We start from the raw sequence: 144,179 nt of genomic DNA, 5'->3' as shown, positions 1-144,179 counted from the left end.
TCAACATTCATCCTGTGTTAAGAACCACCTCCCACCTGGCCTGTGTGAGGACTTGTCCTATCTTGATCTCCCTGCATGCACAGAGCCCCAGTTCTACTGCATTGGCAATGGAATCCCAGCCTGTTATGGATACACATATTTGCTTAAAAATATGTATCTGAAATGAAGGGTTGACCTAGGTACCTGCAGGTTCCTAAGCCAGGAAAGCAGGTCAGCTACCTACAGAACTTCCCTTCTCCACTCCTCCAAATCTAGTCCCCCAGCAGTATCCCCAGCTCTGTAGTAGACCACCTGCTGCAACCTCCCACTCCTTTACCCCATCTCCAAGACCACACAGATCTTCCCCTCCAAACTTGCTTCCCCCAACTCATTATTATAGCCCCCAACTCCAAAAGGCATTCCCTGGAAACCCATAGGCCACTGCAGCCAGGGAAGCAGGCAGCCTAACTGGATATTAACTGCTCTCTTCTCTCCTCCAAATCCAATCTCTCAGTCTTATCCCCATATAGCAGGCTTACACCCAGCTCTATAGCACACCACCTGCTGAGACCCTCCCCTTCCCCCCTGCCCCCATCTCCAGGGAATCGTGCAGACCTTCCCTCCCATCCTCCTCTCCAACCATGCCATTTTCCCAAGCCATAACTCCAGCAGACATTCCCTGGGACCTGCCAGCTCAGCCTGCCAGAGAAGCAGGTAGGACAGAGAAGCAGGTAGGCAAGTCTCAGATCTTCAGTCCACCTCCTCTCCTCCAAATCCAGTTCTGCAGTCTAATGTCCAGCTCCATATCAGACTACTTGTGGCCTCTCCTCACTTTCTGTCTCTGTCCTCAGTGGACTAAGTAGGTCCTAGTGAAACATTATGTTTTCTTCCTGCAGACCCCCTCACCTCCTCCCAGCCCACTCCCCATTCCTAAGCACCAGCTCCCAATACCTAGGAACACATTTTGCCCAGAGCCCACAGTAACCATTCCTATTAGGATCACAGAAGAATTTTCTACCAGGCAACACAGAGCCACCACCACACCTTCCAAAGAACCAGAGGGCAAGGGAAAACAAGGAACAAAACATCCATCCAGCAATGTCAAGACCAGATACCAACACCTAAAGTTATAATTGTCCCAAATTCAGATGCCTAGATGCCAGCATAAAACCACAATAAATAACAGCCAGTATGTCTCCACAAAAGCCCAGCAACCCTACCACAGCAGGCCCTGAGTACTGCAACAAAGCTGAAATACAAGACAAAGACCCAACAATGCCTTTATGAACATGATAAAAGTCCTTAAAGAGGAAACAAAAAAATCTCTTAAAGGAATCTGTGAAACCACAAACATGGAAGAAAATGAATAAAAACAGTGTGAGATCTGAAAGCAGAAATACAAACAATAAAGAAAACCCAAACTGAGGGAAATCTGGAAATGAAAAATCTAGGAACTCAAACAGGAACCTCAGAGGCAAGCCTCACCAACAGAACACAAGAGATGGAAGACAGAATCTCATGCACTGAAGATATAATAGAAGAAATGCATACCTCAGTCAATGAAAATGTTAAATCTAAAAAATTCTGGCATAAAACATCCAGAAAATCTGGGACACTATGAAAAGACAAACCTTTATCCAAACCAACTAAAAGGTGAATTAGAAATGAAAGAGGGGACATAATAACAGACACCAAGGAAATCTAGAGAATTATAAGGACATACTAAATCTAAAAGAAATGAATAATTTTTTTGACATGTACTACTTACCAAAGATAAAGCAGGCTCAGATAAGCAATTTAAACAGACCTATAACCCTACAAGCTGCCATTATAAATCTCTCAACCAAAAAATACCCATGGCCGGGTGGTTTTAATGCATAATTCTTCCAGACTTTCAAGGAAGAATCAATTCCAATACTTCTCAAATTATTCACAAAATAGAAACAGAAGAAATATTGGCCAATTCACTGTATGAGGCTTAGGTAGAGGGTAAGGGACTGGGGCGGGGTAGATAGATCTCCCCAGGAAAGGGAAACAGAAGAGATACTTATGGTTGGATGGTGTTGTGGCAGGGGGACTGAAATGAGAGGATCAAGTGAAGGGGGGAGGGGAGATGAGGTTGTGGGAGGGAATATGGCAGGAGACAGCTAAACTTAAGGGGCCTTTAAGGGGCATTATGGAAACCTAATACAGTAGAAACTTCCTAAAATGTTTAACTATTTGACGGCTGTCTCAATGAAATCACCAAATAATGTAGGAAACAGTCCCAAATGTCTATCTTTTGTCACCAAACGAAGCTTCAAGTATCAGGATTGGATTGCATCTGAGTCGTTGGCCAAAGGGGTCCCATGGGAATCCTCAAAGAACCCAGGTTGTTGCCAAGACTATAGACTGCTCTCCACACAAACCGACAGCATGTCCTCATTGCTGAAGACAACACCTACATAATTCATTGAACATGGAGATGTTACACTGGTGTCTATATAGAGCCTTCACCCCTATGTTCTAGCATCTTGGGTACAGAAAGGTACTCTGCATGCTACCAAAAGAGAAACCTTTGATCTACAAACCCTTTGTTCTACAATTGTGGCACAAAGCTTGTGGGAGTAACCAACCAATGCCTGCTTTGACTTAAAGCCCACACCATGAGATGGAACCCATACCTAACACTGTTTGGACAACCAAGAACCAGAGACTAGATGGTCCAGAGACCTAGGGTAGAACCAAATACTATTGTTCTAAAAACAAAGCAAAACAAATAAAATGACTCCTAAGGACATTCTGCTATAGTCATAGATCAGTGCCTTGGCAGAGAAGCTTCCTCCTGTAGCAGATGGGAAAAAAATACGGAGACCCACAGCCAGACATCATGTAGAGAGTGAAAGACCTTGGAACACTCAGCCCTAAATGGGATGTCTCCATCAGACCCTTCCCTTGGGGCCCAGGGAACCCAGAGATGAAGAAGTGTCATGTCCTTTGCTTATGTATCATGGCTTCCAGTTCAGCATTTTTATGGAATCCCGAGTGTGTAAATAAGAGGGTTCATTCTTGTGCTCTCTCATGGACTCTTTCCCATGTTTTTTCCAGTTCTGATGTATTGATCTTATTCTATTTTATTATTATCCCAAAAAAAGCCTGTTTGTTACCTAATGAAAGACAGAAAAGGGGGGGGGGGATCCAGATGGGAAGGGAGATGGAAAGAAATGGGAGGAGTAGAGGGAGGGAAACCATATCAGGATATATTATGTAAGAAAAAAGTATTTTTCAATAAAGGGGAAAATGTAAAAAAAATAAATAAAAAATAATTATGAAGGGTCACGTCCCTTTGCACCCTCCAGTGGAGAAGTTCCCTGGTTTCCAGATGAGGCTTTCGTGTCTACAGTGTTTTAGTGACACAGTTGGGTGTCCCCATGTGTGAGTGTGATTTAATTTATCAACGATCCCATTGATGAGTATTTTCGCCATCACCCAAGCAATGACAAAAGAAAGCACTATTGGTTTCTGTTACATGTTGACTTGTTGACACATCAATCTAAGAGTAAAATTTTGCTACATTTAAATTTTATTCCACTGATTTTTAAAAACATCTATTTATTTTGCATGTCTATCTGTATATATGTGGAAGGTGTATTTATGCCATGGCCTGTGTGTGGAGGTCAGAAGATAGTTTATAGGAATCAGTTCTCTCCTTCCTCCTTGTGAGTTTCAGGTTCAAACTCAGGTTGTCAGTCTTGGCACTCACTGAACTATCCCACCGCCTCCCAAGAAAAGGCTTCAGAGAAACATTGTTTGAAATCCTGACATTAAACTTCTCCTTGAGAGCAATTATTGAAAAGCAGAAACCAGGTACTCTAGTCTGAAGGCTGTTCTTTATCCTAGCATGAAAAGTGCAGCCAAAACCATGTTTGCAAAATGCTTTGTATGGCATTTTTTTTTTTTTTTTTTTTTTTTTTTTTTGCTTTACAAAGGCCCCATAAAGGGCACTGTCCTTGTCCGTAAGCAGCACTGGAGTTCTGTAGCCCACAGAAGCCCCAGTATCTGTATTCCCACAGGAGGGCAGCCAGGGAGGGCAAGCAGCAAACTCTAAAAACAGTCACTCATTTCATATCGGGGGCTCGGGAGAGGGCTGGACATTCCCAGTCCTTCAAAGTGCCAAACAAATCAGGGGGCATACCCTCTTGAGGCCAGATAACCCCCAACAGGAAGTCTCCTCAAGAAAAACCAAATCCCTGATGTCAGATTAGAATGAACACCTAGCTCAGCTAAGAAAGACAACCAAAGATATTAGGTAATGGTTCAGATAGATGACCTAGCCAGTAGAGGCAACTGCCACCAAGCCTGAGTTAAATCCCCAGGACCTAGATGATAGGAGGAGAGAACAACTCTTACAGTTGTCCTCTGACTGCTGAGGCCCAAGCACGTACATACATATAATGCACACTTATACATGCGTACTGAGGCACACACACACACACACACACACACACACACACACACACACACACACACACACAGAAATATATTAACAAAAGTGCTAGTTGAAAGAGGAGGTACCGAAAGCAGACTGCCCATTCTGAGGGTTCCGCTGGCAGCCTCCCCTACTTTTGTTGCCCCAGAACCCTCACACTGACACCCTCCCTTCAAGGTTTGCTATGAGGAGCTGAGGTGCTCAGGAGGTGATTAGTCACGATGGGAGGGGCTTCAGAGAGTTGACTTTTCCCAGCCACCATGTGAGGAAGCAGCATCTACGTATGATATATGAAGTGGTCCTCGGCAGACCCCACTGTGCTGATCTCGGGCTCCCGCCCCCCAGAATTGTGAGTGGAGGGGTGTCTGTTGCTGAGAAGCTGCCAATCAGGTGCTTCCTCACAGCAGCAGCAAAGAGTCTCACTGTCCCCCTCCTACCCCCCCCCCCCCGCCATGGTCCTGAGGTGTTACAGATACTAGATCACGCTGTGACACCCTGAAACTATGTTAATAAAGTTAACCTGGAATCAGGGGGTGAAACTGGTCACTAGCTGACCTGAATCAGCATAGACGAGCCAGGAATACAGACAGAGCAGATGCACAAGAAGGAGGAGGGAGGAGCTTAGAGATTTTGTGGTCTCTCCCATCTGGGAAGTGTGGAGAGGTCAACTGGTCGCTGAACTGCTGCTTCTTTGATCTATCACGTTTTCACCCCAATATTTGACTCCCAAGTCTTTATTGGTATTAGAACACCTTAGATGAACACCACTGAGGCAGAATAGAAAGGCAGGAAAACTATGGGGACGGGAAGGGAAGTGAGAACTCCTGAAACAGCTAACAACTGCTTAAGACCTTTCTCCCCTCCCTCAGCAAGCCTGTGCTCCTAGTCTAGCCCTCAAACCAGCGCTCTTCAGGGTTCACAGGGCCTGCACTAAACGCCTGTGCAGTGTGCAGGGCTCTTCGGGGCTCACAGGGAAGGGGCTGCACTAAACGCCTGTGCAGTGTGCAGGGCTCTTCGGGGCTCACAGGGAAGGGACATGCACTAAACGCCTGTGCAGTGTGCAGGGCTCTTCGGGGCTCACAGGGAAGGGGCTGCACTAAATGCCTGTACAGCACTTGTGGTACCTGGTTCCCTTCCTCAGTTCTAAGGCCATCTGAGACACTTCTGGAGGGAGCCCAGTATTTATCATAAAGAGAAAAGGGGAAACAGTGTCTTCACACTTTGAGATGTAACAGAGCCACTGAAATGGTGCATGTCTACTGCAAGACAACTGAGACTCCTTGAGGCCCTACGCAGTTTTAGACATGTCTTACTTTCTGTGACTGTTCCTTGAGAGGCCCAGGCTCACACCTGGCTGTGTTTTATTTTTCTCTTAACTTCTGTGCTTTAAATCTCTTTGAAAGAAGTATTTTACTAAACTGATTCTTTGAGAACCACACAACCATGTTTTCTGTGTCTTTTCTTCAGCAAATTTCTGCTGTGAATAAAAACACGGGCTAGTCTTGAAATTATTTTCTGTGTCAAAGCCAACAATCCTGCGTTTGTCTTAGTGATGGTTCTAAGAGACCATGGGGAACTACCCGGGCTGCTAAAGGCGACAGTGTGGAGCTAGGCCTCCATCCCCTCATTCCTGACTGTGTCTGTCCCCTGGCTGCTCACAATCTGAGTGGTGCTCTTAGATTGTCAGGAGGCTGGGGACCCCTGAAACAGTCTGTGCTTGGGTCCTAGAAGGATGGACACATTAAAACAGTGGTTACTAGTTGGATTTGATGATACCCACTATCATCCTGACCCTTGGGCAGCTGGGGAAGAAGGACAGCAAGTACAAGTTCAAGTTCAGCCTGGGCAACATACTGAGACTCTGTCTTGAAACAAAACAAAAATCATGATTACTAAAGACAGAGAAAGAAAATCCAGTTAAAGCCTCAGGCTTAAGATTTGCAAAGAGTTTTCTTTGAGACCTCTGTGCTTGCAAACTAAGGCCTCCCCCCACTTCTTCTCACAGAGTGCCCTCACCCACGGCTCTTTTATGTGTTCTAAAGCGTGTTATTGGACTTTAAAAATAGTCTGTTGCCTGCAGAGAAAAGGAATTCTTTTGCAGTATTGTTTCACAGCTCTGTTCTTTGCTCCAAGCAGATCGATAAGCTAAGGGGTGTTTAGGGAAACAGGCGCTGCTCATTCTATCAGAGGGAGCTTCAGAAAGCAGTAGAATGCAAAGCCGTTCTAGAATTGTCCGGACACACTTTTGCATCCAAACACAAGCACATATTCATTTACTTCATGTGCTAGTTTGCTTTCAATTGCTGTGATAAAACACAGACTGAAAAGAGCTTAGGTTATTTGGCTTACATATCCCAATCACAGTCCATCATTGACAGAAGTCAGGGAAAGGACACAAGGCAGGAGCTGAAGCAGCAGCCATGGAGGATGCTGCGCTGCTACTGGCCTGCTCCCCATGGCTTGCTCAGCCTAATTTCTTATACAACCCAGGACCACTAGCCCAGGCTTGGCACCACCCACAGTGGACTGGGCCCTTTCCAGATTAATCTCTAATCAAGGAAGTTAAAGGCATTTTCTCATTTGAGGTTTCCTTCTTCAAGTTGACATAACCAGGGCGGCTTAGATCCCTGAAATGATGCCTCTTAGGTTGGCATGGCTTTCTGTTTCTTCACTTCTCTTCTCCAGGAGGCAGGGCTGACCAAAGCAGATGAGATGCCTGAGGTCACTCCTTTGCCTTGACCGCCAGCTTGTCTCTTCCAGGTTATGGTATCTTTTTGGTTTCATTCTCTGTCTCTACATGAGCAGTACCACACACAGTTGTAGAATTGGGGCCCATGAGGAATCACATGGGGAGGTAGAGGCTTTGAGTATGTGTGGTGTGTCTTTGCTGGGCCTCAAGCACTGCTCAGGTTAACTGGCAGGGACGGGGGGGGGGTGTCATGAGAATGGCTCCTCCTGTACTGGAAACTTTTAAACATCACAAGTGAGAGCCTGTAGTGAATGCCAAGCCCCTGCTGAGTGTGCAGTTTCAAAGCTTACTGCAGTATTTACTTATTTATGCTTGCCATGCAATTGTTGCAGCAATTCTTGCCATCCATCTCTTCCCTCTAAGACTCCAAACACACCAAAGTATGATTCAGCAAAGTTCAACTTGGGAACCAATTTGTTCATTGGGCTAGCTTACAAAATATGGGCAAGCAGTTACTTACAGGAGCATGGGTAACTCCTAGTGGCTGCATCACCAGGAAGTCTCACCAGCATTGAAGACAACTTCCTCAAAGCTGCATGGAAAGCACCTGCCCCCTGCCATGTTTCAGTCAACCTTCCAGCCTCTGTGGACTCTAGCACCTCCTGGGACCAGAAAGCCCCATGCAATTAAGGCAGAATTATATGTAAACAGCAGAGAGGTCCACCTGGGATCTCAGAGAAGGGTCCAGTGATTTTCCCATACCTCCTATGAGGGACCATCAACAGGAAACAAAGCCAATCTTGGTGGTCTTGCACAAGCCAATAAACTGTCCTGGTGACAATGATGGCCATTATGATCAGAGAATGCTGCTAGATGACAGGAACCCAGAGCCTTGTCAAGCTTGGCAGGAGTCTTTTACTGAGTTCTTTTCTGTGAATGAAAGTTTCTGGAAAGAACTGCATCTCACACCGAGCCTTCTACAAAACTGATCCTAACTTCAGTGCTGTGGAGAAGCTGGGATGTTGCAGGTCAAGAGGCTAATTAAAATTTATCAAGCCTTCCTTGCCCACCTCTGCATCTGACCTAATACAACCAGGTTAGACTAATAAGTGAAAGGTTTTGGGATGTACCAGCAGGAACAGCTCCCATGAACCAAAGGCTAAGGATGTCCTCTACTAGCACCAGAGGCCTACAGTGGTGCTTTAATCTGATTTGCTTCAATCTGCTCACCCGATGTTCCCACTAATCTGTTTGAGAATTATCCTTGTCCTGTCACTATTTAAAAAAACAAAAAACCCTTCATGAAACTGTTACCATGTTGGAACATGAAATTTGGGGTATCCTGAATCTGTGTTCTTGGGCCATGATCACTTATATTTAATTACAGAATAAACTGTCTCTTCCTGCTTGCAGTGAGAGCAGTGTTGACATTTTCTTTTTAAACACTTATTTAATGGGTTGAGAACTTCTATGGAGAACAGCAGTTTCAGATTTACCATTAGGTTGGGGATGCAGGTGTCCAAACAGGTGTGTTGTTCTCAATTGCAAATCACGGGCTGGTCCACAAATTTTTGCTCTGCCAGGCACACTGAATAAAGTGGCCCAAGAGGATTTGCCCTGCTCTGACTGGTCAGCCGTGGGGCCCTTCCAACATGAAAGCATTGGGAAATACTATTCTGAGTCAGGGAGGAAAAAGAGGAATGGGCACCTCCTACCAAAACTGAAAGGCAAGTAGCTTAGAGCTGGTCTCAGGCTTCGATTTCCGCCTTGTTTAATGCAAGCAAAGTCAGCATGTAAGAATCAAAGAGGGCACAGGATGGGTGAGGTTTTGCATTTCAAACTAGTTTTAAAATACTGGGAAGGCACTAGAGAAACGGATGCTGTGAGCTATGGAAATCCTGCCAGCTGGGCTCCTTTAAATGAGGAGAGAGCTGAGAATATGCACAAGAAATAAACAGTACTCCAAAAAGTCCTTGATGAAGGGATCAATCAAGTTTCTTTTGTTGTTGTTAAAACAAAATTGATTTTTTTAGTTTGGGGTTGGGCCCATGTGCACCAAGGCGAGCACTTGGAGGTCAGAACACCTCTTTCGTGAGCTGGTTCTTTGCTCCTATCACACAGTGCCAGGGCTTGGCAGGCAACAAGTACCTCAATCTGATGAGTTATCTTAGTGGGCCCTCCATGAGGTTTCAGTTTGAATTATCCACCTTATAAGATTGGGTTTCGAACACCTTATGAGGGGGTGGGGATGATGACAGTTTTACTGGTTCTGTTCTAGTTGAGTCTAGTTCTGAGTCTGATTTCTGAACTCATGGTAGAAGATGAGAACTGACTTCTGAACGTTGTGCTTTAGAGCTTTTAATGAACTGTTAATCCAAAGAGCAGGTTGTACATACTTTATGCTTCAAAAATATAAAACAGGTGGGGTGTGGTGGCACATGCCTATAATCATATCACGTGGGGAGGTTGAGGCAACTGGATCATAAACTGAAGGATGGCTCAAGCTACAAAACAAGGCTTGTCACAAACAAGGCAATTATGATGAAACAGGCTCATCTCCAAACACAATTTTATTTCCACCCACATCTTTCTCCAGAGCTGCTCAAATGCAATGCCACTGATTGCCAGCAGGTGGCGCCATAAAGGCTCAAACAGGCCAGTAAATAGATTAGAAAGCCAAGTGAGTGGTGGTCCTGCCCCTACCGTGACACAAACAACAGCGGCACCTATGAAAGGCACACTCTGTCCTCGTGACTTCTTTCTGTTTAGATATATTTGGCATTCCATCTTTTATTAACATGTTTGTAGCTGAGACAATTCTTTGTACATCGCCACACTGTCTCAGCACAGGGTATCAATCACAGGCTAAGAAGAGCCTATAGAAACATTATGTATGTCTTAATTGTCTTGGAAGCTTGGCAGGGTAATTGAAGAATTCAAAGGTCAAAGAAAAAACCCTACTTTGTCTTTCTTATTTTTCAAAAAAACAGGCGTCCAGCAATACAAAGATTGATAGGAATACATTTTCCTCGTCTCTTCCACATGTTGTATTAATGCTGTAGAGCTGTCAAGCTGACATGACTTTGTTATGTTTTCTGTCTGATGAAAACGTGCTTTAGTATACCTACTAATAAAGATGCTAACTTATAAAAAAAAAAAGATGACTGGAGAAACCATGAAAGAAAGAGACAGAAGGCCAGCACTGGGGAGAGCATTTCTCTTGAATGGAAAGTCAATCCCAAGATGCCATGCCACACTGAAACAGTCATCGACACTGACTGTCTGCACAAAGGACTGTGTGAGAGAAGACCAATGGGACACTCTCTCTAGAGGAGAATGAGGCCAAGGTCCCAGAGCATTAATACTGTTCATAGCTGTGGAGTCATCACACCTTTTCGGAATCTAACGTTAGGAACAAGTCTGAACACAGGGACAGTTGTTTACCACTGGCAGCAGTATGTAGCCCAGGTTGGCCAAACATCCTTCCTCTTCTTCCTGAGTGCTTGGATTATATGTGTGAGTCAGCAAACCCAGCTATCCCAACTGTAACATATTTAAGACAGTGTCTTATTATGTAGCTTACACACACACACACACACACACACACACACCAGAATGTCTCCTAAATGCAGCAGTGGAATTTCTCAGTGTGTTATAAGATATCCAGGATTGTATACTTAATCTGATAAAAGCCTCTACCTTTCTCCTCAGGAGGTAAGCATCTGAGAGCACAGGTTCAGGAGCTTTCCATGCTGTTCTCTTTCTTATCAGGTTAACTAGTTCTAGGTATTGCCTATGTTTGTTTTAGTAATAAAACTGCTAGGAGACTTCACTTAAGCCTGGTTTACATAGTCAGTTCCAAGCCAGGGCTACATAGTGAGACCCTGTCTTTAAAAGGAAAGAGCAGGTGCATTCATGGCGGGCAGTGGTGGCTCACGCCTTTAATCCCAGCACTTGGGAGGCAGAGGCAGGTGGATTTCTGTGAGTTTGAGACCAGTCTGTTCTATAAGTGCTAGTTCCTGGAAGCCTCCAAGACAGAGAAACCCTGTCTTGAAAACAAAAACAAACAAACAAACAAACAAAAAAAAAAAAAAAAAAAGAAAGAAAGAAAGAAAGAAAGAAAGAAAGAAAAGAAAAGAAATGAAGAAATGTGTTCCAGCTGGGCTTGGTGTCTCACATTTGTAATCCTAGCACTGGAGAAGCAGATGTGGGAGGATCAGTAGTTTGGATAATCTGGGCTACCTAGTGAGTTTTACATTAGTCTGAGTTACAACATGAAATCTGATCTAATGGTTTTTTGGTTTTTTGTTTGTTTGTTTGTTTTCTGAGGGGCTGGAGAAATGACTCAGGTAAGAGCACTATCTGGTCTTCCAAAGGACCTGGCTCCTATTTCCGGCATCCACATAGTAGCTCACAACCTTCTGTCACTCTAGTTCCAGAAGATCCTGACACCCTCTCTGGCCTGCAGGGGCACCAGGCACTCATGTGGCACAAAGACAAATACATTAAAACCTTTACTGAATGTTTGATGCATGTACTCGTTAATTTTAGCCAACTTGACACAAACTTAACCATATCTGGAAAGAGGAAATCTTAATTGAAGAAATGCTTCCATCAGACTGGACTATAATAAGTCTGAAGGGCATTTTCTTGACTGATGACTTATGTGGAAGGACCCAGTTCACTGTGGTGCCACTCCTGGGCAGACTCCTTGGTGGTACAAGCAATATGAGCAAGCCATTGGGAACAATAGAGTAAGCAGTATTCCTCCATGGCCTGAACTTTAGATCCTGCTCCCAGGTTTCTGCCTTGAGTTCTGGCTTCCCTCAGTGATGGAGTGAGTGTAATCTGAGAGTTATAAACTGGAAACTGTGTCCTCCCCTAGTTGCTTTTGGCCATGGTGTTTTATCAAAGCAATGCAAACCCTCCGTAAAACAACTGCTATGGGATAATATTTTTGTACACTGTGAATTTGCCAATGCACCTTCTGATTGGATTAATAAAGAGGTAAGTGGCCAATAACTAGGCAGGAGAGAATAGTCAGGACTTCTGAGGAGAGAGAGGAACTGGAGATGAATTTAGGCTCAGGAGAGACGCCAGCAATACACAGAACAATTTGAACATACAAAATGGAAGAAAGGTAAAAAGCCAAGTGACAGACATAGATTAATAGAATTAGGTTAATTTAAGTTATAAGAACTAGTTTGGAACAAGCCCAAGCTAAAGGCTAAGCTTTCATAATTAATAATACATCTTCATGTCATTATTTGGGGCTAGTGGTCACCACAAGAAAGTACTACTATAGACAACATGTAGCTATCATAAGACACTAAATGCATAAAAGGAAGATGTGTACTTTATATGCCATATGAGCAAAATTAAATAAAATGATATATGTAGTGTGATGGGAGATGTCATTCTGTAAATATGTTTCTCTTATTGATTAATGAATAAAGCACTGTTGGCCAATAGGAAAGCAAGATAGGTGGGACTAGGAGACAAGGAGAAGAGAGGAAGAAATAGGGAGGGGATGGAAGATGGAGGACAGAGAGAGAAGAACGCCAGCCCCTCTCTCCGGTAAGAGGAGACCACGTGGAAATACTTAGATTAATAGAAATGTGTTAATATTTAAGACAGAGCCAGAGGATAAGAAACTAGTAACTGGTCAACAGCATTTATATCAAATACAGAGTCTCTCTGTTATTTGGGGCTGGCAAAGCAGTTGGCCAAGGCTGGCAGGGGAAAAACTGCTCATAACATAATGGCGCCTTCAACGTAGCTAATAAGAACTTCCACTTAAAACTTAAGAAAAGCCTAAGAAGGGTTTTAGAAACAAAAGGACAGAGACAAGCAAGGCTTCCTAGTAACAGCCTTTTTCTCAGTTGGACTCTTTTGCTAGAGACAAACAGAGACTTTCACAGCTCCTTTAAGGGAGGTTTCCTTTAAAGAGCTCAGCTAACAACTTAATGGTGTGAACGAGAGCTGGCAATGGCAGTGACCACATCTTCAAGCCCGCAACATGCTGCTGGATGGCAGCTTAGACCAAGGCGGTGAGCACAGCTCTCCATTCTGGTGGTAAAAGTATCTGCCGCCATCTTGGATAGCCTGCTGCTAATACAGTTGTGACTTTCAGTTTAGCAATATTGTTGTTTACCAGATAAAGACTTGTGGCCAGAAATAGATAAAGATTTACAGTAAAGACAGATTCACATTAAGAAAAACTGCTAAAAGTTTACAGTGTGTTTTAAAATATACATAGGCTTGGGAGAGAAAAAGAATAAAATGGTTTTAAAAAGACAGTAGCTGGGTGTGGTGGCACACGCCTTTAATCCCAGCACTCAGGAGACAGAGGCAAGCAGATCTCTATGATTTCAAAGTAAACCTGGTATACAGAGTTAATTCCAGGACAGATAAAAGTTACACAGAGAAACTGTGTCTCAAAAAATGAAAAAAAAAAAATAGAAATAGAAGAAATAGAGTAATAAAAAAGCCACGTAAAGATGAAAAGCACAGAGAGAATCTGGATACTGTACAGTATTATATTGTCTTTTTATCATTTGACTGCTGAGGAAATAACAACTGTTAAAAGAAATGCTGGATTAATTCAATTTATATATTTTAAAAATGCTTTGACTCCAAAATTTAAGTCTAAGGACAGGTTACAGGGGAAAAGGATTTCTATTTCTGTTTCCACAGAAAATGAAAAGCTATGGATTCCTTCCAGACTAATATGGCTTGATCAAGCAAGACCCCCCTGTCCCAGGTGATCCAACATTCAAATCATTTCAGACAAGGCAGCCTACCAGACTACAGCCAAGATTTCTTCATAATAGTAGGATCCCCACAAAGGAAACGGGAAAGTAAGATATACAGAATGAAAGAAAGGTAAAAAATCTGAGGCAAAACATAGATGAAGAGAAACAGGTTAAGTTATAAGAGCTAGCAAAAGAAGAGCCTAAAGTAAGGTGGAGCATTTATAACTAATAATAAGTCTCCATGTTGTGATCTGGGGCTGCTGCTCCTAAAGGCTACCATACATGCCATCAACTAGAGAAAGTACTATCAAAACACAAGCCTGTGTCCATCACATAAAAAGATTCTTAAAACTTGGTAAGAGAAGAAAATCCACCTAAAAATGGGCAAAAGGTTTGAATAGGCGTCACTAACAAAAGTATGTGGAAAGCAGAGCAGAGCAAAATACCTAGTGTCCTTAATTGTCTTTAGGAAAATTCAAGTTAAAGCCGCAGTGTAACACCAACCACTACACATCTATTTTGATGGCTGAAATTAATTGTTTTTTACAGACTAAACGGAAAGTCCCAAGTGCTGATGAGGGCTGGGGCACTGGTGTCTCTCATGAGCTGTTAGTGATGTGGGGAACATGGCCTCACTTTGAAAACCGGCAGGCAGTTCCTTGTGGGTGAACCCGGGCTTCTCATGTTACCAGGAAATGTCACTTCTAAGTGCCTGCTTATCTGCTCGAAAGAAACAAAAACAAGGCTATGTGTGAGAATATTTGTCTTTTTCCTCCCTCCCTCTTCTCTTTTCCTTCCCTTCCTTCCTTCCTTCCTTCCTTCCTTCCTTCCTTCCTCTTTCTCTTTCCCTCCTCCTCTGCTTCATTTTTTTTTTTTTTAAGACAGGGTCTTGCCCTTTATACCACACTGGCCTTAAGTTCACTATGTAGCTCAGGCTGATTCAAACTCCAGCCAATGTCGACTTAGCCTTCTGAGCGCTGGAATGACAGGTCTGTTTCCATGCCTTTTGTATAGCACTTTCTTATCTCCCAAGGTAGAATCGGCCCCATCCACCTGGTAAGTAGATAAGGGGAGCAGGCGTCATTGCTGCAATGTAAGCCTGCTTAGCAGCAAGAAGGGGAGAGCACACATACATCTCACACTGGAAAAATCCCAGATGCACTGGTATTACAGTATGTTTTCCCCCGGCCAGTCTGGTCCCACCGCTGAGAACCAGCCCCAAATAACACACTGAGATATAAATGCTGTTGGCCAGTTACTAGTTTCTTATCGGCTAGGTCTGTCTTAAATATTAAGCCATTTCTATTAATCTAAATATTTCCACGTAGTCTCATCTTACCAGAGAGAGGGGCTGGTGTTCTGCTCTCTCAGGTCTCTCCATGCTGACTCCTCCCTACTACTTCCTCAAATCCTCCTTGTTTCCTTGTCCCGCCTATCTTGCTTTCCTATTGGCCAACAATGCTTTATTCATTAACCAATAAGAGAAACATATTTACAGAATGACATCTCCCATCACACTGGCCTGAGGAAGACCACACTGGGCACAATTCCATTTGTAAGACTTTCTAGAAAGGGCAACAAAAAGGCACATAGTGGATCAGAAGGGATGACCACTGAGGAACAGGAAGGTACAAACTGCAGCTATTTGTACATCCCAGCTGATGTGGGATTGTAACAATTATGCCTTAAACAGGACTTAGGACCAAACAATGCTGGATTTCTCTTTAATTTCATTGACTTTTCACAGTTGTATAGATGAAGGTATTCTGGAGATAGGGTGTGGATGGCCGTTCACCAAAATGGCTGCCCTGGATACCATTGCACTGTACCTAGAACTGGTCAAATGATGCATTTTATGCTGTGTGTCCCATCTCAATGACACAATTCCTTAACTGCTATTTTGGCAAAGCTGGTTTGTCTGACATACCATGGGTACCCTCACAGCCAGACTCACTTCTTGTCAATCATCAGGAGGCCTAGGAGGGAAGCTCTGCTTCATACCCTAGGCCTGACTCATCTCTTGCTGTTTTCTGCTGTTGAAGTAAAATGAGGCACCTAGGCATAGCTGTTTGTCAGGAGCGGTCTTTGTGGGGCTGCAATCGGAGCCAGCCGAGCGGCCCCAAGTCTGTACCTGAGTAGGGGAATGTGGATGAGCGAAAGGCTAGCTATAGACAATAAAGAAAGACAGACAGAATAAAGGTCAGGAGGGCAGATCAGCCAATACTGAAATGCCACGAGTTTATTTTTCACCACTCTTATATACCATAACCAAAAAGGGGACACAGTATCATGTATATGGAACAAACAGACATTTCTTCCTCACTTATTCTAAGGGTTCAGTAACCACACCTTAGCTCCAACTTCCTGTTCCCTAGCCTTGAGGTCAGGAGTAGCTACAGCTCAGATTCAGGTCTGTTGTTATTTAGACTAAAACAGCCAAAACATCTTTCTTTAGTCACACCTTTGACCTTTAGGTCTTATGACGTGCTGACAGCTTTGGACTCTCTGCTCTTGTGCCAAGATGGAGGGCACTCACAGTAGTTGATTCAGACAGGAATCACCAATGTTAACAAACCTCCTTCAGGGTACTCTATCAGAAGCAGGGCATTCATGTGGTCTCAATGAGTCTCCACAAGATGTGTGTTAATTAGAGTGAGAACTTCCAGGTGAGAAACAGGCCAATGTCACCACAGAATCCAAGCCACCATCGCTCCTGCTGGTAATCAATGAGGACACAGCTCATCCTGTGGTGTCACTACCAGCCCAAACCTAGACCAAGCCAGATACATGGAGAAACATCCTGCCAAGTCCGTCATCAGTATTCTCTGAAAGAGACAAGGACACAAACAGAGCTGGATGGAAGATCTTTCTCAGCTGAGATGTAGGAACCTGACCTTTATTTTTAATGGTTGAGCCATCTCTCCAGCCAAGGAACTTGACTTTTAAATGCAGCTTGTGACCTTGGGCCAAAAAAGCACGTGGATTTTTCCACATTGGTATGTTAGGTTCTACCCTACCGTTTCCATTTTTTGAATAATCACAAAACACATTCTCTTTCTCCTTCCCCTCCTCGTCCTTCTCCTCCCTATGTCTCTTTCTCCTGCCCCATTTTTAATCCTAATCCTCTTCCTCCCTTCTCTTTATCTCCCCTTCTTCCTCTTCTTTCTCCTTGGATTTATATATGGTTTTGCCTCCCGTGACCAATGCTGCAAAAATAACTGGTTCATATCTTATATGTGTTTACGACTGTCTAGGTGATATGGTTGTGTGAAGAGTTGATCTTCACAATGACTCCTCTATAGTGTTTCCAGAACTATAAACACCCTCACTGGCACTGATTGAATGTCTCTACTCTGACCAGTGTGAAATGTGATTAATTTTACCTCTTATGTAGCATGAGGCTTAGCAGCGTCACATATTGCTGTTAGCTACTGAGTTTCTTCATCTGTGATCTGTGTCTTTGCCTATTTTCCTATTTTGTGTGTTTTTAGTAAGAGCATTGTAATATGCAGAGCACAAATCCTTTGTTGTGTGTGCTGAACATGTCTTTTCTTGGCTTGTGGCTTGTATTTTCACATTTAAAAATATATATGTGTGTGTGTGTGTTTGTGCACATGTGAGTACAGGTGTCCACAGTAAGCCAGAGGTGTCAGATACCCAAGCAGCTGGAGTTACAGAAAGTTGTAAGCCACCCACCATGGGTGCTGGGAACAAAACCTTTGTCCCCTGTGAGAACAGTACATGTTTTTGGCTGTGAGCATTCTCTCCATGCTCATGTTTTCACAATTAAAATGTCTACTGGTACAGAACACTTTTTGTGTGTGCTTGTATAGACTTATATGGGTACATGCATGTGGAGGCCAGAGGCCAACCTCCAGTATCTCCAGTATGTTCCTTGGGAGCTATCCACAGTTTTCTTTCTTTCTTTTTTTTCTTTTTTTAAAGACAGGGTCTCTTACTGAGACCTGGGACTCACTAAGCAGGCTAGGCCAGCCAGCTAGCAGGTCCCAATATCTGTCATCTTTCTCTTCACTGCTGGAATTACATGCACATGCCATCATAGCCACCCTTTCTACAATGGTTCCTCACACTTGCAAGGCAGACACTTTACTGAATGAGCTATCTCCCCAGCCCTTTACCCACTTTTAATTTTATCCTATTATTTATCTTGTTTTAAGAGAGTATCATATATATCAGGCTGGTCTCAAACTCAGTATGTAGCCAAGGGTATCCTTGAACTTCTGCTCTTCTCATCCTCAAGTCTAGTGTTAGGCTTACAGTTGTGAACCATGATGCCCATTTTATGCAGCACTGAGGGTGGAACCTAGGACTTCATTCATGTTTGTTCAAGCATTCTACAACTGCAACTTCAAATGTGTAAAGAGTAGGGTTTTTCTGCCTGCCGCCTGGTCTTGTCCCCCTGCCGCACCAGCCCCAATTAACACACCGAGACTCTGTATTTGATATAATGCTGTTGGCTAGGTACTAGTTTCTTATCGGCTAGCTCTGTCTTAAGTATTAACCCATTTCTGTTAATCTAAAATTTCCACATGGTTATCTTACTGAGAGCCGGCTGATGTCCTGCTCTCTCCAGACTCTCCATCTTGACTCCTCCTTATGACTTCCTCTTTCCTCCTTGTCTCCTAGTCCCTCCTATCTTCCTTTCCTATTGGCCAACAGTGCTTTATTCATTACCAGTATGAGAAACATATACAGAATGACATCTCCCATCACAGATGAACTCAATCAATCATACCACCACTCTCTCTGCCTTTGTCCTTGCTATTTTTTTTTAAATTTACTTTTCTTGCTGGGCATGGTGGCTTGGTACACATCTTTAATTTAATTTAATTGGGAGGCAGAGGCTGGCAGATCTCTGTGAGTTTGAGGCCAGCCTGGTCTATATAGTGAGTTCCAGGATAGCCAGGGCTACAATAGAGAAATCCCACCTCAAAAAATCCAAAATTAAAAATTTTTCCTTCCTTCCATCCATCTTCTATTTTTTTTTCTTCTTCCCTCCCGCCTCTTCCCTCAGTCCCTTCTCCCCCTCCATCCCTCTTTTCCCCTCCCTTCCTCCTCCTCTCTTCTCCCCTTCCTCTTCCCTTCCTCCCTCCCTCTGTCCCCCTCCTTCTTCCTCCCTCCTTCCTTCCCTCCCTCCTTTGTTGAAATAGGCTCTCACTATGTATCATTGGTTGCATGGAATTTGCTATGAAGATCAAGGGGGCCCCAAGCGTTCAGCAATCCTCCCATTTTAGCCTCCCAAGTGCTGTGATCACAGGCATGTGCCATTACACTAAGTTTTTCATATCTTGGTTTTTGTTCAATATATATTTTACATTTATTTGTTTTGCTTGTGATGGGTGTACAGGTATGAACAACTTGCAGGAGTGGTTATCTTCTTCCACCATGCAGGTCCAAGATATAAAAGTTAGTTCATCAGTTTAAGTGGCAAGTGCCATTACAACTGAGCCATTTCTTCACTCCCCCATCTGGATTTAGAATAACCCCTCCCTATCCGCTGAATTGATACAATTCTACTAATAGGCAGGTGTTTATCAAAACATTGATATTTCCCTCCTATGTTCCAAAGGTCAGCAACATGTTACCTTTGATGATCTTAACTATCTGCTAATTGTCTAAAATGTCACCACTGGATCTTTTGAGCAGCAAGAGAATTTTATAATTGCTTTTTCAGCTCTGACAAGAGGAGGTGGTCCCTTCCCCTTGCAGTTTCTATTTGTTAACCACGGTAAACTTCAGTCTGAAAATACTCAATGGAAAAATTCCAGAAATTAGCAATTCCTGTGTTTTAAATTGTACACATTTCTTAAGTGACAGACTCCTGGGACAAGAGTCATGCCTTGTATAGCAAACACTGTAGCACTCTTCCTGCTGCCTGTCAATCACTTATCCATGTCAGTTAAAGGTTGGCTATTACTGTGCTGCTTGTTCAGCTCACCCTTATCTTAATAGCCTGAGGTGAAAACTTTTATTCAGCATATCCTTATAAAATTTCATTGTATCATTAGTTTTTGGTGCTCATCTCTTTTTTCCCATTTTTTATTCATTTTCCATTCCAACCACAGTTTTCCTTCACTCCTCCCACCCCCTCAACTCCTCTCACCCTCCCTCACCTCCCCCTTAACCCACCCCCAGTTCATTCCTCACGGGTGAGGGCTCCCATGAGGAGTTAGCATAGTCTGGTACAATAGGTTGGGGCAGGGGCAGGCCCCTCTCCCGTGCATTAAGACTGGGTGCTCATCTCTTACTGTGCCTAACTTATAAAATAAGCTTTATCATAGGCATTTTATACATAGGAAAAGCATAAGATGTAGAAGGGTCATTACTCTGACATTTTATTTACTCACTGGGTATCAGAAAATGAGGGGACTACTGGATATATTATCTTCAAAGATAATGGCTAGATCTTCAAATTCCAATAGAGTTAAATATTGACAAAGCAAACCCCAGCCAGATGTGGTGGTGCATGCCTGTAATCTAACAACTTGGGTGGTGGGGGTAGAAGAATCAGGAGTTCAAGGTCATCCTCAACAACGGAGTTTGTGGCCAGCCTGAGCTACATAAGACCCTGTCTCAAAAACAAAAACAAAACAAAACAAAAAACAAAACCAGCACCGACTTAGGCCATATGCCCTTTGTGCCCTTTGGCCTGGTTCATTCCATGCTTACAACCCCACCTCTTTAGTCCTCCAGCTGTCCACAATGCTTGCTGCTGTTTTTGTGCTGCCCATCTTTCCAACCATGTTCAAACTCCTTCTAGGCAGAGATAACTGAAGCTGCCGTTAACTATGCTTGGCATGCTGTGGAGAATGCTATAAATGGCAGATGGCAAGTGGAATGCAAACAATAGTTGGAAAATGCTTTTTGCACAGGGTTGTTTAGACTTCATGCCACGGGAAAATATTTATACAGAACTCAGAAGCCAGAAGTCCACTGTCCATCCTTTTCTGCTGGTGGAAATCCCATTGTTTGGCTCATACTTTAGGAAACCGACTTTGAGGTTTCACGATGTCTCTGGTCTTGGATCTCATTTCTGGCTGCTGCTTCTCTTCCCTTGAGCCCGGTAATGTTCTGGGAGAAGTGCACAACCACTGGCACTACTCAGGCATTGCCTCCCCAACTCTACTCTGTGAGAAGATAGACTCCCAGCACAGCTGTGGAGTGGAGGGTTCTGGGAAGGGTCCTCACTGCATCCATACCACCTCTGAAGACTGGCTCTATAGACACTGGGTTCTACCCAGGGCTCAGCTCCCCGAATCCTTCCCATTCTTCAGCTAGGCTTTTTGGCTCAAGACACAACCTCCCAGCTGTTCCTGCCAGTCACAGATTGGGTGGAGAGTTAAGCACCTACCCCAAAGAAAGGGGTGATCTCCCTCCACAGAGAGAATGATAACACAGTCACCACACAGAATGATACACAGTCCTCATACAGGATATGGGTCCTGGCTTAGATTATGGGGCCTTAGTCAAACCCTTTATTCTCTGATGTCAGTTTACATATGTTTCAAGGTGACAAAAAACCCCATTATTTCAGAACAAATGGGAGTTATGTGTTTCTTCCATTTTTAAAACCTCTGCTATTATACTCATCTGTCCTAAACTTCGGAAGCTAGAACTCTACAGCACATTCATTGTGTAGTTGTGTATGATTATGCCCTTTAGGAAATATCAGTCACTTTCTCTGGACTTGTTAAATGACTCCTGTGGGGTCATTTTGTGATTCAGGGATTCTTGAGCAGAAAGGATCTCTCTCCACTCAGTTGTTCTTGATCCAGAGACCTAGAGTTTCATGTGCTTGTGATCATCAAAGATATAACTGGGTCAGTGGCTCCAGTTCGTTGTCTCATGCCAATGCACATTGAAGCTGCACTCAACAAAGTGAAATACAAGTTTACTAAGATATATTACAGAACAGTGAGGACTTAAGGGAAAGTGAAACTCTGGAAAGTGATAAGAGTTCCCAAGAGAGAGAAAAGCCATTAGCAAGAGGTGCAAAAGGGCCCACATAATATTTATTCAGTATGGTTGGTTCTCTGGGCTCTCATGGGCCAAATCAATGGAGGACCCACACCTCTATGTATGGCCCTCTGAACTAACCAGAAATTATCATGCCCTGTTCATACACTGCCTACTCATTATAGGTGGTGGAAATGCCCCTCTATCAATCTCTGACTTGTACTTTTTAAATATTGACCTAGCTACCTCAGACCTGTCAGGTATTATCAAGTCCTTTGTTCTTACAGCTACAAGAAGTAGTTGTTCCTTGTCAACTTCTTGCCTGTAGGATGGTCTGGTCTCTTACCTGAGTAGGCGGAGGTCTCTTGTTAGAGCCATTCTTAGAATTTAATCTGTTACAATTAGCTGCATTAGAAGCAGGGATATATAAAAGAACAACAGTGTGTAGCATATGTTCCCTGGGTGTCAGTTTGAATAAAATGGCCCTTATAGGCTCACAGGGAGTGGCACTATTAGGAGATGTGGCCTTGTTGGAAGTGTGTCACTGGGGGTGGGCTTTGGGGTTTCAGATGCTCAAGCAATGCCAGCCATCTCTCTTCCTGCTGTCTGCAGATTGAGATGTAGAAACTCTCAGCTACCTCTCCAGCACCATGTCTGCCTGCATGCTATATTGCTTCCTGCCATGATGATAATGAACTAAATTTCTGGACTTTAAGCCAGCGCCAACTAAATATTTCCCTTTATAAGGGTTGCTGTGGTCATGGTGTCTCTTCACAGCAATCAAACCCTAACTAAGACACTGAGGGTGAGGGAGTACCTCATGGAAGCTAGCCTTGCTCCTTGAGAGTTTCTTCCTGTCTCTCATGAGGTCCACTTGGCTATCCCATAACCATCTGTAAGCTTCTCTGTCTTTCCTGTCTAGTGCTCCCAGCCTCACCATTTTAGCCCTAAGTTCCTTTTTAATCCTGATGTCTGTTCTCACTGTAATGTGTGAGCAACTTGTGGTTTTCACCTTGGGCTCTGTTCTCTGCCTATCGACACCTGGCTCCTGCCTCATCAGCATCATACAATACACCCAAGGAAAGTTCAGGTATATCAGGGGAGGTGACTTCATTAACACAATATTAAACTGCAGCTTAAAATTTTTGTCTTGAGACAGGGTCTTACTACACCGTGCCTTACTCAATCTAACTTTTTAGTTGGAGTAATCAATGGCCAGGCTTATGTATGTAGTCAGTATCTGAGATGTTCAAGTTATGGCTATTAGAAGGATGGTGCCAGTTTTTGAGTGGAGCATATTTTTTTTTCCATTAGCTTTTTTTCAATAGGAATGTTTCAGAACATGGCCTTGCAGTTCACCAAGGACCCAGCTGTTTTACTATCAGCCCACATATTCAGGCAGATGCAAAGCTGGGACTCCTGTGTGGAGAGACACATTCTTTTTCCCTCTAAGGGTCGATCCACTGCACAGCTGCAGGCCTGGGCTCTCTCAGGGTCAGAAGAGACATTTCATTTGCTTTTGCACCTACCTAATGTTAGTGTTAATGCCATTTAGTAATTTTATACTGCTTTCCACAATATAAAAAAATATCCAATCTAGCCAGGTGGTAGTGGCACACACCTTTAATCCCTACACTTGGAAGGCAGAGGCAGGCGGATCTCTGAGTTTTAGGACAGCCTGGTCTACAGAGCAAGTTCTAGGGCTGTGCATATAGAAACCCTGTTTGGGGGGGGGTCAGATATAAGAGCACAAGGGGGAACTAGTGTCATTGTCCTCAGCACCTATGCGGGAAATTTGCCTCCTGGATCTCCCATGTAAATAGCAAAAGAGGAATAGTAAAGGCGTAAGGGGCACAGCCAGACTGTCCACAGTATCCACAATACTTTATCCAGAGTGATGCTCTGCTCTTTCATGTTATAAAAAACATCTTACCAGAGTAGCACCAAATAATGTATCACACAGTAACTCATCACTGTAGTGCTATGTTTTCCTCTTGTGGCTTTTTGTGGGGCCCAGCTCCCTAATAAATCATACACAGAGGCTTATCCCTAGTTATGAATGCCCAGCCTTTGCTTGACTTGTTTTTTTTTTTTTTTTTTTGCCAGTTTTTCTTAAATTATCCTATCTATCTTTTGCCTCCGGGCTTTTACCTTTCTCTGTTTCTGTATACCTTTCTTCCCCTCTCACTCCATGCCTGGCTGTGTAATTGGGTGACTGGGTAGCTGTGTAATTGGGTGACTGGGTGGCTGGTCCCTGAAGTCCTCCTCCTTCTCTCTCACTCCTTGATCCCTTTTCTTCCAGATTTCTCCTCATATTTATCCTCTCTGCCTGCCAGCCCTGCATATTCCTCTTTCCTGCCTTGATATTGATCATTTCACTCTTTATTAGACCATCAGGCATTTTAGACAGGCACAGTAACAACTTCACAGAGTTAAAGAAATGCAACATAAACAAAACACACCTTAAAATATTATTTCCCAACACATCACTGACAGAAACTCCTTCCTGTTTCACAAACCAATACCATTTGAATAGTGTTCTTGTCTTGTTTGTGCTTTGTCTCCTGTCATCTGGATGGGACTCTGGTGAGGTATGCTGTTTGTGTGCTAGAAGAACTGGAATTGGGGTCTGGAGAGGTGGTTCAGCGTTAGATTAACATCTGCTTTTGCAGAGGGCCCAGATGCACTTCCTAGTACCAACATGGTGCTCACAACTCTTTGACTACAGTTCCAGGGGAATCAACACTATCTTCAGGTCACTTTGGGAACTGTACATGTGTGGTACACAGATACACATGCAGGTAAAAAGCTTATACCCATACAATAGAAATAAATAATTCTTTAAAAAGAACTAGAATTGACATTTCTCTGTAATTAATTTGCCCATTATCACATTCTGCTTATGATTAGATATACTTGCTTTTCAGGAGCTATGAAGCTTTTGACCTTGGGCTTGTATTAGCTTTCAAACTTAGCAGATGGTTCAGAAGCGAGTCTGTCTTTTCTGTGTGGATTTCAGTTTCCATTTCTAAATATATTATTTAACTGACATGTTTTAGAAATCATCCAATTCATATGGAGTATTTCAGTCTTATCAGTACATATTAGGATGATGTGGTTTTAATGGCTTTATAATGACTTGTTCTTAATAATGAGAGGTCAAACCCAAGCTAAGAAAAAAGCAGCATAATAATAGACTTTATTATGATTGAAAGTAATAACTGAGAAGTAAAAAGGAAGATAGATGGTGTATTAGGCAGGGTTTTCTATAGAACCAGTAAGTGTGCGTGAACGTGTGTACGGTTCTCCTTCCTCTTCCTCCTTACAGACATGTGCCACCATGCTCAGGTAAAGGGATTTTATTAGATCAACTTACACAATGGGCCTGAGGACCCAGTAGCTTTTTGCACAAAGCTGAATTCCAGAGCAGTGTCGTCAATTCATCTCCAAAGGCCTGGATGCTCCCCAAGAGTGTCTGGCATGGAGTCCACAGTGGGAGGCTGAAAGAACTGGGGCATCGTCAGTAGCAGCGATAGGTGTGTTTTTGTGAGGAAGAAGCCAGGCTCTTGAAATACTACTTTTCCTCATTATGTAAGCTGTCCTCTGGACGGTGCTACCCACTTTGAAGGTAGCTCTCGCTCCCTCAGTTAATACTCTCTGACCTGCACAAGGAACGCCTCCTAGGTAATTTCAGATCTGTCAAGTTGTGCCAGTAAGGTGTCTCAGTGAATAAAAGCTTTTGCTGCACAAGCCTAGCAGCCTCAGTTCTCTCTAGAACCCATAGCAGAAGGAAAGAACTGACTCACCTAATTGTCCTTCCTCTGGCTTCCATATTTGTTCCCACCAATTAACAACAACAACAACAACAATAGTAATAATTAATCATCATAGATGAACATGAGATTCTTTACAATAACTGCATTTGGGAGAATTGTACATCTTGTATCTTATGTATACAAGATCACAATTGTGGAAGTATTTGTGAGGGTTTCTTAGGCCACTTTTAGGAACAGGGTTCATGTTGGGGTTCCCTATGACCCTTGGGTTTAATAATTTTCTGGAATAACTCATAGAACTCAAGAGAGCACTATACTTATGATTAGAGTGTAAATATAACAGGAAAAAACAACCAGTAGGCTAGGCCAGCCAAAGGAGATATCTAGGTAGCCACAAGCTACCCAGATGCAAAACCTCTGTGCTCAATGAGGAAGCATCCTTCTCCTTCCTTGATGCACACAACCACTCAAAGGACTTTGTCAGCACTGAAACTGCTTTGTTATCCACTCTCATTTATTCCTACTTTGGTCTTTGTCATCTCCTTCTTCTGCTTTTCCATGTTAATTCAGTTGTGCTGGGATTACATAGTGCTGGGGCTTTGTACATATTCAGGCGAGCATCTATCTACCAACTGAACTACATCTCCAGCCCCTAATTACTATTATTGTTGTTGTTAGTGACAGAGTCTTGCTGTGTAGCCCTAGCTGGCTTGCTGCTTATGACCATTCTCTTGCCTCGGACTTTTGAATGCTGGACTTACAGGTTTGTGCCAACACAACTGGCTTTGAAAGTGGATTCCAAATAATCCAACTTGATAGCAATCTGTTTTTTATTAGAAGGCAATTTACATTATGACTGTTAATAACCTGTTAATAGCCAGTTTCTATCATTTTAATGTTAATCTAGTCTTTAATCTTTTTGTAGTGTTTTCCCTTTTGTTGATTTCTACTCTTGGTATTTGTTGTTACTTTTTTTGTTGTGTTGTTCATTTTTCCTCCCTCTCCCACTTCGGTGAGAAAAATTTAAAATGTGTTCAGCATAACTCTTACTTTCTCTTGTTCATTACATCTAATTATACACACGAAAGAAAAGGTGAAAGTTATTACGCTGACTTCATCCTGTGAACAACCTGAGGTCTTTACTGGTCACAGCCTTCTAACTTCCACTTGCTGTTTACTTGGTGCTTTATACTTACCTGTCCACAGATGGGACAAAAGCAAATCTCCACTTTAGCTGTGACATGGTTTTGTGGAGGAATACCACTCTCACGTCAACTTTGCTTCCCTTGGCATTCATAATCTTGGATCTTGTACTGGGGCCACGTTTCCTCTTTTAGAAGTACTTCCTTTAGAGCCTCTTGTTCCTGGCTTGTGGTTACAAACACCACTTTTGTTCCTCAGAGAGTGTCTTTATTGTGCCCTCATGATTGAAGACAGACTGGGGGTTTACAGATTTCATCAAGAGCTCTAAAGATTCTCTTCCTGTTCTGGTTTCTGTTTTTGTTACTGATAAGGTCTCTTCTTAGTTTGTCTTCACTGTGTAGATGACCAGATTGTTTTTCCTGTTATGAGCAGTTTCCCACCAGCCTGGTCCCACAGCCGCATCAGCCCCAAATAAATAAAAAGACACTGTATTTTGTATTAAGCCTAAATCTTTTCTTTAGACTAAAAGGTGAATTGTAGTGAGACATCCACCCCACCAGCACCTGTTGCACTGACCACACCCATTGGGACGTGGGGACAGGTACAGGCATGACATGGGGGGGACTAGGTCTGGGGTCCCGGACCCCACCTAGTTCTCTTACTTCCTAGTTGGAGACATAGAACATCTGGAGGCATCCTTGGGACAGGAACCTGAGGTGGTCATCTGTTTCTGGTGTAAGTGATTTCTCCCTAAATAAACATCCATCAGCCTATTGTTTCCCAGATTCTTAGATGCTTTACCTAACTACTAAAAATTTCTCACACTTTAACCTGTTGAGAAATAATTCATATACAATGAAATAAAATTTATGTGTATGTCATCAGGGTTTCACTATGTAGCTCAGGCTAGCCTTGAACTTGAAATGCTCCTGCCTTAGCCTCCTAAGTGTAAGGATACAGTAATATACCACCCCATCTGGCTGAACATTTTCACTGTAATCATGATTGGATGATCTTGACAGTTTTATATGTACTTGTGACTGATGGCACAATAGTAAGTTTCATTATGACACCTCCCCATTTATACCTTTGCTTCTACCTTCCTCACTTGTAACCCTAGCAGCCAGTAATCCTGTCACTATGGATTACTTTTTCCCTTAGAGTGATAAATAAATGGACATGTGGTATGTACTCTCTTAATATATAGCTGCCTCTATTGTAGCTGTGACCTCTGCCTTTGTTGTGTGCATTAGTGGTTTGATCTGCTGATTGCTAAGTGATGTTCCATTATGTATACATATCATTGTTTGTTGATGCACTTCTATTGGATAAAAGCCATTGCATGTGACAGTGTTGTAATTGTCAAAAAAGTTTCATGTGGATGTTTTCATTTCTCTTGGATAAAGAAAAGAATTGGTAAATCACAAGTTAAGCCCTTTCACCATCTTACTGGAAATGGAACCTAGTGTCACACACATACTAAACAACTGTCCTAACAATGAGCTATGTATCTCTAGCAAGTCTATTTTTACTTTGGAAAAATGCTAAACTCTTTCACAAAATAGCTGTACTACTTTAAAATTCCACTAACAATGCATGTGTCACAGTTGGTTACACTCAAAAAGCTTATTTTGTCTTTCTAGTTTTATACATCCTTGTGGATGCATATAGAATTTAAATGTGATATTAATTGGCCACAGTGATTAATGATGCATTTCCTGGGCTTACTGGCCATAGATACCCTCTTCTGTGAGGTACTTACTTTTCTTCTTTCCCCCTTTCTCTATGTAGACCAGGCTGGCCTTGAACTTACAAAGACCCACCTGCCTTGATTCCTGAGTGCTGCTGGGATTAAAGGTGTACACTATTTCTCTTTTTTGCATCTGAAAAGAGTGCATTGTTTGTGTTCTTGTAATATACTTTCTCCTTTTCCTCCTTCTTGTAAAAAGATTTAAAAAATGTATATGTGTGTATGTCTCTGTGTGGGTTTGTGCATGAATACAGATGCCTGCACACACCAGAAGAGGGCGCCAAATATCCTGACTGGAGTTATGGGCAGTTATAGGTCACCAACATGGGTGCTGGGAACCCATTTTGGGTCCTTTACAAGAGCAGTATATGCTCAAAACCATTTAGCCTTCTCTCTAACTCCTAGCTTCATTTTTCTGTCTTCCTTTCTGTGTTTTGCAGCAGTAAGTTATGTGTGCATTCCACACATTGGCTTGTTTTCTTTTTTAGTTAATGGTGCCCTTTTCAGAGCAGAAGTTTAAATTTTTAGGTAACTACTTTTTAAATTTTCTTCCGTAGTTTATTTTCTATTCCATTAAAAAAAAATCATTGCCAAACCAAATGCCACAAATGATTTGTTTTTTCCTAAATAGTGGTTCTTAACCTTTGTAATGCTACAACCTTTTAATACAATTCTTCATATTTTGTTGACTCCCAATCATAAAATTATTATTTTTTGCTACTTCAACTGTAATTTTGATACTGTTATGAATCATGTTACAAATATCTGTTTTCTGTTGGCTTTAGGCAACCCCTTTGAAAGGGTTATTTGATCTCCCTAAAGGGGTCCTGACCCATAGGTTGAGGAACTCTTTTAGGCTATAACAGCACCAGTTTTCATATACAGGTATATAATAAATAGGCTGTTGATTCTTGTGAGGGGGTATAGTCATGGTTGAAGTGGGGGTTTTCAGGATGAATATGCATTCATTTCAGCCCATTCATTGATAGATGAGACTAAACTACATTTCCGAATTGACACTGAGATTTGAACCCAGAGTCTTACATATACTTAAGTGATCTACTGCTGAGCTATGTCTCCAACCTTTATTCACTGCACACACAGGCTTTGAGAAATGCACAGTCATGTATGGTATGCCACAGGATAGGAAGGCATTCACGTCCCTTGTGCCACTTTTTTTTTTTTTTTTTAATAATCTGTTTCTCATCATCTCACCACCTGAAAATCACTGACTTGTTTTTCATTTCTACAGTTTTACCTTTTCCAGAACATATTATGTAGTAAAATGCATTTAAAACCTATCCATGTTGTTGTGTGAATCAGCAGTTCATTCATTATTCTGGAGTTGTATTCCATTACATGAAGATACCAATTCATCCAGTCACCTACTGAACCTACTGAAGGATGATTATTAACATTTTTGACATGGATAAGCCTGCTACAAGCACTCATATGCAAGTTTTAACACACAGGTTTTTCTGTGAACACAAGTCTTTAGTTCACTTGGGCACATACCAAGGAGAGGCATTGCTGGATTGTGTAAGTGTACTTTAAATATTATCTGTTGTGTGTATATGCCCTGGCAGTGCATGGAGGTCAGAGAATAAGCTGTGGAAGTCAGTTCCTCCTTTCTATTATGTGGCTTCTGGGAATTAAGCTCGGGTTGTCAGGTTTAGCGTGTTTACCTGCTATGCCATCTCATACATCATCAGATACATTTACTTTTTAAACAAACTGCCAGGCTTTTCCAAAGTACATATATTCTGCATGTTCATTAGTAACTTTAAGGAGGATTTATTTTGGATTCAGGTTTCAGGCAGTCCAATCTGGGTATGGGGCATCTTGGCAGGAGTGGTTTCAGTGGAATCTTGCTGCCTAACTTATTCATACATTGATTACAAAGTAGAGTTTGGTCTGACTAAGGAAAGGCTATAACCTTCAAAGGCCTTCCCCTAGTGTCCTCCTTCTACCAATCAGCCTTCAACTTTAAAGGTTGTCTTGAAATAGCACTGTCAGATAGTCAGATAGTATCAGAGCGCAAAACTAGACACATTTGTTAGCCACAAGAGGCCAGGCAGTGGTGGTATACACCTTCAATCCCAGAAGTCACACTAGCTAGCCATAGAGGTCAGGCAATGGTGGTACAAACGTTTAATCCCAGTCCTCAGGAGACAGAGGTAGACAGATCTGTTAGTTCAAGGCCACCCTGGGTCTTTTAGACCCAGTCTAAAAGAGAAATAGTGATGGGAGATGGCATTCTGCAAATATGTTTCTCTTATTGGTCAATGAATAAAGTCCCATTGGCCAATAGGAAAGCATGATAGGCGGGACTAGAAGACAAAGAGAAGTCTGGGAGATGTAGTAGAAGATTCAAGATGTAGGGACTAGAGAGAAGAGATCCGGACCCTCTCTCTGGTAAGATAAGACCACATGGAAACACTTAGAGTGATAGAAATGGGTTAACATTTAAGATAGAGCTAGCCAACAGGAAACGCTAGTAACAGGCCAACAGCTTTATATCTAATATAGCATCTCTGTATTATTTGGAGCTGACGAAGCTCTGGGACCAGGCTGGCAGGGAAAGTGCAAGTAACAAAATAGAGTTTACACAAAGGTGATCCCAGTACTTGGGATCCCACGCATTTAATCCCAGCACTAGAGAGGCATATAAGGAGGGAGAAAGTAAGAGCTCAGGACAGTTTGAGGAGCAGTACAGTCTGAGGTTTGGTGGAAACAGATGCAGTCTAAAGATGCAGTATTAGAATCACCTCTTCGGTCTGAGCATTGGTAGAGGTGAGAACTTGCTAGTGGCTGGCTGCTCTCTCTCTCTTTTGTTTTTTTTTTTTTTTTGGAGACAGGGTTTCTCTGCATAGCTTTGGAGTCTGTCCTGGAAGTCATTCTGTAGACCAGACAGGCCTCAAACTCAGAGATCCACCTTCCTCTGCCTCCCAGGTGCTGGGATTAAAGGTGTGTGTCACTACTGTCTGGCCAGAATTTTTTTTATTAGGGTGAAAAGGGAGATGTGTGTGGGTGAAATATCTTAAGTGGTCACTGTGCCCTTCTTCAGCCATCACAGTGATGGGCATTCTCAGGATTCTTCCCACCCTTTGAGAGTATACGATATAGTTCATGGAAAAGCCTGCAAGGGAGGCAGTGTTTCTACCCTATGGCTAGGGGTTCCAAACTCATTCTAGTCCACACATGGCACTTACAAGTTTATTGACTATTTTGGTTAACTGTTATTTTCAGTTTATATGACCTGGCTATGCCTGTCACAGGCAAGAGAATACCCTCAACAAAGTCTTAACCCTTTTCAGGTGTCTGTCTTACCTAGAGTTTCAGTAACCTGATTGCTTTGAAACCTTGATTCTTTTAGATCAAAAGTTCTGCACTTTCCCCCAATTTTAAGCTTGGGAGTGATGCTCTTTTGAGTTCTGTATATCTCTGAGATAGAACTAGGAATTTCTATCTACTATTTCAAGCATAGCTGTAGAAATTTTATTTCATACCTCTATTTCCTTATTTTGACCTTACTTCCCTCTTGTTTGTTGAAGATAGTTATAATTGACTCTATCCTGTTTCTTGGTTTTCTTCTGCTATTGATCATATGTTCTGCTTCTCTTTTAAAAAAGGTTTCAATTTTTTTATGTGTATGTGTGTTGTTTTCTAAATAAGTATCTTTCTATTTTATCAATGATGACTCTGAAGCCAGATGCTAGAGTTAAAACCTGCTAGCTCAGAGAGGCAGAGAAGCACCCAGCTCCCAGCTGCTTCCTCCTCCACCGTTCCAGAACGAGCTTTTTCCTACACCTTCTCAAACAAAACTCCTTTAACTGAGTGACCTGCTCTTCTACTTCCTCTGCATCTCTATCAGTCCTCCTCACTCCTTTTTTTTTTTCTATTTTTTTTTACCTGCCAACTAGTTGCTTGTTCTGCTTCTTGATCTATGGTTGATTTTTATTTAATCCTCTTTACAACATTAAAGAAGAACGTTTTTGGATTAAAGGTGTGTGCTAGGGCTGAGCCACACCACAGCTAGAAACAGGTTTCTCCAGTAAATAATGCAAGCTCAGAGTTCACGGTGTGATCAAATATCCTGCAACATGTGTGTGGGTCCAGGAAAGGGTGTCAGATTCCCTGGAGCTGGAGTTATGGGTGGTGGTGAGCTGCCTGACATGGGTACGAGGAACTGAGCACTGGTCCTCTGCAAATGCAGTATATGCTTTTTAACCACTGACCCATCTCTCTAGCTCCTTGTTTAGCTTCTTCACTAATCATTTTACATTGAAGGCATGACTTTGTGGATTTTGAGTAGGTATCCATCCTTGTCCACATATATTATGCAGAAGCATTCTTCTCATATATCAACCACAGCAACCAAAATTGGGAAATTAACTCATATTCCGTGTCTCTAATCTTCACAAGTTGTACCCTCTAATACACCTTTTCTGGGAGAGCTGCTTTAGAGTCATGTGCTCCACTTGGTTGGCATGACTCTTCTTGGAACTCTACCTCAGTTTTCCCCTGACCTTCATAAATTTGAAGCTTTTGAAGATTAGAAACCTGCATAGATCTTTCAGTAGAACTTTGTCATGGTTTCTCAACTACTGACTCAGGTAGACACCTTTAATGAAATTACCGTGAAAGACATACTACATTCTATAGGTACACATCATTTTTATTTATTCATGATGGAAGTGTTTATTCAATTCAGGTGAAGTTTTCTGAGATTTTCCAAATAGAAATTATTCTTTTAGAGTACAGAATTCAAAAGGCAAGTTTTGGGTGCTAGGAGAACTTATTATTTTTGGGCTGATCTCTATGCTCTCAGGTAGACAGAAGTAGGATTCCCATGTGTACACAAACAAGAGAGGGAGGGATATAGGGAAGGAGAGAAAGACAGAGACTGACTTACAAAACCATCTCCCACAAAGGCATGTTGTCTCCAAGGCCACTAGGTACTCACTGAGGGGTAGGAAGCCTTCTTGGCTTATATGAGCCTATATGAGCCATCATATCTCATAATAGCTCTGAGAGTCCACTTTTACATTTAGGTAGTAAATAGGAGAACATAAAGGGATGGATCCTGCTAGCTGTTGAAGGACTGGCTGTTCATTACTCTGAAGTCAGAAACAAAGCACCTTTCAGAGATCATTTTCAACATAAGCAATATAGTTTGTTATCCCAACTGACACTGAACCTTCGACAGGTTTCTATAGCAAGTTAGAGTTGGCCAGAAGTACTATGTAGTGATGAGGAAAAGGGAGATTTTAAATCTGTACACTGTAAATGATCAAATCTCTAAATATTAGATGATCATATTTTAATGTTTTTCTGGTGAATGTTTAAGTAAAAAAAAAGTTTATAGAGTTTCCTGTCTAGAATTTCTGTTTTAGGTGGCTCATAATTGAGATACATGTCTTTTTTCATATGTAATATGGTTATAAAATATTATAAGGTAATCTTATCATTGTGGCTCTCTTCTAAACGTCTTTCTTAAGATCACCACTTTAGTCATCTTGAAAAAACTGAGCTGGGCATTCCATCTTGCACAGCACAATTAGTGAAAAGTAACAAGAGGTTCGGGCAGTTTACATATGAATTCATTAATGTGCTTTCTGACAGAAATCTAGTTATTCAGTGAGCCTCCTTGACAGGCTTACTTTATTGAGCAATGACTTCAATGAAAGCGATTTTCTTAAAAAATAGTTTTTTGTTTCTTAAATAAACATTATTTATACATTGTATATAATACCACGAATGTTTATCTTCTCCAACATGTTATGAGGAAAAATTTTAATGAAACAAAGGTTGAATTTTATAGGAAGCATTCTTTCAGCCCCCATGACCTCCCATGAATGTCGATTAATACTTGCCTCTCTGTGTCTGGAATGCTCACAGAGCAGTAACCAGCCTCCATCTTGGCCTCGCCAGGAGCCCACCTGAGCTGCCTCTTGGCCTTCCCAGCTCAATTGTGCCCCAAACCTCCCCTTCTAAGGCGTCAGTCAGGCCTGGGCACTTCCTGGGATGCTCGGGAAGTCGGTCTGGTCTGTGAGGCTATGGTACCTGTCCAGCTCCTTTCCCTACCCTCCACACGGTTCAGTCTCAGGCGGGCGTGCTAACGCGAGTGCGCGTGCGCGAATGCGGCGTTCCCGCGCACCGTGCCCGGTCGCGAGGAAGCCGGACCCGGCCGTTACTGCCGCCCGCCGCGCTTCAGTTCCACATACGACGGCGGGCGGGCCGTCGCAAAGCGCAGAGTCGACTGCTGCAAGGCGACTATGGCAGCCTCCGGTTTGCCTTACGGCGTACGGCCGTCCACATTCCCGACGCTTTGATCCTCGGCCTTCTCGCGCGGCGGAAGCCGTCTCGGTGCGCCAGTCCTCCTAGCGCGCGCCGCCGGGCACTGCAAGGCGGTCGGGCTCCAGGGATCGCGGGCGCCCGCCCGCAGCCGGCCAGCTCTTCCGCCCGCCTTCCTCCCGGCGTGCACCGCGGCGCGGCCATGTTGCCGTAGTGTTGTTTTCTTCCTGCGGAGGCGAGGGGCCGCTGCGCACCCGGACGCGCGGGCCTCGCCTCTGCTCGCTCGCGGGCGCCGGCCCTCGCCGCTCCCCCGCCTCCCCGGCCCGCACCAGCGCCGTCGGCCCGCCAGAGGCTCGGGGAACGGCTGAAGGCCGGGCCCGGGGACCACCATGGCGGCCGCCCTGGGCGCGGGCGGAGGAGCAGGCGCTGGAGGTACGTGGGTCGCGGCTGGCGCCGAGGGCCGGGCAGCCTTTGTGTAGGGCCTTCGGGTCGTTCCGTCACAGCCGGGGCCGTCCTGGCCCTGCCTGTGCCGATCAGGCTCGGAGCGCAGGGCGTTAGGCCCGAGGCGGCGTCGCGAGGTCGGCGGCTGGCCCGCGACGGGCTTAGGGGGTCGGGCGGCCTCCCTGTAAGCTTGCCTGTGGGCAGCGGCAAGCAGCCCATTCATAATGCAGGAGAAATTTCGCGGCTTATTAGAGTGCTTTAAATAAACCCATTATCACCTGAGGAAAACCTGTGAGTGTTTGGCTGTGTGCTTGAAAGGGATGACGACAGGGTACAAAGGTTTAGTCAGGGAACCAGTTCCTTGGATATTTTCGTTTTGCATTCGAAAACGGTATGGGGAGACTAACCAGTTTTAAGTAAAACCACATATTATTGAATGAGCGTGCTTTGGAAAAATGTAACGCGGTACTTAAAAATGACGTTTCAGGACTTGGATAAAAAGGAGACCCTTGGACAACAAAAGCATTTGCCACCAGCTTGCTATAGACACTTAAACTAGTCTGCATATTCCAGAGGTGTTTTCTGATGCTTCCAGATGGGCGGGCATATTAAAATAACGCTGTTTAAGGATTCTGTCCCAAATACCAAAATATTTATTTGTATGATGAAGGAAATGGCAGACGCTAACTGCCAGAATGTCGTTTCAGGCAGGATGTTGTATGGTGTATGCCGTTGCCAGCTTAAACATTTTTTTTTTTTTTTAAACACAACGAATCTAAAGCTTTCTAGTTAAATGTTTAAAATAATTTTATCTGCCATACTTGATTAGAGAAGGTAAAAGTTAAACTTTTATATGGAAGGCCCAGTGTTACGGAAACCCTTAGGTCAAAGTTGTTTTTAATCAAAGATGAGGATCTTATTTTAGTTTTCCATGTGTTTTTCACTAGTGTGTATTGAGGTATTCCAGAGGCTTTCTGGCATATGAAGACCATGGCACTAATGGCTTAGGGACTGTTTGCATGTATGTTTTTTTAAATGTCTCATTAAATTTTTTTTAAAATAGTAAATACTGGTAGATAGCCACATAAACGTTTGGGAACTATATATAAATTTGTAGGTTAGAAAGATTAAGGGTTGTAGTCTTAGAGGGTTAGATAGATAGATTATTCTGGAAGTTTGGAATTTTTTTCATTTTGTATCCGTGCCAGCATTTACATTGCTTAAACTCAACCCAAACAGTTGTGTATGAGTTGGTCTCTGCTACTCTCCAGACCTGTAGTCCTGGAACTGCTTGCGTTCCTCACTCCCATGTGCACCTCACTGTTCCTGCCCCTTTGAATCTCCTGATTCAGCAGGTTCAGGCTCCTAAGGGAGGGGCCTTACCAGAGGAGTTATTGGCTTATATGTTTCCCATCCCTGTGCCTTCCTCTCCATCCAGTAGCACTCCTGCTTTCCCCTGAACATTTATTGTAGTCTATAATTTTACTTTTTCCATTATTTGGCCTTTTGAGTAAGCTCTATCTAAGACCTATGAGAACAAGCATGTCTGCCGGCATTGCCATGCACCCCAAGTTCCTGGCCCATGCATGTGTTCAACAAATACTTGACAAATAAATTAGAGATTGAAATGTTTCCTTAGTAAACTTGGGAGAAAAAAAAACTGTGTCCTTATTTTTGTCCATCAGATCCATATGTTTGCTATATAACCCACAAAATCATTACATTAGAGATATTTACGTTTTAGGTAATACCTCCTTTATTATCTACATTGCTTACTTGATACCTCAGTTTACCATATTTAGCACAGTGGCTTTCAGATTTTTTATAGTTACAGCTTACATTGACATTGTGATATAGTACTTGCAAATAATTTCATGGCTAGTTTTAGTGGGTATTATGTACCAAGCTCTCAGATTTTTGTTTCATTACATTAAAAGGCTGTTGTGTATCTGGTATGGGCTTGCATTCCTGGCACTTGGGAAATCAAGTTTGAGGACACCCTGGGTTGCACAGTGAGAGCCTGTCTTTACCCTCTCCCTCAACAAAACCTGGTTGTGGCTTAATCTAACTTCATTATTAAACTCAATCCATTAAATATCCCTGAATTGTCAGTTTAAAATCATGTCATGTATTGTAAGTGGTTGATGTTTTGAGGACTCAGGTGGTGGGGTGGTGTTGATGTTGGTATTTTCCAAGTCTAGAAAGGAGCCAGAAACTAATAGAATCTTTAGGTATCTAAAATAACCACAGAAGTGCAATTATATGTCAGTGTGAGACTTAGAGGAATGCAGCATGCTCTTAAGTTTAGATGGTGGTTTTGTAAAGATATTTGCTGTTTCAAGTAAGGGTGGGAGAAGCTTGAGGGCCTTGCTGGTAAAGAGAATGTTGTACATTGAAGATTAGCATAAATGCAGTAGGCCTTTAAGGACATACTATACTGTAGAGCAAATAATTTCAAAATCTAGTGCTTGCTTTGTAGTACAAAATGCAAAATCAAAATGAAAAGTCAGAACATAAATTTTAGCAAAAAACCTCCAAGCTGATTTATGTGTTAAAACCTAACAGTTCATAAAACAGTTCATTAACTGGGTTAGGATGAGTGCCTTGTTTAAAGTTATACTTGAGATTGTTTCTTGGGTGAATCTTACTGAAAAAAAAAAAAAAGATTGAATTAAGAATTTTTAGATATACCTATTAGAATAATAAGGCCAGTGTCTACCATTTATCAACATTTTGTTGTCTCTTGACTCAGACAACCTTTTAATTGTTTTGTTGAGGCAGTATCTCTTTGTAGCCCTGGTTGTGCTAAACTCACTATATAGAGCAGGCTGACCTTAAACTCAGAGATCTGTCTGCCTCTGCCTTTAAATGCTGGGAGTAGAGGGGTATACCACTACACACAGCTCAATTTATGACTTCCTGTGTCCCAGTACCAAATATGACTCAAAACGAAGTTTATGGTTATCAAGATGGATTATTGGGCAAAGGCACTTGATGCCAACCCTGACAACGTGAGTCCCATCCCTAGAACTCACTTGGTGGAAGGAGAGAAGTAACTCCAAGTTGTTCTGTGACCTCCTTGTGTGTGGTGGCATGCACCCACAATAAAGAAGTAAACTTTAAAAATGAATTTAAGCATCTTACCTCTGAAACAGTCTAGCTAATTGTAAATGTGCTCATCAAGCAGTATTGATAGTGAATGTTGTTAGCCAGAGAGATGCTGAGAATTCATAGTTTCTGATCACTCTCCCTTTGGGCAGGAAGTCTGGAATACATTAATTTCTGTGTGTTGATTGTTAGGTGGTGTGTGATAGCTTAATCTTCAACATTTTTTAAACCTTTTTTTAAGATTAATTTTTATTTTATATGTAGGGATGTTTTGCTTGCATTTGTGAGGAGTTTAGAAGCCCTAGTCTTCAGACTCCCAAGAACTGGAGTTGAGACAGATGGTTGAGAGCTACCTTTTAAGTGCTGGCAACTGAACCCGGGTCTTCTGGAAGAGCAACCCTTAACTACTGAGCCATCTCTTTAGCTCCCCTTTTAAAATCTTAGCTTCATCAGAAAGAAATTGGGGAGTGGAGAGGACTCTAGTGTTCTTTATGTGTAGGCCTGCAAGTGAAAAAGGCTCTTCAGATTTGTTTCTCTGACATAAACTTTGGAAATTTGTAGGTCCCCCCTTCCTCCTCCTTGAGACAGCATATTGTGTAGCTCTGGCTCTTGAATTCAGAGGTCTGCCTGCTTCTGCCTTCCAGGTGATGGGATTAAAAGTGTGTGTGTCACCATGCCTAGCAATTTTTAAGATTGATCTTCTAATTATGTGTGTGCATGTAACTGTAGGTGCCCATGAAGGCCAGAGGTGTTGAATTCCCCCTGGAGCATGACTTACAAGTGGTCATAAGCTGCCCATTGTGGGTGCTGAGAATCAAATTCCATTTCTGTAAGAGCAATAAATTCTTAACTGCTAAGCCATCTCTTCAGCCCTTCCAGTCTAATTAATTTTTTGAAGGATAGTTTATCAGATGCAGAATATTTGGCCTTACAGTCTTTAACTTTTCTTTCAGAATGTTAAGTAGTTCATCTTATTGCATTCTGGGCTCTTTGGTTTCTCATTGGAAATTGACTTAAATATAGTTAAAGATCCATTCATTGTATGTGAGGAGTCACTTCTTGAGGATTTCAGAACCTTTGGCCTTGAGAGAGTTTATTCTTATATCCTAGGGTGTGTAGGCTCATATCTTTTGTCAGAAGTGGAAATTTGGGGCCATTCCTTCAGATCTCTCTCACCTTGTCTTCTCTCACTTTTCAGTGCATGTTGTTAGGTTCTCTTAGTCTTTGTTCAGTTTTTATTATTATTTTTTTCCTTTAGCTACTTAGACTGTATAATTTCAGTACTTCTTTATGACTCAATTTTGGGACTGAAAACAGGTGATTTTGAATGTTCTGATATAGTTAATTGGGGGAATTTTTAGGATATATCTACTCCCCTGGTGATTTGTTTGGTTTTTAAATAACTTCTCTGAACTGATTTCACAGAGACTGCTCTTTTTTGTGTAATTACTTAAGTTTCCACCTGTCATCTTAGTGCTCAGCCATCAAATTGATGTATACTTTTACATTCCCGGAACCACAAAATAACATTAAAAAGCACATCCAGCTTTTGTAAATTGGCTGTAGCTGAAAAACTTCAGTGTTCATTAGGCCATCTATTACTCTGCCTTATTCTACCTCCTGCTTACCCAGAGCCCAATCAGCAGTCAGAGATGTAAGTCTGGGTTCGATCAGGTGTTTTTTGAGTGTTATCTAGACCTGGACATACATGAGGAATCAATCCTAATTCCCAGTGCTCTTCAAAACCTCTCATCCTCAGCCTCTTCTTTTCCAGGCTTTTTGGTGGATGGATAGTTTCTTTTGTCTACAGTTGGTCATAGTTGTTTTGGGCTACTACTTCCTAGATTGCTACTTTAGCTCTGTGCTCCAAGAGGGTACAACAAAGTCAGCCTCTCAGTTTACCTCAGAGACCCAATGGGCAGGTCTCAGTGCACAGTTAGATGTTTGAGGGTGTGAATAGGCACTGTTAAGCTTAGGAGAGAATTCACAGCACTTCATGCTGCTGCTTAGTAGCTGCTTTCTTTTTTAAGCTCCCTCAAGTGTTTACAAGGTTGTTTTTAAGATTAGGGAAAGTTGATTTCTGACAGTTTGTAGTTTTTGTCAGTTTAATGTTGCCTCAGTGGCCAGACAGGTCTATTCACTATCTCTAGCAAGTTAAAAGAATTTTATAGTGACTATAAGGTGTGTTTGTCACTTCCCCAGATGTGTGTGTGTGTGTGTGTGTGTGTGTGTGGGACCGTGGCTCATGTATCACTCGACACCTTTTTTGAGACAGGCTCTCACTGAACATGGAACTCATCTATTTGATTGAGCTAGGCTAGCTGGCAATGAGTTTGAGGGATCCCCCCCCCCATCTCTACCCTCTCCCATGCTACAGATAGAAAAGCTTCTTGTTCAGTTTTAGTGGGTGTTGTGGATCTGAACAAAGTCTTTATGCTTGTGTGTCAGACACTTCATCAACTGAGACATCTTCCCAGTCCTTGAGTATAGTTTTTTTAGATATGGAAATATCTTGTTTACATGACCGCCTTGGAAGGTAATACTGTGAACATGTCAGTTAAAGGGCGCTTTCTAGGTTTTATGGTTACAGATCAGCTCTGGCCTTGTAACTGAACTGCTGTCCTGGACCTTAGTGTTGTATTCCAGTAAATGTTTGCTTACGTGAATGGACTGTTAAATTTAAATAAACATGTATCAGCTGCTACTTGTCTCATGATCAAAGTTTGCTGACTTGTAGATTGACAATTACTAGACCCCTGCCTCAAGCTAACCCAGGGGTCTGGAAGACAAGGAGGAATTGATGAGAAGAGTCATTGTAGGTGCCATTTATCATATGCTAGAAATCTGCATCACCCAGCAAGGGTTCTTCAGGTTTACTGGGGAGGAAGCATGGTCCTTGTTAGAAGGAACTATCTAGTGCAGAATTTAGAATTAAGAGCATCGAAACAGGGAAGATGGTGTCCCCCTTTTGTTTTATTGGACATTTCCTGTTTCTTAACAATTGGACTCAGGAAAATTGTCTTTCCTTATTTGTGTTCTTGATGACTGGTATAAACTGGCATTACTGAAACAAACTGGAATTTCAAAAAGAATTTATCTGTAACCTGAAGAAATGGAAGATGAGTGAGAACAGAAACAGGTTTCAGAACACTTAGTTTGATTCTAAATAATTTGAACTAGAGCTATTATTCTACTGAATACAATGCCTTCAAGATATCCATTTTATAGCACATGACAGAGCTCCCTCTCCTTCCAATGTGAGTACATGTGTACATGTGTGGAGGTTAGAGGTCGATGTCAATGCCTTAGTCACTCTCCTTATTTATTTATGTGGGGCAGAGGCTCTCACTGAACTTGGAGCTTTCTAATTGACTAGACTGGCTGGCAATCAAGCTCTAGGAATCTTAACAGGATGAATGCTGCTGGCCATCCAAAATCAGGTCCTCATGCTTGCACGGCAAGTACTTTATCCACTGAGCCATCTCCTCAATTGCAGAATTTTCTTCCTTTTAAATAATTTTACAATCATCTATTGTGCATATAAAACACATTAAAAAGACAAATCATTTCCCTGACTGTTCTTGAGTTTCTACCTTTTGTTTAGTATTTAGTGACACTGTTGTGAGCACTGATACACAAATAACTTCAAGCTCTATATTGTTTATTTCAGGTGTATGAGAATGGATTGTCACACCAGTCACTGGTTTTGGAGCCCACTCTAATAAAATAACTTCATCTGAACTAATTATATTTGCAAATTCTTTGCTATTTCTAAGTAAGGGCACATTCTGAGGTCCTAGTGATTAAGAATTTTGATGGTCACTAATTGTATGATGAAAGGAAATACTGGGTTTTGTTTTTGGTTACTGTGCACAGAGTTCTTAAAAGTCTTTGAATTTATTTTCTTCTTATGCTAACGAAGTGAGTGGAGAGTGGTTTCCATAGCTGTGGGAATGGGGGCTGGTTGTTTGAAAAACCATGTGTGTTTAAGGAATTAGAACTTTCAGTTGCAACTCCTTACCTGCCAGGAATGCAATCACAGTCATGTCCCTATGGTGGATGACAGATCAGTGAGCTGAGAGTGTGGCATACCCTGGCTCTTTACTAATGCCTCACTCAATTGTCTTTGTAAAATTAAAAGATAGTTTGATGTGTAAATTATACTGACTTAAACAATCACTCTGTAGGATCTGTAGCACCATCACGTCCCCTTTAGTACTGACAACCCCAGAGTTATGACTCCACTCCACATACGTCATAGCTCCCTCTGAACATAGTAAATGAGATTCAGACTACCCACTGTGATGCTTGGGCAGGCTCGTGTTCCATAGTTTAGTGGAATAGTTCACAGGGAAAGAAAGAGCTCGGGTTGACTTGGTTTCATTTGCCAGACTGTGCCTTTTGGGGGAGTAGATGCTGCGTGTGCTGATGCTGTCCAATTTGTCAGATTGGGTTTGGTTTTGCTGTTAATAAAAGAATCTTTGCCTAGCCCAAGAACAAAGATTTTCTTTCGTGCTTTTGCAGAGTATCGATTCAGATTCGCTTTGTTTATTTAATTTTTATCATGGCCATGCATTGTTGGTGATTTTTCCTTCTCCTTGTATTGAAGTATTTAAAGATAACTGTGGGTCACTGGGTAGGTAGGGATTTCAGTACCCACATTAAAGAAAGGATAGAATAAAAAGTCTTTGCAGAAATGGTTTGGAAGTTATTTAATGGACAATGGTCTTTGTAATAGCAGCAACCATGGCTATGGGAGAGATGAATTGTTACTCTGTTGCAGTATTTAAGATACATTTTTTTTTTTTTTTTTAGACAGCATTTCTCTGTATTGCTTTGGAGCCTGTCCTGGAACTAGCTTTGTGGACCAGGCTTGCTTTGAACTCACAGAGATCCACCTCACAGAGATGCCACCAATGCCAGGCAAGATACATAGTTTTAAATGAAAAAAAAAAAAAATTCAGTTTGAACAAAAGAACCCAGGAAACTATGTCCTACTCACAGGAGGAATAAAATAGAAAACTCACACTAGAAGGCCCAGAAACTCTTTAAAGTAACAGTTTTAAATATTCAAATTTCTTTAAGAAACTGTAGACCACAAAAGAAGAAACCAAACAAAAAAGCATACACCAAAAGAATTCTGGAGGACAACATGCTCAGAAAACGGGACAGAGTAGTAAAGATAAATTACAAAGAGGAAGCAAGGGACAATTCTACAATTAAAAAGTAGAATCTCTGAAATAATCTCTAGACAGTTTAGTAGGAGACTGAGCAAATGTGGAGGACTGTGAGAGTATCCTTTTAATGGAGAAGGGGTGGGGGGGGACCTGTAGGATCTGTGGGATATGGTGAAGTATACCTAAAGACTCCTGGGAGAGTGCAGGGAATGGCAGACAAGGATAAGTACACCCCCCCCCCCCAGATTCAAACAGAAGTTATAAGTCTGCATGTCTAAATAGCACCAAGTGGGTAGCTTGGTGGAAACTGATTTACAGTCAGGAGACTGGAAGGTTCCTAGGGGATCTGGATACCATACCCCTTCAGTTCTTGGTGGTACTTGTCTAGAAGCGCTACTGTTTGGTCTTACATGGTCTTTCTGTGTATGTCTTATCTCCAAATCTCCTTTTTCTCACAAGGACACCAGCCATAGATTTAGTGTCCTCTTAATGTCCAGTATTATCTCAACTTGAAATCATTTCCATCTTATTTCAAAACAGTAATGGGGTAATTTTCACTTATCTTTTTGTAGGACATGATTCAATTATTGCGGATCTGTTAGTCACAGAGATCTTGTTTGTGGTTTTCTGTGCATTTTATTTTCATCTCTGCAAAGCATAGTTTTATAGGATATAAGGTACTCTGAATTCTGTTATCTCCTGCAACCCAAGCTCCTGATTCTGACGATGAGCCATATTTTATGTGGTTATCTTGTAGTGATGAGGCCTGTACCCCTGCTTTCCAGATTTTCTCCTTGCTTTTGGGACATTTTAACTGGTATGTGTGTCTCTTTATTGTGTTGTAAATTAAGTTTGTTGTGCTTTTTTAGATATGAAGGCCACTTTTCTAATAAAACAAATAAATTTGGGAAGTTTTTAGCCATGTCTTCATATATTTGTGTACCCTGATCCTTTGTATCCTCCTTCTGGTATGTCTTTTGTGTTTATATTCATGGGATAGGGGTGGTCCAAGTTTTCTGCAGTAGTGACCATTTAATGTTATTTTCTATTTTGCCAGCTTGAATCTGCTTTATGAACATTGTAAATGAATTTTTGCTTGTTTATTTGAGGCAGTCTCACACTGTAACCCTGGCTGTCCTAGAACTTACTTCATATCTTGGGCTGACCTCAAACTTAAGGCAGTTTACCTGCTTCAGTTTCCTAAGTGAGTGTTAGTGTTACCTGTGAGCTACCATGCCTGGTTTCTTCGGTGTATGCACCTGCATGCACACAGGTCATAGAACAACTTGCAAAAGTCCCCCCCCCTTCCACCTTTATATGGCTTCTGGGCCTTGAACTGTGGTCTTCAGGCCCAGTGACAAGCACCTTTACCCCTGCTGAGCCATCTTGCTAACCCTCCTGTTATTTTTAATTTCAAGATTTATTTGGTTTTGTGATGGTTTGCTTCTTTATCTGTCCTTTGCTGTGGCATTGCTACCTTACTTTTTGATTCTTCTGGTTTCATTTAATTCCTTGAACATAAATATCTGTGATAGCTACTGAAATGTTTTTATGAACTTCTCACAAGTAGTTTCTGCTGCCTGCTTCCTCCCATCCCATGTCTGCTGTGCCATAAGACTTCCTGGAAAGAGGAAACTCTCTCTCTCTCTCTCTCTCTCTCTCTCTCTCTCTCTCTCTCTCTCTCACACACACACACACACACACACACACACACACACACACACACCTACTCACCTCAAAAAAGAAAATCACAACAGATCAAAGTGTGGATAACAGCAAAATCCAGCTTGGTGAACAATTGAGTTGAATGGGGTTACTTACAGGAATATGGATGAGAGGTTTCTTACAGGAGCAGAAATGATTCAGACTACAGCTGCTTCACTAAAGCCCACCCCAGCCTGGGTGACAGCCCACAAAAGTGAGAACCTGGAGCTCACATTACACAGCCTTCAGGTAGCTCAGTATGTTGCAAACTATTGGTTTAAACCTTTTCTGGGCATCTGGTCTGGTCTGATTTCAAGATTCTTTCCACCTTGGCTGGTCTGAGAATCTTTACAATTTGACTTGTATGGGAGTGACTCTTAGCAGCAGTCTTTAGTGTTTAACTCTTGAGAGGGAGGGGCTGGTGAATCTGGTCAGTTCTAGGGACTGTCTGAAGTTATTTTGAGTTACTTACCTTTGCAGGATGGACTATTTCAAATCGTGAGGAAACTGCTATACAACAATGGCTTATAACCCTCCTCCTTTTTTTCTTCCTGGAAATGGGCATTTGAGATATTCCTTGGAGTGGCTGTGGCTGCTGGTTTCCTTACTCGTTCTCCCTGTCACCCACCAGCTCTAAAGCTTCGGTTTCCTCTTCAGCAGGGATATCTTGGTTGAGTGTTCCATAGTGGGTCTTGGTGTGTGAGAAAGGTTCCTTCCCTGATGTGCCCCTACAGTTGAGTCTCAGCAGCAGATAGGGTTGGGGTGGGGCGAAAGCAGAGGTCTAGCCCTTAGTGAGAGAACCAGGAGCAAGGAGCTGTGTGGTTTTGGGGGTCTCTTGCTGCCACAGCTTTGAACAAACACACAGTGAATTTCTGTAATATGTGTCTTTCATTTGGTACCTGTCCTTAGAATCTTCTTAGAGACTGTGTATAGTCACTTTTTAAAAAGCAGGTTTTGTTTGTTTGTTTGTTTGCTTATTTATTTATTTATTTATTTATTTATTTATTTATTTATTTATTTGAGACAGGGTCTTACTGTTGTAGCTGTGTGGCCGTTCTGGAACTTACACTATGTAGACCAGGCTGGACTCACAGTGAACTACCTGCCTCTGCCTCCCACATGCTGGAACCACTCTACCCAGCTAAAAACAGGTTTTATCAGGTTCTCTCAGGGTAAGGGTTGATATGATTGATGGTTTTGTTAGAACCTTAGTGGTTAATTTTCCAGTATGAGCTAGAGAAAAGCACTAGGTGATAGGAATTTGTGTCACCCAAGTGTCTTGGGCCTGAGTGGACTCTGAACAAAGCAACTGCTCCCTCTTTCTTTGCAATGTCCCTCCACTCCACCAACATGTCACATGAAAACTAATTCAGTTCTTAGTGGCTTCCAACAAAATAACTATCAGGTTTCTTCTCCTGTTATAAAAATATATTGTCAAGTTTAAACTTCCAGCAAATTTGTGAGGTAAATAATAGATTGATTTTTTAAAAAAAAAAAAAGGCCCTATTTCTGATGCTCTTTTGAGCTATCTCAGTGGCCTCTGGCCATGTTGAGATGTGAGCTGTGCTGTGTGTGTGTAAAATATGCACTTGGGACTTCATATGAAGCAAAATACCCACTGTTGCCTTCTGTTCTGATTCTATGTCTTGTGGGCAAACTTTGGATATACCAAGTTAAAAGCAATACAGTTAAAATTTTTTTGTTTGTTTGTTTTTTGAGACAGGGTTTCTCTGTCCTGGGACTTGCTCTGTAGAGCAGGCTGGCATGGAATTCACAGAGACCCACTGCCTCTGCCTCCTGAGTTCTGGGATTAAAGGTGTACGCCACCACAGCCCCCAGAAAAATTTTGTCCTTTTTGCCAGTTTTTACTTTTTATAAAATGTGGCCAATGTTACATAGCTTACATCCTATTTCTGTTATTTAGAAAAATGTGAAGGCTGAAAAATTATTATAGGAGTCCTTAATTTTTAACATCACATACCCCATTTGTGCAGTAAAAAATATAATTTAAAAAATGCTGTTCTCATTGAATTTTCATACCTAGTATTCAATAAATTTTTGGATTGCTTTTATTTAAAAAAAAAACAATGCTTCATCTTGGCTGAGGATTTATGATAGCGATATGTAGAACTTTGTATCTGGAGAGTTAAGCTGGGCTCCTAAGGAAGTTGGTATCCTAGTTGATTTGATTTAATTGCCTTTTGTTTGTCTTGATTTAACAAAACTGACTTTAGTGGACTCTTTTTCACAGATGATGATTTTGATCAGTTTGACAAGCCTGGTGCGGAAAGGTCCTGGAGAAGAAGAGCTGCTGATGAGGACTGGGACAGGTGTGTGCACACTGCAGTATCAATGTGATGTCTACGACCCTCTGCTGGATACAGAGATCTTTCTTTACCAGACATAGTGTTTGGGCTGGCCCTTTGGTGCCCTCTCCTATATCAGCCTCCATGCTAGACTGATGGCAGTCTCTTCAGGCCTCACCAGGGCCTGGTCCAAGCTTGTGTTGTAGGTAGCTGTGCGGAGCATGGGCTTGCTTTCTCTCTTTATTGAACAGCACCACAACCATATATGGATGTCAGAGTATCTTTTTCTGTGTATCCCACCCAATAGTTATTGAAACTTTAAACTTTTTGCCATTGTAATATGTGCTGATTTAATTTCGTTTCTCTAACTAGAGAACATACTTGCTTAGTGGTCCACACTTGTACACACAGGGGAAAATAATTGGTGATGGCTGATTCAGCTCACTGTGGTGGGTGCCTCTGGGGGGGGGGGTCTCTACTTTTAGAGGAGGAGTGCTGGAGGCACACAGGCTGGCTGTGTTAGGTGCTGAGGTGAGTGAACAGAAAAACAATATGCCAATATGCTATGGTTACATACTGATTTTAGGAACAAGTGCCTATAGAAATTTACAGAATGATTTACAGTGAAGTCTTGGATGGTAAACATAAGGTTAATTAGCCTTTCCTGACTCATTCAGTATATCAGTCAGGATTCTAGAGAAAGGACTATTAGGGTATGTATGAAAGAGATGTATCTTATTTGTGTGGGTAGATGGGGGAGTGTAGTTGGTTTTTTTCTTTATTCTTACTTTTTGGCTCTTTTGGCTCTTAGCTCTTTTGGGAATCTGCTACCAAGCTCCCAAATAATCACACAGAGGCATATTGTTACTTATAAATGCCCAGCCTTAGCTTGGCTTGTTTCTATCCAGCTTTCCTTAAATTATTCTGACTGCCTTTTGCCTCTGGGCTTTTTTCCTTCCCCCCTCTCTCCCTCCCCTCCCCTCCCCTCCCCCTCCTCTGGTTTTTTGAGATAGGGTTTCTCTGTGTAGCCCTGGCTGTCCTGGAACTCATTCTGTAGACCAGTTTGCCCTCGAACTCAGAGATCTGCCTGGCTTCTTCTGTTTATCTTACTTTCATTTCACTCTTACTCTGTGGCTGGCTGGCTGGCTAGGGGGCTGTCCCTTGGTGTCCTCCTCTCCTTGTTCTATCTTGTTCCTTCTCCCTTCCTAAATTTCTCCTCCTATTTATACTCTCTGCCTGCCAGCCCTGCCTATCCTTTTTCCTGCCTCGATATTAGCTGTTTAGCTGTTTATTAGACCATCAGGTGTTTTAGACAGGCAAAGAATCACAGCTTTACAGTTAAACAAATGCAGCTTAAACTAAAGCAGCACATCTTTACATCATTAAAAAAATGTTCCAGCCGGGCGTTGGTGGTGCATGCCTTTAGTTCCAGCACCTGGGAGGCAGAGGCAGGCGGATCTCTGTGAGTTCGAGGCCAGCCTGGTCTACAGAGCTAGTTCTGGGACAGGCTCCAAAACAATACAGAGAAACCCTGTCTCAAAAAAATAAAAATACCAAAACAAAACAAAACAAAAATTTTAAAAACAAAAAACAAAACCAAATGTTCCAGAGCATAAATAAATATAACATCCAAATACTATTCTACAACAGGAGAGGTATGTATTGTATGGTTCTAAGTTAAGTTTTTAACAGAATACAGTTGCCTGAAATTGACTATACCAATTGATATTTAACTTTTTATTTAGGCTTTCAGGCACACATGAAAGTATAATATAGCACATTGAACCCAATGAACTGTCATCCAACTTGAGTGATTATCGGTTTTTATCTGTACAATCTGCAAACCCTTCAAATCAGACATAGTTTCACCTGGAAATACTTGACTATAAATACAGTGTTTACACATAGACCCAAATTGAGCCCAAGAAAGATCCCTGTTTATTCATGCCTAGCTAATGTTCATATTTCCCCTATTACCTCTTATGGTTGCATTTGTGCCTGTGTCAGTGTATTCTCATACAGTGCAGGTATATGACTACTTTCCTGTGATTTGAAATTATATCCAGATAAAGGTCTGTATTTTAAAGTGTTGGTTCTTTCCGTTTGTGTTATCTGCTACTACAGAAACTGCTTGGACAGTTAACATAGGAAGTTGTGTGTTTTGGCTCATAGTTTAGGAGGCCCTAGTTAATGATAGGGTGGCCCATTAGCTTTGGGCCTCCGATGAGAAAGCACATCATGGTGGAGGCATATGCCAAGTAAAACCACTAATATTATGAACCAGGATCATACCCTTGTACCATCCCCTGTGAACCTCCCTATAACCTCTCACCAGGCCCTGTCTCCTCAGAGTCTCCTTATTTTCACCATCACCATGCTCGAGACCACATCTTTAACTGAATCATGGCTTTTGGAGGCCATTTATCAAAACTGAAGCCTTTAGTTCTTTGTGAAAGAAACAAAACAATATATTCTCTAGGATTTCTGCTTGACTGATTAATTTTAGATAGTATAATCCCTTGTGTTAAGTAAATGAATATTGGTATAGAGGTTGTTTACATTGAGGTCTTAGTAAAGGTATTAGAAGTCTCTCGTGTCTGTCATGTACCTCCACTTCTGGAGAACTTAAAGTAGTCACAGTGGTTTGTTTCCTGTAATGTGTCTATTAACTTGGAAGTTCTTCCAAGGCACAGACAGACAGGAGATTTTCATTTGCCCATTTCTAAAGTAATTACCTGTAACATTTTCCCCTCCTGAGCATTGTTTTAGAATAATTTTAAGTAATAGACTCTTCCATCAGTTGTGTTTTAATCTGCTGTAGTTTTTCTCTTAGTGGTGGTCAGATTGTCCTAATAGTTCCTCAGTCGGAATTTATCCAGGTTGGCTCTTGAGTCTGTCTGATGTTAGGATTTATAGTTTTTGGCACCTTCCTTTTCCTTCCTTCCTTCCTTCCTTCCTTCCTTCCTTCCTTCCTTCCTTCCTTCCTTCCTTCTGTGCTGGTTTGGTCATGGTATAAGGCAGCATGGTTTTATTACTCGCCTCAGTATGGGTATCAGTTGTCTCTGTTTATGAACCAGCTTCTGTTACCACATGGCCTACAGCAAGATGTTTGCACATTCAAGATTCAGTGTTATGCATATTTTTGATACTGTTTAAGCATAAAACATCTTCTGCTTGCTTGCATAATGGAGAAGTTTAGAAGTTTGGAAGAGTGATTGGTACAAAAACCTGCTCTCATGTTGTATCAGTGGAGATTGCAGATAATACTGGGATGCTGGCTCAGCATCTGAAAAAAATCAAGTAAGACAGGAGCATAGGGAGCAGGCTTAAAGGATAAAGAGGGCACCCAGAATACAGTAGTTTCTACCCAAGCCCCAGGAAAGGCAGGTCTATGAGCCAGAAAAGCTTTGGTGGTCGTGGTGCTGTCCTTATACTGCCTTGGATTGTATTTGGGTGTGGGGGTGAGGGAACTACTTTCTATCTTTTTGCTTGGTGACATCTTCCTAGGTACTTTACATTAGTTTGACTGAAAGCCAGACGTAGAGACAGCTTGTGTGAGGCATTTCTGGAGGACATATAGGCTGTCCAGAATGTGTTGAAAGGGGCTAGAGTGGACAGGAGCCAGGAGGGCAGGAGACTGGACTTTCAAATAATGGCCATGCTGTCATATGTAGCCATGTGATGGACAACTAAATAAACAGTCATTAAGAATTGGTTTATTTTCAAATGCATTTGCTTTTTAGCAAAAGTTGCATATCCTTTGTAGTTTTTGGTGTAATTATGAACACCTGTTTTATTACCATCCCCCATTAGTGTGTCTTGGGAATGTGGTATCACCTCCATTTGCCATTGCTTAAAGCTGTGGCATGAAGGGATATTTACAAATAGGGCATTGGCTAGCAGCCTATTCTCCTGCCTTCACAGGAGGAATGTAACATAGAAAATAATCAAATCCCAGATGTTACTGGTTTGAAAATATTGGGAGGAACTGTGCAGAAGTCAGAAAGATGGTTTTGTTTGTTTGTTTGTTCTTGAGACAGGGTTTCTCTAGTCCTGGAACTCTTTGTAGATCATGCTGGCCTTAAACTCACAGACATCCATCTGCCCCTGCTCCCCAAGTGCTGGGATTAAAACTGTGTGCCACCATACCCAGCTGGTTTTTGAAGTCTTTGCCTTGTATCTCTCTTTTGTGTGACCTTTGGCAGGCAAGTTCTTATTTCTGTTTGTGAAGTAAGAGTATGATATTTAACTACAGGTTAACTTACAGAGCCTAGCATGCGAACTGAATGATTTGTTTCTTGTTCTAAAAGGCCCTTTACAGGAGTGTGTGTTTCTTTTACAACTCCATCTTTGCATTGTTAGAGCTTCTATATTGTTCAACAACATGTTAAAATAGTAAATTAGTGCTGGTGTTAATTTCAAACCCAATAGAACTGGTTAACCAGAGCCCAATCTAGTGATAGCCATTTTCTCGTATCAAAAATATTATTTTAATGTGTTTTCTCTGCTTTGGGTGCCTAGATGGTATATGTATATACTATCACAATATGTACTGGTGCTAAGAATGTAGAAATAGAACTGCTATGGAACAAAGGGAACAAAATAGGAATGGGGAGAAGAGGGAATACATTATATACCTAAATGGAAATGGCCTTACATAACCATGAATAATAAAGACATTTTAAAAATACAATAGAAGGTATTTCAAGTTTCTTGATGTGTTAAAGGTTCCTTCTGGAGCCTGGAGAAAACCTGCTTCTAGTCATCACTTCAGTGCAAAAGCATGCTGGGAAACATGGTAGGTCACTACTGTGATTTCCATACCACATACCTTAGTTACTGAATATAATTTTATAACAATTTCAATTTTTGATTTTTAAAAATTTAGGCTTTCACATGTGCACATGTGCAGTGTGTGTGTGTGTGTGTGTGTGTGTGTGTGTGTGTGTGTGTGTGATGTGAGTATAGTGCCCTTGGAGACCAGAAAGGGAGTGTATGATTTCCCTAGAGCTGGAATTGAAGGTGATTATGATTTTTCCTGCCGTGGCTGCAGGAAACTGAACTCTGCAAAAGCAGGAGGTGCTCTTAACTGCTGAACTACCACTTCAGCTCAATTATTTTAAATTCCTTTTGTTTTCTGCTAGTTTAATGAGTATTAGATGATTTCTTGTGGTTTTATTCCCCCCTTCCTGATTAATGATATTGAGCAACTTTTCCTTTACATCCTAAGTTTTTAAACACAGGAGAAACCTTAGGAGTTCCTTTGTATATATTTCATATTTTGCTGATTATTTAGCAGTTATAAAGGGATTAAAGTACTATACTGTGCTGCTAAGCTTCAGCTGAAGTCTAATAAGCCACCTTCTGTATTGAGCCTGATCTTAGCTGACAGAGACTTGTCCCTTTGTCCTTGAAAATACCTTCATTCATGAAGAGGGAGGAAAGTGTAGTATAGCTACCTGAAAGTTCCAATTCTCTGGAGCCTTTACTGGATTTCTGAGTGACTTTCATTTTCTAGTCTAATAGTAGTGACATTTTACATTTCTTTTTCCCCAGTGAACTGGAAGATGACTTGCTTGGAGAAGATTTACTGTCTGGAAAAAAGGTAAGAAATAAGGTCACTTAGAAGAATTATTTAATTGTATCTAAAACAGGCACACACCACCACCACTTACTTGTACATGGGATGAATTTCCAGAAGCTGAGCATGGACTAGAATTTATAAATGGAGTGATTTTTTTCATTGCTATAGATTGACTCAGAGCTATTATGTAATATTATTTTAAGATGTTTCCACTTTTATATATATATATATATCTATTGTGGAGCTTTTGTTTTGTTTAATGATGGAAAAATGTGTTGGATTCTTTTATGTTGTATTTGTTTAACTCTGAAACTGTTACTTTGTCTAAAACACCTGATTAGTTTAATAAAGAGATGGACAGCCAATAGCAAAGCAGGAGAAAGGATAGGTGGGGCTGGCAGGCTGAGAGAATAAATAGGAAGGGAAGTCTGGGAGAACTGGATCAAGGAATGAGAAAAGAAGGGGCCAACCACCCAGCTACACAGCAAGCCCTGGAGTCAGAAGTAAAGAAAGTATATAGGATAAAGATAAAAGTCCAAAGTCAAAGAGTAGACAGAATAAGTTAAGAAAAGCTGGCTAGAAATAAGCCAAGCTAAGGCTGGGCATTCATAAGTAATAGTACATCTTCCTGTGTATTTATTTGGCAGCTGGGTGGTGGTCTCCTAAAGAACAAAGAGCCAAAAGAGTAAAACAGCCAGTAACATGGAGCCTCACAAATGCTCATCATGTTTTCTATCCTAGAGTTACTCCTCCAGCTCAGCAGAATGCCTGTTTATTAAGTAGATGGTGTAGATATTACTATGGGATGCAACTATTTTAGTTCCTACTCTATTCAGTGCACTCTAGCAGGTTTCAGAATTGGAATAATAGTAGCATAAAACATAAACTTAAAGGAATATAACATTTATAGGTTTGTACTTTACATTATGATTCTAGAATGCACTTCTTGGGAGTATATTTGTCAAACTATAATGCATAACAGATCTGTACATAAATATAGCTAGAAGTTCTCATGGAAACTTTTCTAGACCTTCTAATATGTGTGTATTTGTCTAAAATATGCTTCTAATCTGTTTCACAAATCATGAGGAAAGTAGAATGTGAAACAAGAGGTGAAATTGATAATTTTATGTTACAAGTAGTTTTCCTGCCGGCCTGGTCCCAGAGCCACATGCACCAGCCCCAAATAACACACCGAGATGCTGTAGGCCAGTTACTAGTTTCTTATCGGCTGGCTCTGTCTTAAATATTAACTCATTTCTATTAATCTAAGTATTTCCACGTAGTCTTATCTACGTGGAGTCTGGTATACTACCCTGTAGGTCCTCCATCTTGAATCTCCTCCCTACTTCTTCCTCTTTCTTCCTAGTCTCCTAGTCCCGCCTATCTTGCTTTCCTATTGGGCAATAGAACGTTATTCATTAACCAATAAGAGAAACATATTTACAGAATGACATCTTCCATCATCTCCTCTTTTCTGTCTAAAATAACATAATAAAATGTATAACAAAACAGTTCTCAAATAAGAACCATAGTTAACAATGTTCAGTCCATTAACATTTAGCAAGATTTAAAGAAAATATGTTACCATCTATCCTATCTTTGTGAATCTAAAGTCCTATATGTAACTTATCTTTAATCCTAACTAAGGGAAACTATAACCATAACTATTTGTCTTTAATTCCCTCAAAGACCACAGAAGGATAATATATAAACTCTAGAAATGACAGAGACAACTTGCCTGGTCAGTCACCCAAAGTTCTTCTGTAATGTTCCATCTTCAGCCTATAGGCCATAGTGTGTCTGGCAGATTCCCCAGCCAAGCAGGAAACTTTAAACTGTCCATCTGTATTGGCAGTTTGTCAGTCACTTTTCTCTTATGTCCTGCAGAATGTCTGGCAGACTTTTCCACGAAGCAGGAATCCTGTATCAATGTCCATTTTTCTATGGGTCCTGCATGTCCAGTTTATACAGCACAAAGTCAAACAGTCCAGAAAAAAGCAGTATCTTGCCCAAATGGCTAGTTTTGCCATATTGGAAGTAAACTCCATAACGAGTTTCTTCAGTATCCATCTTCCTTTCTGATGCAGGTGGTGTTGCCAGGAGCAGTTGTGCCTCACTGTTAAGAAAAACCCTAAACCATTTAAAATGCCATATTCTGTAGGTCTTTGAAAGGTTTGAAGAATGCCTATTCATCTTAAATACATCTCTATATATCTAGAAATCCTAACTAACTTAACTATAAGTTTTGACTATTATAGGTAAAACCTAACTAAAGTTTTTACTATTATAGGTAACTATCTATGATCTGGGCTAAATTATACATTACATTTCTCAGTGAGCTATATAAATCTAATACCTAAACAAGAGGAGAAATATACATATAACAAAATTGACCTTCAATTGTATCAGTAAATGAAAATCCATTTTAAAACAAAGTATTTATATCTATATCATAATCCCTTTTACCTTTAAAGAGATTGGTTGTGGTCATTAACCATTTATAACCAAGCCTATTTAAATGAAAATAAACATTTATAAATGATATTTGGAATTTGGGTGTTGTTCTTTCCAAACTGCTTCCTGATGGTAGGGGGACTCTTTCATGGGGATCCTAAGAAGAGGCAAAAATCCTGGCTGTAGTGGTCTGCAAGGCTGCCTTGATCCAGCTGTTTTGAATATTGGATCATCTGCAATACTGTTTCAAGGGGTCTTGCTTGATCAAACCATGTTAGTCTGGAAGGAATCCACAGCTTTTCTTTTTCTGTGGAAACAAAAATAGAAATCCTTTTCCCCAGTACCTTGTTGTTAGACTTCAATTTTGAAGTCAAAGCATTTTTAAAATATATAAATTGAATTAATCCATCAGCATTTCTTTTAACAGTTGTTATTTCCTCAGCAGTCAAATGATAAAAAGACAATATAATGCTTTTATTGGACAGTATCCAGATTCTCTCTGTGCTTTCCATCTTTACGTGTCTTTTTTATTATTCTATTTCTTCTACTTCTATTTTTTTCATTTTTTGAGACAAGTTTTCTCTGTGTAACTTTTATCTGTCCTGGAATTAACTCTGTATATCAGGTTTAAATCACAGAGTGCTTGCCTCTGTCTCCCGATTGCTGGGATTAAAGGCGTGTGCCACCACATCCAGCTACTCTTTTTTTTTTTTTATTATTATTCTTTTTTTAACCATTGTATCCTGTTTCTTTTTCTCTCCCAAGCATACGTATATTTTAAAACACACTGTAAACCTTTAGAGATTTTTCTTAATCTGAATCTGTCTTTACTGTAATTCTTTATCTTTTTGTGGTCACGAGTCTTTTATCTGGTAAACAAATTGGTCAAATGAAAGCCATAGCTGTATTAGCTGGGATCTATTCAAGATGGCGACGTGTACCTTGAGAGCTGTGTTCACTGCCTTGGTCTACGCTGCCATCCAGGAGCATATTGCTGTCTTGGAGATGTGGTTACTACCATTGCCAGCTCTTGTATAGACTATTAAATTGTTAGCAGAGCTCTTTAAAAGCCTTGTTTTTTTTTTTTTTGCCGCTTATGCTGAGTCAGGAAACCTCCCTTAAAAAGGAGACAAGCAAATCTGTTTGTCTCTAGCAAAACAAAGCCCAACTGAGAAAAATGCTTTTATCAAGAAGCCTTGCTTGTCTCTGTTCTTTTGTTTCTAAAACCCCTTTTTAAGCTTTTGTCAAGTTTTAAGTGAAAGTTCTTTGGTCCACATTGGGCACCATTTTGTTATGAACAGTTTTTCCCGCCAGCCTGGTCCCACTGCTGCGCCAGCCCCAAATAACACACAGAGACCCTGTATTAGATATAAAGCTGTTAGCCTGTTACTAGCATTTCGAATTGGCTAGCTCTGTCTTAAATATTAACCCATTTCTATTAATCTAAGTATTTCCATGTAGTCTTATCTTACCGGAGAGAGGGCCCAGAGTTTTACCCTGTAAGTCCTACATCTTGAAACTCCTCTTTACTACTTCCTCTCACCTCGTTGTCTCCTAGTCCCGCCTATCTTGCTTTCCTATTGGCCAACAGTGCTTTATTCATTAACCAATAAGAGAAACCTATTTACAGAATGACATCTCCCATCAATTTTATTTTCCTTTTTTTGGGTGGGTGCTTGCATGTTTGGGTATACTTATATGTACATGTATATGTGAAGGTCTCTTTATTGAAGCAAGGTTTCTTGCTGAACTTGAAGCTACCTGATTCAGCTATTCTTGCTAGTTAGCTTGCCTCATCTGCCAAGCTCTTGGGTTACAAGTGGACCATTATGCCTACCCAGTTTATGCTTGTATGTGGGAATCTAATATATCTCTTATACTTGACTGGCAAGTACTGTATTCACTGAGCCTCCTCCCCGATTCCCTAAAGTGAATTAACATTTTTTTGGTTCACTGAATAGTTTTAAAACATTTTCTGTTTTCACTTAATATTCACAATAATTTTTTAAAGTGGTATTTGTGTGTACAAGTGTTTGTGTGTGAGAAAGAGGTTATGCATATGCATGTGTGTGCTTAGGTGTATTCATGTGTGCATGTGGAAGCCAAAGGTTGCTGCTGCATGTCTTGCTCAATTGCTTGCCACTTTTTTTTTTTTTTTTTTTGAGACAGATTTCCACATTGAACCTGGAGCTTACCATTTTTGGCTTGTCAGGGAGCCCAAGGGATCTTCTGTCTTGACCTCTTTAGTGGTGGAATTATAGGTTCATGCTGCTGATACACCTGAATTTCACATGGTGCTGGGAATTAAACTCAGGTCTTTATGCTTGGGGGTAAACACTTCATTGAGCCTTCTCCCCAGGTCTTCAACATAATTCTTTATATTTCATTTTCAACTCTTAAAATTGTAAGGGCTCACATTGTCAAGAACTATACTGAAATAGTTAATAGTTAAGACTATTTCAGATAGTATAGTAGATATAGGCTGTGGAGTTATCCTTGTCCCGCTGTCTTCTGTTAAACTTTTAGGTCTCATCAGCATTTTCTCTAGTAATTGAATGTGACATAGGGTTCTTTCTCAGTCAGATCAGTCCCCTCCCAACCCCGGTTTTGGGCTCATGCTGTCTTTCCCATTTCAACACATGGATCCTGGGGAATAGTTATGCAATGTTTAAATCATAACAACTTTAAAATTCCAACAAATGTTCTTTTAAAATTTTTTGAGTATTGTATATGTGAGTACTATATATACAATATCCCCCTCAACCTTTTTCCTCTTCCATCTTCTCTGTTATCTTCCTCAATGAGATCCTTTCTTTAATTATTATTGATAAATACAAGCACACATATGCAACCCTCTGAGTACATAGAGCTTATTTGTGTATGTGTTTAAGATTGAGCACTTGGGGTTAGATAACCTATCAGGAGAGTTTATCCCTTAATTCTTTCTCTTTAGCAGCCATTGCCCTTGTTTATTTTTCTAGGATGGGGCCTTGTAAGATTTCCCCCATTCTCATTGGGATATCTACTGGTTATCGTTGTGTAGGTCTTATTTAGATGACCATATTGTTAAGAATTCATGGTTACTACTCCCTGACATATATAGAAAACACTAACTGATTACTAATGTCTGCTAATGTCCTGGTCCTCTGACACTTAACAGTCTTTTTACACTCTATTCCCAGATGTTCCCTGAGCCTTCAGTATGTGCAGGGGTTGTGTTGTAGATGTATCACTTGGGGATAGGTACCCCACAGTCAGTTGTTTTCTGCATTTTAACCAGTTGTAGATTTCTGTCATGATCTTTATCAGCTGCTAAAAGGAATTATTCTTGATTAGGGGTGAGAGCTGCATTTACTTGTGAATATAAAGATAGGTCTTTAGAATGAAGTTGGAAATTACACTGTGTACTGACTTGTGTCAATGCAAGCTAGAGTTACCTGAGAGGAGAGAGCCTCAGTTGAGAAAATACCTCCATCAGATCCAGTTGTAAGACATTTTCTTAATTAATGATTGATGGGGAGGTCCCAGCCCATTATGTATGGGTGGTGTAATTCCTTGGGCTGATAGTCCTGGGTTCTATAAGAAGCAGGCTGAGCAGGCCATGGAGAGCAAACCAGTAAGCAACTCTCCTCCACGGCCTCTGTTATCACCTACTGCCTCCAGGTTCTGCCCTATTTGAGCTCCTGTGATCCTCTTTAATGATGGACTTCAATGTGAAAGTGTAAGCCAGATAAACCCTTTCCTCCTCAACTTTCTTTTTGGTCATGGTGTTTCATCACAGTAATGGAAACCCAAACTGAGACATACTGGTTTAGGAAAGTGGCAGTAGTAGGTTCTCCTTTAGGGTCCATGACTTCACCAGCTTCAGATTTGTTGTTAGTTGTACAATTTTCATGCATGAGTTTCCTCCTATTGAGTAGGCCTTAAGTCTAATTAGGTGGTTGTTGGTTACCCTTGAGGTTTAAGTGCTACTGTTATACCCTTGGGTATGTATATCTTGCCATGCTGGTCATTATTATAATTTGTAGGCTTTACAGCTGGGTAGAATTTTTTTTAATTACTTTTCTCCATTGACAGTTTATATAGCACCTTTAGGTACCAGGAGAGTTTTTCCTCAGGGATGAGACTTCTAGGTTGGTCCTAGCTTGATTCTTAAGTTTTCTCTTGGAAGTATATGATATTTTAAGCAATAGGGTCTTACCTTTAAGTTTTGGGGTGTAGCCAAGGGTGATAACAGAGCATATATTGTCTGGAGAGTCCTGACCAACAGATCGAAGAGAGATTTCCCATGACTGGCACTGTTAGATAGTCCTTGGCTCTTGGAGGAGCCTTATCACCCCTGATGGAGTAATTTCATTAAAATTATTTAAATGTGTATATTTGTACTTGCTATATATGTATGCCTTTTGTTTGTTTTATGGAGACAGAATGTATGTGTGTGTGTGTGTGTGTGTGTGTGTGTGTGTGCGCGTGTGTGTATATGTGTGTGTGTGTGTGTGTATATATATATATATATATATATCCCTGACTGTCCTGTAATTCACTATATGTGGACCAGGCTGGCTTCTAGCTCAAAGAGCCTGTCTCTGCTTCTACAACACCCAGAAATATATGTGTGTTTTTAGGTAAGCAAAAAATAATGTGTTTTTCTGGCTTTTTAAGTCGTCCTCTCTCTTCAGTATGGTCCTCTTTTCTCCCTCCCTAGATAAAATTGTCCCTCCATTCCCATTTTTCCCTTTGTAACACCTGTGTCCTAATATCCCCCTCTCTAGCACTCTCCCCTAACCTGACCTCTTTTACTCTGCTGGTTTCTGTGGTTAATCCAAGTTATGTACTCAAATTAAGCTCCTTAGTGGAAACTCAAGTGTATAAGGAAGAGAGAAAGGTACAGTTCATTCTGGTCGGGCTTCACCTAGTGTCATCAGCGTTTAGTTTGAGTAAGTCTTGTTTCAATGTTACTTGGTTACTCTTTGCTGAGTTATTTTGAAGAGTACTTCAGATATGCCATTATGGTGTATGAATCTTAATGTGCTTTAAGGATCTTCTTTGAAAGTCTTTCAGGAGGTAGTTCTGGTCTCACGTTGTGGGCATTTCAACATTCTTTTTATTGCCAAATTGCTTCTTGGAAATGTTTGATTAGCTTTTATTCCTAATTTATTCCTAACAGTGTGTATCTCGGTATCTCTCACCTTCCCTTTCCACAAATCTAATGCTGCTTTTAAAAAAAGAATCTTTGTCAGTGTGATAGATCTTAATGACTGTTGGTTGTTTAATTCATAATTATTTGATTTCTAGTAAGATTGGACCTTTCTCAAGGTATTTATTTAGCAAGTTTATTGCCCTTGTCTGTGACTGCACTGGGCGCCTGCACTCTGATTTCCACTGTGACAGTGACCTGTAGGCCCTTGTGACAGTGTGGAGCATCTAGGGCTGAGTTTTAATTGTGTTGAAAAGGCAAGGCATGGCTGCAGACTGAGAAAGAAGATGGCTGAGGTGGAGCTAGGCCGATAGTTTGTAAGTACTTCCTTCATCTGTTTTACTTTGGCATCACCTCATGTCTGGACTGCACCAAGGAGTTTCTGTCATAAGTGCCAGTGTTGGAGAATGTTTGAGGACATTTTTGTAACCATCTTTAAACCCATGATACCCTGTAAAAAGTCCTCATTCTTAGGAGTTTTGAAGGGAGCTTTTCTATATTTTCCTGGGAAGATGAGGCAGAGGATTTCACAAGCACTCACTGTCACTCTGTATTTCTTGCTTGGGACCTTAAGCCTTGCTTTCTTCTTGACCAAGAAGAATTCTCCCAGCCTTTCTGCTTACCTGAAAAACAGTTCCCTCCAGTTCAATAAGATCTCTGGCTTCTCTGCTTTAGTGTTTCCCCTTGAGGATTAAAGCTTTTCCAGGGAAGTGGTGTTTCTGCCTCCAATGTCTGTTACTCAGTAGGCTTGGAATTGAAAGACTCAAACCTTGGAACTGAGATTTGATGACTACTGGAACCTACCACAACATATATTTTATTTCATTTGTTTGCTTGTTTGATAAATTACTACTTGAATGATTTTGGAACTGGTACTTGGGAGTTTAAACACACAAGTGCATGCATATACAGAATCACCGTGAAATTTAAATATATGTGTTTTTTTCATGTGTGTGCATGCACACACACAGGCATGCATACACATTTCACACACAGTCAAGCAGCCCTCCTTGAAGTTCACTGCATTAGTAATATTTAAGCTTTTCCTGAGGTTTTATTTGTGCAATTGAAGAATAAACTTAGGTTTGTCCATTGCAGGTATGGCTACTGTGTAGTGTCTGCTTCACTGTCAGAACTGGCCCTTTTGGATGGCTGGTTGTATCACTAACAGCAAATTTATTTTGGGTCTGTGAATTACTGTGTTTTCTTTTAATACAGATCCATCCTGCTGTGTTGGAAGCATAGCTTTGGGTAGCTTATTTGACTTTAGAGATAGATGAGGTCTCTTGAGCCAATAAATTTTCCTAGAATTATTTTTGACTATCAGAAGTACTGTAATAAAGAGTCAAGTTTAACCTATTTTTGCAAGCTGTACTACAGTCAGATTGGTTATTCATTTAAGGAGTAGAAAATAGTCAGTTTCTCTTTCTTCACTTGAGAGAGAGAGTGAGTGTGTGTGTGTGTGCGCGCGCGCGTGTGCTTGACTACCCTTTGGAAGGGTATACCCCATTTAGACTTAGGAATACTTTTAGTAGAGGAGGAAAGTTGGATCACTCCCCAATCTATAATATTGAGACATATTTAACCAGCCTAGAATTTTGAACTCTAGCAAATCACTCTGCTGCCTTTGCATTCTATTTAGATATGGGCGACGGCAATGAAAGAACTGAGTTGTTACTTGTTTTTTCATGTCATCTATATAGGAAAGCCAAAGTTACTTTCCTAATTGGTTTAATTTCCAGCCCAGTGATCTTAAAAACAGCTTGTATTGGATTTGTATCTCTTGCATTGTTTAAAAATTTCAGATTTTTGTTTCTGTCATTGTTAGTCATTTTAAGGCCATTCTTCGAGTATTTTGGTGGAAAAACTGTTTAGTAGTTCCCCTTACACAGATGCCTTTCTTAACCTTTTTCTTTTATGGCAGAATTATAATAAATCTGACCAATATACTTGTTGCTTGATACTTACTTGTTTGTGGCACTTAAAATTTTTTCAGGGGTTAGCCTCTAGGGTGTATGTGGGCTCTCTGGATTCTCTATGGTAATGCCAGACTGAACAAACCTTCTGCATGGCAAGATGTCAAGCAGCATGAGGTTAGAAACAACCCTCTTAGAGTAAGCTTCTGTTTGGTAACAAGTCTTTTTTTATGTAAGTGACACAAATTAATTAGATTTCTTGTTTTAATCAGAATCAGTCGGATTTGTCAGATGAAGAGTTGAATGATGATCTTCTACAGAGTGATAATGAAGATGAAGAAAATTTCAGGTACTCAGTATTTACTCATTAAAAAAAAACTGGGCCATATTTAAATCGATGGGAACTGTTTATATATTTTGTAATTATAATGAGTAATTGAATAAATAATAAGGTATTGGACTTCTAACATACATTCTGAGTGAGATATTGGTATATTCTGATGTGGAAGCCATATAGATTGTTTCCATAAATAGGTCAATGGCTTAAAGTTACGTACATTATTCAGAGCAGTTTATAAAGGCTCAGCGCTTTGAGTACTTAGAGTATAGTGATCCCTGACTTGATGTAGGCAATTGCAGTTTGATGTTGCTGTGCTTGTTTTTCTTTCAGATAATTTTTACTGATGCCACTCTGGAGAGAGAAATACTCAGAAAATTTCAAATTTTAGGAAGAACCATGGGAAAAACACATCTTTCTGGGTTATAAATTTGATTGCAAATATATCATATGAAGGCCGTAGACTTGAAACTTGCTTTCTCACATAGTTTGTGGCTAAAAGTATAGTTTTAAATTATTTTATCAATGAAATGCATTTACCAATTCTTTTTGATATCTTTGGAGTTTGTCCAGAAGCTTGAAGTCTATGGTGTGTTCAGTTTTTCTGTATAGGATGCTTTCTGTGAGCACAGATTTACTCTGTGGTCTTGCATTTGAATTTTTTTTTAAAAAAATACTTTTATTTAATTAAAAAAGTTTTGTATATAGTGTTTTGCCTAAATGCATGTGTGTATCATTTGTGTGCCCTCTGAGGTCAGAAGAGGGTATCAGATTCCCTGAAACTGGAGGTACAGATGATTGTGAGCCATCATGTGGGTGCTGGGATTAGAACCTGGGTCCTCTAGAAGAAAAAGCCAGTGTTACCAGCTAAGCCATATCTCCAGTCACTGCATTTGAACTCTTACCTTGAAATGTTTGCCCTTTAGGAGTTAGTGATTAATAGGTATAATATGGGCTTTGTGGCTTTAAGACCTTTTGCTCTCTTATGAAGAAATTTCCAATGTGTTTGGTTTAGTTTTTTGAGACAAGGACCATATTGTAGTGTAGGCTGTTCTGTAACTCATGCCAATCTTCCTTCCTCAGCCTCTTGAGTGCTGGAATTATAGACATGAGCTATCACAACTGGTGGTGTATCAATTATTTTTTAAAGTATATTTGTAATTAGTGTACATTTATTTGAACATTGAGATCTACTTTGACACAGATTTTTATGTTTAATTTTCTTAAAGAAAAGCTTAACAATTTGCATCATATGTTTTTTAAAAAGAATCCAAATTGTTCTCAACATTCTAATTGTGTGGGTTCAGCAGTTAAGAGCGCTTACTGCTCCTGCAGAGGACCTATAACAGGTTACCCACAATCACCTATAAGGCCCAGGGGATCATACGCTCTCTTCTGGCCTGTGAGTACCGGGCTACATACAGTGCACATACTATATGTAGGCAGTCATAAAGTAAAATAAATTTAATTAATTCTTAAATAAGTCTTAAAAACAATCCTGTGATTTTTTTTTTTTTCCTGATTATTGAGTAGTATTCTTCTAATAGTCATACCATCTAGATTCCATCTGTTTCATTCTTTAAAAGTAGATGCCAGGCATGGTGGCACATGCCTTAAATACTAGCAGTCAACTTCAGAGTGAGTTCCTGGATAGCCAGGGCCACAGAGGGGACCCCCCCCCCACCCCTACCCCAAGACATTTACTTCTTAGATGTGTGGTAGCTAGACCAGCTTCTTCATCAGGCAGACTTCATTCTTTAGGTCAGATAATAGAGCTGAAAAGTGGCGATGCTGTCTATATTGTGGGTCAGTGTCCCTGGGTCATTTAGAATCTAGTGCATAGATTGTTAAGAGTGTACTCAACCCAGTGGTTGTTTAAGTCTCACTCTTCAATTATTAGTGACACAGTTTTGTGCTTCTTCTCAGTGTGTCTTTCATTTTGTTTTGTCTTCTAGTTCTCAGGGTGTCACTATCAGTCTGAATACCACCTCTGGCATAGTTACATCGTTTGAGCTGTCTGACAATACCAACGACCAGTCTGGAGAACAGGAATCTGAGTATGAACAAGGAGAAGATGAACTAGCCTACCACAAACCCGAGGAACAAGAACTGTATACTCAGGAGTACCCAGAGGAAGGACAGTATGAAGGCCATGATGCAGAGTTGACAGAAGACCAAATAGAATATGGGGATGAGCCAGAGGAGGAGCAGCTGTACAATGATGAAGTGCTGGACATCGAAATCAATGAACCTTTAGATGAATTTACAGTGAGTCTTTTCTCTTTTGAAAGGCCAAAGATAACATGGCTCCCTGCGCATAGGTTTCTAGGCTGATTTGAAATCTATTTACCTCCCATGGGAAGGAGAGAAATTAGACCTTATTATCACTGTCTGCCAGTTTCTTTATCAGAGCTATGACAAAGTTTGTGTTGACAGCTTGTTTGGCCAGCATTAATGCTCCTTTGTCATTCTGGAAGGCTGCAAAGAATCGTGACCTTGAGGATTGCACCCTAAGGAAGAAAACAGCTTTGTGTGGTAGAGGCACACTGTCAATGTTAGAAGTACTTAATGCAGAGCTTTTATCCAGGCTTTAGACAAGATCTGATAAAGTCCTTCTAAGGTGAAAAGATTATTGACCTGCTAAAGACATCTTTAAGGTGCTAATATTCCACAGTGATTGATGTCCTGTTTTCATTCATTCCTTTCTGACTATGGACTGTCTAAACCTGAATAAAGAGATTGAGGTTAGTTTAGAAAATGTCACACATAATTTGTTATCTGTAATCTGCAAGCTAAGATGGTGTTGGTTTTTATTTCAGAAAGATGGCTTTTGTGGGTAGTGTTTATTTTTATTAAAAACTGGGAAAGAATGAGATACTGGTATAAGATTGGTCATCTGTCATAATGGTACATTATCAGAAAAGGCTTGTGTTTTTTTAAAAAAAAAAAAACAGCACCTAATGGCATTCATACTGGAAAGATGTTACTGATTCATTGTATAATGCCTAAGGGTTTAATTTCATTGGGGTCCCATGAAGACAGAGTGGTGGTCGGGCTGCTGAGATGCGCTGGAGATGTGTAGTATCAGGACCTGTAGAACCCTTGTTGGTAGTAGTAGCACTCTCACTTGTGGTGGCATCATTTAGTGTGTGCTTGCATTTGAGGACAGCAGCCAACAGTTAATGATTCTTGGTCATTTATGTGTGTAGCAGCCTACTTCACAAGGGGTTGGTGATAAAGATCTTGAAAATATTTTGTTCAGTCATAGCTGTGCTTTGATGTCTCATGAGGTAGAGCCTTATTCTTCAGAAAGTATGTATAGTTTGTGGTCAGTAGAGTCATGAAACAGCAACTTGGAGCCTGATGTCTGTAGCCCTATAATGATGTATTTTAGTAATCAGTCCTTCAGTAGCTGGACAGTGTCCTCTAATACTGGTATGCTTGCTTATATGAGACACTGTAATTTAAAATGCTTGTTGAATTAACCCAAGGTCTTCTTGAAAATGTGTCTTGTTTTCTTGTAGTATTTGACTGTTATAGTTCATTTGTAACATAAGCTGTTCACTTCTTGGGTCCTTTACTCTCTTAAGTAGTCAGCACATCTTTATTAACAGATAGACATAAAATATTGTTGAGCCATAAGAAGCATGGAAAGTGTGTATTAGGGTTGAGTTTGCTCAGCCACTTTGTCCTATAGACTTGTGAAGAGAGAGCTTACAGTCAGAGAGAAGTTTTCTTCTTAAATGTTTTGTTATCCAACATAGGACTATGTAAAATTCCAGGAATAATACAAAATCTACTTAAGCAAATCAGCATCATGTGGTTCAAGATTCAGGTAATTAAAAGAATAAAATATTTCCATTGAAACATTTATGGAACTCTTTTACATTAAAATGAACTCTTTCCCAAAATTTACAAAAGCTTCAGAAACTTCAAATTTCACTTAGAAATTATGAATGTGCTAATATTTTGCAGATGAATGTTCTGTGAGCAGTGGTAGCCTACTTTACTATTGCTGTTAGAGCCACAGCCATCATTTTCTTTCTTCATGGATAGAACAGTGGTAGTGTCTGAAGTGACTGCCCTGAGTAGGAAGAGATCAGAATGAAGCTGTGGAATACTTTGCTCTTGTTGAGCAGCCAGGCCTTGTCTGTCCCTGATGGGCATATTGTCATGGCACCAGTAAACATGTGAATAGAATACCCATAGGGGTATTCAGTTTATTGAGTGGTTTAAACTGGTTCCTTGTCATAGCCAAAATTAACTCTGAAATGTGACCCACAAGCACAGGCTTTCTTGTGAGAGCCCACCTATAAAATCATAGATTTGGTTTAGAACTGGCCATAGAATCCTTAAGACCATAACACAAATTTTGTAACTAGAAGGTATTCTGTCACCTTTGAAGAAAGGGAGATGGCAGGGGTGTTGAGAAACTTCAGCACAGCTCCAGAGGTTTGTTTTATTGGGTAAGGTGAATTTTGCAAGCATCATTGTTGAGCCTGATTTCATTTTACAATCTGTATTCTGGTAACAGTAAGAACTGTATTGCTCAGTAGCCAACAGAATAGTATTTGTTGGTGACATTAGAGTGTATTCACTGTGTAGTTAACACCAAATGAGATTTCGTAAAACACTGTTTTGTAAAATTGAGTTCAAATTTACCATTTGTGTAGAAAGTAGCAGACTATTCCATGGTGTTATTTGGTTGAAATGTTGGTTAGTATCTTTTTGATGGGATGCTAACAGTTTTTGTGCATAGTGGAATGCAGTGTTAGGATCACCTTGAGAAGCAGGCAGGTCAGCTCTCCCTCCCTCATTACTTTGTGGTAATGCCAGCAGCTGTCAATCTGCTTTCTTTGCCAGTGCCAGTCTCCAGTTACCTTGCCTTCTACCTTGCCTAAGCCCAGAAGGGACAAGCTTGCCTATTGATAAGCCCTTCCCATTTCATGAAAAACTTGGAATAATCTTTTCACCCAAGGGAAAGAAAGGCCTGATGAATCCACTGTAGTGTGATGTCTGAAAGGCAATTTGCTGTGTCAAATTGTCCCACTCTGTTGTCTCTGGCCTTAGGTTGTCAAGAGGCTTGGGTGATTGGCTCCTGCTGCTGCCAAGCTCCTCAGTGAGCACACAAGCCTGGGTTTTGTAAGGCTTTTTCTTTGGGCACAGCCGTGAAGGCTGTTCAACGGGGGCTTGGGCCTGAAACTGAGCCATTGCCACTGTCCTCATTGCTGGACCAGCATGTACGCTTGGTTTGCATGACCATGCAGAAGAAGCTCCTATGCTGTGTGCTCGCTCAGGGCATCACAATAGAATGTGTTAAAATAACTCTGCATGAATCGTACATGAAAAGTGGTTGAAAACACCCAAAAGCTTTTTGAGAAAAATGTTTCTTCTCTTTAATGGCCGTTAGGATGAAGAATACTTGCAGGCTTATGGTGGGCAACAAGGGCTGCAAGTGCGGGAAGACTGTGAGGCTGAAGATGACTTAGATGAGATTACTGATTCCCAGGTTGCTTCTGAGACCCACGAGGTACTTATTCAACTTCTACAGTTTCCTGAGTTTCTTTTTTTCCAGATTTAAAATGAGCCCCAACCCCCGCCGTTTAAGTGTTAGTGAAAAGTTGATTTGTCTGTAAACTGCGTTGTAGTAGAAACCCAAGACTGTGTCTAGAGACATGAGTTTTGATGTCTGGTGCCTGTGAGAAGTATGTGCCCTGGATCAGTAATGCTTGTCTTTTTATTATTGCATGTTAATGGTGTGTGTGTGTGTGTGTGTGTGTGTGTGTGTGTGTGTGTGTGTGTGTCCGCGCATGCGTGCGCGAGCGTGCATGTGTGTTTGTGAGTATCTGCATGGCACACACATGGTTAGGGCAGCTTGAGTCTCTTCTCTCCTACTGTTATGTGGGTTCTGAGAGTGTTCTAAGGGGTCAAACTCAACTTCATAAGACTTGTACAACAAATGCTTCACCTGCTGAATATAGTAGCTGGCCCAAGTGCTGGTGTTAAAAAGGGATATTTAGGGCTGAGTTTCAAAAGTACGATATCAGTGCCTTGAAATCAGTGCTATAATTATTTTAATTAGTTAGTATTAGCTAATTTGGACCATTATTCAAGAAACACTGCAAGATTTTCTGTTTTAAGTTCTGTCTTAGATGTTGAAGAAACTGATGACCTGGGTTTCTGCCCCCAAGGAAGTTGCAGGCTAATATAGGAAGAAGGTGCTTAAAATTACCATTATGCACAGCTCAAAGTAACAGTTCCCAGGAGTATGGAAGGGGTCCATGTCTGAAGCTATGTGGAAAATATGACCGCTGAAGTCCTCTTGAAAGAACAGTGGGCCTCTGGTAATTCCAAGCTGCTCTCTCACTGAGGATGGGTAGGCACTGTAGTTAGGACTATATAATAGGCCAGAAAACTTTGTTGGCTCTGGCGACTTTCTTAAAACTTAACCTGTTTTTCCTCTAATAATTTCTTTAATGTTCTCTTCTATCTTCCAGAGAAAAGAGACACAAAAGTCGGTGTTTCCTGGCTTAAGCTATTTCTTTCCATTGAGTGTTAGTGTTAACAACAGGGCTTTAAAAGAATACATATTCTTTTCTCTGTGAGAGCTGGGTGTAAGCTGTTTGGACTTTTTCTTTTGTACTTTGTGTCTTACTCTCACTCTTTGAAATAAATTACAACAATAAATGAGACTAGTGTAAGAGACTATTTACCCTGATTGTGCAGTTGGAGAAGGATGGTGTCTAATCCAGGGAACCATGACAGAGTTGAAGGAGCCCCAGGACAGGCAGCCTAGTTGCCCATAGCTTTCAGAATCATTCTGCCCAGCACACTACTCACCCAGCTTGCTCAGGCCTTCAAGGCCACTTGAGATAGAAATCAAGACGACCTGAAAGGAGGGAGCGGAGCAGATGGAAGGCCGCAAGACAGTCTTTGGTTGATCAAAGGCTGGAAAGGAAAAATTTGATGCATATGTCCTTGTGAGGTAAACAAATGAGCCATAAGCATATGAAAATATATGCAACAAGGTAAGGATTAAACCTGTTTTAATATTGGCAAAACCTGCCATTATTGGAAGATGTAGGTTTACTTTGTTAGGGAATATGTATTAGAAATGTCACAAACCCATTTCTCTGGGTTCTGCTTTTTTTTTTTTTTTGAGACAGGGTTTCTCTGTTGTTTTGGAGTCTGCCCTGGAACTAGCTCTTGTAGACCAGGCTGGTCTTGAACTCACAGAAATATGCCTGCCTCTGCCTCTGGAGTGCTGGAGTTAAAGGCTTGCGCCCCCCTCCCCCACGCTTGTGCATATTTTGTGAGCATATAACTACTTGTTCTTTGTTCTCTGTCTAGGTGTGCTTGTGTACCCAGTGGCTTTGAAAAAAAGCCGCAGGTCTGTTTATATGTCAGAACAGAGGTCCCACATGTAAGGGGGGACAGATCTCTCTGGTCATGATCACAGTGCTGTGGGTGAGCAGGGCCTCAGGGAAGTGCTGCTTCTGGGGAGGTGACTCAAGATTCAGCCCAGTTCTACCAAGTCCTGGTCTTCTCACATCTTCCATGGGTCTGTGTCAGACCACTTTGCTAGCTTTAAACACCCTCACTGTCCTTGACAGGCTCAGCAACCCCGAAGCATGTTGTCCTTTGACTCAACACTTCTACTTTAGTGAATTTATTTAAAGGGGTAATGTAAGATGGAGTGAAAATCCTTGTACATGTAAAGCCCTAGTATGTGTGTGTGTCGGTAGTGTAAACATTCCATTAAGTCACCATACTGGCTCCATAGGAGAGGAACCCATGTCTTCCCTTTGCTGTCCACCATGGAAAGATTGGTCTAATTAAGTCAAAAGGGCTAGGCCATATGTTTTGCTCTTAGCTCCACTATGCTCTGTGTCTAAATTGTTTGTAAATCTAAAAACAGTCAAAAGTCTGAATGGAAATAAAATAGCCATAGTGATTGCTTTTAGACTGGGATTATTTAGTCATGACCAGAGTTTTCTGTTAATCCCAGTATTGGAGTGTTATACACAAGTGACTCATGGGAGTTCACTGGCCAGATAGTCTAGCAGAAATAGGGATTTTTGGATTCAGTGAAAGATCTGTCTGAGGGATTAAGGGAGAGACTGATTGAAGATACTCAGTGACCTCCTGGCATGTGTGCATGCACTGCACACCACACCATACACACACCACACACACACACACACACACACACACACACACACACACACACACACACACACACAGAGAGAGAGAGAGAGAGAGAGAGTAATAGTTTATATTCAGTGAATCAGTAATTTATGTATCAATGATTTAAGTTTTTATTCATGAATATACCCAGTTTACCATCTTGTCAGGTGCAAGCCAGAGACACAGGTCTACACAATCACCTACAGCAAGCAGCCTGATTTCTTTTCAAAGTCCTCCAGTCAGGTGAAGCTGAGATTCTTGTCTTTTACCACAAGGAAGAATTTCAGGATAAACTAGAATGAAGTAGAGTTGAATGAGAGAAAGCGAGCTAGGGAGAGAGAGGAAGAGAGAGAGAGAGAGAGAGAGAGAGAGAGAGAGAGAGAGAGAGAGAGAGAGAGAGAGAGAGAGAGAGAGATAATGAGAGAATGAGAATTACACAGGGTTAAAAGAAAGACTCCCACGGAAAAAAATAAGCTCTTCCCAGCCTTAGTCACACTGAATTATGTTTTGATAGGAGCCACATACCCTTAACACATGTAGGTTCTTCAAGATACTGAGAAATTTAAATGAGATCATAGGTAGCTCTCTGAAGTGCTTTGATGGGATTTCAACTGATGAGGTCATAAGAATGGCAGATTGAATTAGAATGTTTTTATTGTAAAGTTAATTGTGTTATGAGATTCTCATAAAATATATGGGAAAGGAGTAAGGACAACCTCAAGGCCTTCAGAGTGTTTCATTGTATTTTCGAATTCTTTTTTGAATATATCTCTATATAAAAGGGATATTGTGATTCTGTTGACAGCCCTCATGATTTATCTTGTTAATTATGCTGAAATCGTTGATTTGCCACTTGTGAGAGGTTTCTCCTTTCTTATCTTGGTGTTTCCGTACTTTCCCATCTTTTTATCCTATCTTACTGTCATTTATGAGGGACAATCCTATTACCCTCCAGAAAAGTCAAATTCAGCTTAAAGGAAAGTTTCCTGTTTTATACCCAGCACTCACATAGAAAAGATGAAAGTATTCTTTTAGAGCCCTGATATTAACACCCAATTAGACACTTTCTTCTACAGCTGCACAATTGGGGTGAAGAGGCTCTTTATACTAATCTTACTTTTTTCTAGGTTTTAATTTATTTGAAAGAGTGAGACACAAAGTATAAAATGTCAAATTCAGCTTAGAAGAAAGTGCTGGTTTACATCCAGTACTCACAGAGGAAAGATTGGAGGAGTCTAAAGCCCTGATATTAACACCCAAAGCAAAGAAATGGCTTAAGCCAGGAAACACTGGCTTTTTAAAGTCCCAGCTTTCCAGAGGCTAACACTTTTGTTTTTCCCCACTTTATTTGATGTAATTATACTAGAAGTTCATCTTAGGGTCTGCTTGCTTCCCCCCTTTGTTTTTGTGGTATTGGGGATTGAACCTAGCATCTAAAGCATGTTAAACAAGGGATGTGCCACTGAGCTACACCCATAACCTCATGTTTAGCTGTTTTTGCTTAACATAGTTTTTAATTAATTCAAGTACATATATGTAGCAATGGTTATTCCGTTTATTGATAGACCTTATTGTTTCTTTTCCTCTTCTAAGATAATTGGTTGTTTCTAGTGTTTTTTTTTTTTTTGCTGTTGTTGTTGTGTTATGGTTGAATGTTTACCATTTTGTGGATATACATTTTTTGATTTGTTGTTAGGTATTAGTAGAATTACCAAGCTAGGCTAGCATGGTTTGTTTGTTTGTTTGAGGGTAATTACCAAATGGTTTTCTAAAAGTGATTGTGCTGTTTTATACCCTTCATCTGGTTGAGAGTTCTCCTTGTTCCTCATTTGCTACTGGTGTTTTTCTTCAGCCCTTCAATGGCTGTATCATTTTGGGTTTTGCTTTCATTTCCTTGATGGCTAATGATACTGAGCACTGTTCATGTATTCTTTTGGAGTTTATATAGTCCATCGGGTTTGGTTTTAGTTGTCTTTAAGCAGGGTGAGTTTTTTTTGTTTGTTTGTTTGTTTTTGTTTTTGTTTTTTTGAGACAAGGTTTCTCTGTGAAACAGTACTGGCTATCCTGGAACTCATTCTATAGACCAGACTGGCCTCAACTCATAGAAATCCTCCTGCCTCTGTCTCCCGAGTATTGGGATTAAAGGCATGTGCCACCACTGCCCAACCACATGTTGTCTTTTTATATGTTACAGAATATATAAAGTCTTTATTGAGATTGTTTCTATAATTTTACTCTACATAGACAGTATAGTTTTTTCTTTTTTTTTTTTATAAATTTTTATTTAAATTAGAAACAATCTTATTTTACATATCAATCCCAGTTCCCTCTCCCTCCCATCCTCCCATATCCCCCCCCACCACCACCCCTATCCCACACCCCATCCACTCCCCAGGGAGGGTGAGGCCTTCAAAGTCTGTCACATCATTTGGGGCAGGGCCTAGGCCCTTTCCCACGTGTCTAGGCTGAGAGTATCCCTCCATAGGGAATGGGCTCCAAAATCCCATTCGTGCACTAGGGATAAATACTGGTTCCACTGCTAGTGGCCCCATAGACTGCCCAGGCTTCCCAATTGACACCCACGTTAGGGGCCTTGGTTTGGTCCTGAGCTGGTTCCCCAGCTGTGAGACTGGGGTCCATGAGCTCTCACTTGCTCAGATCAGCTGTTTCCGTGGGTTTCCCCAGCATGGTCTTGACAACTTTGATCATCACTCCTCCCTTTCTACAATTGGATTTCAGAAGTTTGGCTCAGTGTTTAGCTGTGGATCTCTGCTTCTGCTTCCATCAGCTACTGGATGCAGGCTCTAGAATGTCATTTAAGGTAGTCACCAATCTCATTGTAGGGGAAGGTCATTAGACTATTACTTAGATTCTCAGTTTGGGGTCATCCTTGTGGATTCCTAGACATTTCCCTAGTGCCAGATTTCTCTTTAAACCTGTAATGGCTCCCTCTATGAAGGTATCTCTTTTCTTGCTCTCCTCTATTCTTCCCCGGATTCAATCTTCCTGATCCCTCATGTCCCCCCCCCCCCCCCCCGTTTTCTTCTCCCCTCTTCTTTCTCCTACCCCTTCCCCCCACTGTACTCCCAGTTTGCAGAGGAGATCTTATCCCTTTCCCCTTCTCTGGAGGATCATGTATGTCTCTCTTAGGATCCTCCTTGCTTCCTAGCTTCTCTGGAGGTGTGGATTAGAGCCTGGTAATTCTTTGCTCTATGTCTAATATGACAGCATAGTTTATTTGTATGTTCTTAGTGTCTGTGATCTTGAGAATGGTTGCTAGTTAAGTGTTTATATATATTTTAGATATCAAGTAGGTTAGTTTGTGAAATTATGTTTTCTGAATCTCTGAATTCTGTCTTCATTTTCTGAAATTTGTGTTTAAATGAGATTAGATAATTCAGGGTGTTATGGCTGTAAACAAATAAATGAATATAATTATATGGGAGTTTTGCCTATAACATGCTGGCATGCCATGTGTGTGTAGTACTTTTGAAGGTCAGAAGAGATGTCATCAGACCTCCTGGGTCTTTTGTTGAGCCATTTTCCCAACCCCCAAACTTAATTTTTTTCCATATTTTATTTTTTTGATTTCATTTTACATTCCAACCATAGTTATCTCTCCCACCCCTTCTCCCATCACCCCTTGCCTCCTTCCTAAAATTATGGCCCCTGGATTTGAACCAGGGATCTCTTGATCTGCAGTTAAATGCTCTATCCCTGAGCTATTCTCCCTAGCCAAATTTAAACTTTTTAAGTGGATGAAGACCAAGTAGATTTGTGACCTAAGAAAATTTTGACTACCCCATGATTGTAAAATTAGCTTCTTTTCTTGTGGAAGGTTTGTGTTGTTAAATAGTGTTAGTTTAGAGTTAGAGGTTGCTTTGTCTAATAGCATCTGAAATATGAGAGTAATCCATTGTTTTTAAATAAAGATTTTTTTCCAGCTGTTGCACTGGTTTGCTATGAAGGCTTTCCTTCCCATCAAGTCAGGGTAGTTTTTGTGTTGTCAGCTGGCTTTTTTTTTTTTTTTTAAACCTCCATCTTTTTGCTCCGTTAATTTGATTTTATAAAGTCTGTATGTTAGCAATTTAACGGTTGGAAAAATGCAACGGAAACCAGGTAGTGTAAACCCACCAACTTTATTTTTCTAAGGTTCTTTTGTGTAATGTAATTGTCAATGTCTACTAGAAGTCTGGTTAGAGCTTTGATAGATATGGCCATGTATCTCTAGATTAAAATGGACAAGTTCATTATTTTAAGTTTATTTTAATTTTTAAAGGTTTTATTTCTTTATTTGTGTCTGTGTTTGCATGCGTGCGCACGTGTGTGTTTACATTCGTGTTTGGTTATATACATGAGTGCAAGTGCCCATGTATACCAGAAGAGGGTGTATGATCTGCTAGTGCTGGAGTTACTGGGGGTTGTAAATCACATGATGTGGGTGCTGAAAACTCAGTTTAGATACTTTGATGGAGCAGTATGTACTCTTAACCACAGAATCATTTCTCTAGCCCCCAGGTTAATATTTTAACAAATTATCTGTTAATGAAGGCATTTTAGTTCTTTTTTTGTAACCAGAATCCTTTTCTTTCTGTTGACTTACTGACTTCCAGTGCAAGCTTCAAAGTCTAGCTTCAAAGCAGACTTTCTTGCCTTATTTTTAGTGCTAGGAGCAAGTCACTAAGTGCTAGCTTGAGTCTTGCTCTCAGATTGAAGATGTTCTTTTCTATTCTAGTTTCCTGGTGGTGATTTTCTAATCAATACCAAATTTTAGTAGTCCCTTCTTTGTATCACATAACTGCTACAATAAGGTTTTTTCTTTGGTGTAAATGATTTCCTCTCTGTGGCCATATTACTGAATATGGTCTGTGGATCCAAGAGTTGGCCTTACTGGAAGCTTGTGAGGAATGTGGACTCTCAGGTCCCACTCTGGCCTTCCAAGTTCAGAATCAGCTTCTGATCAGGATCTCCATTCACTGGAGTACGCTAAGACAGAACAGTCCTGCCTGAGTATTTGGAGGTACAGTAGGGACATAGTGGCATTGGTGCCTTGAGGGATCATCATACATGCCACTCATTCTATTTTCAGAATTGTATACAATGATATAGAAGAGGCAGTGTTACATTAGCAAGAATGAAATACTGGGGCGCAGAATTCTCCACCATGCTGAACCTCACAGAACTGAATAGCCATAGCTTCATTAGACTAAAAGTGAACTGTCAGTCTCCATGTTCAGCATTTGGATTCCTGGAGCTGTGTTCTTTTTGTACTACTTGTTATAAATTCTGTCTTACTGTTAGCTTTTCACAATGAGAATGTTTAGGCAAAGGCAATTCATAGTGATTCTTTGGTTTTAGCTTCTTTTGTTTTTTCTAACAGTGTGCCTTTTTGTGTTTTTTTTTTTTTTTAAGAGTAAAGAATCATTCATGATAATGAAGAGGCAAGCTGCATTTTTTTTTAAAAGACAATTCACAGTGATTCTTTGGTTTTAGCTTCTTTTGTTTTTTCTAACAGTGTGCCTTTTTGTGTGTGTGTTTTTTTTTTTAAGAGTAAAGAATCATTCGTGATAATGAAGAGGCAAGCTGCATTTTTTTTTTTTAAACATTGTTAGAAAGTGTTTACATGAACCCTATAATCAGTGCATGCCTGTCTTCAGCTGCCAGTGTGCTGCTGAGACTGACCTGAGAGGGAGGTAATAGGGCCATAGGAGCTCAGAAGGTAGAATTGTATGAAAACATATGCTTTAGTTTGGGTTTGGCACTGAGGGAGTTTTTGTAAGGGACTCTGCTAAAGGAAAACTTGGTTTTAGTATGAAAAAGTGGCAAAGGAATGGTTTGGTTTTTTTATTGGTCTCAACACTAAGTATGTGGTAAGTTAACTCTGTAGACAACAAGAGTGAAGTAAATAGGAAGGGAAGGCATAGTGAAGTGTTGTGAAGACTCCAGCAGTAGCAAGCAGCCACGAACCCCAAAACTGACAGGAACAGCTGACAGAAGGTCAAAGTATATGTGGTTTGGAATTATGAGCTGTTCAGTGTATGTTGCTGAAGTAGCCATTGTAGCTACCAGATGGATTCTGTACTGTTGACTCTAGTGTTACCTCGATGGTATGGATTTACAGATGTTATGTTACATTGTAGTCATACACAAATTAAGTTGTGTGGGAACTTTGCTGAGGTCTGGAATTAGACATAAGGCAGCAGGGATGTTCACCTGATGTCTGTGTTCTAGCAAGTGTGAGTAGCAACAGTTTAGGAAGTCCTCATGTATTAACTACAGGTAGGAATTTGAAGGCTTTCCAAAGGTAAGTTTCCTTTTAATATGTGAAGTTTTCTTTCCACTGGAGTTGTCATGTTTCACACAGCCCTTTACTAGGATCTTAGAAGTATCCTTACATTTTAAGTGACTATGAACTCACCTCTCCTTGTTTATCTCTGTCTGTTTGTAGGGAGGAATGGAAACCCTGGAACTCCAGAAGGACATAAAAGAAGAATCAGATGAAGAAGATGATGACGATGAAGAATCTGGAAGATTGCGTTTCAAAACTGAAAGGAAAGAAGGAACAATTATTAGGCTTTCAGATGTAACTAGAGAGAGAAGGAACATTCCAGAAACTTTGGGTAATTTTTGGTTTTGGCCTATGGGTTATCTATCTATCTATCTATCTATCTATCTATCTATCTATCTATCTATCTATCTATTTTGGCCTGTTTCCCCAGTCTTCATTTCTACTCCAGATGTCTCCATATCTTATTATGATTGACTGTTGGTGAGGGTGTGTGATATATGGGAGACTGGCGTTCAGCTTTGCTGTGCTAATCATTCTGCCAGACAACCACTTCTGGGTTATGTGTTTAAGTGAAATATTTAAAAATATTTATTTTTTTAATGGCTTTCTTTGGGAGTATATGGTCCAAAGCTACTCTCCTTCATGCCCTGTGTTCCTTACTGTACTGAGGTGGTGATATAGGGATGTTTGGCAGGGTACTGGCTCTCTTCTACTCGACTGCTCCTCAGGTAGCCAGAACTAAATTGGTTTTATTTTGCACTTGTAACATCCTTGTAGTCATCCTTTTGGGTTCTCTCTGTCTGTTGTTCCTAAGTGTTCAGCGACTAGCTTATAGAGATCATTAACTGGATGTTGAGTTAGCTGTTGAAGACCTTTCTCAAATTGTTGCTGGGTGACAGCAGTTACCCTATCCCTATCTATAATTTGTGCCTTTTCCCACTGATCATTGGGTCTAATTGGAGTTTCATAGTCACCCCAGTGGCTGGGAATATTGCTTAGTGGTAGAAACATTTCTCTAAAACAATGAAACTTTTGGGGCCACTCCCAGCCATGCTGACTGCTCAAGAAGATTGCATTTTCAGTGTGCTGCTTGGACTTTAGGAGAACAGGAAGACAAGGCTCAAAGGATATCAAAGTCTACATACCTTTTTATTTGGGTCTAGATAAAAATCAAGACGAAGGCCTCATCACCTTGATGATCTCTCTCTGTCTGTCTCTCTGTCCATGTCTCTGTCTCTGTCTCTCTCTCTCATGTGTGTACTTGTATGTTGGTACTGAAATTGGCAGCCACATCTTAGTCACTTACCTTTATTTTGAAATACCATTGTTTGTGCTTTGTATTAGTTATTTTCTATTGTTGTGACAAAATGCCATGGCCAAAGCAACTTAATAGAAAAGTGTTGTTGAGCTGATAGTTACAGAGGGTTTGAGTTCATGATGGCAAAGCAAAGGTGTGGTGGCAGGGACAGCTGAGAGCTCGCTCAAGCCTTGATCCACGGATAAGAGGCAGAGAACACCACAGACACAGTGGAATAGTGTGAGTCATGTGAAACCACAAATCCTGCCCCCCCAGTGACATACCTTTCCAACAAGGCCATCCATATCTCTTAATCCTTCCCAAACAATTCTACCAGCTAGGACCAAGCATTCATATATATGAACCTATGGTACCTTGTCATTCAAAGCTTGGAGCCTGGAACCCTGGCTAGGAACAGTGAGTAAATGAAGAAAAGACAGGCACACATGCAGTGAACCTGGGATCAGGTGAGTTTCTTTAACATTGCCTTGAGCTACCTCCAGCTACTTGTTGGACCCTCAGCTTTTTCATTATGTACAACACAGGAGAAGGGGAAAGCTAGTATTGGTAGAAAGTCTGTATAGGGGAGCAGTTTCAGGCAGTAAACATCTGGGAGGAGGAAACTGATAGTCTTTGCCCACACAGGTCAGTTCATAATTGGACTCTGACTCCAAGGAAAGCTTTGCCATTCTTCTTGAGCCTAGCCCACATGAGTGTAATGACTTTTGCCACTTTCCCATGGGTCAGTTGGCCATGGAGTCCTCAAAATAATCGTATGCATCTCAAAAACATATTCTCAGGATTTCCCCCACTTGGGGCTTCTCCTGTTTCCTAACCTCTAAGGGGCCATTTTCATTCAAACGACAACATGGTTGTTTTTACTACTTAAAAGGCGAAAGCAGCATATATATTCCAGGGCACATACAAATTCTCCTAGTGAGCACTAAGCTGCCATCATCAAAAACTCATCTCATTATCATAGTTGTTAGTATTCATTTTATCTCCCTCCTGGGATGTTGTTACAAGCAGTTTCCTGCCAGCCTGGTCACAGAGCCACATCAGCCCCAAAATAACACAGAGACTCTGTGTTAGGTATAAAGCTGTTGGCCTATTACTAGCGTTTCTTATTGGCTAGCTCTGCCTTAACTGTTAATCCATTTCTATCACTCTTAAGTGTTTCCATGTGGTCTTATCTTACTGGAGAAAGGGTTTGGACCGCTTACTCCTCTTGGTCCTACATTTCTATTCCTTTGTATTACATATCCCAGAATCTTCTTGTCTCCTAATCCTATAATATTTACTCCATTAACATTTAGCAAGATTTAAGGAAAATATTCCATCATCTATCCTATCTTTGTGAGTCTAAAGTCTTTTATGTAACTTATCTTTAATAGGAAAACTATAACCATAACTATCTGTCTTCAACTCCATCAAAGATCACAGAAGGATAATATATAAACTCTAGAAATGACAGAGATAACTCGCTGCCTGGTCAGTTACCCGAAGTTCTTCCCTAATGTTCCGTCTTCAGCATATGCTCAATAGAGTTTCTGGCAGACTCCTTAGCAAAGCAGGAAACTTTAAACTGTCTACCTGTATTGGCAGTTTGTCAGTCATTTTTCTCTGTGTCCTGCAGAATGTCTGGCAGACTCTTCCATGAAGCAGGAATCCTACATCAATTCCATTTTGTTTCAGCAGTCACTTTTCTGTGGGTCCTGCATGTCCATTATACAGCACAAAGTCAAACAGTCTAGACAAGAGCAGTATCTTGCTCAAATGGCTAGTCTTGCCATATTGGAAGAAAACTCCCTAACAAGTTTCTTAATCGTCCATCTTCCTTTCTGATGCAGGTGGTGTTGCCAGGAGCAGTTGTGTCTCATTGTTAAGAAAACCCTAAACCATTTTAAATGCCATATGCTATAGGTCTTTGAAAGGTTTGAAGAATACTTATCCATCTCAAATATATCTCTGTATCTGTATATCTAGAAATCCTAACTAACATGACTATAAATTTAGACTGTTACTGATAACTGTCTATAATCTGTACTAAATTAGATTACATTTTTAAATGAGCTATATAAACACAATACCTAAATAAGAGGAGAAATATACATATCACAAAATTGACCTTAAATTTGTTATCAATAACTGAAAATCCATTCTAAAACAAAGTATTGATTCCTATACCATAATTCCTTTTTTACCTTTAAAAAAAGATTGGTTGTGATCATTAAGCATTTATAACCAACCCCATTAAATGAAAACAAACATAAACAATATTTGGGAATTTGTGTGTTGTTCTTTCCAACTGTTTCCTGCTGTTAGGGGGTGCTGTCTTGGGGATCCTAAGAAATCGCAGAAATGCTGGTTGTAGTGGTCTGCAAGCTTGCCTTGTCCCCACTGTTTTGGATGTTGGGTTACCTGGGACACTGTTTCAGGGGGTCTTGCTTGATCAAACCATGTTAGTCTGGAAGGAATCCATAGCTTTTCATTTTCTATGGAAACAAAAACAAATTCTTTTCCCCAGTAACCTGTCCTTAGACTTCAATTTCGAAGTCAAAGCATTTTTAAAATAAATAAATTGGGTCAGTTCAGCAGCATTGATAATCAAGTGTGTTTTAACAGTTGTTGTTCCTTCCTTATCATTTGAGCAGTTCAAAGACAACACAAAAGCATACAGTATCCAGACTCTCTGTGTACTTCTTCGTGTGGCTTTTTTATTACTCTATTTTTTACTTCTATTTTTTCAATTTTTGAGATAGGGTTTCTTTGTGTAACGGTGGCTGCCCCGGAATTCACTCTGTATACTACCAGGCTGGCCTTGAAATCAGAGATCTGCTTGCCTCTGCCTCCCAAGTGCTGGAATTAAAGACGTGTGCCACCATACTCAGCTACTCTCTTTCTTTCTATTTTTTTTTTTTAAACACTTTATCCTGGTTTTTTTTTTTTTTTTTTGAATCTCCCAAGCCTATCTGTATTTTTAAACACACTAAAACCCTTTATAGGTTTTTCTTTATCTGAATCTGTCTTTACTGTAAATCTTTATCTTTTTGTGGCCATGAGTGCTTTATCTACGAAACAACACATTGCTTTCCAATATGGCAGGGGTACATTTACTCTCAGCAGTGAAAGCTGTGCTCACTGCCTTGGTCTATGCTGCCAGCTTGGAGATATCGTCACTGCCATTGCCAGCTGCTCGTACACACCATTCAACTGTTAGCAGGGCTTCTTAAAAGAGCTCTGTGGTTTTTTGCTGCTCATGCCCAATCAGGAAGACTCTCTTAAAGGAGCCATACCAGTCTCTGGTTGTCTCTAGCAAAACAGAACCCGCTTGAGAAAAATGCTGCTACCAAGAAGCCTTGTTTGTCTCTGTTCTTTTGTTTCTAAAAATCCCATTTTAAGCTTTTGTCAAGTTTTAAGTGGAAGTTCTTAGTACCCATGTTGTAGGTGCTATTTTGTTACGAGCAGTTTCCTGCCAGTCTGGTCCCAGAGCTGCATGAGCCCCAAAATAACACACAGACTCTATCTATATTGGATATAAATCTGTTGGCCTGTTACTAGTGTTTCTTATTGGCTAGCTCTGTCTTAAATGTTAACCCATTTCTATCAATCTAAGTGGTCTTACTGGAGATAGGGTCCGGACTTCTTACTCCCTTTACTACATTTTGACTCCTGTGTACTACATCTCCCAGAATCCTTTTTGTCTCCTAGTCCCACCTATCTTGCCTTCCTATTTGCCAACAGTGCTTTATTCTGTAACCAATAAAAGAAACATAATAACAGAATGACATCTCCCTTCAGGATGTGAGTGTGGTTGTTCTGAAACATTCCACTTGTCTGTCTTTATACTTTAATTTGGCACATCCTTTTTCAGGATCTTTGCCTTCCCTTCTTTTCCCGAGTCATTTATACTTTCCTTTATTCAGAAAGCTGTCAAGTCTGCTTTCTTTTCAAGGTACCTGGCAGCTCTAACTAGTAGTCTTCAGAGACAAAGGCTGGGACTGTTGTATTGTTGTAGATGAGTTGCACCCTTGAAATGTGGGGAGGAGAGGGCTTAGATCCCTTAGACGTGGTGTTATAAGGATAAACAATTTGATTATTTACTGTTTTTTCTGAAAAAGACTAAATATTTTTGTGGAATGTGGTAATTTGGCTAGGTAATTGGGCAAAGGAAAATGTTAAAAGTTCTTTTGTCTTATTGGGCAGTGGTGGTGCTTGCCTTTAATTCCAGCACTTTGGAGGCAGAGGTAGGTGCATCTCTGTGAGTCTGAGGCCAGCCTCGTCTTCAGAGTAAGTTTCAAGACAGTCAGGGATAACATAGTGAGACCCTGTCTCAAGCCCCACGCACTCCAAAAAAGTTCTTTTGTCTCTATTTAGAGTTATAATGTATGGAAGCCTAATGTTTGCAAAGTTTACCAGTAACTTCAAAAAGAATGTCACCACCCATCAGTGATGGGGCTTCCTGCTGGACTCACACCTTCCCAGACAGTGGGTGTATACAAGGCTTGGTGAGAAAGCCTCTGAGAGCTGCATGTTTACATGAGTGTCACCTGTTAGCTTGTGTCCCCAATCCCAAGATGGAGTTTATTGGATAGTAAAGCCGTTTTGCCTGCTTTTATACTAAAAGTGTGTTTCTACTAGAGTCCCTTTGTTCTCTAGTGATATGTTGTTTTTGAACAGTTGGTTTTGGTTTTTGGTTTGTGTTTTTTTTTTTTGTTTGTTTGTTTTTTGTTTTTTGTTTTTTTTGGTCATTTTGTTTACAAATAAAAACTTTAAATAAATTAGATTAATTTATTTTGCTTTGCGTCTCTGTCTGAATGTGTGTATGTATATCACCTGTATGTGTTGATGCCTGTGGCGTTCAGAAGAGGGGCCTGGATCCCCTGGAACTGGAATTAGGAATGGTTGTGAATGGCCATGCCATGTGGATTGTGGGTTCTAGGAATTGGACCCTGGTCCTGTGGAAGTGTAGCTGGTGATCTTAATTCTTGAGCTATCTCTCCAGCCCACAAATAACAACTTACTACCTAAGTAATATATAATCTTTATTGATGTTGAGAATCTTTTGTTCTTTAAAGAATAATCAAATGCTGCCATGGTACCTCCCATTTCTGACTCTGAAAGCATGTATGTGAAGTGATGAGTTCTTTTTGAGATCTAGAAGGGAGTTTCGTCACTTTCAAACACATAATGGTTGCCTTGTGTAAAGAGCACTAATTTACACACATTTACACACAATTACACACTTTCTCTCCACTGTTAAGAGCTGAATTTCAGTTGTTGATTGGGATATTTACTTTAGACTGGGTTAAAAGTATAATTTAGGGCTTTCATTTAAGTTAGTCTTACTTAATTGGTTAGCCTTTTTCTCAGTCAGGATTATACAAGTTAACTTTACAAAAGACTATGTAAGTGATGGTTTTCTTTAGTTTCCCAAGGATGACACGCAACTGTGAATTAATCATTCTGTGCAGATGATGTCACTGGTGTAGGTGGTAATGTTCTGGTAGAGCCCAATATCTTAACATCTTGATATTAAGATGGCTAGACCATGTGTGTAAAGGGTCGTCAGTTCATTGTTTATGAAAGTGCCAGGGTGGGCTACACATGGACACTTTGACCATTTTTGTTTGTTTGTTTTTGTTTTTAGACTGAGCCTAGAAGTGAAGAGCAGTGGCTTCTCTTGTTTTAGGAAGCAGACTTGGACTTGGGTGGTCTTTGAAAGTAGCATGGTCAATGAGGGAAAGTACTTTTTATTTCTTGATGCTAAGCTTGTTATTAGCTCTCTGAATTTTTGTTCAGTCCCACTGACATGTGCATCATGTTAATTACTTTTTATTGTTTAGACTTAAAGAAAGCTATGGCAATCTTTACATCTTACTCTGTTGAACTACCACCCTAGCTACTTCCATTGAAGACCAAAGACCTGTGGGAAGAAAGCCTTTCTAGTGACAATGGACAGTTCTTAATGCTAGTAGTCAAATACTCATTTTTTTATACTATGATCCTTGTTTTTGTTTTAAAATTGTTTTGGATTCAGTTATCTTTTGAGATTTGTCATTTTTATTATATCTTGCCAAACTGTATTCCATAAGCATGTATTCATTCTAACTATTCTATAATTATTTGGAACCAAATATGTTGTTATTAGTTATGAAAGGAATGGGGAGTATAATTGTAGATGTTTTATGATATATCTTTTTAGTAAGATCTGTACATAGTTCAGGAAATACTTATGGGGAGATTAACATTTCAGTTGAAGTTACAAATGTAATTTCTATTCTGTCATATTTTGGTGACCTTTTGTGACAGCTTGTCTCAATTGGAGGAGAGCATTTTTTCTTGCTGATTAAAGATGTCATTTGAAACCATTTTATTACTGAGAATAGTAAAATTAATCTTGACATTCAGAACCACTAGAAAAATAATTGCTGATTCACTGCATAAAATGTGTGTGTGAAGTAATCATGTAGTCAAGATTAAAATAAAAAAAATCTGTGCTGGTTAAAAGGAGATTATTATGTTTTCTTTCCGATAGATCCATATTCATTTGGAGGAGAGGGAATACCATATCAACATTTTTAAGAAAATGAATTATAGCTTACAGATTATTAGTCTGAGGTTGCAAAGTAGACTCTGGTGATACTTAAAAACCAGTAGTGTTTAGTGATGTTTTCACAAAATACACGTTTACTAATTAAAGATATATTACCACATTTAGACACTACTTTAAAGGGATCCTATTTGAATGACAGGGCTTTTTTCCCCTTAGGGACTGTATTTTAACACTTGTACATCTTTTTCCATAGAGCTTTCAGCAGAAGCCAAAGCTGCTTTGCTTGAATTTGAAGAAAGAGAGCGACAGCATAAGCAGGGACGCTATGGTTCCAGGCGGGGAGGAAGGCGAGGAGGCTCTCTGATGTGCCGTGGAATGGGAGACCAGAGACGAGAGAACAGCGAGAGAGGAAGGGTGAAAGAGCACAGGCCCGCCCTGCTTCCTACGCAGCCTCCTGTCGTGGTAAGTATGGGGTTTTATTGCCGTGTCTAACAGTTCTGGAGCAATGAAAGTATGTTATTGTGAGACATGATTCATACCGAAGAAGTAGAAGCAATGGTTGAAGTTTCTGAGTTTTGGTCTGTGGTACAATTTCATTTGTAGTCTGAGGATTGGGTCTTTCCATTAATGGGTAGTTAAAAAAAATCCACCTCAGCACTTCCATTGAGCAGCTGGTGGCTTGTGTGTCCAAGTGAGCCCTGCTTTTCTCCCCTACTAGAATGAAGCCCTCTCAAGCACACTATTTTTGATATGGTGATGTTAATACAGATAGAATTTAGGCTATAGTTGATTATTTTATAGAGTGTTTTTCTTTTGTGTGTGTGTGTGTGTGTGTGTGTGTAGAGGGGGTTTCGAGATGGCTTCTCTGTGTAATACTGGCTGTTCTAGAACTCACTTTGTAGACCAGGCTGGCCTTTGCCTCCTAGTGCTGGGATTAAAGGCGTGCACCACCATCACCTAGATAGAGTATTTTTCTATAGGTTTTCCCTTTACTATCAGTTTTTCTTAATTGTATCTTATGAAACTATTCATGACTTGAGACTGAATTATGTAGTTAAACTTGGGTAAATTTCTTCAGAGTATCTCAGAACAAAGAAAGGAGTTATGGTGTTTATTGATTTTCCTTTTGTTCAGCTAGAAATAAACTTCTTGGCTTTCTCCTTTGGAAGTCAGTATTAGGAAGAAACATAATGCAAGATGTATCCCTAGTGTATATCATAAACCCCTCTAAGGCTTGTAGTATGCACTTGACCTTTGTAACAGTATTTCAGGTACTATCCATTGTTGAGATGATGAAGTCGAAAGGGTGACTGTTGGTTTTTTTATGAATCTAGTTTTAATGTATCCCAGAGGAAGAAGAAAATGATAGCATTTGAAAGTTTGTTGACATCAATACATAGCTCTGTTGCAAACAGTTTGGTTGGTTCTCAATTAAACAGTTATGCCCCAGCTTGGTTTTGCGTCATCATGAGTGCCACGGAACTCATACACACACACACACACACACACACACACACACACACACACACACACACGAATATTTATTTTTTACAAGTGAGGGAGGTTAATGGGTAGAGGACTGGAAATACTATTAACACCCAGTCAAACAGCAAAGGTAACTGGTATCCTGACAGAGTAGCTGTGCCTTTGGCTCCTGGTTACTGACCACCTGATGGGTTGCATTGCCATCAAACAGCTGGTAGACTGAGTCTGACCAGCAGCCATGCATTTAAATCAGGCTTAACAGCATCCAACAGAAACCAACCAAGGAATTTGAGGCAGTCACCTGGTATTTCCAATTTAGCTTTTTCTTCATTGTTGAGCTTACCATGGCTAAAATTCCTGTTTCTGTTTCACACATTTTTATGTCATGGGATAACAATAGTTAGCCTGTTAGCTATTCTCAGTGACATTATATTTTTACTTTTAGGCAGTTGCTCTTCTTTTCCCTCCTTGTCAGAAAGTTAGGGGCACTCCATCCCCAGTCAAATGTGCTAGGGTCTGAAATGGGGAGGGGACAACCCTCCATTTCAGTGCCAGCCTCTTTCAGTGAGCTCATACAACACACACATGGCAGTTTCCCAATTTCATATATTACACACTTGGGTGCATAAAGGCAACGAGCCCTGGATTCTCGAAAGAGGAAAAAGTTCAGGTTTATTGGTTCCAGAGTCTTTGGGGACATCTTTTTGAGGAAGACAGTCAGTCAGTGCCATATACAATTTAACTTTATAATCTTCTTGTTCTCTGGCGCCTCTCCTTGTCCTTCATCAGACTGGCTCTTCTTCAATTTGCCATACCTGTCACATGATGAGCAGTCACTTTTGTAGAGAAGGCATCATTGGGAGTTCCTTGCCATATGTGTTGTATTTTTCATTGGAATTCAGAGACTATAATGGGGCATCATCCTAGTGAAAACAACTAATTAGATAGTGGAATTATAAGTGGCACTACTAATTGGCACTGTAGCTGATTTGATTTGTGGATAAAAGCAAAACTCATGGAATCAGATTATCTGAATCCAACTCACTTTCTGGCATTGTTAGGAATAGGCTTGCTGCTTCCTGTACAACCTCCCACTGGGGACTTGAGATAAGGGACTGCAACAGGTTGCAGGGCCACTTCTTTTAATATACTGTATCCATCTCTCCTCCTTCTTGAATGTACAGGAAGTCCTTTCTCCTGGTTTTCTCCATTCATGGTCTGTTAATTCTCTCTGAGCGAGAATGCATCCCTTTTCTGCAGTGGAGCCTTGGCCCAGATACCACTTTCTCAGAGCAATTTCTTAGAATAGCTTTCTGTAGCACTGACCCTTTCTCAGTGTCAGGCTTCTAGTGCTCTCTCCTGTCTGGCTCCTCAAGGAGAGGCTGTGCTTAGATGCTATGGGTAGCTTTGATTGTTATGGATAGTTTCGTTTCCTGGGGTGAATTTAATTTTCTTCTCTCCTTGTCATGGATTGGTTGGACTGTGTGCTATCTTGTGAGTCTGTGGCGCAGCTTATTTATCCTGTGTATACAATTTATGTACAAGTTGTTACTGTAAGTTTATTTCTGAGAAATTAAATGGTAGAAGCTTGATAGCACATCAGCATTACTTTAGTTTTCTTCTAAATTCTGATTTGTTAATTTTTCTCTTTTGGTGATTTTCAGGCTCACTCTCCAAGATTAATCCCTCCTCCACAGCCACAGCCTCCTCCTCCACCACCACCACCTCAGCAGCAGCCAATCAGAAGTCTTTTCCAACAGCAGCAGCTACAGCCTCTACTCCCCTTACAGCACCCCCACCATCCCTCCCCACCTCAGGGAGTGCACATGCCCCCCCAGATCGAGACTCCAAGGATGATGCTGACCCCTCCCCCAGTGACTCCTCAGCAGCCCAAGAACATCCACATCAATCCACACTTTAAGGGGACGGTGGTGACCCCTGTTCAAGGTGCGTGTTCTTTCCTGGTATGTGTTGAAGTACTCTAGTGGCAGATTACAGAGCCACCATAGTAGCAGCTAGATTCACAGGCACTGCCCCAGGCACCTTGACTTTGTTAGAGAGCAAAGCAGACAAGAGTTCTCTTTATGCTCTTGTTCTTTCATGAGCAGAGGCAGTTCATCAGGATCCAAGGTTGGTAAGTAGGGCATGTGTGGCATGCTAGGTGCAGATGCAGAGGAAGAATAAAGCAGAGTTTAGGGAGGCAGTGGATACAGTTATCTGGGGGTTCATTGAGCAGGTTAGTTCTAAAGATGTTCAGAAGGATAAGGAATGACCCATCAGGGAAGATGGTCTGAAGTCTTGGAGAGCTATATAACTACCAAGGGAGGTTGATAGTGAGCACAAAGAGAGATGACCAGTGCTTTATGGAATGACAAAAGGAGGGAAGTGATGCAGGATCCCACTTGTCTAGGCACTCTAAGGACTTATTTTTTACTGGGGGGAGTGCCTGGGTTTATAGTATATTAAGATGGAGCAAAAAGCAATTGGGTTTCTCATATAGGTGAAACTGGCCATTTGATAATAGAATGTATTTTTATGTGCTTCTGTTTATGCATAATTTTAATGCACTTTTTTTGGCTTCTTACTACTTATTTGATCCTTATACTATGGAAATGATGTTAGATCAAAAAACTTGTAGTGATTTTCTTGCCTGAGTTAAAAACGGGCCACTGTGGAGGCAGTTGAAAACATCAACAACACATTTGGCCCAGAAGCCACTAGTGACTTCACAGTATATTGGTGGATCAAGAAAGAGCAAGAGGCATCAGACATCAGAATTTACAGTGATGACAGAGCAGTCGTTGAAGAAGGTACTCGTAGAGCTCATTGTGACTACTCAACAGTGGTTCTGTAGTTGAATAAATTAACCTATGAAGTTTTGTGTCATTAGCCATGTTCTCCTGAATCCACCCCAACTGACTGATAACTCTTCAAGCATCTCAATGACATATTGCAGGGAAATTTTTTTTCTATAATCTGCAAGATGCAGAAAGTGTTTCTGAAAGTTTTTGAATACTGAAACATAATAGAGACATGCTATATAGGAATATACATACTTCTTATTGCAAAAATTTGTTGATAATGATAATCCCTATTTTGATTAATAAGAGTGTTGTGAGCCTATTTATGATGACTTAAAATTCATGGTCAGGATCAGTGGGGCTTTTTGCACTAATATGATCAAGTATCATCTTGCTGCAGTATTTGGGGGATGGCTGTGGGACATCTGGAGAGAAGTGTGTTTCCAGCTCGCTGCTGGCTGCAGGAGCCAGGGTCAGAGGAGAGTGCAGCCAAGGCAGTGAGAGGTTGCATGTAATGCAGGTGAATTAGATGAGTAGGGAAGAGAGACTGAGTATCTGGGAGGATGGAGGTGACTAGTCAGCAATTGATTAAGTTTAAATGATCTGAGCTAACAGTTCAATTTGGGCATTGCTGGTGTATAGAGAGTCTAGAACAATGGTTCTCAACCTGTGGGTCCAGACCCCTTTGTTGGAATTGTTATTTCCTGTAAATGATAGGTTTGGTAGAGGGGCTAGGTGTTTCATATTTGGTACTGGATTTAAAAATATTTTTCATCTGTTGTTAATTGTGCCATTCTTTTCTTCACCTTCACTATAATCTTCTGAGATGAGAATATTCCCTCTTTTTTTTTTTTTTTTTTTTTTTTTTTTTCCTGAATATAGCTTTTTCTTTCCCCTTAGATGCCTGGTTGCTGTGTGTCTGTCTTCTTACAGGAAGTCTTATGTTGGAATAGTGGAATAGACTCTCAGAGGCTTGGACTTTTGCTAGTTTGACATTCTGTAAAAGGAAGTTTCGGTTATATTTGCTTTTGATCAAATAGGAGATGTCCCACACCATCAGTTAACATTGAGCCTGTAAAGTGTGATGTTAATGATATAGTTTAAGGTATGGGATTCATTTTGTAACAGTAAAGAATAAAGGTTTGGTGTGTCATTATTTTAAAGTGATTCGATTGATTTCTTCAGGTGAATTTTTGTGTCTGTAGTTCTCGTTTCGTAGAGTCCCCTTAATGTTGTGTTGTATTAAAACTAATTATTAGTTTGCTGAGGCTCCTGTAACAAGCACTACCAAGAGATGTAGGCATGGGTAGGATGATTGATTCTCCTGTGCTCAATTCTTGGATTGCAGATGGCTTCTTCATGTTCTCATATGGTGTCTCTGTGAGCATGTGTTTGCATTTCTTCCTTTCTCCAGGGTGTGGTTAGGTTGGATTAGTTAGTGCTCACCATTCGGACCTCTTTAAAGACCTCTCCAATAGCATCATGTTTAAGGGGCTCATAATGGGAGTTTTCCTGGGTGCATCTAGCACCGTGTTTGACTGCAAGCTCCCATACCTCAACAGTGATGAGTTTTTCCAAATTCAGGTCAGTGAGATCAGTATAATGTGTGGTACATTCCAAAGAGGGCATCATTACATGCTCTAGCCCTATATGGCTTAGCCCTCACTTCTTTGCTACAATGAGATATCCTCTTAAGACAAATGGACTTCTTGGTCTAGTAGACTGGTGAGAATTTGACCTTTGTAAACAAAACCAACCTGCAAGTGTTAGCACAGTAGTTTGCTTCCTTGTCCTTCTCTGTAAGGGCACATAAACATCATCCCACCTTTCCTCTTCCTGCCTCTTTTTCTTCCTCTCTCTCTCTCTCCTCTTTTGTGATTCTCTAGGATTCGCATTTGTGTATGACTGGGCAGGGCCTCACTGTAACCCAGGCTGGTTTTAAGCTCATTGTGTAGTTCAGACTAGCCTCAAACTTGAAATAGTTCTCCTTCTTCAAACTTCCAGATTGATGGGGCTACAAGTGTACCCTTCCATGTCACATCTACTGAAACTAGGTCTTTTTATGTCAAAAGAAAATGATTTCCTTTTGTTGTAAAAATATTTTAAATCTAAACAGTAGTTCTCTGTTACAACTTAAGCTTTATATCAGACTTTTATTCTGGGGCCAAAAATACCCTCCCTTCTTCTTTTATGATATTATTTATATAGGTAAAATCTAAACTTAATGTTACTGAGTGCCCAGTGTATGCATTGTATGCCTTGTGTGAGATCTCCTGTGTTGTATTCCTCCTAGCTGGTCTGATGCCAAGTGATTGTAATGCAAGTTGTTTCCTTACAGTGCCCTTGCTGCCAGTTCCAAGCCAGCCGAGGCCTGCCGTAGGACCCCAAAGATTCCCAGTGAGTAGCAGCTGTTCTTTCTGGCAGGGGAGCACATGCTGATGGAGAGATAACTGGTACTGAACTTGCCCTGACAGAATCAGTGTGGGCATTGGTAAATATTGACTGCAGTCTCTGCAGTAGAAATTGGGTAAAAAAATGAATTTTAATTATAAAATTGCTGAATCAAGACTATCAATAGAATTTCTTTCATATGAATATGGATATGAATTCTGATTTTTGTCATGGTTGTGTTGAGGACACATCTTATATGCATGTGACATCTGTGAGTCTGTGCGTCAAATTCCAGGAAACAAGAATGAAGAGCTTGGTTATTAAAGAGCTGTGAAGAGTCCTGAGTGACAGGTTTCTTGTTCTTAAATGAAAAATTTAGATCTGAAACAAAGTATACACTCATGTGCTTCTTGTCATTTATCTGTTAACTAGAAGAAAAAAGTTCAGTATTTGCTTAAATATATGCATTTTACTTTCTTTGAATTCTTTATTAAAGCCCTGAATAAGAATCATGGGAAATTAGTCTAGGCATTGAAATGCTAGTGTCATTTGGATGGATAAAGGAAAGCGAGTATGTGTGTGTGGCCTATTGATGATGAATAGTAAATGGATGTCTGTAGAAGCCCCATACAGGTTAGATAGATGGAGAGCCTGCCTACTAACCAGGTCCACTGAAAAGCCCAATGTTTAGAGTAAAAGCTCAGGATTTAGAGTAATTTTTAGACACTCTTGCTTTGTAGCTATTATTTGTGGTACCATCTGAAGCTGTTTCTTTGTGGCCTTGTCTCATATTTAGCTAAGATTTTTTTCCTTAGATTGCTGTTACAAGTTCTGTGGATTTAGTTTTTAATTAGTTGTTTTGGATACCAATCCCTAGTCAGAACATATCTGTAAATGGCTGCGTCCTCCAGGCTGCTGTGGTGTCTGTCATTCCATGTACTTCGGAGGAAGCACTTGTCTCCTTGAAGTTCTGCTTACCTTTCCTCAGGCCTGTGTGAAATTTGCTATTGGTTTTGTCATGGTGCTAGAATTTGATGTAAAAAAGCAATTCTAGTTTTCAGAAATTTGTGTAAACAAATGTTGTGAAACAAAGTGCTTGCCAATATGAAATTTGGTAATTTGCAATTTTCACTTAACTTTTGCTTTTCAGTTGTACAAACAGAATTTTTCTGATATTAGAAGGGGAAAAACCCTCTTGGTGTTTTAAGGCTAGAGGAAATGACAGCTTAGCACTGTGGGTTCCAGGGATGGAACTCAGATTGTAAACAGTGTCTTTACTCTCTACCTTAGTACTGTTCTATTGCTGTAAAGAGACATCATGACCAAGAAAACACTTACAAAAGAAAGCATTTAACTGGGGGCTTGCCTACAGTTTTAGAGGGTTTATTCCTGATTATCATCGTGGGAAGCAGACAGTCATGGTGCTGGAGCAGTAGCTGAGAGCTTTACATCCTGTGTGTGTGTGTGTATGAGAGAGACAGAGACAGAGAGGAGAGACAGACACAGAAGCAGAGACTTGGCCTGGCCAAAAGCCCATCCCAAAATACACACTTCCGCCAACAAAGCTTTACCTCTTAATCCTTTTCAAACAGTTCTACTCACTGATGACTAAGCACTCAAATACATGAGCTTATGAGGTCAATTCTCATTTAACCCTTCTCCCAGTCTGTCTATCTATCTATCCTCTCTTATATTAACCATTCACTTTTAAAATTTATTTTCATTTTTTATTGGTGTTTTGCCTGTATGTATGTCTATGGGGGGTGTTGGAGCTTGGAGGTACTGACAGTTGTGAGCTGCCATTTGGGTGATGGGAATTGAATCCAGGTCCTCTGGAAGAACAGTCAGTGCTCTTAATTACCACTGAGCTATTTTTCCACCAAATTTATTTATAAATTTATTATAAAGACTATGAAGATGGCATTAGTGTTCTTGAACCTTCCATTGGAGAATTGGAGAAGCACTTTCAGGGCACAAAACTATGTTCTGTATCCAGGTGGCCTCCTGTGCTGGGAAGTGTGTATAATTGAATAAACCCTGTAGGTCTTTGTTGACCATTGTCTGATAATGTCTGCTTTATGTGTCACGTCCTAGCTTCTAGATAAAAAAGCTAAGTCATGGGGAGCTAATTGAAAATATGCAGGGCTTCATCTACATTTTATTCTTTCAGAAAAAACAGTGTGTGTCTTGTGTTTTCAAGTACAATAGAGATGTTATGTTATTTTTGTTTTTGTTTTTGTTTTTTTTTTCTTCAGAATATATTTGGAAGGGAAATAAACTCAAGGCTGTATTCTGACATTTATTTAAGCTGAGACTTTAAAACAACCACTGCAAAAGGCCTTTTTTCTACTACTGTTTTAAGCATGATTGCCATGAATATAAACTTGATACTATAAATGTTTAACAAAGATCTGTTTTATGGTGGTTCACAACTTTTTCATAGCCCAAGCAGAATTAAATGAAGCCCAGGTTGGATCTTTACTTAATATCTGAGTAAATTGATAAAAGACAGTAAAAACAATATTGTGGCCTAATGAAGCCTTTGACCATTTATTTCTGCTGTCCATATACACTGCAGACCCTATCTCAGCCCTTCTCAACAATTGAGAGACAACTATTTATTACACAGACTCTTGCTTTCTAAAATGAACCATAATTCCTACATAGTGGCACATGACTATAATCCTAGCACTTGGGAGGTTGAGGCAAGAAGATCCTGAGACCTTGTCTAAGGAAGAAAAGGAACAAAAAGGCAGGGACTGGAGATGATAGATACCTCAGTGGTGGAATGCTTGACAAGCATATTCAGAGTTCTCAGTTCGATCTTTAGCATCAAGTCACACCCACACATTCACACAAAGTCTATACACAGAAATAATAAAGTATTTAGTTAAGAAACCCAACTTCAGATTTTTCTAGATGTAGTGGATTCATTGTATTTCTTTGGTACATAAAATTAAATTTGCATTTACAAGCCTTTGTACTAGTTTAAATAGAATTGGAAGTTGAACAAAGTAAAGTTTGTCTTACATTTCCTAAGTGTAGCTCCTTTACATATGCATTCTCATTGCCTTGATGATAGATATTGTTCAGGGCAATGCTACACACAACAGTGCAGAGCTGGTTCTCCTGTTATTAGAAGTTGTGCGACAAGATGTTTCCTGGGGAGATATAATACACACATCTACTCACCCCAAATAGGAATTCCACAACTGTAGAATCTTGTTTGTACAAATAAAGCCTGTCTGAACATCAGAGAGAAGGAGCAAGCCACTTCAAGTCTAAGCAGATAAGAGAGTGAGTTCCTGTTTCTCCTTGCTTATTTCCTGTTTCCACCCAGCTACCTCACTTCCTGTCTGTCTGTACAGACCCAGACCTCTTTGGTTAGCTAGTGGCAAGTTCCATTCACCTTCAGACATGCTTTTATTTGTACAAGGGAGATATCACCACATAACCCCCTTTTTTGTCTAAAAATTTAAAAGAATGTTATGACTATATAAGAAAAACTATATACATTAAGTTTATATATAATATACAACAGACCAAGGCATGGATCCAACTTGGGTGAACCAGTGAGTTTATTGGAGTTTCTTATAGAATGTGGGTGAGGGGTTACTTACAAGAGCACAAATGAAAGATAGCTACATGACCACAGGTCACCCTATCATGGGTGACAGCTCACAAGCATCTGGGAACCTGGAAAATACTGTACAGCCTGCAGCCAGCTCAACAAATTGTAGAGTGTCCTTTCCAGATGCCTCAGTGAGTCTAACCCTCTTCAGGCAGCCCTGCTGCTTTCTGCTTCTTCCTGGCAGCTAACTCTGGGCTCAGAGTCTTTTGTTTGTTTGGTTTTGGGTATTTTTGCAGCTTTTCTCCTCTGAGTCTACCTTGCAGCTCAGCTCCTTGTGATGGGGACTTTCAGTGTAGTGTTTATTTTGGCAGAAACTGAATCATGTCAGTTTCAGAAACTTCCTGAAGCTATTTTGAGTTGTTTGCCTTTGGATTAAGGAGCTTCCTTCAGGATGGAACATTTCAGCTTGAAATTGTTATATAATATTTGAGTTGAGAGTTTATTGGTACTTGTGAAAGTGAGTATTGTAAAGAAGAAAATGTTTGCATTTTTATATTTTTTGCTTTGTAAATTTCAAGGATACATTGAACTTGTATTGGAGGATTGGCAGGTACATACTAAACTAAAAAAAAGATTCTTCTCATTGCCATACTGACTTGGAAGCAGACAGGGCAGACCTAGATACAGTCTGGAAAGGGCTATGGCACATTCACCACTCAGCCTGAGCAAGTTTTCTCTTACTCACTAGAGGTAACAGCACTAGTTTAAAAGTCCATTTTATTGCCTATTTTACAAAAAATTTTCTTAGGGAATTTTCTCTAGATTTGTTGGTATGATATGATTTTTGTTGTTTTGTTTTGAGTGGTGCTGGGTCTTGAGCTCAGATTACTCCAAACTTTTCCTCCATTATATTAATACGGAGACTGCCAGTCAGCCTAACAGCATTTTGCATGTGATAACTTATTCACTCTTAATGTACTGTTGGTGTAAGACTGACAATAACTATTAGATAATTGAATATCATCTTTTAGAACAAAGACTTAAATGTCAAGGTGAGAAGGTCCTGTTTTAAATACTTAGTTTTGGAAGCAGCCGCTATAGAGGCACCTGGGTCACAGTTTTGGGGTCATGTTGTTAGTCTTCACACAGGGCATGCTTTCTAACCCTTTCCACCCATGTACAGTGTTCCTTAGTACTTTGTGATTTAAGCTCCAGGCTAAAAATTAGGTCTATGCACTGAATTTCCTTCTTGCCATTGTCAGTTCACAACACACCTGTGTCTTGTTTTTTCCTTATAGACAGGTCCTGTCTTTGTTTCTGTTTTAGTTCTACTTTCAACTTAAATGTTCTGTTTTCATGTTAAAAATCTTTTTGGTTTCACTGCACAGAGATAGGTCCTACTGTATATGCCATTACCTTGGACAGTTATGAGTCTTTTTAGTTGTTCTAGAAAAGACAGCTCACAGCAATGCCAAAATGTCAATTATTGCAATAAATCTTACTTTGAAGTTTTGTTAAGATAGTTTCCATTTTCAGTCCCAATGCTGTTTTATATATAAATCTCTATAAATAAACAGTTCTCAACCTGTGGGTCAAAACCCCTTGAGGGAGGTGGTTAAATAACATTTTCACAGGGATCACCTTAGACCATTGGAAAACAAAGATATTTACATATGATTCATAATAGCAGCAAAACTACAGTTATAAAGTAGTGGGGCCTCACCACAGTATGCAGAACTGTATTAAAGGGTCACAGCATTAAGAAAGTTTAGAACCACTGATTTAAAGTTTCCTGACATAGGATAATAAAGCTGTTTCAGTCCTTTGATTTCACACTGTTGTATTAGGCTGATGGTGTTTCTGGTGACCAATAACACATATGGGTAGGCTGTGGAAGCTTTATTAAAATATTTGCATTCAGTATATTTTGATATTCTTTCCCTTCCTCCATCCTCCCCTCCTCCTCCTTACCCACCCAACTGCATGTTCTCTCTCTCTCTCTTCTCTCTCTTTTTCTCTCTCTCCTCTCTCTCTCTTTCTCTCTCTCTCTCTCAAAATACACAAAACAATAAAACGAGATGTCAGACAAAAACCCAGTAAGACAGAATTAAAAAAAAAAAAAAAAGAAAAGAAAGCAGAGCACCACTCCCCCACCCCCACACAAACACAAAACCAATAGAGTCTGTTGGGCATGGAGCCTAACCTGGAGTGTGGTTGATATACCCAGTTACACTTCATTGAAGAAAATTGATTTTCCCTTTCCCAGCAGGTATCAATTGCAAATAGCTTCTCAGTTAGGGGTGGGATTTTATGTCCACTTTCCTTTCTCCGTATTGGTGTGGAATGATTTCTTGTTCTTTGTTTAAATTAAGGATGAAAATGTGTGTACTTTTAAGTTGTAATTAGTCTTTAGCAGTATTGTTTGGCTTGCCCCGGCAAATGATGCTGGTGGGCAGGAGGGCTCTGGGTGTGCTGTGGTTCATGGTATCAGGTGTTGATGATTGGGGCTTGCTGTCTGGGTCCTGAGTGCTATTTCATGCAAATCATGTCTAGAGACTGCTGCAGCAAATCCCATTTCTTTTCTGATTATAGCCTCACTGATGAGAATCAAGACTATGCTCTCCAGGAACGAATGTCTTCCTTTTGAGTGCTTACAGTTTTTACAACATGGCTGCAGTGCCTTATAATTATTACCACTTAAGATAGGGAAGGGATGATGGACATTTCCTCTTATCAGATCTTTGAGTAGTAGCAGGAGAATGTGGTAGGAGATCCTTCCAGCTGTCAGATATTGTCAGGCTTGCAAGCAGAGAATGCAGTTTAAAATGCAGGTGACATAATACCCAGCATCCTTCACTTGCTTCTGGGTTTCTGATTAATCATGATTACCATACATTATCATACCATCAAATTTAATCATATCAATGAATGCCCATCTGCAGCAGTAACAGGAGCAGCTAAACACAGTGGAAACAGCCATTAAAGGATGAGGTGGTTTATCAGATTCAGTAGCCCATTAACTTGACTCTGCTATGTCAGTATGCCTTATGCATAGGACTAGAGGTGGGACTAGGTTAAAGGCCACACTAATAACCAAGACCAGGAAATAGCCATTGAAATTGTTTCATACTGATTTTTTTTTTTGTGCATTAATTAGAATCATTCTGCACTATTTTGTAAAAACTACATTATAAAATAAACCATTTGTCTGCTTTCTGGGTAAAAGTATTAAATTGGAAACAGCACATCTGGCCACAGCACATCATCCTGAGATGTGCAGTGCCATGTAAGTACACTTGTGTCTTTTTTATATTCAGGGTGTGTGTGTGTGTGTGTGTGTGTGTGTCTGTCTGTCTGTCTGTCTGTCTGTCTGTCTGTCTGTCTGTGTCTTAGGGAGTTCAGAGGACAGCTTTTGAGAGTTGGTCTCAGTTATTCAGGCTTGGCAGAGAGAACCTTTACCCAGCGAGCCACGAGCCACTTTCCTGTCCTTAGACTTAACTCCTGAGTACAATTTCCCAATTTACGATTTAGAAATACAGTCCACTTATGTTGCAATTTAGTCATGCAGCTACCAGTGTTGCAGTTTAGTAATATACAGCTGCCCATATTAGACAGTGATAGAAACTTAAAACCATGGAATTGGTTTTGGTTTTGTTTCTTTGTTTTTGTTTTTGTTTTTTTAGTTGTGGTGGTGGGCTCTATAGGGAACATACCAGTTATTTTGTTATATTATGTTTGAGAGAGAGACTCCATTGCACTTATCTAGGTTATTATCGATTATTCCTCAGCATCACTTTGTTTTGAGGTAGGATTAATCACTGACACCTGGGGTTTGTGGGTTTGTTTGGTTTGTTTTTTTAAATGCTAGGATGGCTGTCCAGTGAGCCATTGGATCCATTCCCGTATTTACTTCCCCAACACTAGAATACCACATGTGCTACCATATCTGGCTTTTACCTGTGTCCCCAAAATCAAACTTGGGTTCTCATACTTGCCTAGCAGGTACTTTGCAACTGACCCATCTCCCCAGCCTGTAACATTTATTTTCACAGGAGTTTTAAAGACACTCATAAATCAGTTTAGATGCATTATTTTAAAGAAATTGTATTATCAGTGTGAGGGGTAGGGCACAAATGCCACAATATGTGTGTAGAGGTCAGAAGAAAAGTAATACGAGTTGATTTTCTACTATCATGTGGGTTCTGGGGATGAAGCTCAGATTGACAGGCCTATGTAGCAGCCACTTTTTTCCCTGATCCATTTTGCCAATCCTAGATACATTTTAAAGATAAACTTTGAATGATGTCCTAGACACATTGAAATGCATTTCTTCCCAGTGATTAGATTTTTTTTTACTCCATTTAAAATAGTATTTTTGTTATAATGGTCTGTGGGCTCTTTATTATGGTGATAACAAAAGGGCAGTGCCATCACATCGGGTCTGTGTTGTATCTGCCCACCCTTAAGTGTGTCTGTTTGGAGTCTGGCATCTTTCCTGGGGCATAAAGCACCTGAGATTCACTGGCTTTGTGCACCTGCTGGTAACTTGTCCTTGCTTGTTACTATGTTGTCTTCCAGTACTGCAGTTTGTTTATTCACTACAGTATTGCTGGAGACATGTGATCATCTTTACGTTGTCAGGGGGTCATGTGGAAAATGTGTTGACAGGTGAGGATTTACAGGCTGTATGCTTTTCCTCCATATAACTGGTTTTGGGTTTTTTGTTTGTTGTTTTTGAGACAGGGTTTCTTTGTTAGCCCAGGTTATCCTGGAATAGAGTGTCCTCATTACAGGCTGTCCTCACTCTGTAGACCAGGCTAGCCTCAAATCCAGAGATTTGCCTGCCTCTGCCTCCCAAGTACTGGGATTAAAGGTGTGTGCCACCACCATGCAGCTATGACTTTACTTTTTAATTCTTTTTTCTTAAAAAAGCCTTACAGCAATGTAAAGATCAAGCTTGAACTAAAACATTACTGGTGGATTACTGCATTTTAGATTTTTCTCGTAGTTTATGTCCATCGGCCTTAGGAAACAGAAGTATTACTATTTTCTCTATTTTACAAATTGGGGTGCTACAACTTAGAAGAATTAATTGCTTAAGCTTCCATAGCTTACGTAGCTGTACAGATGTAGCATTTGAACCAAGAGTAGTCCATGTCTAGCGCCCCTTCTTTTTCATTTTTATGCTGTACCCATCCTTAAATATCAACATGCACTTTTAAAAATTACTTTTACTTGTGTTTATTTTACTATGGGACGTATGTGTGCTTGCACATGTGTGTGCTTATGTATAGATGTCAAGGGACAACTTGTGAGACGCAGTTCTCTTTGTACCCTGTGGGTCCCGGGATTTAAACTTGGGTCATTGGCAGTGAAAGTGCCCTTACCTTCTCAATTCCCACACTAGCTCTCAACATTCATTGTAATAAGCTTTGCTTTTAAGAAAGAGAGCTTGAAACCCCAGAAGAGAAACCAGTTCTGCAAAATGCAAGAGTCCTTGGTATGCTCATAGAGGATTTGCTAGAGGGACTTGTAGGCATGGCTGTTGCAGGGGAATGTGCAGGAGTGTGCACTGTTTTGTGACAAAATGCAGTTTTTTTTTTTTTTTCTTTTTGGGCAAAAGTAGTATTTTAGAGAGCAGTTCTTACAGTCACTGTTCTAATTTATTAATTGAACCAAAAGTGCCTTGCATAAATTCACTCAATATTTCTAAACATAAAATTAATACTTCCTTCTTTGGAATGTTCTACTTGTATACAAAAAATACCTTCTAGAAAGATCAATATATTTAAACAAGGCACAATCTTAAAGAAAAAAAATACTGTGGCGAATGCTCAGATAAGAGGATTAACACATTGTGATAGAAGGCTGTAATTTTAATTATGTCAGGGGTCACTGGTGGTCTTTATTCTTTGCTTTTAACCCATTTAATCAGAATTAACACTAGAGGTGTTCTTGAGTGTCAATTGGTTTCTTATGTAGTTCTTTGCATTTTAAGTGAGATTAATAAATGAAAACATGTTATACAGGAAGGTTGTAATTTACTGAAAGATTCACAAATTTCAATGACATTGTTAAGTATTTAATTAGTCTTATTAAAACATACCAACTGACCCTTTTAGAGACACTGATAAGTGGCATAATAGCAGTTGAAGCCTTTTTATTCTTGCCTTTATACGATTAAGTTTTTGCTAAGCAATTTATGCAAAGTTTCCATCTATTCTTTTTATAACTGAAATTATCAGTTCTTTCTGAATAGGTTTAATATAGATAGTGTCATGTAATTAACAAGAGATGCAAAAATGTGAAAGCACAATCTGTATAGGAATTATGAGAGGATGATAATCTCTTATCTTGGATTTTTAAAGGGATAAAGAAAAGCAAAAGAGCAGTTTGAACGGATTAGATTAGTCTTTTCTTCCCAATGGTAGAAGCACTTTATCACTGAAAGTTCTATGACAACACAGTTGTAAAAGAATTTTGCATTTGGTGGAGGGAATCAGTAATTTGTTAACCTTTACCCTTGCAGTGGTAGAAGTCACCACCGGAATGACATGGTGAGTCAGAACTTAGAACTGTGTCTTCTGTGGCTTAAGCATGGAGCTGAGGTAGATGGGAAGAAACCCAGGTGTGAGGTCTTGTTCTGAGCTGCCATTCATCTAAGGTAGAACTCTTAACTCCTGAGTTTTTTCATTTTATTAAGGAGTAGTGGCTTCTTGAACCTGATTCTTTGGATTCTCTGTATGCTAGGTGCAATATTGTACCTATTAATGTGAACACAGGTCATACAGTAGAACTCAATTAGTGATTTAAAAGGGTAGAAAAAGGGGAGAAAGTTTGAGTTAATGGCAGTTCTATGATGTTTGGGGAATCCATATTACTTTTCTGCTCAATTGCTACCTAAATATTTGTGCCTGGGTTACAGACTAAGGCTTGGTAGATGGTGCATGCCAGCTGAAGCACCCCAAGATGTGTCCTTCTAGGATCCTGAGCTGCTGGAATGATGGCAATGGGGGCTGAATCTGAGGGTAACAGAAACACAGCCTAGCGGGGCAGAGAGAAGCAGGAGAGAAAGGGTATGAAACAAGGCTGAGATATGGTTCCAGCTAAGAGTCCTGAGCCCCAGCCTGTTACTTAATTTAGGGAATTTGGGGTCCTGACCCCTAGCTGTAATCAGCATATGTCAGTGAGGATTCTTTCCCCTGCTGTTAGGCAGGCCTCAGAAAAGCAGTGAGTGTGGGTGGTGTTTGAAGCATCTGCAGATTCGGTTTTGGTACCTCGATGCTTCAGAGTTCCCATCTCAGGAGTACACATCGGAGTGGGCTGACCTCACAGATGGAACTGTAAGAGGTGCTTACCACATGCTTTTCCCAGCTCCATGTATATTGACTCCCTGCCTCTTATCCTGATGTGGCCTCTACATTTGGAGGCATCTGGGGAAAAAATGAGAATAACTTATGGAAAGTTTTAGCTTTCTAGGTTAGAGATTGCATTCATTGTATATGCTCTCTGGCCACATGGCCTTCAGGGGAGGCTGCATGCCAGAGACTTGTTGGTTCGCAAAAGATGAACCTAAAAGCAGAAATCTAGCAGCTAGAGGAGTGGGACTTGCATTTGTGTAAAGAAAACGTCACTGGTATGCATTGGTATTTTGTCTTTGAACCAGAGCACCTCTGGTTCTCTGCAGATGATTATGAAATAGGTGACCATGAAGTTTGTATTCTAACTGACTCTTGTTGGATTCACATGGTAGTTATTAAAATTCTGTGAGAATTACTGTAAGATAACAAGTATGACCTTTATTCAGACCCATTCTCCCAGCTCCCTTGACCTTAACACTAACCATATAACCAAAGATAACCAACAGTGGATTCATGTAACCTCTTGTAAACATGCCAATTGCCTAACTCTGGAGTTGGAACCACACCTCATCCATACATGCTGAGATGGTCCCACTGTTTTTGATTTTCCATTTCACACTGCTCCTGAGGTACCGATTATACACAGTTTTTGAGGACAACTGTTTAATTGGAAAGGGTCAGGACTGCAGATTTGCTTGGTGTGCTGGCTGGTATTATGTCGGCTTGGCACAAGCTAAGAGTCATTATGGAAGAGTGAGCCCTAACTGAGAAAATGTCCCTACTAGATTGGCCTGTGGGTAAGCCTCCAGGGAATTGTCTTGATTGATGATGTAGGAGAGTCCAGCACATTGTGGGGTGGTGCTGATGACCCTGGATGGTGTAAGAAAGCAGACTGAGATGAAATAAACCCATTCCTCCTCTAATTTTCTTTTGGTCATGGTGTTTTATCACAGCAATAGAAACCCCAACTAAGACATTTTTATATATTAGGAGCCACATGATCAGTTAGACCTCTTCACTTACCAGAGGTATGTAAATTGGTTCCCATTCATTTATTCATTACTTCTCCCTCTCCCCCCCCCACCCATAAGATGCTATAAACATAATTGCTAGTTTATCATCCAGGAAGTTTTGAAGATCCCTTAGAAACAGTTTGGATATACTTATAGGTATTGAGTCTATCTGAAACAGTTAGGACCAGAGTATTTCAGGTTTCAAGAGTTTTCTAGTTTGGGGGATGCATACTCTGAATTTTACCACTGAGTACCATTAATCCAAAATTTGAAATCTGCAGTATGAAAAATTGAATGTAGTGACTTTAGAGAGATAAAGATTTTTCACACTAAGGATGCTCAAGTTGTATATGCCAGAATATGCAGACGTGTGAAACCGAAGCTGGACTGCTCATATAGCACTTTTGCACATAAAAAACATGAAGTACATTGCAAATAATGTGTTTTATTGATTTCATGGCAGAATAGGCATGTTCATTAAAACTCCTCTTGCAGGTTTATTAAATATAAGCATGGTAACATGTTTTTGATAGGAAAAGCTTTTCTGCGTGTTATTATAGTGAAGATGTTAAAGACTATTCTCAAAGTATCAGAGTAGTGATGTCTTTAGTTAGCACCACTTTGTGCATGTTCTGTCAGGGAGAACGTCTTTCTGAGGATGGGCAGGTATGCTACATATTCTCAGGCTCCTTGTTGTTGGCTGTGCTTTGAGCGGGGGAGGGGGGAATCTTCACTTTTTTTTTTTGGTAGTAAGAAGCATGCTCTTTAGACTTCATTATGGTGAGGTTGCTTCAGTCTCATTTGAAGTAGCAAGTAACAGCTAAAAGAATGCACATTTTTGAATTTCTTCCCTGTCTCTTTCAATAAATCATAATGCTTTGTTTTCAGAAAGATGTAATGTTTGCATTTCCAACTTTATTTTATTGCCATTTTTAGCTAACGGGTTTACAGTTTCGTGGTAAATGGGAGTATTTCTTTGGTAGTATTCTTTTTGTTTTTCAAGGAAGGGTTTCTCAGTTTAGCTTGACTGTCCTGGACTGACTCTGTAGTTTAGGCTGGTCTTGAACTCACAGTGGTCTGCCTGTCTGTCTCCCAAGTGCTGGAATTAAAGGCATGCTCCACTACTGTCCTGCTGGCAGCATTCTTGTAGTACTCCCAGGTTGGGTTGTTCTCTTTCCTCCTCCTCTCTCTCTTCTCCCCTCCCTCTCCCTTCCCCTCCCCTCCCCTCTGTATGAGTGTGTGGGTATGTGTCTTGTGTGTGTAGATGTCAGCGATTGTTGCTGGATGTCTTCCTGAGTCAGTTTTTTCACCTTATTTTCTGAGAGTTTGTCACTAAATCTGGAGCCATTTCGCTAGGCTGACTGGCCAGTGAGCCCTAGGAATCCTCCAGCTTTTCCCTAATGCCGGGCTTCGAGGTCTGTGCTGCCTGCCACATCTTGTGTATATATGGGTGCAGAGGATCAGAACTCAGGTTTTGATGCTTATGCAACAGGTACCATTGAGGCATCTCCCCAGCTCCAAAGTACACTTGTACATTTGTTTGTTGTTTCTGTGTGCTTGTGTGTTTGGGTACATGTGTGGAGGTCAGAGGACAATTTGCAGGAGTCAGATTTTTTTCCTCCAAGATGTAGGTTCTGGGAATCAAACTCAGATCATCAAGTTTGGTGCGAGTACTTTCACTTACTGTGTCATCTTGCTGGCCCCAGAGCATGCTTTTAAAGGCAACAGAAAAGGTATTTCTGATATTATAAAATGGGGTCACATTTAGTGAGAATAGCTAAAATCAGTAATAAAATACTAATCAAGGCATTTGCATTTATGAGGGAGAAGATTTCATTTTTCTAAATTGTCTTTTTAATTACATATCTCTGTGTTGGAATGTACCATGGGAGTGCTGTACTGGCATGGGTCAGAAGACAATTGATTTGCTGGAGTTACAAAGAGTTATGAGCTGCTTTCAGTGGTGCTGGGAACCAGGCTCAAGTCCTCTGCAAAAATAGCAAGCATTCTTAATTGTTGAACCATCTCTTTAGCCCAGAAGCTCAGTTTTTAAGAATTAAGAAATATTGGGTTAGTTCCCTTGGATGAAGTGATACTAAATGAAAAAAAAATTGATAGTTATTATTTCATCTTAGAACTCTTGGTAGCCTTTTCTATTTTGAGTAGAAGTTCTATCAGTGAGCACGCTAAGGGACATGGGATGAAGCTGTTTTCCTTTACCTCTTTCAGCTCTACTAGTAAATACAGTTACTGAAAAAATGCTTGAGTTATTGTTGGTTTTTTTGGTTTTCTTGTGGTACTGGATATTGAACCTGGGCCTCACATTGTTGGTAGAGGGACACTTGACCAGTAAACTATAACCCATCCCAAATTTAAGTTGTTTTTATCCAAGAGAGTCAGCTGTATAATATTTCTCTTTTAATAGTTTGATTTCTTTTTATTCAAACATTTTATTTTATGAAAGCATTGGTGTTTTCCCTGCATGTATGTCCCGTGTGGTCCCCTGAAAATGAGGTTACAGACTGCTCTGAGCTGCTATGTGGGTGGGTGCTGGGAATTGAACCCAAGTTCTCTGGAAGAGCAGCCAGTGTTCTTAACCACTGAACCATCTCTACAGTCCCTTAATTTGATTTCTTAAACATTTATGTTTTTTTGTTATCTCAGAGGATGCTAATTTTTGTTAAGGTACAAATTAAAATTTTTATGTCTTCTCTTGAAGTAAGTTTGCTTTGTGGCTGTAGCTTAGGGTTATGTTTAGTAAATAACAAAGAGTAGTATCTTTGACAAAACAAATGCAACAAATGTCCCAAATAGACACTTAGTTTTTTTGGATACATGGAAATATGAGAATCAACAGTTGTATAGTTTTGAGTAAGCCTTGGGGCAGTGCTGTGACTCTGTAACACACTTTTTTTTTTCTGTCACTAACCAGCTCCCAAGTTAAGACATGGAGATTTTATTAGTAATGAGTGCTTGTGCCACTAACTCTTCCAACTTAGCCTGTTTCTTATTATCTTTTTTGCCTGGGACTTTGTTTTGTTTTTAACACCTCTCTTTCCCCCTCTCTTCTCCCTCTTTTCCTCCCTCCCCTCTCCCCCCCCCCCCCTCAAAATATACTCCACTTTCTCCTTTTTATGGCTGGTGGCTGCCCGGCTTCTAGCCCTGAGTGTGTCTCTCTTTTCTCCTAGATTTTTTTCCTACATATTCTTCCTGTTCATCAGCCCTGCCTATCCCTCTCCTGCCTAGCTATTGGCCATTCAGCTTTTTATTAGTCCAATCAGGTGCCTTAGGCAGGCAAGGTGAAACAAATGTTACACCTTACACAGTTAAAGTAATATTCCATAACAGCTTTCTAGTAATGTTAAAATCCCGAATTAATTTCTTGATGTTGTATTTTGATTCTTGACTGTTTTATTGTGGCAAAATCACTTTATGTAACATTATTTACATTTGCACACAGGTATTTATCTTCATTAATGTACATATCTAGAGAGACAACAGAAAGAAGTAGGTTGACCATAAGAAATGAGTTATGATATTGTTAAGCTTGGAAGTATGTGTATATTCTGAAAACTACATGGTACTTTTAATCTTGTTTTCCATTGTTTTCTAGGGGCCTCCAGAATTTCCACAGCATACACCTGGACCTGTTCCCAACAGTTTTAATCAGCCACCTCGACTTCCTCTCCAGGACCAGTGGAGAGCCCCACCACCACCTCAGGAACGAGACCCTTTCTTCTTGGGAGGTACATGAAGGGTGTGATGGGCATAAGATGAAGTGACAGAAGCTGCATTGAATGGTGGACCTGTGCGCTTACTGCTAAAGCAGATTTTCCCTCCCATTAGGAGATGTGCCATACTGATTTTATCAATCATTGCAGTGGCTAAAATTAGACAGTAATTGGATCTGAAATATGACAGTCTTGTAAAAGAAAGAAATGTTTATAGAAAATGACCCATAAAACATTCTGAGATAGCTGAAATCTAGAGTTCTTTATAAAATATGCTCCTAACAGTTGGGAATAGTGAGGTGGTTTCTAAAATTCCTTGTCTGAGAAGTGTGTGGTCTTTTGCCTGCCTGCCTGCCTGCCTGCCTGCCTGCCTGCCTGCCTGCCTGCCTGCCTGCCTGCCTTTCTTTGTTATTTTGACACAGGGTTTTTCTGTAGCTTTGGTATCTGTCCTGGAACTCACTGTGCCTCAAACTCACAGGGATCTGACCGCCTCTGCCTTCCTAGTGCTGGCATTAATGGTGTGTGCCAGCAGCGCCTGATTTTTTTGGGGGTGGGGGGTGGAGGCTCCTTTCTAACTTGAGGGTAATGTTGTGTTACTATTCAGTTTCAGGTGAACCAAGGTTCCCCAGTCATCTTTTCTTGGAACAGCGAAGTCCACCACCACCTCCTCCTCCCACGCTCCTGAACAGCAGCCATCCTGTCCCCACTCAGAGTCCCTTACCATTCACTCAGCCTGGACCAGCATTTAATCAGCAAGGACAGCAGCCAGTGTTCCCTAGAGAGAGGCCTGTAAGACCAGCCCTGCAGCCCCCAGGCCCAGTGGGGATCCTGCACTTTAGCCAGCCAGGGTCAGCAACTGCCAGGCCTTTCATTCCTCCTAGACAGCCGTTCCTCCCCAGCCCTGGACAGCCGTTCCTGCCTACGCATGCACAGCCTAACCTTCAGGTATGCACGTGAACCAGCCTTGAGGGAAGCTATCTGTGTGATGCTGATCCTTTGTGTTTTGTGAAAGGGAAGTCTCAGGTTTTAATTGTTTCTGCTAACATACGGTTATGTAAAGGGTATGAGGAGTAGTCTTAAGTATATAAGTTTATTACAGCCAGCTTTCTTGACAATATTGTTTATTTCCTAAATATTAGGTAATATGAAAAAAGTGGTTCTCATTTTCCTGGAGCTGAACTTTGTCACCCTTGGAATTTTCAAGGGTGACTTTAACATTAGACTACTATAGCTAACATTAAAGTATGTCCTGATGGTGCATTTGCTCATCTTGTGTAGTACTTTCCCCCATTCATGTTCATGCTCGGGAGGGGAAACAGGCTGGGGACAACTGCAGCATCTCACTCTATATGTGACAGGCTTGTGCTCCCTCTACTGGCAGGTATTTACTGGCCAGTACAAGTATTTGTGACATTTTCCTACCTGTTATATTTCCTTTGTTTTTTAACTTTACTACCAAGATACATAGTGACTGAGCAAGTGCAGTGGCATTCCTTAATCCCACCATCTGGGTGATGTTGTCTATCAAAAAGGGGGTGAGAGACTTGGTAATAGTATACTTGACTCAACTGCTTGGATTAATAGGGACTATAAGAATGTACAAGTGGGGTGGGGGCATGGCTAGAGAGATGGCTCAGCCATAAAGAACACTTTTCTGCTTTTCCAGAAAATGGGATTCAATCCCTAGCACCCACATGGTGGCTCACAATCACCACTACTACAATCCCAAGGGATCCAAAGTCTTCCTCTGGCCGCAGTAGGCTCCAGACATGCCAATAGTGTATAGACATTCCATTCACTCACCTTAAAAAAAACATACATACATACATACATACATACACACAAAAATATATATACATACCAATTATTAAAAAGCATATCTAGACTTGAAGAGATAGCTTAGCATGTAAAAGCACCTGCTACCAAGTCTGAGCACCCAAATTTGACCCCTGGAACTCGGATGGTGGAAGGAAAATCTGACTCTTAAGCTGTCCTCTGGCCACCATGTATATTGTGGCACACATTCATGTTGGTACACATATACTCACGTATACATACAACCAGTCGAGCAATAAGTAAACGAAATTTTAAAAATGTTTTAAAAGAGTATGTATTTAAACTAAAAAGAGAAGATAACTATTTTCAGTGTTCAAAGAGGGTTAAATATTTTGAATTTTTTCTAAAAAAAAAAATGGAAGTCCTTTCCCCTCTGTTACAGAAATATTAGAAATATTTAAAGAAATTAAATAATTCCATTACCAAGCATCAGTTACCATGAACATATAGTATGTCTTTTTTAGTAGGGAAGCAGTGTGTCCTTGTCTGCAAACTTTTTTCCTCGGGTTATATAGGCTTTCTGCTCTATTGGGCGGTCTTCCTGAACCATCTGAGCATGCTGTAGGAGGTTACCTTTTATGACAGTGACAGGTACAATGGAAGTACCACCAGCTGATTGCTGCATTAATGATGCTATTCTCAACATGAAGCTTCTTCTCAGGCTGAGGTTTTTAAAGAAATCATTGGGATGAAATCTGCCCAGCAAATAAGTTTATAAGCTGTTGTCTCTCTCTCTCTCTCTCTCTCTCTCTCTCTCTCTCTCTCTCTCTCTCTCTCTCTCTCTCTCTCTCTCTTTCTCTACGGAAGGGACCCTTGCATCCTCCGTTGCCTCCACCTCATCAACCACAGCCCCAGCCTCAGCAGCCACAGCAGCAGCCCCAGCATCACCAGCACCAGCCACCCCTTCAACCTCCTCTCCAGCCTCCACATCAGCCTCCTCCACAGCATCAGCCTCCCCCTCAGCATCAGCCACAGCAGCACCAGCATCACCACCACCTTTCCGCTCCTCCCCCCCCTCTGATGCCCATGTCTCAGCCACAGTTCAGGCCACATGTGCAGACTGCTCAGCCTCAGCCCAACAGCAGTCGGATGCAGTGTACCCCACGTCAGGGGCTACGGCATGTGAGTATTACATGTGTCTTAACTTAAAATTCCTGAGGTAGATCATTTTCCAGCTGTCTTTTTTTTTTTTTTTTTAAGTAGTAAATATACAATATATTTTCCAAAGTAAAACTATAATTGTGTTTTAGAGCACTTTGGAAAGAAATTTAAACTGTAGATATATTAACTTACCCTTTTTTGAGCCTTAAAGGCTATGTTAATATTTACTTCTTGGATGTATTTCTGTTTTCTGTAGTGATTAGACAGTACTGTTAAGTGGTAGTCATTCCATCAGTGCAAGCAGCTTAGCCTTTGATATGGGTTATCTGCTTCTGGGTTCTGAATAAAAGATTACATTCTGTTTTTGGAAATTAACTTGCATTTATTTGTGTTGGTACATTTTACATAACTGTCAACAAATATGGGTCTTGTCATGCCTTGAAAGAAACTGGGAGTTGATAGGTTGCTATGAGAGTAAAATTTAGCTGCCATTGCCTTGTCCTTCCCTAGTAACTGATATTACTTTCTCTTTCAGGACAAAACATAATATTGCTAACAGTCCTGTTTATAAGTCTTCCTTTCTGTACTGTTGTCCTTATAGTTTGAGCAAGTCACTTAGCTGCTTTGAACCTGTTTTCCTAACCGTGCTTTATATCTTAACATTAATCACATGATTGTATTAAGGGGATTTCAAGGTAGAAGAGAGGCATATGTGAGTAGGTTCACGGTAATGGCAGCAACTCAGTTCCTTCCTGACTCAGCCGCCTCTATTCCTTGATGTATGGGTTCTTTTCCAGGCATGTCCAGGGAAAAGTAACTGAGACTCTTCTTGTGCTAGAACTTTGTGGCACCTTTCTCCTCCAGAAAGCTATTTATAAGATTGAAACATGGTGTTTGGTTCTCCTGTTCCATTTTAAACTTAAATGAGTTAGAAACAGTATCCCATTGATAGATTTGAGTGCTTGAAGGTTTTTTGTTGTTGTCTTGGCCCAGAATTTTGTTAAAAATGTTAGTTTATATACTGAAAAATCACTGGGGTTGACTTATAAATGAAAGCTCTATCTTTACATTAGCAAATCCTAAGCATCAGGGCACACAGCAACATTTGTGTTTGCCAGAGTAAGGGATCTACCTCTCAGAAGAGAAGGCAGTTATTGATGACAGTAATCCCTCGTGTTTTACTCACTAATAAACTTGTGTTTCTTTTTGGGACAGAATGCAGCATCTCAGAGTATAAGCAAACGACCGATGCAGCAGATGCAACCCACCGCTCCCAGAAACAGTAATCTGCGAGAACTCCCCATAGCACCTTCACACGTATTGGAAATGAGTAGTAATCGCTGTTCCTCTACACCTGCAGCTCAGGTGAAGCCCATTGTCAACACTTCTCCACCCTGCAGGGCTGTGGTGGCTTCTAGGAGCTCACAGGGAAAAACTGATGCAAAAGTCAAGCCGCTTAGCCCTGGAGCTCAACCTAAGGAAGAAGCAAAAGCAGAACCAGAGGTAGGACCTCTTTCCTGGGATGTGTTTGTTCTGGAATAGGGAGCCTGACTGTCAGTTATGTTCTGCTTAGTTCATTCATCTAAAAACTCTGCCCACTTATTCTCCCCAAGTAGATTTCTCTTTTAGCTTAATAAACATGTTGATAAAAGATGCTCTTACTGCTGGGGGATAATAGCTCAGTGGCAGAGCACCTTAAGCAACTTGTATTTTCATTCTGTGGTGTGTGCATGGATACTCTGATATTCTCATTGGTTTATGATCTTAAAATTTTTTATATTTGTACAGTTATTCCTGATATATATATATATATATATATATATATATATATATATATAATCTCCAGGTTTAGCATATATTTTCTTTGAAGGGCCCCAAATTCTATTTATGGTCTAGACCAGTATATCACTTACCTCTGCCATTGTGGCTCAAGGGGTTTTACAAATAGTTCCTACAGGAACAGATGTGCTCTATACCAGTAAACCTTACTCACAAAACCAGGTAGTTCTGTGGCCTTACTTATTTTGGTAATGTAAAATAGGTGTAGAGCAATAATCATGGATCAATAGTTTACATGATCTTTAATTTTGAGGTCCTTGGCCTCTTATAAGCTTCACCTTTCTTACCTGTTATATAAGGATGAAATAAGTAAGGTAGAATATAACTGGGAGCTGGACACAGACAAGTACAGTGAGCACCAGTAAAATCCATGCTGAATGTAATAAAACAATTGATTATTATAGTGTTCAGTGTAATAACAGGGAGCATTTCCTTAAGTAAGAATTTAAGAAATTCATCCTTTCTAAAAACCTGTTTACACTGTTTTAGTCTTTTAATTAGGTTTTTGTCATTCAGGTTTTCTTCTGACAAACGATTATGATGGTTTTAATTATACCACATTAAAATTAGGAAGTCAGAATGTTTGGATGTCACTTATTAAATTGTCATTAAAAGGGTGATTATGGGTTTCATAATTAGTGTATGTAAGAAAACTAGAACTACGGACTGGAATGGGGTGGTTTTTGAAGAATTTTTTGTGAGATGGGTCTTGGGTTTCACTCTTAGAATCTTAACTACTCTGAAGGTTGTGGCAGGAAAATCACTAGTTCAAGTCTAGTCTGGGCATCTTAGATCCTTCTCACACTTAAAAAAAAAAAAAAAAGTAATAAAGAGGTTAAGGGTACACACAGTTGCCCAGTATTAACAAGGCCCTATGTATGATCTCAGCACCACCTGCCCATAATAAAAAATGGTTCTTTGCCACAAATTTGATAGTACCTTTGGTTTATATAACTAGCTTAGAACTTGTATATATGCTCAGTCTGGTTCACATGCACATTTCTTAAGTAATAACAGTGACTGTATAACACAAGGAGAGGAACAATCAGTCATGTTTATTCATTTTGTTTTAGACTTACCACGAATTCTTACAATAGGCAGACAATTCATGAAAATAAAATGGAAAGTTGACAGGTTTCAGTGATATTGGTTGAATGCCGTAATTTGTTTTAGTTTACTTTTTTGCATACATAAGTTGTACCAAGGTTATATTTTCTTCTTTTAAAGAAATATATTTATTTTGCTTAGCTAAAGGTGGCTTAATGACTTAGATTTATTTCGTTGGTATTGGTTCGGTAAGGAGTAAATGTAAAGTATTTTTGTCTATGTCGTTGAACTTACTTTAACTCTTTTTAACTGCTTGGTTAAAAATGCTGATGAATTAATTACTCTTGTGTTAAGAAATGGTACATCTGGATCCTGCTCCTGCATCCTTTGCTGTTGGACTGTGGGTTTTTTACTCAGGCCTGCTGAGTAATAGTCTCTTACTTACCTATCTTTAGTTTGGTTTGAAATGTATCCAAGGCTTTGACCTTAGACAAGAAGTAGGTCAGCTCATGCCAAGAAATCCACGGGGACCCACTCAGCTCTCCAGCTCTGTGCATGTTTTACATTTCTGATTCTTGAAATGTATGCAAAATAGGCAAGATTTGTAATTAGGGGAATACTAGATTGATTGAATCATATCCTTCTGTAAAGACTATGGGATTGGTGATTTTAAAGACTATTAATTTTAAGTTATAAGCTTTTGTCATTGGATTCCTTAGTAAAAAATTTACTGGACTTTTGAGAGGAATTCTCTGTATAGACTTTATATGTAGTTTGGGTCTAGGATATTCAGGGCATCCACTTACCATTAATATTCCAATACTGCGATTGGCAGCATTTTGATTCTGAGGAGAGTGCGTGAGTTCAAGGTCAGAAAGATTGACTTGTGCTGTTCATTATAACCAATTATTCTGTGACAAATGAGTTTGAGATCAGGCTGAAAATTCTGTACGAAAAAATCAATAGTTCTAATCAGGGCCTTTCAGGTCATTTACACCCCACCTTTTGTTGGTTTGTCAGGGAAGAGCCAGATAAAACCCCTGTGACAGCAGGGACTCATGACTGTTTCCATTCCCATTCAAAATATATTTTGATATCTTAAATGAATAGTTTAATTGGTTTCAAACTTGTAAATGAGTGGAAATTTACATTATTTCATTTTTTTAATATTCTGATAAGATTTTTCCAAATTAGGTTTAGCTGTATAATTTCCCCCTCCCAAGAGAAAAGAGTTAGACTTCTTGTTAAGCTGATTTTTCAAATGCCTTCTTTCAAATACGGAATTAAAGGTTGGGGGAAAATTCATTTGTTTTGAAATGGCCACCCTGCCCTTGAAGCAAAATGAACCATGTTTTCCATTTTAGTTCCCTGATGAAGATGAAGAGACAAGGTTATATCGCTTAAAGATAGAGGAGCAGAAGCGCCTGAGAGAAGAAATCCTGAAGCAGAAGGAGTTACGAAGGCAGCAGCAGGCTGGTGCCAGAAAGAAGGAGTTACTGGAAAGACTTGCACAACAGCAACAGCAGCAGCAGCAACAGCAGCAGCAGCAACAGCAGCAGCAGCAACAGCAGCAGCAGCAACAGATCTATGGCCCACAGACCACTGTGGAGCAAGAGGAGCTGGCAGCTACATCATCGCCCACAAACGGTAACTCACTGCTGCCGTTTCCAGGGCCACAGTGCAGGCAGAATGTGAAAACCAGACTTCTTGTTAAAAACCAAGATGTCAACGTTGCTAATGTTCAGCCCAAGGCAGTAAACTTTGTTCCGCCTGGTGCTAACATGCAGCATCAAGGGCAGCATGTGAGACCACTGAAGCATCTGCGACAGCTGCCACATAAGGTCCTCCATGTCAAGCCTATGGACATGGAGGAGGCACCCCACTCCCCACAGGCAGCCAGAGTGACATCCCTCCAGGGCCGGCCTCAGGACACCAAGCCAGGGGTGAAGAGGACTGTTATGCACAGGGCCAACAGTGGAGGTGGTGGAGATGGGCCACATGTCAGCTCCAAAGTCAGAGTCATTAAGCTGTCTGGAGGGGTAAGTTGACAAATTTTATACATTTCTTTGGAAATTTGTTTGCTTTAGAGGCTTTAGTCTCCACAAAAGAATTAAACCTGGTGTCCTGTAGATTAGCCAAACCTCAAGATTGGTGTAAGGACTGTCATTCAAATTTTTCTTCTGTCTGGATCCATATTGTCTCAGCTGTCTTGAGTCTAGTGAATAACCATTGTGACATCCTGCAGCTATATCTTTCTCAGTTTTAACTTCTTTCATAAATAAGTCAACAGTGTAATAAACAAATTTCTCATAATCTTGATACTTGGACTTCAAGTTTATCATAGAAGTATAATTTCCTATACATATGATAGTTGTGTATAGCTGTGGGGTCAGTGAGCATGTGAGCATGTGTGGTCAGAGGGAGTGGAACCACTTTCAAGCAGCATGGACTGTTCTCAAGACCCCTTTCCCTGTTGTATTTTAAAGAGAAATTCTACTTTGAAAACCTGTGTCATCTTACAACATCAATTCAAAAGTGGAACATTCCTTTATGGTTGACTTCAGTGAGACACAGGAAGTGAAGTTTGCATTATAGTCAGGACAAGTTCAGCATTCTAGAATAGCAAGTTCCTGCTCAGTCTTCATGAAGAAGGTGCTGGGTACTTGCTTTCTTCCAGTTGTATGGTCGTTAGTACAGAGCATAATTCATATCTGTTACCTTCAGTGAATTCTCAAGCAAATGTCATTGTCCATATTTTTGCTGTGCCCTGAGGCAGTTATACTTGTTGTATCCATTTTACATTATAAATTGGGGGAACAGAGCATGAGCCTTTAGAATAAACCAACTCTAGTGATTGACTAAAGGAACAGAATTTGTACACCAAAAAGGAAAAACCTGTAACTCCACATGGAGGAAAGCAGTAACCCATAGTATTGTGAACTGCCATGTGGTTTGCTTCTCAGCTGAGTGCTTGAAGACAGACAACAGAATTTCTCTGGTATAAGGACACTTCTATAGAATAATGCCAAGCAAAATAACGTATGTAGAACACTCAGTGAACATCTATAATTCTGTTTTATCTGATTATTTTCCTCATGTCTTTGTGATTTAGATGCTGAGCAGCAGATAAGCTGTCATATTTAACATACAAAGCTGCTGTGTTTGAGACAGCAGATGTTCATGTCTTTGTAGGCCTTATTTGAAATGTGAGGCATTAGTCTGACTCATTGAGTTAAAAGCTCAAGAGAAGATGGCCACTAGAAATAGAACGTTCCCCACTGGTGAGAAGAGCTGCATACGCCGTGTGGCCCCTGCAGGTTGGCAGTAGAAGTTAGGTATTTACCTTCAAGAGCAGCATTTAAAATCAAAATTGTACTTCCTTTCAAAGAAAAACTGTACTTACTTAAAATTATCTGTCTGCTCAAATGTAAAAACAAAACCAAGTCATATTTAATATGAAATTTTTATGTGATCTTACTCCATTAATGCTACCTACTTTTACAACAAATAGGAGAAACAGTCTTTGGCATTTTCTACCTAAGTAGCCACCAGTCAAGTGCTTTGGGACAAGTTCTAGCTTGTTTTTTTTGTTTTTTTTTTTTTCTTTTTGACTCTTAAGTACTGACAAGCATTTCCACCACCTCTTGTAATTCTCTGTTGTCAACTTTGACTAAACTGATGAATTTCTGATGGGGTTCACTTTTTATCTTGGGTAAATAGTGTTTTCTAATGCCACCCACCCCATCCCCGTGGATAGAAACTATTTTTAAGAGAACACATAATTGTGGGTTAGTTGCAAAATGTGCCTAATTATGATGGTGCAAAAAGGAACTAGCCATGTGTTCCAGCATTAAGTGCTATCACATTATTTGACTTTTATCATTGCCCTTAGTTGCTACTAGGTATCAGTCACAGTTGTCCTCTTCCTTGCAATGTCGTCATGCTAGGGCTCAGGCCTGTGCTTATGCTCTGCCTCTAAGAATCTTGGTGAGGAGTCTGCACAGAGCCAGGCATTACAGTTGGGCTATCTGGGAGTGTGGGGAGGACAAGCTTGTAACATGGCATCTGTCTTAGTTAGGATTCTTAGTGCTGTGAAGAGACACCGTGATCACGGTAACTCTTATAAAGGAAAGCATTTAATTGTGGCTCACAGTTCAGAGGTTTAGTCCATATCCCTATGGTGAGAAACAAGGCAACCAACCAACATTCATGGTGCTAAAGACGGAACTGAGAGATTTTACATCTTGACTCTGCAAGTGGTCTGAGACACAGGGAGTAGTGGCTTTAGCATGTGTGAGACCTCAAAGCCCACCTCCACGGTGACAAATTTCCTCTCACAAAGCCATTCTTTTTCCAACAGAGCCATACCTCCTAATAGCGCCACTTCCTTTGGGTGCCACTTTCTTTCAAACTACCACAGCATCTGTGTGGATTGTTAGCTGTATGTTTTAGTTTCCCAACATTTCGTTGTTGGTTGAATTCCATTTTGCTAGGAGCTATTGACTTCTAATAGGGTAAAAGTATAATATATAACTTAAAAGTTTCTTAAGGAAACCCTAGTGTATTTTCTTTTTGATTTCTTTTTTTTTTTTTTTTTTTTTTCCCTTTTTTGAGGTAGTTTCTTACTGTTTCTCAGGGCAACCTCAAACTTGTTCTCCTGCCTCAGCCTCATCCATTCTTGGGATTATAGTCATTCACCATATCCTGTTGGGAAGATATATCTATATTCATACATATATAATTTATATGCATGTATATATACGCAGACATACATATGTGTGTGAATGCATATTTCTGTATATGTATTCAGTTGTGTGAGGTTAATATAACTATCATTTCCCCTTTCCCTTTGGTTCCTCCAAACCTTCCCTTGTAGTAACTGCAACTTGGCAGTCTTTCAGATTCGTGGCCTTTCTTTCTTCAGTGATTCTCAACTTTCCTAATGCTGTAACCCTTTAGTATAGCTCTACATGTTGTGATGAACCCCCCCCCCAGAAAAAAAAAACATAAAATTATTTTTGTTGCTACTTCATAACTAACTTTGCTACTGTTATGAATCATAATGTATCTGTGTTTTTTGATAGTCTTAGGCAATCCCAATGAGAAGGCCATTTAATCTCCCTAGGGGTCAGGACCCACAGATTGAGAACCACTGCTTTATATATAATCCTAAATAAATAACTGTAATCTGCTCAGCCTGTATAATGTTACTTGTATTTTTTAGGGCTGACACAATCAAAGAAGTGAGTACAGCTACCTCCTTTACTGTTGTCTAACACAGAATATATGTAACTGAATCTAAAGTGTTCAGTGATCTCTTGCTTCTGGTGGTCATTCTCTAGCCAGGATATGGGCTCTCTGTCCAGCACTGCTCAAGAGCTTGTTCTTATACCTTATACCAGGTGGGAATGTCTCAACTTCTTTGGGCTTCAACGAGTGAGTTACAACCTGTGAGGCTGTTCTGATTCATAGTGGCTATCTCTTGTCTTCCATGGTTCATTTAAAAACCAGATCATTTATCATCATGTTTTGTTTTGCCTTTTGGAACAGTTTCATGTAGCCCTGAACTTGCTATGTAGTTTGAATTTCTGATGTTCTTGCCTACATCACCAGATGCAAGAATTAAAGGGGGATGCTGGCTTTCTTATTTCTAAACTGGATCTTATGAAACATGGAGTGCCTGAGTCTATAAGACAGTAGGTTTTTTCTTTAATTATGTTACCTTTATGGCCTGCTTTTATTTGTATTAAGGTAATTTCTAGGTGTTGTATATTGGTCATCTTTATTGAAACTATTTGGGTTTTTATTATTATTATTAAAACTATTGTACTGTGGCATCAGGAAACATTTCTAAAGATTTCATAAGAATGATTTCTTGATATTGTTTCTTGTGTAGTTGTGATGGCCGTGTCACTGTTTATTTCTGGAAGAAGATGGTGCATTTTGTACAGGGCTTGTTGTTGGCATCTTATCTGGCATTGGCTGCTCTGAAACTCATTTTCATAGCAGACAGAGCTTGAAGCTGTCCTTTAGTTTCTCAAGCTAATTTTCTTTTGTGGCCATGTGACACACACAGAAGCTTTCTAGCTTTGGGTGCAGAAAACCCATGTCTGGGTAGTTGTCTATCTTGGCTGCTTCTGGGACACTAGACAATCTTTTTTCCCCTCCCCTCTGAATCTCAATTTCCTACACAAAAATGGGCTTAATCTGGTTGCTGGGAGGAGTTCTAGAAAAAAACTGAAGGCAGATGGAGGTGTTCCTGAGGCCCTGAATGGTCTGTGCTTCCTGCCGGCATTTGCAGTTGCTACTATCTGTCCAGGGTTGATCATGCGCCACAAGCAAAATTGCATTTTCACTTCACAGGGAGCAAACTGAGTCCCAGGGAGGTCATGTGACCCACCTGATGCCACATAACAAAACAGTAGGGCCAGACATCTAGCCAGGTTTAATTCTGTGTCTTGGCCTATTTAGTAGTAAAAGCTAAAATGAAAGATATAGAAACTTTATTTACTGTGAACTACAGGAGTCATCAATCATTCTTTCTGATTAAACACAAAAACAAACAAACAAGTGTGTGTCCGGGGGAAAAGCCCTGCTGCCTCATCTGGCTCATGGGAGATGGTATCCAGTTCACCTCCAGGTTACCTTGGTGACTTGGATTGATTAAGCTCCTTTGCTTGCCAGTAAAATGAGGGCCTGGTCTCCTTTCAGGATCTTGGAAGAGAGTGAGTGTGTTCCATAGGACATAGACATTGCTCAGTAAGCATCACAACAACATCCTTTGGTTGAAGAAAGAAAGAACAGTTTAGTGTCAGGAAAGCAGGCAGATTGTACTCTGACCCATGTTATGAAAATTTTAGAAATTAGGCAGCAAATGAAGTAAACAGTTGTTGGTTCTGTGGGCACACAAAAAGTAGGGAAACTGCAGGATCCCCAGCAGGAAAGCCAGCTGTTTGGCTGTGGCTCTTTCGTATTTGCGTTTGTTTTGCCTTTAGATTTCTTTATTTATTTCATATACAGTGTTCTGCTTGCATGTCAGAAGAGGGCACCAGATCTCATTATAGGTATGAGCCACTATGTAGGTGCTGGGAATTGAACTCAACCTCTGGAAGAGCAGCCAGTACTCTTAATCTCTACATCTCTCCAGCCCCATGTATTTATGTTTAAAGGATATCAGAATACTGCTTTTAGAAGGTCCCCATTTATCTGTGGGTGCTTGCTTTGGAAAGTTGGGTGAGTTTGTCCATCTCTTCCCCCATCCTTGTCATCTCTAGAGAGGCAGTGCATGTGTCCCTCTCTCTGTGGGCCATGGGATGTACGTTGTTTGTTACCTTTTCAGTGAAAGAGAAGTCCTGAGGCTTTGCCCCTTTACCACATTCACCAAGTGCTTATATCATACTGAATTTGCTCCCACATCCCACACTGTCTTTTAATGTCCATTCATCAGCAATCATTTTCTCTTCCTCAGATTGTTTATGAGAAGGTTAGAGGCACAATGTTGAGCTAGGCCAGAGACACTAGAGACTGCAGCTATAGTGGCCTATGCTATAATTTACATTTATCTTTTGCTTCCTCCTGATAAGTTTGAGGTTGTTTGTGTTTGGCAGACTGCCACAAGAGGTAGCCTGTCCTCGGTGTGACTGTGCAGGAAACTTAGCTGTGATGACTTAGGTGAGATAGTGTTTGCTGAGTCTTTCCTGCAGCTGGCCTCCTCCATTGTGTCTGCAAGTTGTAGTTGGGAAGGGGTTCTGTGTGAGTGTTCCACCTCTACTTGCTTCTCCCCACCAGCCAGCACTGACGTGGCCAATCCCAGCATGCCTTGTGTATCTCTCAGTGTCACACTATGACAATGATTGCCTTGTCTTCACCCTCATGTACTTGTTCATTTACCTAACATCAGGTTAGGTGTGTGGGGTTTTGATTTTTCAATGAACTGTCACTGCTGTTACTTACTTTGATGCTAGATCTTGTTCTGGTTGGCCGGAGAGTGCCTCTTCCTGCTGGCTTCTATGTCTATTGAGAACTCTCCATTGTTCTTTGGAAGTATGCTTACTTTCTGTACTTAAGCTTGTGTGATGTGTCTTGGCCTTTTTTGTGTGTGGTGGATTCTATCTTTATAAAGCTTCAGTTCCTTGGAGCACAGGTGCCACAGGCAGCTGTAATCATCAGTTTCCCACTCATTGCTGAGATAAGGTGGGGTAATTGCTTTGAAAGAGGAAAATAGTTTACCTGGTCTCACCAGATCAGAGTTTTTGGTTCACACTTTCTAAGCCTCACTTCTTGAGTGTTGATTGACACAGTACATAATGGCAGAGAAGGCTTGCTTGTCTCCTCTAAGCTGGGCAAAGAGGCAGACAGAGAAAGGAGCAGAGGTCCCTAAAATCTCATGAGTTGTTGCATTATTCCTGGGGAGACATGAAAAAATGTTTGTCTCATGGTTCCCAGTGGCAGACCAAAATAGGTTTTCACCAAAGTCCAGCTTGGTGAACCAGTGAATTTACAGAGCATAGAGGAAGGGTAACTTACAATGATGTGAGTGACCCCAAAACAGTTGTATCACTACCAAGTCCCAGTCCATCCTAGACAGTGACCTTATGGAAGATGTACCATGGAGTCCCACTCTCAGTGACCCTTCCACATTTTGCAGCTCTTGTAGCTGCTGGAAAGATTCATGATGGGAATCCCAAATGAGACTCTTGTGACCTTCTCTTCCATTACTATCACATTGACCTGGCTGCCACTGTGTTGTTTTGCTTTTAGTAGCCATAGCTACTGGGTCACAGTATTGTCTACTCCCAAGATAGCTTCATATTATGCTTGGAGGTAAGAGTGCCATATACCTGGGGCACTTTCCAATGACCTGTCACTTTAGATTGGGAACTAAGCAGACCTTTAACCATGGCTTTTGGAGGGCATATAAGATCATGGTTTTCAGTGGTTAATACATCATTGCCCTTAATGCATATCTGTGCCTTCCTCTGGGAGTTGCAAAGAGAAAAATCAAAGCATCTGTACCTGCTAGGTTTTACTGAGAGTGCATATTTCGTAAAAGATTGGCAGGCAATATATAGATAAGTAATTTTTTACTGTATTTTGTTTAGTTATTTGGTAGTGAAAGAGAAATTGAATATATTTAATGTTTTTTGGGGGAGGTGCTGTTTGTTTTGGTTTTTCAAGATGGGGTTTCTCTGTGTAGCCCTGCCTGGCTGTCTGGGAACTCGCTGTGTAGAGTAGGTTGGCCTCAAAGTGAGAGAGCCACCTGCCTCTGCCTTCCAAGTGTTGGGATTAAAGGCATGCATCACCGTTACCTAACATATTGAAGTATTTAAAGCGGAGTACCTTCAGTACTTCAGGAGGCTGGCCAAGACATGCCCCTGTGGTACTAGCCAGGATACAGGATACTTGATAGCAAGGGAGGCTATTTGAGGGCTTGCCTTCCATGGCAAAGTCTCTGGATTATGGTGTTTGTGTCTATTGGTGAGGCCTTTTGGCTTCCCCAGTTAACTGAGGGAGGAGGAAGGACATGGTATTGGTGTCAGGAGTGAGGTCTGGTCAGTCTGCAGAGCAGCCGTACTCTGAATTGTTATAGCAGATGTGACATGAGCTGAGGCACTACACATTCGTGGTGATTGAACTGCATAACAGAAGCAGTCCAGCCTTTGTGAAGCTTCACGGTGAGTGGAACACTCTGTGTGTAATAGCAGTCACGAGCATCAGTGAAGGGGGGTAACAGCAGGGAGACATGAAGAAATGGCTTCTGAGTGGAGAAGAGTCTCCTAGGTATGTGTGTGGAGGGTGAAGGAAGGGCATTGGGTTGATTACAGAAGGGTATCTGGGTTTAGAGATGGGCCCTGCAAAGGCTGTTTGGGACTTAATTCTTAGGGCTACTTGAAAGGCCTGGTGAACTGATATTCTTACTTTGTTTTGCTGTCTTAAGTGGGGAAAAACCTAGAGAAACATAAAACTGGCAGATTTTTGCAGATTTAAGGTTGAATTCTGTTTTAAGCATAATACACAGGAGGACATAAGATATAACTATTTACCTGAGTGTTAGGGTTGAGATGAACAGAAATGTTCATTTTGTCCCTTAAATCTTCTGTCACTTTGGGAACTATCAGTCTGACCGAGAGTTGAACACCTGTCCTTGGTCACAGGCTGATGTAGAATTTGCCATGTCTCTTTTTCGCTGGAGGTGCCACGTCTCAAGCCTCTATACTTTATTGCTCAGGACTCTTCTGCATGTGCTCTGTCCTGTTTGCTACCCAGAGCTTCCTATGCTTTGGGAACTGATGCAGAGGCCATGGAAGGTGCTGCGTACTGGCTTGTTTCCCTTGGCTTGTTCACCCTATCTTATAGAATCCAGTACCAACAGCCCAGGGATGGCCTCACCCACCATGGGCTGGGCTCTCCCTCATTGATCATTAAATGAGAAAATGCCTTATATCTGGATCTCATGGAGACATTTCCTCAACTGAGGCTACTTCCTTTGATGACTCTAGCTTGTATCAAGTGGACACACAAAACCAGCCAGTATTAAAAATACTTAAGAAACTTAAATATGAAGCTGCAGGTATCTGCATAGTTGTTTTTCTTGTGTGAAAGTGGAGATGGAGTGGACATAGTGTCCAAAGTGTCCGAGAATGAGCAGAGCAGTTGTTCCCTAGCCTTGTCAGTAATACCAGGAAATGAGCAAAATAGGAGCAGGGCCCAGGGTAGCACTGATCTTTACTGTTAATCCTTTCAGCCACCTTCTGCTTTTACCCCCCAAATGCCCTTTTCATTTGGTTTGCAGAGTAGGATTGTGTTGTAAGGTCTGTTTGCTGCTTTCAAACTTTAAAAATGTTCACATTTACTTATTCTGGTGATAGGGTGTGCCATGGTTTACACGTGGAAGGTGAGACTTGTAGAAGTTGGCTCTTTCTATCATGTGGTTCCCAGGTATAGAATTTAGGTCATCGGGCTTGGCATCAAACACCCCTACCCACTGAACCATCCTGTCTGCCTGCTGTTTTGAACTTTGAAGTATAGATCTGTCATACTTGCTAGTTTGAAATGTTATTCAGCGGACACAGCTCAGCCCTGCCTGGTTCTGTCAGAAGCTAGCTTTGAAGGGCAATAAAGCAGTGTGTTGGTGGCTCAGGTGGAGGGAGCTAAAAACCCAGTAGAACTGACTGAAGCAGTGATCTTTGCAGGTATAAAAGACAGGACCATGGGTAGGATTCTGAGGAGAGTGTTGTTGACCATCGGTGGGGCAATGGGTAACAGGTTTGCACTAGGCAGGCACCTGCAGGGACAGAGCTGCCTGTTAGAAGTCCCTGAACCCTCACCTCTGAGTTGGAAGAACCAGGTCACAGCCCCGCTGCCTAGGAAGCCTCTGTATTTCAGAGGACCCAGAGCCTTACTTCTAGTACATTTCCAGTTTCACCTGGTAGATTTGTGCCATCTGCCCTGGACCTTGTTTTTCTCCTTAGAGACTCAAGGCTTTGGTATTGCTTTTTACTTTTTTATATTTTTGTTTGGTTTTTGTTTTCCTTTAAAGACAAGCTAATTCTTCTCTTTAAAGATTTCCTGATACATAACTAGTCTCAGAATGGAAGACTGTGACATGGCTAAGCACTTAGAAACTGCCACATCTCATATAGTAAAGTAGAGCACATTGTTACTTCCCTCATGAAGTGAAGCCCAGTAGTTAGATCTGGCTACTTACGTGGCTTTAGCCTTTTGGATTTGGTTTGTAGTTGCCTTCTGGACCCATTACCTGAAGTAATGTTCCAGATTTCTGTTCCCAGTGTGCTTGTTTACTGTTTGTGTAAGCATACCTACCTGATGGCAGAGAAAAGAGCATTGCAAATATGAGGTATTCTCATATCCCACACAGTACTCAGGGCAGGGAGGTTAGGGCTGGCCTGTTTCTGTCCTGTCTCTCCTCCAGTCTAGCAGTCTACAGAGGGAAAATAGAGTCCTGTACATATTTGTGCTTGGAAACTTCACATAGCTTGCATATCATTTATTGTACCGATCCTGAACAAGCCTCCCAGAGATTGCTGGGATAGGCTTGTATTGTTATCCTTAATAGAAACCTGTGCGGCAAGGGCTGTGGCTGCATCATCATCTACATTGCGGTGACAGTGAAGTGTGGCCTTATCAGGAGGAGAATTCATAAGAGGTTGCCCTGGGACACCACACCACTGTCCTTCTGTGTGTCCTGACAATGTTATCTATCCTTTCAGTGCTGAGTATCAAATGTCTGTCATGAGTACAGAAATTAATTTAATGTCACCTGAAGACATGCAATTAATCTTTTAGAGGTTTTCATAATACCTTTACAGAAAGAGTTGCCAGTTTGGCGGATTTGGATTTTGGGGTTTAAAAGAAGATAAGGAAAATTAATTTTTCATCAGGGTTAATACAAGGTAGCAGGGCCACAAAGGCTGAGGAAAATGATTGGGGAATTTGTCAAGTGTTGTCACTCCAGAATAATGCTGCTTAACGCCTGATAGGTATAATCAAGGGCTGAGGTTCCATGGAGAGGGATTAATCAATTTACCTGCTAGTGAATGCAACTCAGTGATACCACTTCTTCACGGGCTTTAAAGAATGAAAATAAGATTTGATCTGTCAAATTGCAAGAAGCCCTGACAGTATCAGTGGGCATTTTTATCTGTACATTTAAACCATTTGTTATAAATAAATTTGTCCTAGTAATGTTGGCCACAAACTTCTTTTTTTTTTTTCTTTCTTTCTTTCTTTTTTCTTTTTTAAGATTAAGCTGATAAAAAGTATTGCCTGGGCTTACTTAATTCAGATAGATATTTAAAAAACCAAATGGTAGTCTAAAGAGACATTTTTATTATATTCATTAAAAGGCAATCATTTTAGAGCAATTCAACGGTATGTTTCTACCTGGGCTGAAGATGGGCACACCTCTTCTCCCTCATCTGCTTTAGAGAAGCTGCTGTGCCAGAAGTTAGAGCATGCCCCATGCTGCCTGGGAGACTGCTCTTCCTGCAGACTTGGAAATGTAAAATGCCATACATCCACTCAAAGACACACATTTCCTTACAGCTCAGCAACAGATTTCTAAGAAACTTGTGTAACTTCAAAACTAAATTACAGGTCTGTTTTCAGTGCTAGAGCTGAGTATACAGCTGGGTCACAGCAAACTTACCGATAAAGGGTCCATTTAGTTTGGCATGACTCTCATTCAGGTTTGTATATGTGCATGACTATGTGTTCCTGGCAATGGTCTGTTAGCAAATCTAGCGACCATTTTCTAGTGTTAATTCAGAGTATAAAAGCTGCCTAAAATTAGCTTTTCATTATATGAGTATAGTATTTGTTCTCTCAGATGGGGAAAAAATATTTGTTTTTTTTTTTTACAAACGGAATATCTTGTTTGTTTATATTTAAGCCTTGAGTGCATAGAATAAGCTTCATACAAAGCTAAAGCACAACATTATGATAGTAATTAAAACAATCTAGTTGAGAGTAAATTACATAATCTTAGTAGTGGGAAGGCTGACTCAGGAGGAACAGGAGGTTCCAGGCCAGCCTAAGCTGTAAAAGGAGATGACATCACAAATGGTGAAGAGGAACTGTATGAGGCTTGGTCACCTCTAGCTGGTGTCTTTGGTGTTGTGCAAGTGTGGCCAAAGACTTCTGTCAATGTGCAAAGCAAAGATTTTTACTATTCAGTTCATGGCGGGGAGGGTGAAAGAGAACACTTGCCACAGACTCTGGCAAGTTCCTGGTTATTATTTCAGATGAAGGACGCGTAGAGAGTATAGATAGAGTGCTGTTCGGGTCTCTGGATAGTTGAGACTTTGCCCTTCCTCAAACTTAGGTGTTAATCAGTTCTAGAAGGCACAGTTTGTTCAGAATTAATCTTCCACCCAGTGGAAGCTTGTGGAAACCATGGTTCTCAGAAAGTCAGGCTGTGCCCTCTGCCTGTGGACAACCCTCAGATGCTTTTGTCTTTGGGGAGCAGGCAGGCAAGGTCTTTTCTAAGTGCTTACAGTTTTCAAAATATTTAAAAAGTGATTGGGTGGGTGCATACTGCATAGTTTAGCTCAGGCCTGCCTGCACCCTGAGGAACGTGCCTGGATTCTTTGTGGCTCTTTCAGTCTTCAGACAGGACCACAACCCCAGAAGCTTGTAGGTCAATGGTCAGTTCAGTTCTGTACCCGCACTCAGTCCTGGCAAGCCATACTCATCACCAATGCCCCAGAGTGGTTGTTTAGCAAGTCTGAAGTTTTGGAGAGGCCAGACTTGGCAGCTTCTGCATGCTGCAGTGGGCCAGCGCTCTGTCTCCTTCCTTGTAACAGTTTTAAGCTTATCTTTTCTTGCATCATTGGTTGCTTACGTTTGTTCTGTTAAGTGGTTTCTAAAAGATAACTTAGAAGTTTTCTAAACCTTTTTGTATGGTTGTAGCAAAATAACAGAAGCTAGATGTAGAAAAGAGGTTAATTTTGGTCCTCTACTCTCAGTCTGGGACTTTTCAGAATGTGATACTAGGGTCCCAATTCTGATAAGGGCTTCATAGAGGAAAGTCAGAGAAGTGCTTGTAGAAAAGAGGGGGGTGTAAGAGGCCACATGCTTTTTGATAGCTAGTGGTGCAACTAAGCCATTGTCACAGAACCACACTAATCACTTCATGAGTGTGCAGCCCCTCTGACCAAAAACACCTCTAAAGGCTTTATGGCCTTTTATGTGACTACACTGACAGTTAAACTTCAGCATGGCTTTGGGGGAGGGGAGATAAACTACAATCCACCTACAGAGAGTGGGAATTGGAGGTGAATATAGGCATGAGCCTCTTTTGAAACTGGTTGCTAAATTACCACCCGTTAAACTCATGGCTGTGGAGCCTGCATGGGAAGATTACCAACCATCACTTGATGTATGTATGCCTCTTCAGGTCAGGAGGATTACAAGTTTAGTACCACTTCTCAAGGCCCATTCATTTCTAAGATGCCTAATGTAGCAGGGCAGAATTCTTTTCATCTGTTCTTTCTGTCCCACCCACCAGTCATTCTTTGAAACACTATGTTGAAAACTACAGATTGCCCATAGGCCTCATCCACAGACTGTCTTTATGTTACTGCTTGACAGTACAATAGACTCAGATGCCAGCTTGATATGGGCCTGCCTCATGGTCCTTGTTGTCAGGAACGACTGAGGATGAGAGCAGGAGGACCAGAAATTAGGTTGTGCATGTTTTCAAAGCTCTTAGCCAAGCACCTGTGCTACTACTGTTCAGTCATTCACTCACTGTGAAACTGCCAGGGGTACATATCCTCAGGTGGGAGTGAGTCTCCTGCAACAGATGCTGGAGCCAGGCAGCTTCCTTGTTTGTGGTGGTTTGAGCAGCAACTACAACTTTAAGACCACTGCTTGTCCACACTGTCAGTTTTCAACAAGTGTTCTTGGCAACTAAAGAAGAGAGAGAGGTAGTTTTACAGTTTAAACAGTACTTGTGTTCATTGCAGCCCCTTTTAGTGGATATATTCATTAAAAGAAAACTTAATGTTTTAAATTTCAAAACTACTATATTTAAAACCTTTACCACTGCCCATTGAGAAGTGTCCTACTGCCTCCAGGGGAAAGGCAGATTTGGTATTTATGTCTGAAAGGTTCTGCCTCGGGCAGGGGTAGCACTGACCATGGGTGCCAGGGCTTGGCCAGAATGGTGGGCGGACACTGATCCTCCTGCTGCCTTGTTGATTTCAGCAGGGAGGAGAGAGTGATGGCTTTTCTCACACAGAGAGCCAGCCCCAGCGGCTTCCCCAGACTTCGGACATGAGACAGCAGCCTACTCGCAAGGTGACGCTGACCAAGGGGGGTCCTCAGCAGCCCCAGCACTTGACTGTGGGGCCCCACATGTACCCGGCTATTCCTCCAGGGATCAAAAGCATCCAAGGGATTCACCCAGCCAAGAAGGTACTAAAGTGGAAGGGCCCTGTCTCTTGTAGGTCTCCTGGTTGAGAGAAGTTGGTATTAGATGGTTTTTCTGAAACACATTAGTAAATGAGCCTCCCTCCCTCCCTCCCTTCCTCCCTCCCTCCCTCCCTTCCTCCCTTTCCCCCTCCTTCCCTCCCCTCCCTCTGTTTTCCAAGACAGTTTCTTTATATAACAGTCTTGGCTGTCCTGGAACTTGCTCTGTAGACCAGGCTGGCCTCACAGAGATCCCTTTGCCTCTGCCTCCCAAGTGCTGGGGTTGAAAGTGTGCACCTCTACCACCCTGGGAGCCATTGTTTTCTTAATCCCGGTTTAAAGAGCCTTTCCCTCCAAGTCATTTACTCAGTGGTACAATCAGAGAGTATCGCTGTCCTGTACCTCTGAGCAGACAGCACTGCTACCTGTGTTCACTCCACCCACTTGACACCAGGGATGTCCCTAATAGAGACTAGAGAACTAGAACTGTATTCTCCCTGTCTGTAATCACACCTCAGCTCAAGGACTAGAAACAAAGCCCGGTGGAGGTATGATGGAAAGGTCATCTCTGAGCCCAGCCTGCCAGGTGGGAGGCCTGGAGCTCACAGGGTCCCTGTTTCCTCTCAAAGAGAAGCCAGTTAGTCATGTTGCAGATGAAGAAGTGACAGGGTACTAGTCCTCAGCTTCTGGAGGACAGGCAGCCTTCTGATTTTCAAAAGCAGATGAACATAAAGTCCTCCTTAGAGCAGTAGCACATATCTGAGATACAGTTGAGGCTAGGCACGTGCTGGCTCCGCCCTCTTCAGGTGTGGAGTCTGCTCATACAGCCTTCCACTTACCTTGTGTGTGCTGTCTTTCACACTCTTAATGAGATAGGGACCAATAGACGAAACTGCTGCAGCAGCAGGTAGATGTACACACGTTAAGTGATAAATCCAGCAATACAGTAGTTGATCATAGACTGTTCCAGGATGTGTTTCCTTTCAGACCTATCCCTGGTTACATGAAGAACATAACTTTAGAAAATTACATGCAGGTGTGCTAGAGGTGCTTCCTCCAACCCCCTTAGTTCTCCTTTAAGAGGCCAATGATGTTTCTCACTTGTTAGAGCTATTGTAAGGTTTTATAAGACAATTATGGCAAAACCTAGTATCTGGCTGAAATTCGTGCCAGAGTGTTTATATGTGACTTTCTGTAGTGAAAGCAGAAGACTGGTTAGTTCACTTTTGACTTGCCTCCTGTGTGAATCCTGGAACTGTCCCTTCACTTCTCCACAGCTTGTCTCACAGCAGTAGTAGTGTTGGCCTTCTGTAGATGAATCTCTAGTTGTGTTCCTTTACATTCCACACCTGTTACCCACACATCAACTCTGGCTTCCTGCCCTTTCTTAAGAGGTGGCAAGGTATGGTGGATTGCTCCTTTTAACCAAATGCTGGGACAGAATTGGGGCAGGACACAGGTGAGGTCCAGTGTACTTCTCTAGTCAGACAGCGTCTCCAGCTGACTCCATGGGTCCCACTGTCTCTGCGTTCCTGGCTAGGTAACTGAAGAATTAGGCAATCTCTTTTTAGTTGCCTCACTAGTTGAAAATGCTGGAAATGCCAGCTATCTCTTCTCTCTAAAGGCCCTTCACTGTAGTTCTGACACTTTGGGTAGATTTGAAAGATGGTGCTTTAGGAGTCCTTTTACTGGCAGATTGGTATGTGATTGTGTTAAAAGCTCTGGCAGTGATTGTCACACATGGCTAAATGAAGTCCTGTTTCACAGGCTTGAGGAGGGTGAATAGAATAAGATTTGCCCATTTGAGTTGGATCCCAGAAGCTGTGTACGACTCGTTGTTACTCTTAGATTTAGCCCTGTATATTACCATGTGTATCCATTGGCCTATGCCATGGTAGGGGAAATGTGTGTGTTTGGGACAGTTAGAATGGGGGCTGACCTCTCCTATGCTAATTGCAGCCACTGTTTGTATTCTTGCATTGTTTGTATTATGAATGAAAGTAACACCAGAATCCCTCCCAATCATAAGTACAGAACTCTGGGACCATCTTGGCTTCATTCCACTTGATGGTGTTGTTCCAGTTGGTTCTTAGGCCACCCTCTAATGGTATAGATTAATACACAGAAGATTCTGTGGCTCCCAGCATGTCCTCATGAACCCTGGACACATGCTTATTTTGTACTTTATTAGCCACTACAGGAAGAACCCACTCAGATATCAGATGCATCTTCTTTGTCATTGCCAGACCATCATGCATGGACGAGGCCGAGGAGTGGCAGGTCCCATGGGCCGGGGGCGCCTAATGCCAAATAAGCAGAACCTTCGAGTGGTGGAGTGCAAGCCACAGCCCTGTGTGGTGTCTGTGGAAGGGCTGTCTTCGTCAACCACTGATGCCCAGCTGAAGAGCCTGCTGATGTCTGTGGGGCCAATCCAGGTGGGTTGCTTGCAGGTGGTGATATGCCAGGGGGGGCATCTCTCCAAATAAAACTACTGTGTTGTACAGCCCAGTAGACATTGTGAGTTACATTGTACTTGAAAAAGAAAGGTACTAATGGTGCCTCAGACTGAGTTTATAGTCTTATTTACAACATTTAAGAAGTAAATACTCTAGTAGAACGTACTATCCTTTGAAATCTGTCCTGAAGTTCACATGTAATACACATACCTGTTTTCCTCAGTTTTCAAGTAGTTAGCCACCTTGTCTTATTTTATGAAGCTGTCCAACATATTCACAACTCTGGTGCTTATTTTAGTATCTACAGTACAGATGCAGCAGTAACTTGCACTTTGTCGTCATGTTTTTTTAAAATGGCAGCGTCTGATGCGTAAGGTCTAAGCCTGTTACCAGTGATATGAAGGATGGAGACAGACTCCATTCCATGTCTGCCATAAGCAAGTTTGACCTGCAGAGTGGTCTTCAGAGTCATGCATGGCCAGTGGATAATGCAGGTTATCCAGAATATGTTACATTTCTGAGCAGAACAAAGGACCACTTTTTATTTTATTCTTGGGACCAAAGTGTATCAGATCTCCATTTACAGCTGGGTATAGTGGCTCAGGCCTTTAATCCTAGCATTTGGGAGGCAGAGACAGGAGGACCTCTGTGTGTGTGAGGCCAGCCTTAGTCTACATAGCAAGTTCCAGGCCAGCCAGGGTTATATAGCAAGAAAGATCCTGCCTCAAACAGACATATGTCTGTTTACTGTTAAGAGGTCCTAAAGAGAGTAAAAGAGCAAGCCTTCTAAATCAGAGCCTAATGGTTAGGCGTTTGAGTTTAATGATAGCCACCTTCATTATGGGATTCTTAGAGATGCTATTAGATTTAATTTAGTGTTTATTAATAAGAGGTTTGCCTCCAGACTTTGGCTCCCACTTTTGCCAGCTGTTGGTAACACTCTGTCTTTAAGGATAGATTATTTTAGCTACTCTGGTGCATGCCTGTAGTCCCAGCACTGAGAAGCTCACACAGGAGGAGGCCAGCTGAAGTACATACTGAGACTGTCTGAAAAGGGGATAGATGTTTTCTGAGAACTTGATTGTGGTATGAGTTATTCGCAGGAACAGAATTAATAATAGAGTATTATGGAGAATAACTAATAGTTGGAAATTCTGGGTTGAATAATGGCCCAGATAGCCCAAATTCCAACATGAGCTTGGTCCACCATTACTCAGGTACTTACTGAATGAAGGCTGGTGTTTATAATTGGGTCTTGTGAAGATTCTCATTTTGCAGGTCTCTGCACTGAGTGTGAGGGCATCTGTAGCACGCTGCTGTGTGCCCTGGCTACAGATAATAAGTTGAAACAGTGTGACCTCTGTCTTAACTCATATACTGAATTTTGTACTTTGTGTGGCTTTCCCTTCCTTTTTTTTTTTTTTGCTACTTTTTTTTTGAGTTCTGAAAACAATCGGAATAATTGTGTATTTATTGTGGCCACCTTAAAATCTCCAGTAGAAGAAATGCTGCTGTTGATAAATGGCGTGGAGAGGAAGGTCTGACTGAAAGCCAGTGAAGAATTTCCTAGATTATGCCAGTAGCAGCATGCCAACCCTTTAGATGAATTAGAAGCTTCAGTGCTATGTGCCTGCCATCCTGGGGGTCCCTAAGGAACTGCTGGGCAAAGGTCTTTTTACTCCGGAAGCAGAACAGTTGGTTTCTACTGGTCTTTGGTCAGTGAGATAGGCTTATGTGGATTTTTAAGCTGAGCATTTTTAAAATTACTGCATTTCTCTCTCCTCCCTCTCTCCCCCCCCCCTTGGTGGGGGGGGCAGGTTGGGACAGGGATCCTCTGTGTAGCCCTGGCTGTCCTGGAACTTAGTCTGTAGATCAGTGTGGTCTTGAACTCAAGAGATCCAACTGCCTCTGACTCCTGAATGCTGGGATTAAAGGTCTGCACCAACCAAACAAAAAAGGTCTGGTAGTTGACGGGTAAAGAAGTAACTCAAGGCTAGAGTGATGGCTCAGCATTTAAGAGTGTGTATTGCTTTTCGAGAGGACTAGAGTTCAGTTCCCAGCACCCACATGAGGTGACTCACAGCTGCCTGTAAACATTTGCCACATCTTGGAAATCCTTGCATGTACACACATTCATACTCAATTTTTAATAATTTTTTTTAAAGTGACAGAAATGTGGTTTCAAGAGTCTTTTATTATTTTGACTGGTTTGAAAGAAATGGTATTAAATGATTGACCTAGATCTCCAGCACTGTTGTCCTGCTTTGAGAAGAAACTGTGTTTTTTCTTGTTGGGAAATTATACCTTGGTGTTTGGGAAGGAAATATAGAGTTGATGTGCTGTGAGTATGGCACCACCTAGTGCTCACTTGCTTATTACTGGTGTTGTTTTTTATCAAATCTTCTACTGGAGAGATAGTAAACCTGTCAGACCAGAGAAATACGTTTGTTGGGGCAGTGATCCCATAGAAACTATTGATCTCGATTAGCATGTTACTGCCTAACACTAAGCTCTTCTAGACCAAGGGAGATTGGTGAAAGGTGGAGCAAGTGATAGATACATGAAGTGTAGGAAGTTTCCTGGTGTTTGAGTTTCAGACGGAGAAAGTGTAGCTCTGAGTCAAAAAGTCACTCTGTTCTGAGAGCAGAGCCAGGTTAAAGCTTAGAGTCAAGGAAGTAGGTTCATTGTAACTTCAAGGACCCTCTGTTAGTTAATCTAGACTTTGCCTAAAATTATTTTGAGAAGAAAATAAAGTTTTTACTCCATGAATCTCCATTATTTGAGAAAGTCACTCCTTCCCATGTGACTTAGTGACTGACTTCAAGACCAGTTACTGGGTATGAGCCATAATGTAGTGATAACTGGTATCTGATTCCTGTCTCCGGACAGACACTATTCTTTTTCGTTGTCTGTGTTAGCATACTTGTTTGTGCTAGTAGTTCTGTGAACTAGATTGAAACACCCAGCCCTTGGGAGTTTGTCTTTCACTGCCACATTGATTCTTAGAAAGGCAGCTAGCTGACCAAAGCAGTGACATAACAGACTCTGGGGCCTGCCTTGAATTAAGATCACCGCGTTGCCATTTCTTAGCATGCAGCTTTTGTCAGGGTTCCTACTTGAGAGCCAGGTTGGCTACATATGTAGAAATGTAGAATTGGAAAAAATCCAAAGCTCTGGGGGCTAAGTGTGCCATTCATGCATAGGGCCCCTCACCCAGAGTGGTGTTACCCATTTACCCTGTGGTAAACCAGGGATGTGCCATTCTGTAGAGGGGTGAGGACACCATCAAAGACCGCCTTCCAGAAAGGCACAGGGCTTTAAGGTTTTTACCCATGGGTACCTGTATTAGTCTCAGTGTGAGAGGCTGGGCAGGCTGGAGGAAGGTCTGAGTATCATACTAGAGGGCAGACTTGTTGCTCCCCAGCTAATCAGCAGCACTGCTTTGCACAGGTGCCCAGGGAGGCAACCAAGGATGGGTGGCTTGTTTTCATGTTCCAGGTGACAGTCTCGTCTGCTGTTCTGCATAGAAGCTTGTAACATGTGATTGCTCATATTCTGTGTCACGGTGGACATTAGTTAATTATCTTTTGTTTTCTTCCCATAGAGTTTACAGATGCTTCCCCAGCAACGGAAAGCCATAGCAAAGTTCAAGGAGCCAGCCCACGCACTAGCATTTCAGCAGAAATTCCACAGGTAACCTCTGTGTTATATAGTGACTGGGTGGATGAGGGGGTTGCTATGCTACGCTCTACAGAGGTGCAGAACATGGCTATACATCTTTCTGTAATCTGAATTTGTTGTCTGAGAAGGATCTCTTCTGCTTCCATACTCCTTAGGTTTTGCTCATCAGGTTCTGCTTCATTTCTGTGCATCTTAGTGAATTGCTCTCTTAAGAGTTTGTGTTAACTGTCTGTTCAAATTTCCACAGGCACATGATCGATCTGTCCCACATAAATGTTGCCCTGATAGTGGAGTGATCTTGAATGGGAAAATCTGACCTCATGCTGCACACACTGTGGAATTTCTTCAAGGAAGCTATAGGTTGGCGCAGGATCCCCAGAAGTGTAGGCCTCTCCGGTCTGCAGTTTGCCAACTTGTCTGCGCGCCAGCCAGCCACAGGGTGATTCCAGAAGAGAGTTAAACTGGTGGACATGGGATTGGAGTCTGGTGTTAGATTGCTTTGAATTCTGTTGTTCACAAGAACTCTGTTCTCGTGTTCTTTTGTTTCCAAGTGCTTACAATGCATGTAGACCTTGTTCTTCGTGATCCTACTATGTGATTGGTCACAGTCTTAGATTCAGGAAAGAATGTTACCAGCTCAAATTCCAAGGATTTTTCCACAGCAAAGAATATTTGATAATGGTTGCACTTATCTTCAGTACAGGCTAGAAAAGAATTCTCAACCAGGCTTAACTGGAGAGGTCTCAGAAAGCCCTCACAGGCTCTGGTAAAACATAGGTAAAAATTCGGGTGATTATGATTGACACGCACCTGCCCTGGGAAGCCAGGGTGTGAGATGGGTGGCTGGGAATGGTGCCATGAAAGTGGCAATTCTGCTTCCTGTAAATACCTCCAAAGTGCTGCCTGTTTCAGCAGAAACTCTCAGGTGGGCACAGTGCTAGCTAAGCAAGCACAGGGAGCTCTATGGCCAGTGGCTCAGTCACTCCCCACAGGCAGCCCTCTTGGCCTACTTTCCTGGCACAGGTTGAGATACAGCTTGAAGGGTGGTCAGACTTACCTGGGCCTCTGCTTTTTAAACACCCTAGCTCTGTGGTATGTGCTGTCATTGCTTTGATTACCTCACTGCCCTTCAGGGTTTTGAGTTTCCTTTGGGTTGCCCTTCTATCGCATGTGTGAGGGATGGATTCCTCAGCAGGGCTGATGCTCTCCAAGATAAGTGTGTCTGTCCACACTAGTCATGTTGGTCAGGTCCAGCAGGTGAGACTCACTTTCTACAAAGCATCCCATGCAAGTCCATGCTGGGCAGACACTGAACACAGTGCCTTATTATGTTTCCCCCATGAAAGATTCAATGTTCGGGACGTACTCTAAAATGGGCAATGACACTAGGACACACTCAGGACTTTTTAGTTGTATTTTATACCTGTAATTTTATCTGACATACCTTAATAGGATTGAGGGAGATAGGAGTCTGTTGTCACTTACTGTCGCTGGATAATGAGGAGTAGGTGCAGGTTATGTTACGTTTTCAATTAAGTTGCCAATCTTTACAACTGGAGGATGGTATTCCAGGCCCTGTGAAACTGCATAGGACCAATTCTGAGATGACATTATGTGGTGGCAAGGAGCACTAAGGCAATGTGATGGTTGTTAGGGTTCCAGGCAATTGAGGCAAGGCATTCATAGGATAGAAGACCCTGTGGCTATGGTGCCACTTCTGACCACAAAGCCTCTGCCTTACCTCTGGCAGGTTGCACTGAGGGCCAGCTCTGCGGTGCGGTGCCTTTACCAAGCTTGGCCCCAGCCCATCCAAGTGCTATCGACTGGTCACCCCACTGTCACTCCCACTCATTTCTCCTAGACACAGGGGTTATCGATAGATATTTCACTAAATTGGTGAGTTTGGTAATATGTTAGCTCTAGTTGGATGAGATAGAGGCCATGTAGGAACTTGAGGATTAGGACTCAGTAAAAGGAGTTTAACAAGTTTGCTTCTTTCTCAAATAGTTTTGAGCGCTGGGCCTTTAAAACCCAAATCTGCATTTTTGTCTGAAAAGTAGGCACTGTTGCATTGAAGTCACTTAAGGACTTAAGGAAATACTCTCATCAACAACACTGTTCACCTCAGGTCTTGGGGCCGCTTTGAGTATGATGAGATACCCAGGAGCATGTGTGTCCCTTAACTGTCTGCACACATGAGGTAGCTTTCTCTTACGGCAGTGTCCTGAGAGAGCAGCTCCAAGCACTGCTTAGAATAGCCGCTCGCTCACTGACCTTGGCACACATCCACCTGGAGTGGACTGTCAGACTAGGCAGGCCATTCTCAAGGCTTAGCTTCTGCGGAGGGAGCCACAGAAAGTGAGAGAAGCAGAATTAGAAAGGACGCTCCCCACTTAACGTGCACTTCTCACAGCGAAGTCAACCACCACCCGAACTCAACCCGTGGAAGATCTGCTGCAACCATTATCTCTGTTCTTTCTCTACCCTGCATTTCAAATGAGGAGAAAAGGCATTAGCATACTGTGTAAATATGGACCTTTTTAAGATTAAAATGTTATTGGAAACGCTTTCAACTCAAACAGCAACACCTTAGCTATTTGTTAGTTCTTTTTTTTTTGTTTGTTTGTTTTGTTTTGTTTTTGTTGTCTTATCAAAGTTTAATGGAGACACTTTCATAATTGTTGTGTGTACATTCGATTTTCATAAAGATGGTAGTAAGTCAATACATTAACCCTCATCTGTGTATTATTTGTTCACAAGTTCCAGAAGGTTGAAGGAATGACTCTCACATCTGTCCTGAGGTGGAGAGTAGGGGGAGGGGACGAATAACTTTCCCTCTCTTTGCTTGTTTATTTTGTGCTGTAATGATTGTTGAGTTCACTTAGCTGCTTACTTCAACATAACCTTGTGTTGCCCTTGGCTTGGCCACATTTGTTAAACCCTTATATTGATATTCTTGAGGGGGAAGTCTCACCTTTTCTTTCCCAAAAGATTCTGAGGTAAACTCCCACCCTGGCTCCCACCCAATCTGAATAGGCAGCTTCTTGTGCAGGTCCCGTGCCCATGCCTTGCCGTGGAGGATCGTGGCTGGATGGGGTGGGAGGTGGGTTTTCCATAACCATTTTCATCTGGGTAGTTTTCATGTGATGTGCAAAGGTCAGAGATGGTTATCTGAATCAGGATGGAGCTTAGGTCCTGTACCCAGGGGTTATCCCCCCCCCCCCAAGCAACATTCTGTCTGAAGCAGGTAGAAGAAGCCTTTGCTGTTCATAGAAGCTGACAGGGAACCTAAAAGGTATGGGAGGGAGGACTGGACAGTGGGCAAGGAAAGAGAGTCTTTAGGATGGGAATGAAACTGATGTACACCTCTGATGGGACCTCAAGGGTGCTCCTTCACTCAGGTGTAGAGCCTCACAAATGGGCACATGAGGGAACCCTTACGGTGACACAGACTAGGTGAAGGGTCTTTCTGGAAGACTAGGCTTAAGGACTATACCTGTCTTTTGTGTTTTGGTTTTTGTTTTGTTTGTCCTTTATTTCCTCGTGGCAATATTGGGAAGGTAAGCTTGATGTAGACCACCTTATGCTAGTTGAAGACAGGTGAAGGCAGTAGCCCAAGAGGTCTGTGCAATAGCTAAGTATTGTTTTTCGTCATACTTGGGTGCTCTGAGGCTCTTCTCTGTATCCTCTGACCCAAGACGAAATGAACGAGTCAGGCGCATCTTCCTTTGCCAGAGCTGTGGGCCACAAGGTGTGGCTGTTTTGCTTGCTGTTTCCCTTCCTGTCCTGGGAGTCAGCTTTACTCCCTGCCTCCTGCTTGTTGGACCCAGCTCTGGCTTTGCATCCTCACTCTATGCCCACTTGTTTTGTTTCTCAGAGGGAGAAGAGGCCTGGGAGAGCACTTGGCCTTGAGGTGCTCTGCAAACAAGCTAACAAATGGGGCACAGGGTGGACAAGAACAAGACCCCTCCCCACAGAGGAAGCCACTAGAAGCTTAGCTCAGTTATGGGAGAGACTTAAATACATTACCGAGTTTAATAATACTGCAACAATGGTTTGGGTATTTTAGAATTTGTGAAGAATTATTTTTACATTCTTCAATATAAACTTCAAAAGGCAGTGAGCCTTGTCTTATTAAATCCTAAGGATTTTCTGTAAGGTTTTTTGCAACCTATTTAGTTTTTGTCATTTACAAATGCCTAACTTCTTAGGTACACAAACCCATTGCTTTGTGTACTAGAACCAGAGTAATCCACTGATTCATATTGGATCCCAGGTATGCCTCTTACTGGTACCAGGTGTCAGGAAGAGGTACTTGTTAACATACCTCACCTGACTTTCCTAGAAACTTTTGATCATCTAACTCTTCCTGTCCAGTGTTGGTAGGACAGGCACTTTTACTGAGAAACTCTCTCCTTGTCCCTTAGGCCTACCGTAAGGAGAGGTTATAAATGTTCTCCTTGGTTCAGTTTACTGATTAGAAAAGGTCTGTGGGGGAAATGCAGGTGATTTTAGACAGAACCTTGTATAATTTTTGTCTCACAAGTCCCACAGGTGGGATGGGCAGGTGCATGCTATTGTGTTGTGTTTGGAATTTTAATGTGCTCTAGACAGTAGACCTCTTGACCTTCTTATATGAATTTCTGCTAAACTACTTTTCCTTTTAAGGACAAGTGATGCAGAGGCTGGTTTGGGGACTAACACCTTTTGCATTCTGCGCTGTTGTCTTAGAACACACACATTGTAGACAGCATGTTGCACCCATCCCACACTGACTGGCTCCTGAGGAGCAGATAACCGCTTGTCTTTTACTTTTCACAGGTGTGGCATCCAGAGCAGTGTCCTCTGTGAGGACTTCCTTCCTAGGTTTTAATTGCCCTGTTTAATTTTCAGGTGCCACAGTGACGGAGTGTGATTTCCTTTCGCCTTTCTGTTTTCTTCTCCCACTCTTTCATCCACTGCCCTGCCTGGCTGGGGCTCTGGCTCCTTCCTCACCTTCTGCTTTTTCCCCTCTTGTTCACACCTGAGGTGTTGTCACTGCCCCCCCCCCCCCCCCAGTGATTCTCTTGTTTGCTTGCTCTCTGTCTCCACTTCCATGGTTTCCACACCTGCAGTGGTCACCGATACTCCCTTGAGTCAGGTTCCCTCTGGCAGAAGGGAACATTGTGGATGTCTGCACCAGGGCCACATCTCCAGTTTCTCTAACCCTTTTGCTTCGACAGGTCTTTCCTTGGGATTTGCTCCTCCAGAACCTGAATTGGATAGCCTGACCTTTTGCTTGTTATTTTGCAGTTTGACTCTGGGCCTAAAGATGCCAGTGCCTCTCAGCTGTGGTCTGCATGTCATTAACCACCCCTCTCTGTTTTTACCCCTCTACCTTTGCAGGACCCAGGGCGTGGGTCAGTGTTAGTGGTAGCGTGCTCTCATGCGCTTGGAAGTGGTGGCCGTTTGGCCATTATACAGCCCTTGCTGATATGGCCCTCGTCGTCGTGTAATGTGTGTGCGCCTCCCTGCTGTGCAGGCAGCTTGGAGTGCGGGCTATGTTGCTGGAAGTGCTCTGGCTGCTTAGAAACCACGAGACACCGCCTTGCTTTCTTCTGGCCTCACTGTTTCTTCGTGTTTCTGCCAGTCACGTGCTCTTCCCGTATGAGTGACACTGCCATGCTTTACTCAAGTTTTCCTTGACATTAACCACTTGGGAACTCTTGCAGGCTGTATATGTGAAAAATAGTGACATAGGTGAAAAGCAAATGTATTGTTGTGTGTATCATTTGTGTGGTTTCATAGCAAAAAAAAAAAAAAAATGTGTTTGAGCTGTACTGTAACCAAAAATTCTGTCAATAAAATATTAGCGGTTCTCCTGGCTCTGAAGAGTTACTTCCTCTTGCGTCTGTCTGCCCCACACAGTGCTCTGGTCAGTCACTGCCCTGGATGGGTGGGGTTGGGGAGAGCTGCTACCCAGCACAGCCCAAAGCTGCAACACAGGTGTTTCCTTAGTCAAACCATGGAATCAGGCAACTGATCTCCACTGTCTTTGGGTTGTAGGACCAAATGATGATGTGTTGTTGGAGTTGGGGGAGTTCTTCTCTCCTTAGAACTACTAATACATTCGCAAGTAATTTTTTACAGCCTTCAAGAAGTACATATTCTGTCACTTTGCTCTCAAGAGCCTAGACATGGAGGCATAGGCCATAGCACCATCTTGTCCCGACCCTCCTTGCAGCTGCTGGTTTTGTTCCATACAGATCTGGTATTCCCAGTCTGTTTTGAGAATGAGGCATCATAAAGCTGCCCTGCTTCTGTGTACTGTTCAAAGAGAGAACCCAGACAATGTTGTGCCCCATAAGCCAAGCTTCATCCTGGGCTGACTCATCTCCCTTCCCCCACTCGTTACCCTGTGTAGCTTTCCCCTTGTCTGGACCTACTGCTGTTCTGTACAGTAGTGCTCTTACCTGTTCCTTGACTTTGTTGAGAAGGGAGTGCATGTCTCACCTGACCCAGACCTTCGTCAATCAGTGTCTGTGAGTGAGGATAAGGCAGGTGGACATGCAGCCATGCCTTATCAACCCTGCACCTTGTCCATCAGACCAAAGCCATGTGTTAACAGTCAATAGGGAGGGACTTAGGGAAGCTGCAGTTACTTGAGCAAGAAGGAGACACTGTCCAGCCTTACATCCCACCCACACCAGTTGTAGGTCACTTATATTTTGGCCATTGGCCCATCCCAGAGTACATAAAGGTCTATGTATCCCAGCATTGGCTGGAAGACAGGGGATCAGAGATCCACTCCAAACATATTCCTGGAGTGTGCCAATTCTAGTCCTGCTGGTGAAACAGTGGTAAAAATATGGTTCCTTTTGCCTGCAGGGTAGACCACTCAGACAAGGCACTGTGAGTAGAGAGATCCACCCTGCTCTAGGAAGAACCTGGGTGGTCTCATCTAGTCCTGGCTAAAGAATGGTAGTTTGACTTTTACCAAGTTTTATTCTACTCCTAGAAACCCTTGGACTTAGTCAAGAAGAAAATATTTTAAATCAACTGGGATTGATATGTAAAGTAAGAAAAAAATAAAATATTTTAATAAATAAAATTAAAATCCTGTTTCTCAAAAAATAAAAAATAAAACTGGGCCTTAGCTGATGAAGGAAAAAAATAAAAAGAGGAAGTACATATGCACGTAACAGGTTACTGATGAAGCAGAGAATATCATTAGGTTTGTGTGTGCTTGTGGTCACCTGGTCTGTCCTCTGAGATACTGCTTCACACCCCTGTGCAGGTTTTAGATGGTGCAGAATCCCTTTCATCCTGGGCAACTTGGGTTCTGTTCCCACCAAACACCTGACCCCCAGCAGCCACCATTCTACTTTGTATGGATTTAATGGCTAAGGAGTTAAGGTTTTTCCTTTTATGACATTTTTGACCTGAAGGTCTGTTGATGCAGCTCATTTCAGGGATTACTTTTTTTAGTCTGCTGGTGGATCACACTTTGCTTCTCTGTCCGTGTGTTGAGCATTTGGGTAGCTAACACCTTGTTACTGTGAGGATGTGAACATGAGCACTTAAATGTCTTTTAAGTCCTGCATTCAGTGATTTTTGGCTGTGTATCTGGAAATGAATGCTGAATCACATGATAACTGTTCAGTTTTGAGGAGCCATCGTCTTGATCTCTGCAGAAGTGGCACCATTTTACAACCTCACCAGCCTCTCGCCAGCATGTGTTATTTATCTTTGTGACTGCTGTCCTATCCTATCAAGTATGCAGTGATGGTAGTTTCAGTTTGTGTTCTGATGAAGCTGAATGCCCTTCTGTGCCCATGTGTTATCTTAGGAATAAAGTCATCAAAGCCAGCTTTGCAGATCTGTGCAAATAAGCTTAAAAAATATGGATGGTACAGACAATTTCCAGTTTATTAAGAGACCACAGTGAGCCAGGTGATGGTGGCATATACCTTTAATCCCAGCACTTGAGTTCCAGCCCAGACTGGTCTACAAGAGCTAGTTCCAGTACAGCCTCCAAAGCTACCCAAGAGACCCTGTCTCGAAAAACAAAACAAAAGACTACAGTGGACATCTAGCTTAACCTGTTCTCCATGGGAGCAGCAGCATGATGAGCTCATTGCAACTGAAATGCATCCATGTTACATTCTATGTCCACATAAAGCAACTTTGTCATTACTATTCTGATTATCAGTGCAACAGAAACCTTGAAGAAAATACAAGACTAAATACTACATTGAGAAATATATTGGGCAGGAGAGATGTCTGAGTAAAGTGCTTTTTTTTTTTTTTTTTTTTTTTTTTTTTTTTTTTTTGCAAGCATGAGAACCTGAGTTTGTGTTCCCAACATATACTTAAGAAGCTGAATGTGAAGGCACACATCTGTAATTCCAGTGGTGTGGAGGTAGATGGGTGAGTGAGTCCACAGGGTTCTCTGGCTAAAGTTCTCTAAAACTGGGGTAACCCCTCCCCTATGGCTTTAATACTCATAGCCTAGTTGGTCTCTCAGGCTGTTTCTGTTCAGTGCCTATGGCTTTTCAAAGTAG

At 41.1% G+C, this 144,179-nt stretch overlaps 1 protein-coding gene across 5 annotated transcripts; it reads left to right on the top strand.

The window, feature by feature from the left end:
- The first annotated feature begins 34,870 nt into the window (after positions 1-34,870).
- Positions 34,871-138,359, top strand: Rbm33 (RNA binding motif protein 33). Of its 5 annotated transcripts, none has more exons than XM_051203145.1 (19): positions 34,872-35,266; positions 47,516-47,594; positions 53,127-53,175; positions 62,997-63,073; positions 65,017-65,329; positions 68,472-68,591; positions 77,697-77,868; positions 85,644-85,852; positions 88,540-88,822; positions 92,015-92,073; positions 107,626-107,758; positions 108,348-108,688; positions 110,387-110,701; positions 111,896-112,183; positions 114,931-115,605; positions 129,299-129,505; positions 131,746-131,934; positions 135,560-135,648; positions 135,884-138,359. In XM_051203145.1, exons 1-19 carry the CDS (start codon positions 35,224-35,226, stop codon positions 135,930-135,932), a joined length of 3,690 nt encoding a protein of 1,229 aa, XP_051059102.1. In that variant the 5' UTR covers positions 34,872-35,223; the 3' UTR covers positions 135,933-138,359. The 5 variants fall into 5 exon arrangements, with proteins under 5 accessions (XP_051059106.1, XP_051059104.1, XP_051059102.1 ...); XM_051203144.1 differs by having other exon boundaries at positions 129,296-129,505; XM_051203149.1 differs by lacking the exon at positions 68,472-68,591 and having other exon boundaries at positions 34,871-35,266.
- Positions 138,360-144,179: the final 5,820 nt, after the last annotated feature.

This window comes from Phodopus roborovskii, unplaced genomic scaffold, assembly GCF_943737965.1.
Source record: "Phodopus roborovskii unplaced genomic scaffold, PHOROB, whole genome shotgun sequence".
NCBI lineage: Eukaryota > Metazoa > Chordata > Mammalia > Rodentia > Cricetidae > Phodopus > Phodopus roborovskii.
The sequence above is the reverse complement of the archived record's forward strand: the minus strand, read 5'-3'. Positions and strand labels throughout refer to the sequence as shown.

Coding starts and splice junctions, on each gene's coding strand:
- Rbm33 (XM_051203144.1), top strand. CDS start 35,224: ATGGCGGCCGCCCTGGGCGCGGGCGGAGGAGCAGGCGCTGGAG. Junction 92,074..107,625: donor TAGGACCCCAAAGATTCCCA/GTGAGTAGCAGC, acceptor ATTGTTTTCTAG/GGGCCTCCAGAATTTCCACA. Junction 131,935..135,559: donor TGTCTGTGGGGCCAATCCAG/GTGGGTTGCTTG, acceptor TTCTTCCCATAG/AGTTTACAGATGCTTCCCCA.